Source organism: Molossus molossus, unplaced genomic scaffold, assembly GCF_014108415.1.
Source record: "Molossus molossus isolate mMolMol1 unplaced genomic scaffold, mMolMol1.p scaffold_m16_p_4, whole genome shotgun sequence".
In the NCBI taxonomy this organism is placed as follows: domain Eukaryota; kingdom Metazoa; phylum Chordata; class Mammalia; order Chiroptera; family Molossidae; genus Molossus; species Molossus molossus.
In genome coordinates, this window is record NW_023425377.1 from 74,569,220 (window position 1) to 74,712,403 (window position 143,184).

General features: G+C 46.4%; 4 protein-coding genes and 1 long non-coding RNA gene across 8 annotated transcripts; 3 read left to right on the forward strand and 2 right to left on the reverse strand.

Moving 5' to 3' along the window:
* The first annotated feature begins 8,455 nt into the window (after positions 1–8,455).
* Positions 8,456–81,127, forward strand: OLFM2 (olfactomedin 2). 2 transcript variants are annotated; one of them, XM_036240563.1, is made up of 6 exons: positions 8,456–8,662; positions 76,387–76,536; positions 78,206–78,352; positions 78,572–78,791; positions 79,117–79,223; positions 80,339–81,016. In XM_036240563.1, exons 1-6 carry the CDS (start codon positions 8,600–8,602, stop codon positions 81,014–81,016), a joined length of 1,365 nt encoding a protein of 454 aa, XP_036096456.1. In that variant the 5' UTR covers positions 8,456–8,599. The 2 variants fall into 2 exon arrangements, with proteins under 2 accessions (XP_036096456.1, XP_036096455.1); XM_036240562.1 differs by lacking the exon at positions 8,456–8,662 and adding an exon at positions 24,836–25,131 and having other exon boundaries at positions 80,339–81,127.
* Positions 81,128–86,303: 5,176 nt separating this feature from the next.
* On the reverse strand, positions 86,304–97,546 carry PIN1 (peptidylprolyl cis/trans isomerase, NIMA-interacting 1). Its single transcript, XM_036240457.1, has 4 exons — positions 97,449–97,546; positions 95,271–95,483; positions 87,301–87,411; positions 86,304–86,416 (listed from the first exon to the last, which is right to left on the reverse strand). Exons 1-4 carry the CDS (start codon positions 97,504–97,506, stop codon positions 86,307–86,309), a joined length of 492 nt encoding a protein of 163 aa, XP_036096350.1. The 5' UTR covers positions 97,507–97,546; the 3' UTR covers positions 86,304–86,306.
* Positions 97,547–104,851: 7,305 nt separating this feature from the next.
* On the reverse strand, positions 104,852–106,272 carry UBL5 (ubiquitin like 5). The gene is made up of 5 exons (XM_036240807.1): positions 106,188–106,272; positions 105,867–105,927; positions 105,611–105,694; positions 105,413–105,450; positions 104,852–104,992 (listed from the first exon to the last, which is right to left on the reverse strand). Exons 2-5 carry the CDS (start codon positions 105,920–105,922, stop codon positions 104,949–104,951), a joined length of 222 nt encoding a protein of 73 aa, XP_036096700.1. The 5' UTR covers positions 105,923–105,927; positions 106,188–106,272; the 3' UTR covers positions 104,852–104,948.
* Positions 106,273–106,309: 37 nt separating this feature from the next.
* On the forward strand, positions 106,310–108,826 carry LOC118615746. Of its 3 annotated transcripts, XR_004956474.1 has the most exons (4): positions 106,310–106,417; positions 106,666–106,828; positions 106,896–107,020; positions 108,093–108,826. It is a non-coding gene; the product is annotated as an uncharacterized LOC118615746 (long non-coding RNA). The 3 variants fall into 3 exon arrangements; XR_004956471.1 differs by lacking the exon at positions 106,896–107,020; XR_004956472.1 differs by lacking the exon at positions 106,896–107,020 and having other exon boundaries at positions 108,546–108,826.
* Positions 108,827–111,928: 3,102 nt separating this feature from the next.
* Positions 111,929–115,874, forward strand: FBXL12 (F-box and leucine rich repeat protein 12). Its single transcript, XM_036240901.1, has 3 exons — positions 111,929–112,204; positions 112,295–112,367; positions 114,528–115,874. Exons 1-3 carry the CDS (start codon positions 112,101–112,103, stop codon positions 115,347–115,349), a joined length of 999 nt encoding a protein of 332 aa, XP_036096794.1. The 5' UTR covers positions 111,929–112,100; the 3' UTR covers positions 115,350–115,874.
* The last annotated feature ends 27,310 nt before the right edge of the window (positions 115,875–143,184 follow it).

The following is a 143,184-nucleotide window of genomic DNA, read 5'->3' on the forward strand; positions in this document are numbered from 1 at the left end:
CACCCCTACAGATGGGTCATTCAGTGTGTGTGTGTGTGTGTGTGTGTGTGAGAGAGAGAGAGAGAGAGAGAGAGAGAGAGAGAGAGAGAGAGATATGGAGAGAGAGAGAGATGGAGAGAGAGATGCCTGGAGGCGAGGAAGTCTCAGGAGTGGCAGCAGTTCCACAGTGAGAAATGCCCATGAGAAGGAAAAAGTGGGGCTTAATGGTGGGGACAGTGCATGGGTAACTCTAAGAGTCTAGCGTTAAACTCAGACTTCCCTCATGAGCCTTTTCCTGGACATTGAAAGGGGGCTGTGCTCCATTCTGTGTGAGCATTTGGAGGGCAACTGGGAGGCCTGGACCTGGAGGGCACTGGAATGAATGGTGCCAGGAGCTGCGGAGGGGTGAAGGTGATGCTCAGCTCACCTGGGCAGGGCCAGGCCTCCTTGATGCCTCGTGAACACAATGGCCCAGGCATTCCCCTGCAACCACAGCATAAAGAGCCTTGCATCTGGAGTCAGACAGTAAGCAAATTATGGTCTTAGGTCTTCTGCTTACCTCTCTGTGGCCTTGGTCAAGCATCTTCAGTTTTCTGAGCATCGATTTTATCATTTGAGAAATGGGCCCCAGCAGATGAAATTGGTGCCCTGCCTGTATCCCTTCAGCCCTCACATATTCCTGTGCACTGTTTTTCCAGCCTTAGGGCTGCCTCAGCTCACACACCAGCCAGGCCAGAAATGCCAAAAAGCTAACACACCCAGGAGCAGCCCTCCCCCAGTAACACACGGGACCTGGAGAATAAACACCCACCATCCTCACCTTCAGGTGGGACACTCTGAGGCATGGTTTCTACTCTCTCTCCCAGGGGTCCCCAGCAAGATTGACCCCCAGCTGCCTACATTGATTTGATGAGACAGGAAAAATGCACAACAAATAACCCAATATACTACCATGGGGGTTAATAGGTTGGCTTTGAGTCAGACAGAACTGGGTTTGAATCTCGGGTCTGCTGTTTATGGCTGGGTGGCCTTGGTCAAGTTACCTAACCTCTCTGAGGTTTGAAGTTTCTGTCCTTAAATTGGGGATAATAATTCCTACCTCACAGGGTCATTGTAAGAATTCAAGGAAATAGCGCATGGAGAGGGCTTAGCCTAGTGTTCAGTTCTTAGTGGGAGCCCAATGAGTGGGGATGGTTGTCATTAAAGAGATGCAGTGTTGAGTAGGTCATCACACACAATCTTGGATATTAGGGCTTCATGAATGACAATGTCCTCTCCAGACAGGTCAGGGGAATGAATATTCCAAGCTCATATCAATCAGGGTTTTGCTGTAGGAAACAAGAACCCAAACCAGGGAACTTGGTGCTTACAAAACTGTTGGAAGGGTGGCAAATGGCACTCTAGGCTAAGTCTATAGGATGACTTGCTAGAGAACATCACTTCTGAATCATCCCACCTAGGACCTTCTGCCTCCATTATTCACAGGCAGGTGGGAATCACCCTCTGGGAACCACTGACTTCAAGAATACATTACCAGACTTCCGGTCAAGATGGCGGCGTAGGTAAATGCGGTATTGCGTCCTCCCACAACCACATCAAAGTCACAACTAAACTACAGACCAACCATCATTCAAAACCACCTGAAATCAAGCTGAATGGAAGTCCTACAACTACAAAATTAAAGCAGCAGCCACATTGAGACTGGTAGAAGGGGTGGAGGTGGACAGGCTGGTCCCACACCCATGTGTGGCAGATAACAATCAGGAGGATACCTCGGCTGGGAAGGTCCTCCCTGAGGACTGAGGGGTCCTTGTCCCACACCAGGCACCCTGCTTAGGGTTCCAGTGCCAGGAAGAGAAGTCCCCATAACTTCTGGCTGGAAAAACCAGTGGGAACTGAGGCTCAGGGAGGCTGAGGCACCTGGAGCCCCAGGCAGCTCCTTTTAAAGGGCCCGCGCACAAACTTATCAGACTCACTCCCTCTAAGCTTGGAGGGGAGGCAGCTCGAGGGGCATTAAAGTGAGGGCTGGAGAGGGGGCTTTCTCCAGGACAAACGTGCTGTCAGAGGCTTTTGTTCCTTTGGTTAGCCCTTCCCTGGGACAGCAGATAGCTGCCATATCTGGGACTCCAGCAACCTGGCTCACACTGGTTGCCCCACCGTGGTGATTCCCTGAGGACCTGCCCCACCCAACTTTCAGGCCCACCCAAGCTGTTGCCAGTTGCTTAACCATAGTATTGGCCTGTCTTGGATCCTGCTTCAGGTTTTCCTAAATTCTTTCAAACGAGCAGCATCTGGTCTCCGCTAGCCCCATACCTCTCGTTAAGTAATACATAGAAACAAACACAGGGAGGAAGCCAAAATGAGAAGACAAAGAAACAGGTCCCAAATGAAAGAACAGAACAAAACCCCAGGAAAAGAAATAAGTGAAATGGAGATAAGTAACCTAACAGATGCTGAGTTCAAAATATTGCTTATAGGGATGTTCAACGAACTTAGTGAGAACCTAAGCAAACTTAGTGAGGGCCTCAAGAGCATAAAAAAGGACCAGTCAGAAATGAAGGAGGCACTAACTGAAATAAAGAATAATGTACAGAGATTCAATAGTAGAAGAGGTAAAGCCAAGAAGCAAACCATCGATTTGAAATATAAGGAAGCAAAAAACACCCAATCATAACAGCAAAAAGAAAAAAGAATCCAAAAAAATGAGAATAGTGTAAGGAGCCTTTGGGACAACTTCAAGCATGCCAACATTTGCATCTTGGGGGTGCCAGAAGGAGAAGAGGGAGAACAAGAAATCGAAAACCTATTTGAAACAATAATGGCAGAAAACTTCCCTAACTTGGTGAAGGAAACAGACATACAAGCCCAGGAAGCACAGAGAGCCCCAAACAAGATGAACCCCAAGAGGCCCACACCAAGACACATCATCATCAAAATGCAAAAGGTTCAAGACAAAGAGAGAATCTTAAAAGCAGCAAGAGAAAAGCAGTTAGTTACCTACAAGGGCGTTCCCATAAGACTGTCAACTGATTTCTCAAAAGAAACTTTGTAGGCCAGAAGGGAGTGGCAAGAAATATTCAGAGTGATGAAAAGGAAGAACCTACAACCAAGATTACTGTATTCTACAAAGCTGTCATTTAGAATCGGTGGCCATATAAAGAGTTTCCCAGACAAGAAAAAGTTAAAGGAGTTCATCAGCACCAAACCATTATTATACGAAATGTTGAAGGGTCTTCTTGAAGAAAAAGATAAAATATATGAACAAACAAAATGGCAATGAATACATATCTATCGACAATGGAATCTATAAACAAAATGAACAAGCAGAACAGAAACATTCTCAGATACAGAGAACATTTTGTTGGTTACCAGATTGAAGGGGGGTTGGGGGAATGGGTGAAAAAGGTGAAGGGATTAAGAAGTACAAATTGGTTGCTAGACTGACAAACCTCAAGGGGAAGGGGGTCGGAGGGTGGGAGGAGATAAGCTAAAGAATTTATATGCATAACCAATGGACACAGACAACAGTGTGGGAAAAGGCGGGAGGGAGGCCAGAGGGGGGGCGGGAGTGGGGAGGAGGGGGTCAATGGGGGAAAAATGAAAAACATCTGTAACACATTCAACAATAAAGATAAAAAATAATAATAAAAAAGAGTACATTACCATATGTATAAACAAAATGTGGTCCATCCACACAGTGGAACATTATTCAGCCATGAAAAGGAAAAAATTCTGATAACATGGATGAATCTCAAAAACATCATGCTAAGTGAAAAAAGCCAGACACAAAAGGACAAATATTGTATGACTCCACTTATATGAAATATCTAGAATAGGCAAATTCATAAAGACAGAAAGTCAGTTAGAGGTTCCAGAGGTTAGGGGTGCATGGGAAAATGAGTTATTGCTTAATAATTATGGAGTTTCTGTTTGGGGAGGTGAGAAAGTCTAGAAATAGTGTTGATGGTTACACAACACTGCAGAAAAATTAATACCACTGAATTGTACACTTAAAAATGATTGAATTGGCAAATTTTATGTTATATATATTTTACTGCAACTTAAAAATTAATCACATAATATACCAAAAACACATGGAACCACTTTAAAGTGTGAATTATATTTCAATAAAACTATGTTTAAAGAAACACAATACATCACGATAGTTGAACTTGCAACTGCCTCTCAACAAAAGCTGGTGACACTGGTGACTGGAGACAGTAACATTCCTGAAGGAAAACCCATTGTCTCCACAATGTGCTTGGCAGATGCTGTTGCCTTGCAGCAAAAAGATGACCTCCACCCACTTCTCCCACCCACATCTCATGCTTCCACTTGATGGAACCTAATTGGCATATAGAAGTGTAGCTGCAAAGGAGTCTGGAAAACAGTTTCTAGCTTTGTAGCCTCTGTAATATAGAATTGCACACTAGGAGGTTGGGGTGGTGCCTTAACACTTGCCATCTTTTGGTTTTGCATGTATAGCATTCTTTCCTTACTTCCAATAAAGTAAAATTCAATATCTGCCTCTACTCCCTTTCTTTTCTATTGAATATAGGGTGGATGAAACTATCCCTGGCCAGTTTGGCTCAGCGGTTAGAGCGTCGGCCTGCGGTCCGGAGAGACCCGGGTTCGGTTTCCGCTTAGGGCGCGTACCTCGGTTGCAGTTTGTCCCCGGCCCTGGTTGGTCATGCGGGTGGCAGCCACTCGATGTGTCCCTTCGCGTCGATGTTTCTCTCTCTCTCTCTCCCTTCCTCTCTCTCCCTCCCACTCTATCTGTACAAAAAATGGAAAAATTTCCTCGGGTGAGGATTGAAAAAAAAAAAAAAGAAACTAACTTTACTCTCTGGATCCAGGGGGTGATCTACAAGCAAGATCTGGCCAAGCCATATAATCCATTACTCCAAATCCACACTTGGCTCAGGGATGGGCAAATGACTTGGGATGGACCAATGAGAGTCACTATTTTGCAAGCCCTCTCTTTTTACTGAAGTTGTTGAGCTTGAAAGATGTAAGTTTCTGGGAGCCATCTTTGCCACTTCTTGGTTAAAATGGAATCCCTTGTAGAGAATAACAGAGACAAGAGATGGAGAGAGACACACTCCTAATGATATAACAGAACCCCTGGATTCAGCCATGCTTGAATTTCATTACCCCTAAATTTTTTTATTTAATTAATTTATTTATTAAAATATGTTTTTATTGATTTTTTATGGAGAGGGTGGGGGAGGGAGAGAGAAACATCAATGAGAGAGAAACAGTTGGCTGCCTCCTACATGCCCCCCACTGGGGATCGAGTCTGCAACCCAGGCATGTGCCCTGACCAGGAACTGAACCAGCGACATCTTGGTGCATGGGACGATGCTCAACCACTGAGCCACACTGGCTGGGCATCCCTGAATTTTTTTTAACGTGTGCTAACAGATATCTTTTTTGTTTAAGATTGTTCAAGTAGCTTAGTTGGTTAGAGCATCGTTCCCATACGCCAAGGTTGTGGGTTTGATCCCCAGTCAGAGCACATACAAAAATCAATTAATGCATAAATAAGTGGAACAACAAGTCAATCTCTCCCTCTTTCTCTCTCTCTTTCTCTCTCTCTCTCTCTCTCTCTCCTTCCCTTCCTCTCTTTCTCTAAGTCAATCAATTAAAAAATTAAACAAAAAAAGATTGTTCAAGTTACCTTTCTGCCACTTGCTACCAAAGGAGCCCTGACATAGAGGTATCAGCAAGAGCAAAGGCATGTGTAGATATGCATGCTGTAGATTCATTCACTCATTAAATTCTTCTTGGTCATCTTTTCTGTGTCAGGCCATCTGCAGGGTGTGAAAAAACAAAGGCTTTGGCTGTGTCCTCCTCTGGCTGGACATATGAAGGGGTCACAGAAGAGTAGAGACAATGGCTGACCGAGCATCAATTAGGAAAACCTATTAGCCAAGAGGTGAAAGTTGGTGGGGATCCAATGTCACTCTACCCTGTCTCCTGCACATTGTGGAGAGCAGACTTTGCCCAGTGCCAGACCCTGAGCCACCTTGTCCAACAGTTTTGCTACATGAGATCCTCAAGAAGCTGATCTCTCTGCAGTGATGGTTCACAATTCTGACCACTACACTAACCAGAGAGGAAAGTAGACACCATGCTTATTATAGCATTGACCATGATACTAACCTTGAAGTGGACAACAGTGCAACCAGGACAATGAGTATGACCCTGACTACTGTACAAACTGACCATAATTTTGACAATAACATGGCCAGGTAACCGTCCAGAGCAAGGTCAAAACATGACCAGGATAGTGATTGTGACTCTGAGCACAACACAGCCAAAAAACTGATCACTACACTGACCACAACACAAGTAAGAATGACCAGTGGAGACCACAATACTGACCACAATGCTGATCCCAGTAGGACCAGGATACTGATGGCAGCACAGACCACAATTCAATAGGACACTGACCACAGCATGTTCAGGATACTGAGATTGCCACTGACCACAGTTGTGGTCATGACTACAGTCCTGAATGTATTGGCCAGGGTCAAGTTGGAAGAATAAAGCTCACACCAGGTAGTTCAATAGCAAAAATTTAATGTGTGAATTTAAACAGAGATGTTAATTAAACTTTAAGAACAAATGAGAGAAGATGAATCCACTCTAGATTAGTAAGCTGCCATCTTCCTAAGGGCTGAAGCAGGAAAGAGAAGAGGTGGTCACCAGAGCCCAGGGGCTGTGGCCACCTGCCAGGAGCTGAACCATAGTGGATTCGTCCAGTGGGGTTGAGAGCACAGAGGAGATACAACAGCCACTTCTAGAGACACCCAAAGTGGGGAAAGAGGGAGATACACGCTGGCTTCTTTTTTCCCACCTGCCAATCTTCCTCCAGTCCTCCCATTGGCTGAGCATAGCCAGATGCAAAGGAGCCAGGGGGTCACAGGAACCTGGAAAATGTATCATCTTCCCTGATACAAAGAAAGCAGGTATACTTAAGGGCATATTGACCAATGCCAATCACACAACACAGGCCATAGCTTGACCATGACAAAGACCATCTCAGTGACTAGAGCCCAAGGAGAACATTATTCAGTCTTGAAACACAGCACTATAAAGAACACCACTCTGTAGGAAAGGGACAAGCAGGGCCCTCTCCCACCCCAGTGTTGACCACAGCCCACTCTTGGTTAAGAGCTTGAGGGTTGCACCAACCAACATCTATCCCTCTCCTACTCCATGCCTACTGCAGACTTCGCCTGAGGAATTAGCAAAGGACCAATTCCTGTTTGGAATGAGGAGGTAGAGGGGTGGATGAGATGCCTTTCCTGGCTCAGCTTCTGTTTTGTGTCCTACATTCCATGGCCAGTGTCCTCAGCCTCATGCTTCATTGTAGTAAAGCCCTGTGGGGAATGAGCACTGGCTAGGTGCTCTGCTTACTCACAAGTCACAGATTTCTCTCAACAATTTTGTGAGGAAGCAGGGATTCTGACAGAAGGAATGCTCTTTGCCTAAGGTCACATGGCCAAGAAGTGACAGAACCAGGGTTCTACTGGACATCAAGCTTTTCCTCCTTGCTTTGACAAAACCATCCATAATGTGTTATCTGCCTGGCACACAGTAGGGTCGAAAAAATGCCAGGCCTGCCTCATATTATGGCTGATTCTTCTATAACCTGATCTGCTGGCAACCCCTTAAAAAAGCCTTTGAGAGACTATGGGGAGGGAAGGTGCCTGGGAAAACTGGTAAGGGGAAGAGGCAGAGAAAGGCTGGAGGCAGGTCAAGGACGCCCTTCATATGCAAATGTTTTCGTAGTGGCAGCGTCAATATTTTGATTTTCTCATGATCTGGTCTCTCATCTTGGGCCTTTGAAAGGGGAGTAACAGACTGTTGCAGGTGTAGCGGGGGAGGGGAGACTGAGCGCGAGGGCTCGTGGGGAATGGGGGTGGGCTGGGGAGAGTGAAAACAGGGTGTCTCCTTTGGATGCCAGGCCCACCCTACTGGTCATTCCCATTGGCCTCTGGTCTGTCTCCCGCCCGGTTTTTGCTTCTCACTCCGTCTCCATCTCTGCCCCACGCCCTGTCCCAGCAGTGACCCCCTTCCCTCAACGTCCAATTTCACAGGCTCTGACTCAGTTTCTCTCTTGATTCTTGAGTTTTTTAAGGAAAAAGCCTCTCAATTTCTCTTCTTTGCCACCAGGCCTTCCTCCTACTCCCCCTCCCCCCCGCCTGCCCTTTGATCCTCCTCCTGTCCCCATTTTCCACGTGGGAAATGTCCAGGGAGGGTAAAATTTACGAACACATGATGGCACTACCATAATGGCCTGGGGGCTGCCGGGTTTTGTCCCCAGATACTGTCTCCAGTGCGGGCTGCCCCACTTCCCTGCCCCCAGACCCCACTCGGTCTGCGCCCAAAGACAAGCTGGGGGCGGGGCGGGGGGCGGAGCCCATAACAAAGACTCCGAGCGAGTGAGGGGGCCGGGGGCGGGGCAGAATCCCGGCCGCCTGTGAGGCCCGGGAGGCGGCGGCAGAGGGTCGCCCGGCCGGGCGGGCGGGGTCGCGCCTGGTGGCGGTCCCCGCGCCGAGGCTCCGCTAGGGTGGGCGGGGGGGACAGGACGCCGGGCCGGGGGCGCGTCATGTGGCCGCTCACGGTCCCGCCGCTGCTGCTGCTGCTGCTGTGTTCAGGCCTCGCCGGACAGGTAGGGGCCTGGCTGGCAGGTGCGGGAGCAGGGGACTGGGTGTGGGGGAGGGAAGGTGGCTCAGGGGTGTCGCTCAGAAACGGGGTTTGGGGCTTCATGAGGCCCTTCGGAGCTGCGAGAGGCGGAGGTCGCAGCGGGGGAGGGGCTGGAACATCCACTTTGGCTTTGGGGGAAAGAAATAGGGCTTCAGACCCAGCCTCAAGCTGGGATGATTTGGGGGACACTCTGACCCCAGCTTCGGGGTTCTCAACTCCTCGGTGACCTGGAGCCCACCTTGCCCGCCATCTCGCTGGAGCTGAATGGGATTGCAGGGGAACTTCAGGGGGCTTTGGGGAGTTGCTTACCCTTCACGCCCCCCATCATGTCTGGAGGTGCCCAGCTTCTGAAATCCCCCACTCCTCGCCTGCACCCCCAATGTGGAGAAGGGGGCGGGACTCACGTGTGAGTGACTGATGGGGACATGTGTGAGGTGCTGATGATAGGTGCTGGGAAAACGTGTGTCTTTGTGTCATGGCTGGGCGTGACTGTGAGTTTGTGTGTGTGGCTGTGCTGGTGTGTATCCAACTGTGCGTGAATTGGGTGTGATCAGGAAGGGTGTTTGTACGTGAGGAAGAGTCTGTGTGTGACAATGGGAGGCTGTGACTGGGGGGTTGTGTGTTTGTGTGTGACTGGTGATGTGACAGCAAGGGCTGTTAATCCTGGCTGTATTTGGGCAGCTGTAGCTGTGTGTAAAAGATTGTGTCCCCATGACTCTGTCCACCTGCCTAGGTGTTATACAAAATGTGTGTGACCAGGTGTGTAGCTGTGTGAGAGCTTTGGGGTGACAGTGTGCTGTTCAGTGCCTTTGAGTAAATCATTTAAAAGGAGGTGAAAAGAAGGGCTGTGTGTACAAATGTGTGCATCCATGCCTCTGTGTGTGTGTGCATCCCTGCCTGTGTGTGTGTGCATACGTGCTCGTGTGTGTGTGTGTTGGTGGTGCCTCAAACACTCCATTTGTGCTTTCACAGAAGCAGGTCTCTCTCTCCATGTTACCCTATCTTTTTGGCAGGCTTAGGGGACTTTGCAAAATGTAGGGGGTCCAAGCTTTCTTCAGCTATTGGGAAACCTCTCTCCTCCTCCATCTTGGGGGTGGGAGCACACTCAGGATCTCAGATATGTAGGAGCTCAGAGGGAAGCTGGAATTGAAAAAAAAAACACAAAAAACTGATAATCACAGCTAACATTTATTAAGTGCTTATTATGTGCTGGGCACTGTTTCAAGCACACAGCACAAACTAACTCATTTAATCCTCCCAGCACCTTACTAGTGGATGCTATTGTTACCCTCATTTAACAGATGGAGAAACTGAGGCACAGAAAAATTAAGTCACTTGCTCAAGCTTCGACCACTTGAGAGTTGTAGAGCTGGGAATCAACAATTCAACAGAAGCAGTCTGGTTTCCGAGACCACAGGTTTACCATCAGTCCACTCCATGGTTGTGGACTGGCATGTGTAGACACCAGGAGGGGCTATGGGAAGAAACTCTAAGGAAAAACACTCCTGGCACATTCTCTTTCCTGGTCAAGAGAAGAAAGGAAACACCCTTGTACCCAACCTGAAAGGGACATTGGGAGGGACAGTCAGAGAGAGTCTAGATTTTCAGGCCACAAGGAGAGGTTGTGTGGGGTTCCCTTCCTTGAAACACCTCCATTTCCCCATCTTAGGAACCACATACGGGGTGAGTTAGGAAGCATGCTCAGCACCTACTATCATACTGCACACAGTAGGTGCTCAGTTGATATGTGAAGCAGAGAGAAGTAAAGAGTGTCAGCTGAGAGGGAAAGAGGCAAGAGATCAAAAGAGGCATATACGTTAGAATCTGCTGGAAAAAAATGAACCAGGTGTGAAGTTGAATTTGATTTCTAAGAAGGATCATTGAAACCACAACCTGGGTTTTCTCCCCTGTCCCTGCTAGCCCCTAGGGAACACTGCTTTTCCTGTCTTCCAGACAAGATGGGCTAGGAAGTAGGGGAGAGTGTGAATTTTACAGACCCCAGGGCGGGCAGGGAATTGCTTGGGGGCGGGGCTAGCATGAGGCTTCATGGGGGGCAGGGCTAAGCTGGGCTATGGAGGCGGGGCTAAATGACTTATGGGGCGGAGCTACACTGGGGTAATCCTTTGGAGCGAGGCTGGTGAGTGCCTGCCATCCGCTGCAGTTCCTCCAAGCGGCCACCACGGGCACTACAGTGTTGTAAATTGGCCTCAGCCTCGAGCTTGACCAGCAGCAGCTTGATGCCCCAGCGATGGAAGAGGTTTGAAGAGTGGATGCTCTGTCCCCTATCTGCCCCCTCCATCGCTTCCCAGAGTCCCCTCCATCGCTTCCCAGAGATCCCTCCTAGGTTCCTGCTGGGCCCTGGGAACCACCAGGGTTCCTTTCTAGGAAGCGTTCATTCGTCCATTCAATCAACAGATATGATTAAGCACTGAGATGCAGCAATGAACCAAGTAATCAAATCCCTGCCCTCCTGGAGCCGATCTTCTGGCAGGAGAGACAAACAAGAACAGAATAAATACATAATACAATGTCAAAACTAAATGTGTAATACAATGCAAATGTCATAAAGAAGTAGGGAAAAGGGAATTAAAGAGTGATTGTGGTGGGCTATTTTAGCAGAAGTGGTCAGGGACAGTATCCCTAAGGAGGTGATATTTGAGGCCACACATGAGAAATGATAGAGGGAGCCTTCTGGTATCCAGGGGAAGAGCATTCAAGGCAGGGGAACAGCAAGTGCAAAGGTTCTGAGGTGGGAACAAACTTGGTGAGTTTGAGGAGCAGCAAGGAGGCTGGTATGGCTGGAGAGGAGTGAGCGAAAGGGAGGTTGTGTGTAGATGAGACCAGAGAAGTCAGGAGGGGGTAGAGCACATGGGAACTTGTGGGCTGTGGGCAGGAGTTTAGATTTGACCTTGAGAGCAGGGGAGTAGCTCCCATCAGAGGAGTCATCCATTCATCCAGGGTCTGTCCAGGATGTTCTGAGTGTGGCCTATGAGTGCCTTGGAGCTACCAGAGAGCTTTCCCTGTGAGAAAGATGCCCCCTTCCTGACCATTAGATCTTCCCTAAGACCTAGCTACATCTTGGGCACTATCTGGGTTTGGGGGTCACCTTCCTGGGATTTTTATTGGATAGGACAGGAGGAGCAGTTCAGTTTGCATTGCATGCCTCAGGGCCTCTGCACTTGCTATTCCCTCTGCCCGGGACACTGTTCCCCCAGGTAACTACTTGACTCCCCACTCTCCTTTTGCTTAAATTTCACCTCCTCCAAGAGACCTACCTTGACCGTCCATCCAAAATAACCTCCCCATTGCCATTCTCTGAGCTCTCGCTGTGTTATTTTTCTTCATAGCCTTTGTCACTACCCTTACACGATTTGTTTATTCATTCATAGGTGCTCAATAAATATTTATTGAATGAATGAATGGATGGATTCCCCTCCTCCCCCCACAGAGTCTTTCTTTCTCAAACAGTGGGACTATTGTGCCAAGGAGAAGTCAGGGGAAATACTCTGCCCTTGCACAATCCCATACCCATTTCTAGTCAACCACAACTCCTGGATATGAAGCAACAGGAAAACCCCTCTTCATCTGTGCCTAAAATTGCACATTATAGGGTACCGTTATATGAGGCTAAGACACGGTTTTCCCAGGCCCTTTGGAGAATGTAAATATCCCAGGTGGAGGAAGTAAAGGGAAATCTTAAAGACTCCTATACAGTAAGTGAACTGGACATTTTCTTCCTGCGGAAGATCAGGGTTGGGCGACACCTAGTGGTGGAATGAGATTTGTGTCGATACTCTGTGTGTGTGTGTGTGTGTGTGTGTGTGTGTGTGTGTGTGTCTATGGCAAAGGTGTGCTGGCTGATAACCCTGTGTATGTTTCAGGGCCCTGTCCAGGGTGAGGCAAGTGAAGCACTTTCCTCTGGTGCAAAGGGGTGCCACAAGCTCCGAAACCAAGAAAAATAATATCCTAATGCAATATCGTAAGAAAAGCAAAATTAATTCCAAAAATCTATGATGAACAAAACATCAACATTTTAAATAAAGACAGGATCCAACTCTATACTTGCACAACTCACATCACTTGCCTCACTGTAACCCTGGCTCTATAGGAGTGCGGCCGTAGTGTCTGTGGGCGGGTGTGTGTGTGTATGTTTAGAGATCATGTACTTGGCATTGGCCAGGTTGGGCACAGAGACATGTGTGTGTGCCATAATCATGTTTGTGGCTGTGTACACAGTGACTCATTGACCTTATAGGCTGACCTTGTGGGTGTGTGTGGATTTCTCCTGAGTCCTGCAGTTGGTGTGAGCAATGACTTTGTGTTCCCAGAATTTAGTGTCAGTGCTTGGGAGGCAGTGACTTGCTGTTTTCCCTTATCCATGCCTTTGTGTGTTCATTCACTGGGAGCCTTCTGTGTGTTGAGCCTTAAACCAGACACCAAAGGCTGGGTGAGAGTTGAGCTCTCAAGAGGTGGGACGGAAGGTTTAACTTCTGTGATACTGATTCTGGTTGTGGTGGGGAGAAGAGAGTTGTGACAGGAGAAGGAGACTTTGTTCCCACTTTCCTGGAACTCTTGTTTGAGAACATCAACCTGTCTTCACACCCAGAGTCGAAGCCTGGTCTGTGTTACAACCTCATCCATCCAAAGCTTAGTCACAAAGAAAGGAGAAACCAGATGGAGCAGACAGGAGTCAGAATAGATTCCGTGAAGTCTGTGTGAAGAAGCTTATTTGCATCGGGAACCCAGCAGGCTTTCAGTGCCTGTTTACTCTTACTTTACATGCAGTTCTAACAATCCTGGGCAAGGAAAATAGGGACTCACAGGGTGGAAGACAGAAACCAAAAGGCAAAGTCAGCTGAAGCCACTGAATGAAATGGCAAATAGCCACTTACCTTTTAGGCCCTGAGAGAGTTCCAGTTATTCTCAAGAAAAACATAGTGTGCACACAATGAGCCAGATTCTTCCTATTCCTAATTTCTCTAGTAATTCCTACATGAAAGACATCAAGTGAGGCACTGGGGATGTGAAGAGCTGTGATGCAGCTTGCTGTGGAGGGGTTTTCAGGGCCAAGTTGTGGAGCATGAGAAAGCACATGGTACAATGTGCAAAATGTCAGGAGTCAGGCAGGCAGCTTCCTGGAGGAGGTGGCATTTGAATTGGGCCTTGAAGTATGAGTGAGTAAAGATTGGAGGGTGGACATTCCATGCAGAAGAAGGTTGTTGGCTAAGCTAGCTAAACTTATACTACACGGTAGGTTCTGAAAACAGGAATCAGGTGGAATGGGGATAGTGTGCATTGGAGGTAAGAAAGGAGATGAGCTTGGACAAGTGAGTTGTGATCTGACTATAAGGGCCTTAAAGGCTGGTTGAGGATTTTACAATTCACTGAGCTGGCAGTATGAGGCCCTGGGATGGGATGTGTGTGCATGTGTGTTTTGCTGTGTGTGTTTAAATAGAAGGTCTTTAAAAAAAAAAATTCTGCAAAATACACATAAAATTTACCATCTTATCCATTTTAATTTTAATTCAGTAATATTAATACATTCACGTATTTGTGCAACCACTACCACCGTCCATCTCCAGAACTCCTTTCATCTTCCCAAATTAAAACTTTGTCCCCAATAAACAATAATTCCCCATTCTCCCTCCCCGAGCCCCTGGCAAACATTTTACTTTCTGTCTCTGTGCATCTTATTTGTTTAGGAACCTCATATAAGTGGAACCATGCAGTATTTTTCTTTTTGTAACTGCCTTACTTCACTTAGCATTATGTCCTCCAGTTTCATCCATGTTGTAAAAAGGAATTTCATTCCCTTTTCTGGCTGAATAACATTCTTTTATATGTATATACCACATTTTGTTTATCCATTCGTCCTTTGGTAGACACTTGGGTTGCTTCACCTTTTGGCTATTGTGAATAATGCTGTTATGAACACGGGTGGACAAATATCTTTTGAGACTTTTCTTCCAACTCCTTTGAATATACAGCAGAAGTGGGACTGCTGGGTTATATGTATTTAATTTTTTTTTTTTTTTTTCATTTTAAACAAGAAGTTTAAGCAATGAGATGCTTGACTTGAAGGGAAAACTATCTAGGACTCATTTCTTTTAGAAGTAATTTATCCCTACTTAAAGACAGATTGCCCTACATGTAACAGCTACATACAAAAAAGTTATAATATTGTCCTTGGTTTCACAATGACAAATGAAAAACATTACAATTCTGTAATCAAACAAGGTATGCAAGGATTTTTATGTTGTTCTTTTTTTTTTTTTTTGTAACTGTGAGAGTAAAATCATTTACTGGGTTATAAAGATAAAAGCTAAATGAGTTTCCATTAATGGAGAAAGAGGGTATTTTCACAGAACCAGTATTTTTTCCCATCCCATTTCCATTTTTTGTCCATCAAAACATACCACTGGCTGCCCTGGCCAGTTTGGCTCAGTGGTTAGAGCATTGGCCCACCAACCAAAGAGTCTTGAGTGCGATTCCGGTCATGGGCACGTACCTCAGTTGTGGTTCAGTCTCCAGCCCTGGTCAAGGTTGTGTGGGAGGCACAGTCAATATGTCTCATCGATGTTTTTTTCTCTCTTTCTCCCTCTCTCCCTCCCTACTTCCCACTCTATCTGAAGATAAATGGAAAAATATCCTTGGGTGAGGATTAAAAAAAAAATACCATTGGCCATTTAGTTAAAAAAATGCAAATGCTGCCCTGGCCAGTTTGGCTCAGTGGTTAAAGCGCCAGCCCACGGACCAGTGAGTTATGGGTTCGATTCTAGTCAAGGACATGTACCTTCGTTGCGATTCATCCTCGGCCCTGGTTGGGGTCATGTGGGAGGCAGCCACTCGATGTGTCCCTTTCATGTCGATGTTTCTCTTTCTCTCTCTTCCTCCCACTCTATGTGAACTAAAATGGAAAAAAAAAAAAAAATGTCCTCAGGTGAGGATTATAAAACAAAATGCAAATGCTGGGCACATACACATTACTTTATGTACAGTAAAGGAATGGGGAAGGGGAAAATGAAAGAAGAGAAAACTATACTGTAGTAGTCGGGATGTGGTAGAACCAAATTGCAGTTTTCTAACAGAACATCTTCTTGGTCTGGAGGAACCGAGTTCTGGAGTAAAATAGCAGGTTCCCATTTTAGTAGGAAACCTGTCTGCTGCTGGAGCACATCAATTGTATCTTCATCGGCGCTTCCAACTGTGCAGGTGTGTGTTTCATTGATTGGCTGCCCCTCAAATCAAAATCTGATCTGCCTCACTGACAAACCTGTCCTTCACAATGGGCTTTCATTAGTTTACTAAGAGGTGGATGCCTCTTAATCTTAAACTGCACCCCAGAACCATCCTGTCCTGCTACCTTCAAATTAATGTGATTGTTGTTCTCAGTCTTCTTCCTTAGGCTTTTTGTTGACTGCCATGGGAGTCTCCTCAGCTGCTGCTTCACAAAAGAGATACCAGGTCTGCACCAAATGAGCACACAAGCAGCACGTGGAGCCAATATTATATTTAAGTTTTTGAGGAACTTCCATATTGTTTTCCATAGTAGCTGCACCATTTCCCAGTGGTGCACAAGGGTTCCAGTTTCTCCACATTCTCACTGTCACTTGTTATTATGACTTTTGACTCTAGCCCATCCTAATGAGTGTGAGGTGACCTCTCATTGTGGCTTCGATTTGCATTTCATTACGGGTTAGTGATAGAGAGCATCCTTTCATATGTTTATTGCTCATTTGTACATCTTAAAGAGGTTTTAAAGCCAGGAATGAGAAATGATTGGATTTGTGTGAGGGACAGATCCTCTGGCTACAGCATGGAAGACAGACTGGAATGGGAAGAGTAAAGGCTGAAAGAAGACAATGATTTTAGGAGCTAACAAGGCCTGAGGCGGTTTGGTGGCAGCCAGAGGCTTAGCATGACTAACACTTGGGGGAGGGGAGCAGAGGGAGGGCACTTCTCATTGTCTGATGTCTGACTTCCTTAACAAGGCCAACTGGCTCCTTCCCACCACCTGGAATTCTGAACCAGGCAGGAAAGCAGATATGACAGAAGACAGACTGCACTGAAAGGACAGAAAACACCTCTTCCAAGGGGGAAAAAAGAGACACATTTCAACACCATTTCCCAAAACTTGCCGTAACTAAGAAAAAAGCTGAAATAGCCACAGGCTAGAAGGCTCACACCATTTGTATTTTGAGGGACAAGAGCTGCCTATGTGTGGCCATGAATTCATGCCTTTTTTATGTATACTGAAATACTTTGGGGGCTGATAGCCCAACAGGCAGAGGTCACTTGGCTTATTGCAAAGGACACTTAGTTTTGCTTGGTTTGTGTTTTCTAGCTTTTCTACTGGAAAACTATTGTTACCTGTTGCCTATCAAACAGAGATGGAAAGTATGCTTTATGCTTGATACTTAATTCATATTTTTGAGTAAAGTTTCTCTTGACACAAAACATGCACAAATCTTAAAGCTGTAGTTTGATAAATTGTCTTGAAGTGGCATAGTATTACCAGCACCAGGTGAAGAAACAGAACTTTGCAAAAATCCAGAGGTCCCCCTTCCAGGTGCCCCCCACAGCCCAAGAGTGACCAACCACTAAGCTGACATCTTTCAGCACACAATAGTTTGACCCACTTTTAACAAAACGAAATCGTTAAGAATGTAGTTTTTGGTGTCTGGCTTCTTTTGCTCAGCATACTGTTTGTAAGATTCCTCTGTATCATTGTTTTGTGGTGGTTTGCATATTTTCATCTCTTTATGGTGTTCCATTGTGTGAATACACCATGCTATATCTGGTCTAGGTGGCTGGGTTGGTGAAGTTTGTGGCTGACACAGTGTTGATGTAGACAGTCTGACATGTGTCGGTAGTGAATGTTTGGGTATATATGTTCAGTAGATTCTCTTGATTCATAGTAGTTATGTTCTATAAAGACCTGGTGGATACCTGGCCAGTTTGGTTCAGTGGTTGGAGCATCAGCCCTCAGACCAATGAATTGTGGGTTCGATTCCAGTCAAGAGCATATACCTTGGTTGAGGTTCCATCCCCAGCCCTGGGGTCATGCGGGAGGCAACAGGTCGATATGTCTCCCTCATGTCTACGTCGCTCCTCCCCCCCCATCTGAAGATAAATGGAAAAAAAGTATTCTCATGTGAGGATTAGAAAAAAAGACCCGGTGGACACTGAATTAGGGAATACTGAATCACCGCAGGGTAGATTCCTGTAAGCCTCTGGTCACAACATATTTGTGGACCAAACAATAGCAGTCTTGTTTTATATGTGTTTCTGTTTAAAAACACCTTATCTAATATGTATGGTTGGTTTGTTAGCTTTGAACTCACAGCCAAAGTATACCTGAATAAAATTTATCAACCAGATATATTTTCTCCTGAAGACACATCACAGCCTTCTTGTGCTTGGAGACACTAGACAGCCCTTCAGCATTATGCATGGGAGCCACTTAACATAGAAAAATCACCAATAAAAACCATGAACATGTGAGCAATTGGGTACTAACAGAATGAAAAGGATGTTTACAGTTAGGAGAGCTGAAACAAGAAGGCAGAGCTTGGCTGTGTTGGGCCTCAGCTGGGAACCTGTGTGTGTGTGATCAAAATTTTTGCCACTCTGTTCATGTCCACAAATGACCACAAGAGCTCTGTGACTATTGATTTTGGGGTTACAAATAAACGGTAATGCGTAGGCCAGCTTGCTAATGAGGAATCTGCAAATAATGAGAGTTGTATATACCTAAGAGTAGAATTGCTGGGTCATGGTGGTGGTGGGGATATATTGAGCTTTAGGAGATCCTGCCAAACAGCTTTCTAAAGTTCCGAAGACTCTTCAAAGAGTTGACTAATTTACTTTTCCACCAGTACTGTCTGAGAGTTCCAGTTGTTCCATATCATCACCAACATCTGGTGTTGTCTTTTTCATTTTAGACTTTCTGATGGGTGTGTAGTGATATCACATTATGGGTTTAGTTTATAGTTTCTGATGACTAATAGTGCTAACTACCTTTACACATGTTTATTGACCGCTCAGGTATTTCCATTTGTGAAATGTCTTTTGTCCATTTCTCTATTAGGCTGTTTGCCTTTTTCTTATTGATTTGTAGGAATCTGTCTATTTATCTATCTACCTGCCTTTTATATAAATGTCAAATCAGGATATGAGTTTTTTTTATTGGACATAAAGATTGCAAATAGCTTCTCTTACTCTGTGGTTTGTCTTTTAATTCTCTTCATGGTATCTTTGACCAATAGAAATTTTAAATTTTAATATAGTTCAAATAATTTTTTCCTTTGAGGTTAGTGCTTGTTACTGTCTTGTTTTAGTGATCTTTGCCTAACCCAGAGTAATGAAGATATTCTATATTTTCTTCTAAAAGCTTTGTTGTTTACCTTTCACCTTTAGAATGTACAGTCTACCTGGAATTGATTTTTGTATATGTTGTGAGGTAGGGCTCAACATTATTTCTTTTCCCCATGAGAGAATTAATTCTTTCACCCAGCACCATGTAGCCTATCTGAGATAGAATCTTGGGGGCTTTTGGGAAAGTTTCTTAGCATCTCTGTGCCTCTATTTCCTCATTTTAACCATAATCCTATTTATTTCATAGTGGTATTCAAAGGGTTAAATGAGTTATTACATGTATATCACTGCAAACGGTGCCTAGTACATGATACATATTTAATAAACCTTAGCAATTATTGTTATTGTTTCTGACAGTTATGTTTTTCTTCCTGGTAATTTTCAGGGAAAAAACATCACTTTCCATGGTTCCCAGTCTTAGTGCATTCAGGCTGCTATAAAAAAACACTGCAGACTGGATAGTTTATAAACAACACAGATTTATATCTCAATAAAAAATGATTGCCCTGGCCAGCGTGGCTTAGTTGGTTGGGCATCGTCCCCTGCACCAAAAGATTGTCGGTTCGATTCCTGGTCAGGGTAAATGCCCAGTGTTTCAGGCTCGATCACCAGTAGAGGGCGTGCAGGAGGCAGCCAATCAGGTAATGGTCTGCTCTCACATTGATGTTTCTAAGAGAAAAAAAAAAAAAGATTTATATGTCACAGTCTGGAGGCTGAGAAGTCCAAGATCAAGGTACTAGAAGATATGGTATCTGGTGAGAGCCAGGTTCATAGATAGTGTCTGCTTGCTGTGGTCCTCACGTGGTGGAAGGGGTGAGGGAGCTCCCTGGGTCTCTTTTAAAAGGGCACTGATTCCATTCATGGAGGCTCCACCTCATGACCTAATCACTTCCCAAACACCCCACTTCCTGGTACCATGGGGGTTAGGGTTTCAACATATGAATTTTGGGAGAACAGAAACATTCAACCTACGGCACTCCCAAACACCATGCTTACAGTGATGATGGTAATGGAGAGGAGGAGACACTTTCTGGAGATAGTTCTGCATCAAAATCAGCTGGCACTGGAAGAGAGAACAAGGGGGTAAAAGGGAGCAAAATCTGTAGTTTCTAACTGTGGGTACACCTGGGTTATGTTTCTGGGAAGAAAGGAACACAGGGCACAACATTTGAGGAAGAAGTCATTGTCATGTCAATGCAAGCACAGGCACCTCAGGGAAGGGGCTTGCAGGGAAAGTTTAAGAATGTTCCCCTGTTGACCTGGCTGGTTTGGCTCAGCAGTTAGAGAGCTGGCTGTGGACTGAAGGGTTGTGGGTTTGATTCCTGGTCCAGGGCATGTACCTGGGTTGCAGGTTCAATCCCAGGCCCCAGTAGGGGTTGTACGTGAGGGAGGCAACCAATCAATATGAGACATGGATGTTTCTCTCTCTCTCTCTCTCTCTCTCTCTCTCTCTCTCTCTCTCTCTCTCTCTCCGCTCCCTCCCTCCCTTCAACTCTCTGCAAAATTAACTGAAAAAATATCCTGGGTTGAGGATTAAAAAAAAAGAATGTTCCCTTCTTTTAACAGTTTTATTTAGGTATAATTTACATACCATAAAATCCACCTGTTTAAATGTGCAATTCAATGGCTTTTAGTAAATTTACAGAGTTATGCAGACATCGTCCCAATCCAGTTTTAGGACATTTCTATCATCCTCCAAAAGATTCCTAGTGCCCCTTTGCAGTCCATCCTCACTCCCACCTGAAATTATGAAATTGACTGAAATTAATGATTGTCTGGCTTCTTTCACTTAGCCAAATATTTTTTAGGTTTATCCATGCTGTAGAATGTGTCAGCACCTTTCTTTTTATTGATGAATGACATTCCATCATATGGATAGACCACAGTTTTTTTTTTTCACCTGAGGATATTCTTCCATTGATTTTTTTTCAGAGAGAGGGGGAGGGAGGAAGGGAGGGAGGGAGAGAGAGAAACATCGATGTGAGAGGGACACATTGACTGGTTGCCTCTTGCACAACCCCAACCAGGGCTGGGGATCCAATCCCAACTGTGGTACGTGTCCTTGACCGGAAATGAACCTGCGACTCTTTGGTCCACGGGCCAATGCTCTAACTGCTGAGCCAAACCAGCCAGGGCTAGACCTAAGTTTTAGCCATTCACCAGTTGATGGGCATATGGATGGTTTCCTTCATTATGAAAAATGTGGCTATGAATATTTATATGCAAGCCTTTCCATGGACATGTTTTTATTTCACGTGGGTAGATGGAATTTTTGGGTCTTGTGGCCAGTTTCTGTTTAACTTTATAAGCAACTGCTAAATTGTTTCTCAAAGTTGTTGCAACATTTTATATTCCCATTTGCAATGAGTTCCAGTTTCACCACATCATCACCAATACTTGGTACTAATACTTGGTACTACCTTTTTGATTGAGGTTGTTTTGGCAGATGCCACGTGCTATTAGTCCTGTAAAATACACAAGTGGAGATGTCCAAGAAGCAGATGGGCTTAGGGGTCTGAGTTCTGGGTGGAGATCTGGGCAGTAGATATACCTCTGGGAGGCCTCAGCTGTAGATTCATTTAGTCAGTCAGTCAATGATTTCTTGGACACTTTTATGTGCCAATTACTGTCCTAAGTCTTGGGGATGCAGCTATGAAAAATACAGACATGTAGGTGCCCTTGTGAAGTTGCAAGTCTAGTGGAGGAGATAGGCCATAAACAAATAAAAGTATAATGTCACATGCTATTAAAAAAAAAAAAAAAAGAGCAGTAAGGGATAGAAAGTGGTGGGGACTGTTGTTGTAGATGAGGTAGCCAGGGAAGGTCTATAATGGCCATATTACTCTGAGTCCAGTCAGGTAAGCAAACTACCCTAGGGTTTCAAAGAGAGGGAATTTAATATAGAAAATTGGTTGAGTGTGAGATGGAAGATTAAGAAGTGAAACTGATGGAATGGTCAGGGAATCCAGCAATAAGCCGTAGTACAAAGCTAGAGGGACATCACAAAAGGTGGTGTGATGAGAAAGGGCCTTTTGTGTGGGAGTTGGCACCATGAAGGGGGTTAAACACTATCAGATCACACCCCAACCCCAAACAGAAAGAGAGAAGAGAAATAACCTGGCTTCTTCCTTGCTACTCTCCAATCTCCCTCCAGTGCTTCCAATTGGATGAGCCTAACAGGATGCCAGTGTGCAAGGGGCCATGGGAAATGTAGTTTTCTGGAGAAGGACAGGGTATGTATCTTATACAATGACAGAACAGAGGTACAAATAAAGTAAATGAGCAAACTGTATGTGTATCTGTGGTAACAGTTTTTGCAAAGGTCCTGAGACCAGATGGAATCAAAACTTTGGAAGTGGGCATGATGGTCTAGGCTAAGTGTATAGAGTAAGAGGGGCTGGGGACCTCCAATAAAGCCCTGGAAAGTATAAATATTTAGGGAGAGGGCAGGAGAAAGTGATGGTGCAGCTAGAGAAGTGGGGGTAGAACTAGAAAATGATAAAGTGTATGAAATCAAGACACAAATGACTGGCAAGAAGGAGAGAATGGTCCATGAAGGCTAACCTGTGAGAGTGACTAAATGAGGGCTTGTGTGAAACTGCGAGACTGGCAAATTGGAAGGTCATTGGCCCCTTTGGTGAGAGGAGTTTTGGAAAGATGGAGGAGGGGGGAGGTGAGGAAGTAGAGACAGCTGTGAGTGATTAGTCCTTAGAGAAGCTTGGCTGAAAGGAGCTAGGGAAGTTTCCTACAGCACCAATGATGAGTGAATGAGCGTATCATTGACTTCCAAATTCTCTAAGCCAGGAGTCCAGTGGTTTTGGCATCTGAAATCAGACAGAACTGGGTTCAGATCCTGAGCCCCCATTTACCTGTTAGGTCATCTTGAGCTGGTCCCCTCTCCTCTTTGAGCCCAGTTTCCTCACCTGTAGATAGGGAAGTCATACTTTTCATGGGAGGTTGCAACAACCGCTCAGCAAGCACATTTGCAGTGTTCAGCACTCATAAATGCAAGCTGTAGTACAAATAGGAAAGGGCACATCTCTTTTTAAAAAGCTCATTATCAATTGCAAATAATAACAGGAATGGCAGCTACTGTTTATGAAACACCATGTCCCAGACACCCTGCAAATGCTTTACAAGCACCATCTCCCCCCCAGCTCACTCTGCTGCAACCACAATGGCCTCCTCCCTGATCCTTGAACAGTTATGCTCCTGTCCAGGGCCTTTGCACTTGCTGTTCCCATTGACTGGAACTTTCCCTCAGATATCCTATCGACTCCCTCCCTCACCTTCTTCAGGTCTCTGCTCAAATGTCCCTTTCCGCAACCACCCTGTTTAAAGTTTATTCTTGTATTTGTTCCTCTGCCTGATCCTAATCCCGCTGTCTTATTTTACTTCGATTTTCCTATTCCTTGTCTGATTCGCCCCACAGAATGTTCAGCTCCACAAAGGCAGGCATTTCGTTTGCTGTTCACAGTGCCTGGGACATAGATGCTCAATATATATTTCACGTGATTCTCAGGACACTGGAGCCCTTTACACACACTAGGTCCATGGTCCTCACAACCACCCACTTTGCAGATGAAGATACTGAGGCAGACAGAAGTCATTGCTGGAACTCACACAGGGGCAGAACCTGCCTCTCCGTGTGGCTAAGCTCACAAAAAAGGACAGTTCAAGACACACACACCCATGTTCAAGGCTGCTCCCCAGGCGAGCCCTCGCAAAAGCCTGAGTCATCGCCGCCTCCAGACAGCGGCGGCGGTGGACTGAGGGCGGCGGTGGCGGCGCAGCGGCGCGAGGTGATGCGGGGACGCCAGGAGGGGGCGTGAGTGCAGGGAAAACAGAGGAAATTAAACCCGCCAGGCGCTCCTCCCGGCAGCCTCGCCGCCCCCGCCGCCGGCTGGTGCGTGGGTGGGAAGTTCGGGGGCTCGCTCTGCCGGTTCCCTGAAAGGGCGGGCCCCGGAGCCCTGGGGCTTGAGGAAGGTCCCAAGTGTCAGTTCCCTGCCCCCACCTCAAGTTCAAGTTGTGAGTGGAGAGCCTCCTGGGACTTGTCTACAAAAGGCTAGCGCGTGTCTCCGCTGTGCCAGGTCAAAATGCTGTCCCTGAGTGTACTGGGGAATCCTCCCGCTGCTCCAGTGACCCCCATTACCGCACCGTTTTCCAAGTCACCGCGTCTGCTGGCTTCGGACCCGCCACAATGGGCTTCCCTCGTTCCGAAACGACCCAGGGGTTCCCAGAGTGGTCCTGGTCCCAATAAAGCCCATTTCCCAAGGAAGACGAGACTCTGGGATGCTTGATTCATGCGAGCGCACCAGAGTCTCGCCTCCCACGGACCCCCATACCTGTGTCCCGGGTTTTAGAGAGCCGGGGTCGGTGTCCTAACAGGAGATGGGTGGGGACTTGCGACTTCTGTCCCCGCCAGCTTTGGGTGGTCGAGACTGGCCGAGTGCCTGGGGTTCGGGAACACCGCTGGTGGGGTGGGGGCAGAGACACCGCTGGGGGCGGGGCTGGGAACGCCGCGGCGGTGGGGGTGGGGCCGGTGAGGATGCTGAGGTGGTATCTCTCCCAGAGGCGCGGTCCCAGGCTGGGGTCGGGAAGTCTGGGGAGGGGTGTGGAGCAGTCCGGGCGCCCCCCGCCCCCTGTCAGGCTCGGGGCCTGAGCCGTGACGTCACGGCGGCTGGAAGTGCCCGGCGCGGAGGCGCGGGAGGGGGCAGGGGCCGAGCCGGAGCTTTATAAGCGGAGCCCGCTCGGAGCTCGGAGCCGCAGCCCGCGTCCCCGAGCCCCCCCGGCCAGCCCGGACCCGGACCCCAGTTCGCGCTCGCGCCCCGGGGTCGCTGGGCGGCGAGGGACGGAGCTCCAGGTGGCGGGCGGGAGAAGGGACGCGCGGCGGGCGGCCGCGGGGCATGAGGCGGGGGCGCGATGTCGGTGCCTCTGCTCAAGATCGGGGCGGTGCTGAGCACCATGGCCATGGTCACCAACTGGATGTCGCAGACGCTGCCTTCGCTCGTGGGGCTCAACGGCACCGTGTCCCGCGCCGGCGCTTCCGAGAAAATTGTGAGTGGCCGCCGCGCGGGGGGCGCTCCCGGGAGGCGTGGTGCTCGTGCAGACACCGCCGCAGCCCCCGGGGACCCGGCCCCCCAGTTTCCCGGCTCCGGGGCGTCCTACTGACTGGGGGCCGGGCGCGGGGCGCAGAGGCGGAGGATCCCCGGGACTCTTAGTTTCCTCCGCGCTGTTCATTTATTGTTATTGTTATTGTTAGATCTTGTTATTAGTGAGCAATATCCGAGTGGCAACATTGTACTAGGCTCGCCCCAGCCCGGGTGGAGGCGGCGAGGGTCTAGGCTGAGAGGGGCAGAGCGGGATGTTAGATTCCGTCCCGCTGTGAGGGACCCTGCCTCTGAAAGGAGCAACCTCCGGGTCTCCTAGTGCCTCCACCGTCAGCATCTCTTCCGTTTGTGTCGGTGTCTCCGAATAGTTCTGTGTCTGTCTGCGTGTGTGTCTGTCTATTATTTTTCTTCTGCTTTGCCTGTCTGTTTCTGTCTCTGTCTCTATCTCTGTTGCGCTGATTTTGTATCTTTTGGTCTGTCTCCCTTTTTCTCTCCCCCATTCCCCCCCCCCCCCAGCATCTCCCTCTTCATTACCTGCCTCACCACGTGCTAGATATTTATTCCCCGAACTTGCCCTCACAGAAGGGTCTCAGACTGGGGCGGGGCTGATGCTGCCCCCAGAATCTCTAGTATTGCCCCCTCCCCCATGCCATCCTATCCTCTATCACCTTCATCCTCTAGCTTTCCTACCACAGAGCTTGAGGGGGAAGAAGGGGAACCCAATGGGGTTAATAATGGTGGTAATGTCCCTTGAGGAGAGGCGAGGAGGCATCCTCCATTGCAAACTTCCCTCAGCCTCCTCTAGACATGCCCCTCTCACCCCTTCCCCTCTTCCATCTGTTCCTGGACTCCTCCCCTTACGTGGAGCTGGGGTGCATGGGTTCCTCCTGCTTGATTTCCTTCCCCCCAACTTCGCCAGCAATCCCGTTTAGCTCCCAGTGGCTACCACACTGCTTCTTTCTCTCCCTTCCATGAAAGAAAAGGGATCTTTAGTCCCAAGAGTTGCAAGCAAGTGGAGAGGGGGGTGCCATGCACTGTGCCCAGGCTTTGCCCAGCTCCTGGGGGAAAATGGCACTGGGCTTGGCACAGGTGAGGGCTTTCAGTCCAGATTCTCAGACTTGAAGCCAATGTGTGAATCAGTGTCTTTCTGTGTGTCTCAGAGTATGTCCTGGTGTGTCTGTCAATGCGTGAGTTTTGGTGTGTCTATGGGGTGTGTGAGAAAGTTTATGTGCTTTGCCTGCATGAGGGTCTAAGTGTATCTTCGTGTGTGTAAGGGTACATCCCAGAACGAGTGTGAGTGTGTCCCTAGTGAGTGTATCTGGGTGTGAATGCATCTAAGTGTGTATTTGCAGTTATATGTCCCTGACTGTGGGTTTGCATGTGTTACATGATTGCATGTGCATATGTGAGTTTGTATACATGAATCTGAGACAGCCTTCTTACTGTTACCTTGTGAGGGGCAAGAAAGATGTTGTCTCATTGAAATTAGAAGCTAGATTCTCCTCCCCCACATCTAAGGGGTGCGAGTGTGTAGATGTGTGTATGTATTATGTGCAGCATATGGTGTGTAAATGAGAACATGTGCTGTGTCTGGGGGAATGTATACACAAGTGTAAGAGTGTATCTCTGAGTTATGATTTTATATGTACATATGTATCTCTAAAAATATGTACATATGCGTGTGTTTTGTGTGCATATAAGTGTGGACATGTATGTCTTTGGAAGAGTGCGCGTATATGTGCAAGTGTGAATCTATGAGAAATGTGTCTGCCTACCTTGTATTATATGCATATGAGGGATTCTTGTGTGTACCATGTGTTTTCTGTAAGTATGAGTGTGTGTGTGTGTGTGTGTATGTTTGTGTACACAAACATACCTGGTCTCCACTCTGGCCCATCTCTAGTTAATAGTGCCTGGATCAATGCTTCCATGATATTGCCTGCTAAAAGCTAATAGTTTGCTCATCCCTGATCCCTACCCCATCCCTGAGTCTCACTAAGCCTTGCCAGAAGGGCTCTGTGAAGTGAGATGCCAAGGGACTCCATTTGGGACCTGGGGGGGGGAGGGTGGGCTGTGACATGAGGGTGCTCTAGAAAGGTCTTGGGAGCGTCTGATAGATCTAGGTGGAATCCAGACATTCCCCCAACTTGCTCTATGACTTGCTCTTGACTCTGGGCCAGTGACTTCACCACTGTGAGCTGCAGTTTCTTCATCTATAAAATGGGCATGATGACTCCTACCTCACAGAACTGTCATGGGTAATAGATCTACTGTCCAGCTTCTCATCCATCTTCCTCCCACCCATTCATCTATCTCTTTATCCTTCCTTCCATCTATCCATCCACCCACCCACCCACCTACTCATCTATTTATCTCTTTATTCTTCCATTCATCTCTTCATCCACCTCTCCATCCATCTTTCCATCCATTATCCATCATTTGTTTCTCCATGTATTCTTCCATGTATCCATTCTTCCATCTATCTCTCTATGTATCCACCTATCCCTCCATTCAATCATTATCCATCATCCAACCATTTCTTCATCTATCCTCTATTTCACCCTTCCATCCATCTATCTCTCTACCCACCCATGCTTTCATCCATCTTGTTTAGTCAACAGAACTATTGAGAGCCTCCTCTGTCAAGCATGTGTATGCTTGAAAGCCCCAGCTCAGTGCCTGACATAGTAGGTTCTCAGTTAATGATAGGACTCTGAGTCAAACACCTGGGTTTCTTCTGGCCCTGAAATTTACTAGCAGAATGACCTTGAGGGAGATTATTTAATCTCTTTAAGATCCAGTATCTTCATTAGTCAAGGAAATTTCAGAGTCTCCATTAAAGCATAGAACCCATGAGGACATCTATGTTTTGCTCACTTCTGAACCCTAAGACTTGATGCATAACAGGCCTGCAGTAAATATTTGTAAAGTGTCTGAATCACCAATCAAATCTTCATAAGGATTCAAGGATATTCCACCTTCAAATGGAAACAAATGGTTGGGTGCGTATAGGTCAGCAATTTTCAACCCTTTTCATCTCTCATGGCACATAGAAACTAATTTCTAAAATTCTGCTGCACACCAAAACATATTTTTTGCTGATATGAAAAAAATAGGTATCATTTTGATTCATTCACACTGGACAGTTATTGTTGTGTGGGCTGTTGTCATTTTTAATTGGATAATCTAAGAGAAAAGAGGTCAGAGCCCCTGAATAAATAGTCAGGTATTGGATGTTTTCTAAATAGTCAGGTATTGGATGTTTTAAAAATTCTTGTGATACATGGGTTGAAAATCACTGATATGGGTGCTCAGAAAGGAGGAGTTACTCTGTTTGCCATTGCAGCCAACCATATAGCAGGCCTGGAATAAATATTGTTCAAGTGTCTAACTCAATAATCCACTTTCCCAAAGATTGGGAAGAACAAGAGGAAGTGACTGGGCACATAGTAGGTGCTCAGTAAGGAGCAGTTGCAAGAAGGTATAGAGCACCAACATGGGTAAGTTGATGGGTTCAGGAGCCCAGGTAGTGAGAATTCCCAGTTATAAGGTAAAAGGTTAGACACTGGTATTTGGCTTAATAAAGAACCTCAGTTGTGAGGTGTGGGGGCTGGTGAGTCCAGACCCTCTGGCCATTTTTGTCTCTGGCTTCCCCTCCCCGTTCTGATCCAGAGGAGCAGCTTAGCATTCTAAAAGATTCTAAAAGATGGTATTACAGACCACCCCTGAAAAGGAATGGGAAGGAAGATGCCATTGCTACGATCTTTGGCCAACTCCCAGCTATAAACCATCCTAGTGGGATGGGAGCCTTTGATGGAATGGCTCCTCACCGGGGGGTCGTAACTCCAGGACCAGTCTAAAAGCTGTCAGCCTCATTGCCAGTGGCTGCTGTCATTATGGGACCTGTATCTTATATGTTATGTCCTTGCCCATTCTTTCATCCTTAAGGGCTGGAGGGAAGAAAGTGGAGATGGAGGAGGGTATTCTGTTTGGGGAGGACCCTCTCCCTCATGAGAGGAATGGGAGGGGCTGAGCAGTTGTCAGCAAAATTTTCTTTGAGAACTTTCCTGTGAAGAACCAAAGTGCAGAATCCATGCCTTTTCTTGACCGTTTTCTGGAGGAAAAGGCCCCAGGTACTGTATATCAGTCAGGAGAGGCCGAGTTACACTGTGGTAACAAACAGCCTCTGGTCTCAGTGATTTATTTCTCTCTTGCACTATGTAACCATTGTTGGCTGGAGAGCTCTGTTTTGGTGGTCACTCAGGGACCCAGGGAGATGGAGGCTCTATGGTGACATAATTATTGAGACAGGAAAAGGAGGTCACAGCAACCGCCCCCCCACCTGCTCCTAAAGCCTTGCCCTGAAGGTGACACCTGTAACCTTTGCTCACATTTCATTGGTCAATGCAAGTCACATGGCATCCCTAACCTCAAAGAGGGTAAGAAATGTGGTCCTACCATGACCTGGATGGAGAGGAATGGCCAAATATTTGTGAACAACCCTAAATATTGCCCTTCTCTACTGATTCCATCCTGATTTTATCCTAAATGAGAAGAATTCTCTTAGAGGGTGTTTTCATTCATTCATTCATTCATTCATTCATTCATTCATTCAAAAATAGGTATTGAGTATTTACAATGTGCCAGGCCCTATTCTAGGTATTAAGGATATAACAGTGAACAAAATGGACAAATATCCTTGTCCTTGTGGAACTGACATTCTAGGGCAGGGATGGGGGGAAATAAATGAATATATAGAAAAAGCTACACTATTTCAGGTGATGATATGTGCTGTGAAGAAGCATAGACCAGTGTAAGGGGAGTGGAGAGTGATGAGGGGACTTTTAGATTGAGCGGCCTCTCTGAGGAGGCGACGTTTGAGCAGAGGTCTGAAGGAAGTGAGAGAGGGTTCATACATGGAGGAAAAGAATTGCAGGTGGAGGGAACAGCAAGTGCACAGGCCCTGAGGTGGGAGTGTGCCTAGAAGGTTGGGGAAACAGTGAGGAAACCAGAGTGAGGGAGGGGGGAGGGCGGGAGGAGATGAGGGAAGTCTCGGAAACCACATCATGTTTGGGGTGGGGCGGGGGGGTATTGTAGGAATTTCAGATTTAGCCTGAAACTCCTCATGCATTTCCTATCCTCTCATGCTTTCCTTTTCTTCACTGCACTTTTAACCTTCTAATATCTCTCTGTATTTGACTTATTTATTTTCTCTGATTCTCCCCACTATAATGTCAGCAACTTGAGGTCAGGGATTTTTTATTTTATTTTTTATCCTCACCTGAGGACATTTTTTTCCTATTTTCTGTTCAGATAGAATGGGAGGGAGAGAGAGAGAGAAACATTGACGTGAAAGGGACACATCCAGTGGCTGCCACCCACATGACCAACCAGGGCTGGGGACAAACCGCAATCCAGGTACGTGCCCTCAGCGGGAACTGAACCCGGGTCTTTCTGGACCGCAGGCCGATGCTCTAACCCCTGAGCCAAACTGGCCAGGGTGAGGTCAGGGATTTTTTATTTTTTTTAATCTTATTTTATTTTTTTTTTATCCTCACCCTAGGACATTTTTCCATTTTTTGTTCAGGTAGAGTGGGAGGGAGAGAGAGGAACAGAGAGAGAGAGAGAGAAACATCGATGTGAAAGGAACACATCGAGTGGCTGCCACCCGCACGACTGACCAGAGCCGGGGACAAACCGCAACCGAGGTACATGCCCTTAGCGGGAACCGAACCCGGGTCTCTCAGGACCGCAGGCTGGCGCTCTAACCGCTGAGCCAAACCGGCCAGGGCGGGTCAGGGATTTTTTAAAAATCACTTTTTGTTGACTGTTATAACCTCGGTGCCTAGACCAGGGCTGAATATATAATTTGTGTTTAAGAAATACCTGTTAAGTGAATAAATGGGATGTTAAGGAGGGTTCTGAGAAGAGGAAGGGTGGACTTAACTTAGGTGTTCATAGTTTCTCTCTGGCCTTGGTGGAAGGGCATTCTAGGAAGTAGGGGCAAGAACTGGGAGACCAGGGAGGAGGTGACTGCACTGGTCCAGGTGAGTGATGATGGGGACTGGACCAGGGTAGGAGCCAAGGATGTGGAGAAAAGTAGGTGTATTGTGGATTTCACCATACCTGTGATGTTCACCTGCTCCCAATTGTGGACTCACAGCTTCTGCTCAAACACCTCAAAGTGTGAGGAAATATTCATCGAACACCTGCTTTATACTGGGAAGGGTTCCAGACTATGAAATATAAAGATGAATAGTGTCCCCAACTTCAATCAGATTGTAGTCTCATAAGCAGATGAGAAGGATGCTTCTGGAGTGTTATGAGGTCATAGAGGAATGGCACTGAAACCATCTGGGGTTGATGGAGGTTCTCTGGAGGTGGTGATGCCCAAACTGTGTCTTAAAGGAATTGGCCAGATGAAGACAGAGCAAGGCATCCCAGACAGAAGGAATGACATAGACAAAGGCTTAGAGGCAAGGAGCATTCTGGTGGGTATAGAGAGACTGCAAGCAGTTCAGAGTAGGTAGAGACTTACATGCCAGGTTGGGAGGAGTGTGGAAGTGGCTTGAGTGGTCAGAAGGGTCCATGTCACAAAGGGATTTTTCTTGAGGTACTTGTACTTCATCCCGAGTGTCAAAGGATGGGAGACTTGGAGGAGTTTGGAGTAGGATATTAATGTGAGGCTGCCTGTTGCATTTTTCAAGAGATTTAATTGTTAGAAAATCCTTCTAGATTGTGAGTGTAAAATCTGCCTCCTTTTAACTTTTGCCCACCTTACTTGCATGAAATCTAAGCTTATTCTGGCCCAACTTGTTAAGCCTCAGTTTCTTCTTCCATAAAATGGGGATAATAATAGAATGTACCTTATAACATTGTGCTTAGCAGTGTGCCTGACACATGGAAGGTGTCTATAAAGGTTAGCTATTGTTATTATTGTCATCACCATTGTTATTACAACACCCTACTGCCTGAGTCTCAGATCTTGGACCACTCATCTATCCCCCCATATTCTTCTTGTTCCTGCCTCTGGAACTTTGCACGTGCTGTGTCATCCTCTGAGAACACCCTTCCTCCAGCCACTCAGGTCCCATCTCAAATGTCACCTCCTCAGAGAGACCTCCCCTGACTGCCTCAGCTAAAATGTCCCCATTCTATTATTTGAATTTGTTCTATTTTCTGCCCAGTACTCGTAATTATCGGAAATCATCATGGTAATTGTTTGTTTACCACCAACAGAACTGGAAGTGCCATGTGAGCAAAAACTTTGCTCCTCTTGTTTACCACTGGGAATTTCTCATTTCAAGTGGTAGGTGTTTTCCAAATGCTCTGAGTCCTGCCCTGTAAGACCACTACCCCTTATTCCTCCCAACGATACCTGTGAGCCTTAGTGAATATTTCTGTGACTCCTGTCTTCGCCCATGGCTGTAAAGCATCTATTTCTCAAAGCATTTTTTCTTGTGTCCTTGTTTCTCAATGCTTCTCTGTTTGAATGGTTGTCCAGAAAGTGTGCACATTGCCAACCTCCCATGTGAAAGAATGGAGTGGTGTTGTGACCAGAGAGCAGAATGGTGTCATCCCCAGCTAGCCATGGTCAAACCCTTCTGTGTGCCAAGTCCTGGGCTGGGGGCTGGGGTGCAGCAGTGAACAGGAGAGACCCAGTCCCCCCCCCCCAAAGCTTCCTTGGGAGACAGAGTGAACATGGGATTGTGCAAATGTCTGTGTAATTGCAGTTTGATAAAGGCAGTGAAGGAGAAGATGCAGAGCCATGAGGGCATGCAATTGGGAAGGGGTGGTCAGGGAGGGCTTCCCAGAGGAAATGACATTTGTCCTGAGACATGAAGAATGAGTAAGGCAAAGAGAGCTGGTAAGGTGGAGGGAGAGAGGCCAAGTGAATGGTGTTTGTGCAGGTGGTGGAGTGGGATGGCAGGTGGTGTGTTGGAAGATCTGGTGAAGTAGGAATGAGCCTTAACCCATTAGGTGACCACCACCCTGGACCCAGTCCACCCCAAGTGTGATGCCAACATATAGAAGTGGCTTGAGCCCTGGCCTGTGGCTCAGTTGGTTGAGCATCGAGAGGTTGCCAGTTCAATTCCCGGGTTAGGGCACATACCTGGGTTGCAGGCTCAATCTCCAGGAGCAGGCGTGCAGGAGGCAGCCGATTCATGTGGCCCTCTCATGTTGATGTCTCTCTCTCTCCCCCTCTGTAAAATCAATAATAAAACAGTGAAGAAAGGAAGAAAAAAAGAAAGAAAGGAAGGAAAAAAGAAAGAAAGAAAAGAGAAGAAAAGAAAAGAAAAGAAAAGAAAAGAAAAGAAAAGAAAAGAAAAGAGGTTGAGGTGCGGCCTTGCCCACCCAGTCAGCACCTCAGACAGCTCCCAAGGCACGGGGTCTGGACCACTTGAGTGTGGTTAAAACTGGCTTCCTCCTCTTCCAGAGGAAAGTGCTGGTTTCTGCCTCTTGGTATCTTTCATGCCCCAAGCATACTTCTCACCTCAGGACCTAGGTGATTGACCCCTCTTTGTGAAGCTCCAGCAGGGAGCAGCCACGAAGCTGGGCAAGGAAGAAAAGGAAGAAAAGCAGCCGTTTGGGGGAGGCCCAGGCGCTTTGAGAGTGATGTAGGGTTGGATGTGTTCATGTGTGGGAGTGAAGAGGCTTCCACTGGGAGACCAGGGGGTGCAAGCTCAATCACAGTCCTAGTCTCTCTCAGCCTTAACACATCTCTATTTTTAAACTCTCGCCTTTCGAGTCTCTCTCTCAGCTATCTTTATTCCTTCTCTCTTTCTAACTGCGTATCCACAACACATTAGACATTTAATAAATGTTTGCTGAGTGAAAATAATGATTTTCTGTTTGTCTGCCTCTCTGACTCTGTTGTACTGTCTCCTTATCTCTGTCTTGACTCTATCTGTATCTTTGAGTCTATCTTGTCCTCTCTATGCATCTCTGTCTTTTTTCTGTCTCTTGACTTTGATTCTTTCTGTCATTTCTGTCTCTTGGTGCCTCTGACTCTATATCTCTTTCATCTCTGTCTCCCAGTCAGTCTGTCTGTCTCTGTCTTTTTCTCTCTCTGGGATTCTGTTTCCATATTACCATAGTTGTGCATCACAGTCTAGGACCCTGATAGGGGTGGATGTGGGTTGGGGAAAGACTAGAATTCTCAGACCTGAGAGGGCTCTTTTTTTTCTTTATTTTTTTTATTGATTTTTTTTTTTTTTTTAGATAGAGAGGAAGAGAGAGGGAGAGAGAGATAGAAACATCGATGAGAGAGAACATCGATTGGCCGCCTACTGCATGCCCCCCGCTGGGGATTTGGCCCACAATCTGGGCACGTGCCCTGACTGGGAATCAAACTGGCAACCTCTTGGTGTGTGGGTTGACCCTCAACTACTGAGCCACACTGGCCAGGGCTGAGAGGGCTCTTGAGACAGGACAGAGCCAGGACCTGTGCTGGCTGCTGGGCAGAATTCAGTGAGCAGGACAGGATGAGCCAGATTATCATGAGACCTTGAAGGCTGCAAAGGGAACCTGGGATGTCTGGACCCCTGGGGCTGTTGGGGATGAGATTTGATGGGAGCCAAGGATGAGGGGTGGGTGGGTGCCCAAGCTCCAGGTGATACCTTCCCCTCCATCTCCCATTCCCACTCTCTCTGCTGCCCAGGAGGACATATGTCCCTCTAGGATCCAGCCACCCTGCCCCAGTGCTGGCTCCAAGATGGAACAGCTGTCTGGGCTGCAGCTGCAGAAGCTCATTTTGAACAAGAGAGGTGATTGCAGGAATGATTGGGGGAGGGAGAGCAAAGGGGAGGATGGCAAGGGCCAAAAGGAATCAGGCTTGATTGTTGCCGCAGTGGGTGGTTTGCCCAGGAAATGGGGAGACCGGGCGAGGCAAGAAAAGGCAGAGAGAGGTCTGTTTGATCATTGTGGGTCTATCTGTTCGCACTTCTGGTCCTCCTTGTTGCCCGTCTCCCCCTCTTCCTGCGTTTCAGAGGCTGCATCTCTGTCTCTCTGCCTGTGTCACTGTCCCCTGTTGCCTGTGGTTCTGCCTACTGCCTGGTTTCCAGTTTCCCCATCTCTCTGCCTGGATCTCTGTCTCTCTATCCACCACTCTACCTGGATCTCCTGGATCTGAGCCTCCCCGCCTGTCCCTGGGTGCTGCCATCATCATCATCAGAAGCAGCTAAGGTTCAAGCAGCCTTTTGGACTGCTCTGTCTTTTTTTTTTTTTTTTGTCGTTTTTGCAGTATTCAGTGGCTGGAGACAAGTAGAGATGGCAAATTCCCAGGAAACAATGAGCTCCTGTCTTTCAATAAAGGGATGTTTACAAAGATATCTCAATTAGGACTAATTAATTAAGCGAGGCACTCTTCCCCTGCCCTCTCCTCCACCCTGTAGTCCTTCAGCCTCCTGGGAGAGAACCAGCCAGTGAGTGGATGGCAGCCTGGCATTCAGACCGTGTCTCAGTGTTTAATTTATAACAGCCTTCTCTCCGCACCAAGAAGGGCAAGATGGCCACATGCATATAGACTCAGGGACAGAGGGTGGAGATTTGCTGGCCCCCCAGAGCGTGCTGGGGTGAGTGCATGTACAATGGAGCCCACCCTGAATGCCAGGGTAGGTCATAGCATGTTTGAACATGTCCTGCCATGTTTTCGGGGCAGGCATGCACCTTTATATAAAGAGAGTCGATAGCCACTGAGCATTTCGGCACATGGGACATGGAGGAGCAGGTCAGAACCTGTCTCTCATAGGGGAACGTCTGAGCATAGCATGCCCGAGTGTGTTGGGGAGCATCTCTCCTCAGAGGCACTGAAAGGTGAGTCTTGCAGGTTCCCTGGCCAGGATAGTGGAGCCGTAACAATATCTACAGCTTCCAGGAAGAACTGGTCATATACCCCAGCCCCCAGCCCTTGCTACATTCAATCTCTCCAGCCCCTTCCGCACTGGTGGATCAGAAGGGTTGGGTTCCAGGTCTTGATTCGTTTCTCTGTCGCCTTCCTCCCCCAGTGCATAGCTTCAGAGTCCCCAGTTTTCCATTGCTATAGACTTACCAGTCCCCTTAGGATTACTTCTCAGCCTCACTCCTGCCTGCCCCTTCACACCCCACACAGAGGGCTTACCAGTGCAGAGGGAAAAGGTTGCTTCTCACATGTTGCTTTCTAGTTATGAAGACCTCAGCATAATACTCAACCTGGATCCTCCATGGTATGACCAAAAGGGTGATTCAGTCCTCACATAAAGACAGGCTTGATGATGCAACCCTCAATGTAATGTCTGGCAAGGTGATGCAGCTCTCAGTGTAATGACAAGTCTGTTGATGGAACCCTCAGTGTAGTGCCCTGGTGAGTGATGCAGCCTTCAGCACAGTGACAAATCTGGCAATGCAGCCCCTAGCGTGATGCTAGGGTAGTGTGGGGCCATAAACTTGAAATATCTTGAAATGTGACTTTGGTTCTGCAGACAGGCACTGGCTGGGACATTTGGTGCAGTCAGAAGGAAGGCAGATTTGCTCATTCTGGTGAGTGCATTCTCCGGCTATTTCAGGAGGTCAGGATTCCCCACCCCTGCTGGCTAAGGCTGGCTTCATTAGCCCTTGTAAGTGCCCTGTGACCTCAGCGGGGCATGAGGCTTATTTGTAAAGCATAAATTCTACAGGAGTATTTCAGGACTGATTGCAATGCTAATGACTTAGGGAGATCTAAGAGGGCAGCTGATAGAATGTACACAGATGTCACTTTTTTTTTTTATCCTCACCTGAGGACATTTTTCGATATTTTGTTCAGATAGAGTGGCGGGGGTGGGGGGGGTGGGGAGAAACATCAACGTGAAAGGGACACATCGAGTGGTTGCCACCCACACAACCTAACCAGGGCTGGGGACAAACTGCAACCGTGGTACGTGCCCTTAGCGGGAACTGAACCCGGGTCTCTCCAGACCACAGGCCGATGCTCCAACCGCTGAGCCAAACCAGCCAGGGCCAGATGTCACTTCTTACTGAGAGGAGTGGAGGAATGTTCACAGATACAGGCAGGTGGATGCATGTGGACATGGGGAATTATACATGGAAGGGCATGCATGTTCTTAAGTGGACATGTGAAATATGTCTGTGGCTTCTGGGTGGATATACACATGTGTCTATGGCTGTCCAGAAGAGCACACTGAGGGCCAAGAATATTTATAAGGAGGCATTCACCTGTGTGATGGCACACTGTGGCAGAGCTGTCTGTGGGTATAGGCAATGCGCATTTACATACATGGCCATAGGGCAGCACATGGACATGAATGCTCAAGGACAGAGGCTAATAGACACAAATGTATCCGGTATACACATATAAAGATTGTTTTGTGGGCTCGTTAATTGTACAGAGTATATGGGAATAGAATGCTGTGAACATGTCTGAATGGAGGAAATGTTCATGCCCATGGGCAACAATGCAAGGTGTACATATACTTAGCACTTGTCAACTGATGCCCACTGGCATTCATCTGGGTTTCCACGAATGTGCACCTATATAAGTGGCTAGTCACAGATGTGTCCAGATGTGTCCAGAATGATGCTCACAGGTGCCTGTGGGTAAACATGAATGTCCAGAGTTGGTCATAGAACCCCTGTGTGCCCCAATACTTACATGCCACTATTTTGGGATGCAAATGACCGAATCTCCTCATATTCCCTGGGACTACTGGCAAAATGAGATTTTGAAGGCAACAAGAGTGGCCTCAGAACTTCCAAGGCCCTTTTTGGAGGGGAAAAACAGTCTTATGGGTGCCTAGGTGACCTGGCATTCCATCCCAGAATACAGAGCCCTGAGCCGAGCCTCACTCACCTGGCTGTCTAAGCTGAGATTCTCGCCTGCTGACCCCCTCCCATCAGAGCTCATTGTGGCAGCCAGTGCTCAGAAATGGCTAGACGTGGTCCCAGGCACAAGGAGAAGCCCAGTGCTTATTAGGGACCATGGCTGTCATTCAGTAGAGTCATTATTACCATATGAATATTCTCTTTGAAATGCAGAGAGATCCTGGTCCTTTGTGTCTAGTTTTCTAACCTTTCCTCTCATTCCTCTGCCTGTCCAGGCATCCACACTGGTGTCCTTCTAACCTTCCAGCTTTATCTGTTTCTCTCCCACTCTTGCTTGAGAGAGTTCTTGAAGACCTTGGCTTCCTCTCTCTGGTGGGCTCTTTTCTGATACCTCTCTTCATTCTCATTTGCATCCAAGCATCACAGTTCTGGTCTGTCTGCCTGGGGATGGATGGGGATCAGAGAATCAGTTTGGAGTAGAAAGCCCCTTAAAATGGCCCAGAGAAACAGGATCTTCATGTAATAAATGCAGGGAATCTCACAAAACCCAAAAGCTGAGGCTCCAGAGACTTGGAAAGTGATAATTCACTCACCCATTTCTCAATTTAGTTAGCAAATATTTATTATGTACTTACTATGCACCAGGTAGACAAGATAGATAAGATGCTTGCTGTCATGCCACTGACATTTTAGTGTGAAGAGTACCCTTTTTTTCTGCCTCCCTCACTCTAGCCTGCCCATGACTCTGGGTTTCTGCAGACCCTGGTTCCCTATGAACCCTCAGCTCCACAGTCTCACACCTTTTAATCACCTTGACCTCTGTGTTCCAATTCTAATTCCCTGGACTGGAGAACTTGCCTCTTTCAACTTGTATCAGAGATTCACTTGTCCAATTCAGAGACTGGACATTTGGGCACCTGGAAACGTGGTTACCGAGGTCTCCTTCTCAGGAGGGCTTTATGTGTAAGGGCGTTCTCTTGGAAGAGCCATTGGGAGGGGAGGCAATGATAGACACCATCATTCATTCATTCATTCATTCACTCACTCACTGGACAAACTGATTGTAATAGTTTTTTTTTTTTTTTTATCCTCACCCGAGGATATTTTTCCATTTTTTGTACAGATAGAGTGGGAGGAGAGTGGGAGGGAGAGAGAGGAAGGGAGAGAGAGAGAGAAACATCGACGTGAAGGGACACATTGAGTGGCTGCCACCCGCACGACCAACCAGGGCCGGGGACAAACTGCAACCGAAGTACGTGCCCTTAGCGGGAACCGAACCCGGGTCTCTCCGGACTGCAGGCCGATGCTCTAACCGCTGAGCCAAACTGGCCAGGGCTGGACAAACTGATTGTATGCCTAGTCTCAGGCACTGTTGTAGGTGCTGAGACCCAGCGGTGAATATGCTGGGTCTGCCTCTATCTTGTGATGTCTATTTATATTGGCGACACAATAAACATGTAAACAAATAAACAAATTCATTTTGGATAAATAAGTGATGTACAGAAAGTAACGAGATGTGAAATAAAGTGACTAGAGAACCTCATTTTGTTGGGACATAGGGGTAGGCTCTCTGGGGAGGTGACTTTTTTCCTAGCATTTTTGAGATATAATTGGCATATAACATCGTGTAAGTTTAAGGTGTACAATGAAATGATTTTATATATGTATTATATATTGCAAAATGATTACCACATTGGGGTTAGTTAACACCTCCATCAACTCACGTAATTATGTGTGTGTGTGTGTGTGCTGAGAACATTCAACATCTTTCTTAGCATCTTTCAAGTATATAATACAATATTGTTGACTGTAGTCACTATGCTGTACATGAGACCCCAGAACTTCTTCATCTTATACTTGGAAGTTTGGAGAGGTGACATGTGAGCAGAAACCTGACAGATGAAGAGTTGGCCATGGAAACAACAGGAGGAACATTCTGAAAGAGGAAACTGCAAGTGCACATGTCACTGATATGGAAATCAGCTTGGTGACTGCCTTTGGGAAAGAGAGGGCTGGGCAGCTTGAGGGGAGGAGGGATGAGTTTGTATAGATTGGCAAGAGAGCCCTGGCCTGTTTGGCTCAGCAGTTGGAGTGTCGGCCTGTGGTCCAGAGAGACCTGGGTTTGGTTCCTGCTAGGGGCACGTACCTCGGTTGCAGTTTGTCCCTGGCCCTGGTTGGGTGCCAATTAATGTGTCCCTTTCATGTTGATGTTTTTCTCTGTCACTATCTTCCTTTCTCTCTCTCCCACGCTATATGAACAAAAAATGGAAAAATGTCCTCAGGTGAGGATAAAAAAAAAAAAAAAAAAGATTGGCAAGAGACACTGCATGTAGGGGCCTCACAGGCCAAAGGTAGTTGTTGGTTTTTATTCTAAATACAACAAGAAGCTGCTGGACAAGTTGCCTTGGGGAGGAGCGCCATGATCGGACTCCCAGTGCTTAAAGATCCCTCTAACTTCTGCTATGGGGAATGAATTCCAGGAACAGAGGGTGGAAGCAGGGAGATCAGGGAAGAGGTGACTACAACAGTCCAAGCAAAAGCCAATGGTGGCTGAGCCAGGACAGAAACATCTGGAATAGTGAGTTGTGGGCAGATTTGGCTCTTGCCTAAGTAGCCAAATCTAACAGCCATCAGGACTTGCTGATGGATTACATGTGGGGGATGAGAAAAAGGAACAGAAGCACAGGGTGATAGCTGGAGAGAAGCTTGAGGCTTAGGGAAAACTTCTAAAAAATGGGAGAGATAAGAGCAGACCAGATGTCAGCTGGGCCACCCTGACTTAATAGCCAGGAAGAGATAATGGCCTGAACTCCCTTCCATGCTCCATGGAAAGCCAGTGTCCCCCCATGATTTTCACCTCTCCTGGGGGCACCTGTATTCTCTGGTCATCCCTTCCTCTGACTCCCTGCTTCTGCTGATTATTGCTCCCCATTTGGCATCCGTTGCCCTTCGGTCTCTGCTCTAATCTCTCTGGGACTGAGAGCTCAGACCTTGTGGTGACGGAGAGCCTCAGATGCCAGGGCATGTCATCCAGACGTGATCCAGAAAGCCGTGGGGCCATGTATTTATTCAACAAGTACTTACATTTTTTAAAAATATGTTTTTATTGATTTTCTAGAGAGAGAGGAAGGGAGAGAGACAGAAACATCGATGTGAGGAAGAAACATCAATCAGTTGCCTCCTGCATGCCCCTCACTGGGGGTCCAGCCTGCAACCTGGGCATGTGCCCTGATTGGGAATTGAACCAGGACCTGGGACAACACTCAAGCCAATGAGCCACACCAGCCAGGGCTCAACAAGTACTTTTGAGGACCTACTATATGCCCACCAGGGGAGTTAAGATGGTGAGCCAAGCACATGGATGCATGGAGCTTCCTTCAAAATGGGACGCAGGTATGCTCAAATGTGCACAGATATAAATGGCCGCTGTGAAAATAGCTTGAGGAAAAGATCATTGGTGTTACAGGAGCTTCTAATAAGAGGATTTCATCTAATTTGGAAGCTCAGAGAAAGTAAGAGCTGAGATCTGAAGCAGAAAGCAAAGTGTATTTCAGGCAGAGGGAACTGTTTATGCAAAGGCCCTGGGGGTGAGAGAAAGTATGGACAGTGTGACAGACTAAAGGAGGCATTGGAGGGGAAGGACAGTGTAGGATGAAAGCAGAGAGGTAAGTAAAGGGCAGACCTGCAGGGCCTTGGGGCCATGTTAAAGAGGTTTAGCTATATCCTAAGAATAAAAGGAACTTACCAATGAGGTTTTGGTTGGGAGGATGATATGATCAATTGTGCACTGTTAAAGTTCCCTGAGACCCCTATGTATAGAGTGGACTGGTAAGAGAAAGGGTAGATCAAGGTAGATCTGAGAGACTTCTGAGTTGTCGGGGTGGCTTGGACCATTGAGTGGTGATAAATGCAGTGATCTCCCTGCTTTCCCCCCTCTGTTCCTGGAATCCACTCCCCATAACAGAAGTTAGAGGGATCTTTAAACATTGGGAATCAGATCATGACGCTCCTCCCCACAGCAGCTTGTCCAGCGGCTTCTCATTGCATTCAGAACCATGCATGAATTATAAAAATACCTAGGAGTTAAAGTCAACCAGAGTTGGTGAGGGAATGGAAATGGAGGCGAGGATAATGCCTGGGCACCTGAACCACTGACCTGGGGAAATGGGAACGTGATAGGGAACTCCGCATGAGAACTAGGTTCAAGAGAGACCATCTTGCATTTCATTTTGAGCATGTGGGGATTCAGATGCTTTTGAGACATACAAGAGTGGGGGGGTCAAGAAGTCAGATGTATATATGGATCTGGAGTTCTGAGGACCTTTATGTATGCAGGTGGTGATGGGAAATTTGACTAGGTTAAGAACCCTTACAGAAAGATCGAGGCAAAGAGAGAGCCTAAGATTGTGTCTAGAGCAGTGATTCTCAGCCAGGATTTTGCACCCAGGGAACATTTGGAAATGTCTAGAGATATTTTATTGTTGCAACTGGGAGGGGGTGCAACTGGCCTCTAGCGGGTAGAAGCTAAAAATGCTGTTGAACATCTTACAGTGCACAGAATTATTATCAGCCAAAATATCAATAGTGCTCAGGTAGAGAAATCTGGGTCTGGAGTAACACATAACAGCCAGGTGGAGTAAGATGAGTCTTAAAAGGAGATGCATAGAGGTAAGAAGGAACCATGCAAGTATGTGTGATGGTGTCCAAGGGAAGGAAACATATCCAGAAAAAGCGGGCAGTCAAAAGAGAGAGTCGAGTGTTGCTGAGAGGTCAAGAAAATGGGTAGGCTGAAAGGCATCCATTGGATTTAGAAACATGGAGGCTTGGTGGACTTTGCCAGAGCTGTGCTGGTGGTACTCTCAGGTCAGAAACTGGATAGGACTGGTGGAGGAGTGAGTTCAGGAAGTGAGAAATGGGGGCGATTGGTGTCAGCAACTAAGAAAGGAGGGGAGAAGTAGGAGACAGATAGAAGGAAGGATCAAGTCAGGTGTTTTGCCTTTTTTTTTTTTTAATTTAAAAAACCTTTTTTTTCTTTTATTGATTTTTTTTTTTTTTTTTTTTAAGAGAGAGGAAGTGAGAGGGAGAGATAGAAACATCCATGAGAGAGAACATCAATTGGCTGCCTCCTGCAATGCCCTCCACTGGGGATTGGGCCCACAACCTGGGCATGTGCCCTGACCAGGAATTACATTGGCGACCTCTTGGTTCACTGGGTCAATGCTCAACCACTGAGCCACACTGGCTGGACTGTTTTTTAATAGGAGAGACTTGAGTTTACATAAAAACCAATGAGAAAGTTCTTGAGAGGAAGAGGTTGACTATGCAAGATAAAGACAGTGTATTGATTATATGAGATTCCCAAGAAGGTAGAAGAGGACCAAAGCAAGAAGAGCCAGGACCAAGCAACTAATAGCAGCCTTGAGATGAAGGGCAGCTCCTCCATTATAACAGAGGGAAGGGCCAGGATGAGGCCCAAGTTTGTCAGTTAAAACAGGGGAGAAGAGAGACTCCATTGTTTGGCTTGTGTTTTATCTGGGAGTACAGGGGAGGATGGAGGAGAATGGAGAATGTTTCAAGTCTTCTTGTTCAGCTCAAACCACCCCTGACAGTGTGTGCTGGCCTTCCCCATGGTACATATCCACGAAGAAAGCCTTTTTCAAAGTCCCCTCCTGAACCCCTGGCCTGAGGTTTGGCATCTGAGCCTAGAGAGGACTTGGATGGGGGGTGGCGACATCCAACTCCAGTATTTATGTGGTGAGACTAATGATAGGCTCTTTTAAAGTCCCCAACTTTGGAAAATTAATGCCGTTTGTAATAGCCCTTCAAGAGAGCCTTGTAATAATCTTTGAAAATGACCCATAAAATCTACTTTAATGAATCTTCAATAATGGCATTGGAAAAATAAAATCCCCTCACCCTCACTAATCCTTAGTCACACCAATCATTTGCAGTGGACTTTCATTCATGAGTCCTACGTACTGGGGGGAAAGTGCTCCATGAGGGGAGATGTTCAGGAAAAGGAAGCTTTAGCTATGGATTTCTCACTTGATTGTGAAAGTTGAGCTAGGGCAAGATGATGCAGATACTGAGACAGACCTGGGAGAAACTGGGTTCTGATACAGACCAGGCTCAGCTCAGGTCCCAAGATTAGAGATTAATTCAAATGCTGGTACAGAGCAGGGATATTGCCCTGATGTCTTAAGATACTCCATGGTTGACCCTAAGACAGACTAGGATCAAGTCCAAGGCCTGGATAGATAAAGGCTGAACTTGGATCTGTGGCTAGACAGAAGATAAGTCTGGAGACCTAGGAGACCAGGACTGGATCCAGGTCCTGGGTGAAGCAGGGTTACAATATGAGCATGAGGTAGAAAGGACTAACTCAGGTGCTAGGAGAGATTAGAGTTGAATCTGAGTCCTGAGGGGGACTAGTGCTGAACCCACATCCTGAGATGGATCAGAACAGAGCTCACAAGGATAGAAACAGAAATGGGCTTATCATGGGGAAGTTAGGGCAGAACAGGTTTGCCCTCTGGGGGTCTCCCTACTTGTTGAGTCACTTTGCTCAAATCGTCGAGTACCTCTAGGATTAACGTCCATTGCGAATGATGTGGCATGTCCAGTACTAATGAGGAGAAGTGAATTTTATTTTCCAATATCAGGTCATCCTAGGACCCAAGTTTAAGCTAGCTCAGGCCCATGAACCTGGAAAGATGCTCAGCAGAGCTGACAGCTTGGGAATGCCCGGGGTGGCCACCTCTCCATCCATGTTGGCTGTGACCACTCTAATACAGACTAGTGATGCCATGCCCATACTCTGCACAGGCTCATCACACATAGGGGCTCACATAGTCACATCACAGCAGATATACACACACAGCACCCAAACCTACACCACGTACCTCAAACACACGGCAACACACTTTGCACAGACATGCACATTAACCCAGCGCCACACACAAATCTTTGCACACACATGCACAGATCACATCACAGTCTCACACTAGCCAGTCCAGCCAGCACATTAAGATATAGTCTCTCACACCATGACACTTTCACATCTATAACAATGGCATGACTCTAGGGGATATGTCCTCTGAGAACAGTGCCCCTTGGAGTTGTGCAGTACAGTGCCATCTTTCACATTCGTATTTTTTCACCCACATACACAGCCTTGCACACTTTTACTCAGTTCTGGTTTTACACACTCATGTAGTTTTATACACTTGCTGATGCTCACACACTTAGGCCTATTACATACTGATGTGTGTTCCTGGCCACACAGACACAGAAGTTCCATACATCTGTCTCACACACTCATAGGCTCTGTGTTAGTCAACATAGGCAAATATATGCTGCGTAACACACATTCCCCAAGTATCAGTTCATTAGTACAAGCAAATGAGGTATTGCTCATGCTACACACATGTTGGCAGGGGTCTAACTAGTGTAATCGCTCAGAGACTTCAGCTGACAGAGACTTCTCATCAACACAAGAACATGGCTTTTAAAGCTGTCACCTGAAAGTCACTTCCACTCACATAGCATTAGCTAAAGGTAGTTGGAAGACCAAACTGAGGAAGTGCAGTCCTAGAAAAGAACTAGAAAATTTGTGAACACGTCTATTGACTGGCACAGTCTCTTACACATTCAGAGAGTTAACATGCTTACATATGCAGTCCACACATGCACACTTTATTCCCTCTTGTATGGACCAGTTTTACTTGGTCCTTTCCAGAGGATGAGGCAGAAGGCCACACATGCCCTCCACCTGGTTTGTCTTTAGGGTTTGCCTCCAAAGTTCCTTTGCGTTGTGGCACATCTGAGCGGTCTCCCCTTCCCTCCTGAGCTGGGAGTCCCAGGATAACAAGTTTCCAAGCCAAGCTAGAGTCAGAGCTGAGAAAATAGCTCAGGCACCTTCTCTGCCCCTGGGGCGGGTGGTATTTTTCCACAGACACTGGGGAAGAATAATAATAGACACTGGGAGATCTTTGTATTGGCCAGGAACCTTCCCCATCTTACCAGCTGCAGCTTGGAAGGGGTGCCTGGAGGGGAGAAAGCAAATCCAGAGAGATCCCTGTCCTCCTACTGCAGGTCCCCCCCACCACCTGGGACCCTCTCCTTCCCTCTCAAGGCCTGCCCCACTCCTCCTTCCAACTGCTTAAATATTCCAAGGCAGGAAATTCATGAATATTTATAAGGCCCTGGCAGTGAGGAAGATAAAAAAATGAAATTTATGAACCAGGATATGTCTATAAATAACAGGCCTGTGGCTGATGGGGTTCTTCCCTCACCCACCACATTCCTTCAACTTTAGCTCCAGTCCCATCTAAGCCTTGCAGAAATACCCTTGTGTGTGTGTGCACACACACACACTTGGTTGTGGATGTGCAAATTCCTGTCCAGTGCACTGTCACACATGCACACATTCACACACAGCTGAACACACAGCCATGGGTTTGCACTTGCCTGGGGCCTGGCCCCACCACCTCCCTTCCACACGCAGACACTGACATGCAAAATCTTCCTGAACTTGTCCAGCAGCCTCCTGTGTCCACTTGCAGGCAGATACAACCACTTGGGCTCAGACTGACACACACATCACAGTTGCACACAATCACACACACCATAGAGAGGCCCCATGGCCCCAGCTCATGGGTGCACTCTCTGACCCACAACATAAACATGGCACTTCACTTGTCTGGGATCTATGTAAGGGGGATGCTGAGAGTCCTAACCTCATAGGGTGGTTGTGCAGGTTTTAAAAAATAGATACCAAGTGCCTGTTGTGTGCAAGGTACTGCTCTAGGTCGCAACACAGTAGTAAATAAAAACAGGTAAAAAAAAAAATCCCTGCCTGACATCTGGAGGGGAAGAAAGACTACTTAAAATTAATGCGCAAATGATGTGTTGGAAGCAGAAAAAGTAGGGAGGGATGACTAGTGCTGAGACACATGTAGTTCTGACAGGGCAGGGTTGGGGGGGGTAGGTTGGGAAAGTCCTCTTGAAACACGACATTTAAGTGAAGATTTGAAGGGAGTGGAAGGACATTCCAGTCAGAGAGAATAGTCTGTGCAAAGACATGATATAAAGAATCATGCTTCGGCTGCTGCAGGGACAGTGAGGAGGCTGATGTGGCTGGAGTACAGTGAGTGAAGGGGAGCATGAGGAGGTGAGGGCAGGGAGGTGGCAGGCAGATCTTGCTGGGCCTTGAGGTCCATGGGGACTTTGGTTTTTGCCCCCAGTGATGTGGGAGCCATGCAGGGTTTTGAGACCAGAAAGAATGTGACCTGGTTCTCTCCCTCTCTTCCCACTCCCTCCGTGCTGTGCCTTTCCTCCTCTTCTTCCCTCAAGGTGCTTACCTTTGCTCTCTCTCTCCCCTAAGTTCCAAGGGCCCTTCTTTGCCTCTGTAACTTGTTTCTTGAGCCCACGCAGCCCAGCTGGCTCACTTTTTCTACTTCTGTGACTTTCTAAATAAATTTTAGCTTGTATTTGAAAAAAAAAAAGTGACCTGACTCAGGTGCTCACAGTCACCCTCTGGCTGCTGTGGTGGGAACAGACTGTGGGGACCAGGGCAGAGGCAACAGCACTGCGTTGAGAAGTGAGTAGATTCTGATGGTAAAGCTGTACAAGAAAGAGACAATTAAAGCCGTCTCTAAATGAATGCACTTCAAGAATTCATTCTTTAATTCCAGAAATATTTACTGAGTACCTTCTATGTGCCAGGCACTGTTTTTTTTTCATCCTCACTTGAGGACATTTTTCCATTTTTTGTTCAGATAGAGCGGGAGGGAGAGAGAGGAAGAGAGAGAGAGAGAAACATCGATGTGAAGGGACACATCGAGTGGCTGCCACCCGCACGACCAACCAGGGCCGGGGACAAACTGCAACCGAGGTGCGTGCCCTTAGCGGGAACCGAACCCGGGTCTCTCTGTACCGCAGGCCGACGCTCCAACCACTGAGCCAAACCGGCCAGGGCGCCAGGCACTGTTTTAACTTGAGAACACAGCAACGAACAAAGTGATAATTATCCTATCCTTGGGGATCTGTTAGTATCATGGAGGAGACAGGCAAGAGACAAGATACATTTTAATCTAGGGCCACGGGGTAGGAAGTTTTACACAGAAAATGCAGCAGAGCAAGCCTTGTGGAGTAACAGGCGCCACGCATGTAGATTGGGTGGACTGCGCAGATTTGGGGGATGCATTTTGAGGTAAGAGCTTCTCTCAGGATTGGCTGACAGACTGCATATGTAGGTGAAATGACAGAACTTGGTGCCTGGGTGTGAGTGTGAGCTTTGAAGAGACAACCACATAACTACCCCGTTACATGGAATGTTCATTGTTTCCCCATCTTAGGTTGGGTTCCCAAGACGACAAGCAGAACCTGAGGCGGGGAGTTGAAGTGCTTGATTAATTGGGAGTGGGTGCTAAGGGAAGTAGAACTGAGCAGGGAATGGGTTGACCAAGGATGAAGTTTCCAGTAAGGTCCAGGCTTGGCCTGATCCATAGGGGTGGGGATCCCTCCAGAAGGTAAATTGCACTGCACATGGGTGGGCTTTTGGGCCCCTGCGTCAATCAATTATTGGCTGCTCCTGGGGGTGGGGGGCACCTCCTAGGTATATCCAGGGTATGCTGACTGCCAAAAGCCAAGGGCAAGTCTCTGGAGATTGTCACAGGTGCTAGCTGTGGGCCTCTGCTCTCAGCAGCTGCGGAGTGGGTATGCCCAGTCAGCAAGAGGATCTGGGCAGAGCCCCAGGCTCCACCAAAGAGGGTCAGAGGAGCACCAGGCATTTATGCCAATCACAGCATGTATGTCTGACACCAGAGCCTGTTCTCAGCTCTCTCCACATGAAAATCAGGCCAACTTGGCATCGAGGCTCCCCTGACACAGCTGAGATCCTTTCCGGATTCATTAACTGCCAGAGCCTCAGCCCTTTGCCTCCCTGATTGCCTGGGAATTGCAGAAGAGAGCTGAGAGGAAGAGATGCCGTCCTGAAACAGGTCAGAATACCTCATGTAATTCTCCCATGGCCCTGTAGGAAGGCACTGCTATCACCCCCATTTTGCAGATGTGGAATGGATGCACAGAGGAGTTAAATCACTTACCCAAGTTCACACAGCTAGACTATGGAGGAGCTAGGATTTGACTTCAAGTCATTAGGCTCTGGGGTCTATGCGCTTCAGAGTTATATTCAACTGCCTTAAAACCCCTGACTCTCCCTGACCGGTTTGGCTCAGTGGTTGGAGCATCTGCCTGCGGACCAGAAAGTCCCGGGTTCGGTTCCTGCTAGGGGCACATACCAAAAAAAAAAAAAAAAAAAAAAAATCAAAACCAAAACCCAAAAAACCCCATGACTCTTTCAAAATCCAGAGCTCCTGCATCCAGTCTGAGAGGGAAGGGAAAGATGGGAAGTGGGCCTGGGAGAATGGGACAGAAGATGTGTGGAGAGTCGGGGAGAAGGAGGTGACATTGAGGACTTGGAGTATGCAAGAAACATTCATTCATTCACTCATTCATTCATGACCTGGTGATGCCTGCCTACTCTGTCCAGCATGTGCTGGTGTTGGGGCTACAGTGAGAAAGAAGAAAGACCTCAGCCCTGCCCTTTTGGAGCTAACAGTTTAACAGGACACACAGACTGTCACCCTGGCAAGGGAGAGAATAAAATGTAAGAACCTTGAGAGGGAAGGGGTAGGGAACTGTGGAGACACATACAGCAGAGGACAGTGACCTGTCCGCAGGAATGGGGAAGACTTCCTGGAGGTGGTGATGTTTACTCCGAGCCCTGAAGGATGCAGAGAGTTTGGAGAGTCCTGGGGTAGCTGACAGGAGGGCATCAGAGAAAAAACACCAGCATCTGTACAGCCCACAGAACTGGGTTTCTAATTCCAGGTCTGCCACTTAATATATAGAGCAAGTATCATCTCAAGGTTTTTAAAACTTGTACAGATATTTATTGAGCACTTACTATGTGCCAAATACTTTTAGGCATTGGGAACATAGGTCTTTGTACATGTCCTTCCTAGTGGGTCACACACCACACCAGCCAACAAATATATAGTATGGTTTCTGTCATGACAAATACCAGGCTGGGAGATGGGGACTGAGAAGGTTTTCTTTAAGAAGAAAGTCAGGGGAGACTTCCCTGAGGGGTGACTTTTAAATTTAATTCTTAGCTCTGGACAAGAAGGATCCAGCATTATCACTGTTCCTTCAAAGGCTTATTGTAGGGGATGAATTGGCATGAGCAAATACACCCTGAGTGTGTAGTTCAGTGATTAAAACATTTATTTATTTATTTATTTAATCCTCACTGGAGGACATTTTTCCATTTTTTGTTCAGATAGCGTGGGAGGGAGAGAGAGGAAGAGAGAGAGAGAGAGAGAGAGAGAGAGAGAGAGAGAGAGAGAGAGAGAGTCATCGACGTGAAAGGGACACATCGACTGGTTGCCACCCACACAACCCTAACCAGGGCTGGGGACAAACTGCAACCGAGGTACGCACCCTTAGTGGGAACTGAACCCGGGTCTCTGGGCCGCAGGCCGAGGCTCTAACCGCTGAGCCAAACCAGCCAGGGTGAGTAAGACAATTTTAGAGAGAAGCAGTCTGGGCCTTGAGCCCTATTAGCTGGTCATTTACCTGGTGTTCCCCAGATCCATTCCTTCCTTGCCCTTCCATTGTTCTCTATCTTAGGGGAGTTGACCCTAAAAACTACATTTCCCAGGTATCCTTGTTCACAGGCTTCCTGTTAGATTCAGCCAATGGGAGGCCGGGGTGGGAGTTTGGAGGCGGGAGGAAGATAGAAGCTGGAGGCTTTCTCCTGGTTTTTACTGCAGGCAGTGGCTTGGCTCCTCCCTGGGTCTAGCTCCCACCTGGCACCCACTCAGGCAGCCCTGATTCCTGCTTGGTGGCCCTGGCTCCTGGGCTCTGGTTACACCGTTCCTCCCTTTGTCCTGCCAGCCCTGCAGCTTCTTGCGGTTGCTATTTTTTGAAATCATTACACCTTCTCCACTGGCCTTTTTCAGCCCTTCTGGCTCCGCAGCACCACACTCCCCATGTTAAATTTCCTCCATGAACCATCAAGCATGGCCTCTGTTCCCTTAACAAATGGTGGCACCGCAGGCACAGCCACTTGATATTTCCACCCCGACCTTCGGTTTTAACACCACCATCACGTGGCTGTTGTGAGGTGAATGGAGACAATACTGTCTGTAGCTGACCTTACACGATTTTTATTTCTATGGTTTGAAGCTCTGACAGGCAGGCACTCATTTAACTTCCACAACCCTAAGAGGTAGGTGCTACTGTTAGCTCTGTTTTATGGGGAAACTGAGGTGCAGTGATGTTCAAGACACTTGCCGAAGGTCACTTGGCTAGGAGGTGGCCTTTGGAGGCCCTCACACACACACTGTGAATGTAAAGTGCCTGGAATATGGGCAGTGCTTGGCAAGTTGGGAACAATGATAACCATTACACGTGACTGGTCTCTGGTGAGTGCCCAGGATGGAGGTGATGCTGAAACCCCACCTCAGATGGGCACAGGCATTGGCGACCACAATGCATGTTAATTGAAGGCCCTCCTGGGATCCGCCACATGGAAGAACATTCCTTAGACTCCTGCTGGCTCCTGCCCAGCCCTGGAGGAGAGGGTCAAAGGGCCTCTCTCTAGCAGCTTTGGCTTAGAGCAGCTGCTCAATGCTTAGCCAGCATTGATTTTCCTTCAACTAGCCCATTCTCACTAACAAAGAGCTCCCTGATCCAGGTGGCCGTCACTGCCCCCTCCCCTCTGAGCAGAGGACATGACTTGCAGCTGGCTGGAGCTGTTTTCTGTCTTTGAGATTCATTTCTTTGAAAACTCTGGAAAACTCCTAGGATGGAGTTTTCAGCACCCCCCTCCCCCAATGTGCTTACCTGGAACTCACTGGCAGATATCTCTGCCTCTGTCTTGCCCTGGCCAGTCCACCCACCATGATCTTCCTGACTAGATCCTTCTACTCACACATGGTTATAGGCTGGATTGTGCCCCCGCCCCCAATCCATATGTTGAAGTCCTCCTCCCCAGGACCTCAGAATGAGACTGTATTTGGGCGTTGAAAGAGGTAAGTTAAAATGAAGTCATTAAGGTGGGCCCTAGTCCAGTATGCCTGGTATCCTTAGAAGGGAGATTGAGACACAGATACGCCCAGAGGGAAGACCATGTGAAGACACAGGGAGAAGATGGGAAGATGGCCATCCACAAGCCAAGGAAAGGCCGTGGGAGAAATCAACTCTGGCAGCACTTCCAGCCTCCAGAATGGTGAGACATTAACTTTCTTCTAAGCTCCCCAGTCTGGGATATTCTGTCATGGCAGCCCCAGCAAACCAATACACACAACCTTCATGGCTTCTCTCCCTCCAGGGTGAACTCTGAGTCCATATTCAAGACCCTGTGTGACCAAGCTCAACAAGACGACGTCTGGCAGGGTCCCAGTATGAAGCATGGCTCCCTCAAAAGGGATGAGTAAAGAGAATTCAACAAAGTGACTACTTTCAGAGTGGTGGGCAGGGTTAAGAGAACAAGTGAGAGGGTGTTAAAGACTCCTGGGGTCAGCAACTGAGGGGAGCTGTTGCCTCAGAGAGAGATGTGGCTGTAGGAGAGTGTATTATTAGTTTGCGCGGGCTGCTGTAACAAAATACCAGACTGGGTGGCTTAAACAATAGGAATTTAATTTCTCACCATTCTGGAGGCTAGAAAACCGAGAACAAGGTGTCAGCTGGGTTGGGATAGTTTTTGATCTGAGACCTCTCTCCTTGGCTTGTTGATGGCCATCTTCTCCTGTGTCTTCACCTGGTCATCTCTCTGGCCATGTCTGTGTCCTGATATCTTTATAAGGACAGCAATCATATTGGATTGGGGCCCACCCTTGACCCCCATTTAGTTTCTTTAAAGGCCCATCTCCAAATAAAGTCACATTCTGAGGTCCTGGGCAGGAGGACTTCAACATATGGATTTTAGGGGGAACACAACTCAGTCCATAATACAGGGGTTACCCAGAGAAGCCACCAGCTTCAGGAGAGAGACACAGCCATTGTGGAACCACTTCTTGGCAGGAAGGGAACGGGGAACTAAATACCCCAGACTCTCCTCTGCCCGCCACTCTCCTGTGGCTGCCTTCATTCACCAGACCTCAGTGGAGGCTGGAGGGCAGGAGATTCTGGGAGGTGGGGCTGTAGGGGTCAGCCTCAGAGCAGATAGAGTAGTGGGGAGAGAGAACCTGGAAGAGCAAACAGGGGCCTCCCAATTTGAGCTTCAACTCCTCACTGGGCAATTTTCAGGTGCACCGTGGCTCTTCCTACTAGAGTGGAACTTTCACGAGGGCAGGGATCTTTGCCTGTCTCGCTGGCTGCTGTGTCTCCAGTGCCTGGCACATAATAGGTGCTCAGTAAATAGTTGTGGGCTGCACAGATGCTCCTTCCTCTCCAGGCCTTTGCCCATGCTGTTCCCTCTGTCTGGAACCCTCTCCTCCTCACCCTGCTGACTCCTGCCCATTCATCCAGTCTGTTCAGCTCTCGCTTCTTCCAGGAGGCTGTCCCTGCACCCTCACAACCAGGTTCCATAGCTAGCCTGGTCTTAGAGAACCCTGTGCTGCCCCCATGTCACACCAGTTTATAATCACCTCTTTCTTGTCTTTCAAATATATTAGCTCACTTAACCCACAAAACACCAACATTGTCATCACCTCCGTTCCCTTTGAGAGATGAGGAAACAGGCACAGAGAGGGTAGGTAAGCTGGCCAAGATAACACAGCCAAGATTTAAATGTAGGCTGCCTTGTCCCCGGATACTGGTTTGCCTTTCTGTACTACTTGTCAGCGCCCATTTGCTTATTTTTATTCCATAATCAATTTTATGGCACTTGTATATTACATTGCCTATGTTGAGCCATTTGAATATATGAATGACCACCTCAGTGACATCAGTACTCTTCTTAGACCCATATTACAACTGGGGAAATGGAGGCCCAGGATGGTTAAGTCACTAGCCCAAGGCCATAGAGCAGAGCTGGGATTTGAACTCAAGTGATTTGGCTCGAGTCAACCTCACCTTGGCTTGGGGAGTTGAATGCCTTTGAGAATCATTTGTTTGAAACCCTGGAATGCATGTCCATTGTGCAGCCACATGATAAATGGTTTGGACCCAAATTAACTTGCCATGACGAGGGGCACACATGGAGCCCTCAGAAATGAGTTTTCAGGCAGTGCTGGCACCTGGCTGTCCCTGGGAGGTTCCTCCGTCACCTCCTGGCAAGCCCCCATCCAGCCACCCCAGGGAAGCTCACAGCAAGCACCTCCATTTTGTGCAGGGGTGGCCGTAGCTATCTGTGTGAAATACCTTTTCCCGCCACGGAAGATAAATTTACCCCACGACGACCTTTTCCACATGCTGACGGATTGATTTCAGAAATCTATCCCCAGCCAGTGTGCCCAGCCCCAGCCCTCACCACAGGCTCTGATGGCTGTGAATTTATGCCCACGCCAGAAATTGAATTCCTGTAAGTCGAGGGAAGTGTCTGAAGAGCTCATCCAGGCTCATTTTTACTTCTGACAAAGTTCAGTTGAGAGATTAAACCTGGGCCAGTGTCTTCCAGCAGCAGGCACCGTGGTGGTGGGGAAATTACTCACTGTGGGCATTTTTCTTACATTCTCTGCCTTCAGGTTCGCCTCCCAGGCTGAGAAAGAAAAAGCAGCCAGGCCCGCAGGCCTACATGGTTAAAGGGAATTCCCATTTCTGATCAGCTAATGTTAGAAAAAGGGCACACTCTCTGTACCCAAAGGCAGGCCTTTTAGTCCCCATGGTAAATACCGAGCCATCCAGGGGGATGGGAAGTAGAGCTTCTAATTCATCGCCAGGCTCCTGCACCAGCTCCTGAGGCTGACTTGGTCTTGACAATTTTGCAAGGTTCTAACCAAGCTTCCTTGGGTTGCAGCAGAGAGGACATCGAAGGGTGGCTATTCCAGCACCCCTCACCTCCATTCCACCCCCTGCCAGAGGCCCAGAGGTGGTGGAGGGAGAAGCAGAGGAACCAAGAGACAGTTCTGTGAAGGAAGAGACCCTGTCTTGCTAGAAAGATCTCTCTGGCTTCCCTCGAAAAACATGACGTCTGATGCAAATGTAGCTGTTTCTCTTTGATACAATATTAAAGAAATAAATCCTTGATGTCTACACAAAAGGATAAAAATCAGAACCTTTCTGAAAGGAGAAAGGCTTTTATTTCGCTCTGAACTTTCCTAGATCTAGCCTCTGGCAGGGATGTCTATAGAACAGGAGTGTGGGAGGATAAAGAAGTAACTGACTGCCATTCATGTATTCGTTCATTCAGGAAGTGTCTGTGAAGCAGCTACTGCATACCAGGCATGGGGCTATGAGCTGGGGAAACTGCGAGGACTGATTAGACCCAGTTCCTGCCCTCATAAGCCAGTGGGGCATTCTACAGAATCCCTGACTCATAGTCCTCAATACTGTCATGGTCATGGAAAACAAGTAAAGACTGAGGATTGATTGCAGACCAGAGAAGATTAAGGAGATGGGACAACTCAATGCAATGTGGGATCCTGGGTGATTCTGGACCAGAAAAAAGACATGAGTGGAAAAATTAGGAAAATCCAAATAGTGCCTAGAGTTTAGTAATAATGACACAGCACTGTTGGTGTTTTAGTTGTGACAAGTGTAGTTGTGCTATATGTAAAGATGTTACCAATAGGGGAAACTGGGTGAGGGGCATATGGGAGCTCTCTGTCTTCATACCTTCTCTGTAAATCTAAAATTATTCCAAAATAAAAGGTTTTTTAAAAAAGTCAGCAGGAGACATGGAACAATTCTAGAACAGTGCTGGTTCTGTGAGTTGATATAAAAGCTCCTCATCACTGGACACTCACAAAGTGCCAGGCACTGGGATTGACTTTTTTTTAAAAATCCTAACTTGAGGATATATTTTACTGATTTTAGAGGGGAAGGGGGAGAGGGGGAGAGAGAGAGAGAGAGAGAGAGAGATGAGAGAAATATTTATCGGTTGCCTCCTGTATGTGCCCTCACTGGGATCAAACCCACAACCTGGATATATGCCCTGACCAGGAATCTACCTGGCAACCTTTCAGTGCATGGGATGACGCTCCAACCAACTGAGCCACAGCGGCCAGGGCCTGTGATTGACTCTTTTTTGATTTTGTTAATCCTCACTAGAGGATATATTTTTTTCCATTGATTTTTAGAAAGAATGGAAGGGAGGGAGGGAGAGAGAGAGAGAAACATTGATGTGAAAGAGACACATCCATTGGTTGTCTCTTGTGCACGCTCCAACTGGGGCCAAGGATTGAACTTGCAACCCTGAACTTATATGCCCTTGACTGGGCGTTGATTCTGTGACCCTTCAGTATGCAGGCCAATGGTCTCACCACTGACCAATACCCTCAAGTGCTGTGATTGACTCTTGAATTACTAATTCATTATCCTGACAACAACCTTGTGAAGCCCAGCCATTATGATTTCATCTTTTAGTTGAGAAAGCAGAGAGGTTAAGAAAGGCACAGAGTAACCAATGGACATAGACAACAATGCTGTGAGGGGTTGGGCAGGATGGGGAGGAGGTTGTCAATGGGGGAGAAAGGAGAAACATCTGTGACAAAAATAAATTAATAAAAAAGAAAGAAAGGCACAGAGGGACCTGGCAGCTTTTGCTAAGTGGTTAGAGTGTCGACCTGTAGACCAAAGGGTCATGGGTTTGATTCCCTGTCAAGGGCATGTACCTGGGTTGCAGGTTTGATCCCTGGCCCCAGTCGAGGTCATGTGGGAGGCAACCAGTCAATGTGTCTCTCTCATATTGATGTTTTTTTTCTCTCTCTCCCCCTCCCTCCCTCCCTTCCACTTTATCAACAAATCAATAGAAAAATATCCCTGGGTGAAGAAAGGCACAGAAGGGTTTAAGCCGCTTGCCCAAGGTCACACAGGAAAGAAAGATCAGAATTTGGACCTAAGCAGCCTGAGCTGTTAAACTCTACGACTGCGTGTTCATGCACAGGTCTTTATTGCACAGCTACTATGTTCCCTCAGGGGCTGACTGGAGGAAAAGAATTCTAGGTCTTTCAGGGATTTTATTTTTTATTTTAAAATATTGCTTTTGTTCAATTTCTTTTTTTTAGAGAGAGAAGAAGGGAGAGGAAGGGAGAGGGAGGATGAAACATCAATTGACTGCCTCCTACTAGGGATCAAGCTCACAACCCGGACCTGTGCCCTGACCTGGAATCGAACCGACAAGCTCTCTGGTCGGGACAACACTCAGCCAACTGAGCCACACCTGCCAAGGCTTTCAGGGATTTTAATTTAGGGACTTGGTTACAAAGTTAATGGAAGAGATGAGAAACTGAATAGAGGATGGAGGTGAAACCCAGATAGAAGAGGTGTGTAAGTGAGGTTCAAGAGTTTGACTACCAGTCAGAGCTGAAGCCACAGAGGAGATTCAGCCATTGCAGAGCACAGGAGGCAGAGAATTGGGGGAAATACCCCTGCTTCTCCCTTTGTCCTGCCCTCAGATCTTTCATGAATGCCTCCTGTTATCTGAACCTTCTTGGAAGTCTGAGGTCAAAGGAGTGTGAGAAATTTAGTTCCCAAGCACACAGAGCAGGGCAGGGGAGGGAAAGGGTATAAACTTTCAGGGGTCAGGCAGTATACACTTCAGCTGTGTGCATGGGGCGGTGCGGGGGGGAGGGGTGGGGAGAACTGGGGAAGAAGGGCAGGGGACAGTTTTGATCCCCGCTTTACAAATGACAGAGGCAAAGAGATCTGCTTTGGAACTCACAAAGAGGAGGTGGCAGATTCAGGACTTGAACACTGACTATGGTTCAACCTTGTAGGTTTTTCTGAGGATTGGTGAGAAGAAGCTGCAAAACACTTAGGATAATGCCTGGCTCACAGGATATGCTCTGTACATGTGAGCTGTTACTGATGATGATGATGATGATGATGATGATGATTGCTGCCATGTTTATGATGCTTAAGGACCTTCCTTTGCATAGAACTGTCACAGGACTCTGTGTGTGTATGTGGGGGTTACTAAAATATCAGGGGACCATTTAAGGGGGACTTAACTTGGAACTAGGGCACTCAATTCTGCTAAAGCCTGAGCAGGTTTTTTTCACATGAAGGGGGAGGGGAGGAGTGTTCTAAGCAATACATGCAGCACAGACAAAGGTCCAGAGGCAGGAAAAGGAACTGAAATAACTCTGGGTGGAGATAAGCAAGCAGTGAGACTAACTCAACCAAGCCCAATCCGGCAGGACTGGTGAGTGAGTCCAGGTGACATTTGGGTTTTATACCAAGGGTACCAGGCTATATGAAGGGTCCCATGTAGGGGACCAGCTCTAGCTTCTCTGGGGAGAATGGATGAGAGGGCAAAAGGCTTGAGGCCAAGTTCTACGAAGAGATAGACTCTTCTCCCCACAGAACATAGCAGCTAAGATTGAGGACTGAGAATCGAACAGGCCAGGGTCCAAATCCCAGCTCTGACTTTCCTTTCTGTGCTTCAGTTTCTCCATCTGTAAAATGGAACTAATGTTAGTACCTACCTCATCAGGGGGAGGGGAGGCTATAAAAATTTCATTTTTGTAAAGCAGCTTAGAAGAGTCTTAGTCAATTCAGCCTGCTATAACAAAAATCCAAAGGATGGTGTGATTTAAACAACAAACATTTATTTCTCACACTTGTGGAGGCTGGAAAGTCCAAGATCAAGGCACTGGTAGACTCAGTGTCTAAAGAAAACCAGAGTCCTGGTTCATAGACTGTGTCTTCTTGCTTTGTTCTCGGTGTGAATTCCACTCCAAAGGTCCCACCTCCAAATACCTTCACATTGGGGGTTAGGTTTCAACATAAGAATTTGGGGGGGGGGGCAGAAACATTCAGTCTATAGCAAAGAGTGAGCTCTATAAGTGTTAAATAAAATATAAAATCTTAACAGGATGACGAGTCTTAGACGAAACTGGGTGGAGCAGTAAGAGATTAACTAAAGAATTGTCTGGCTGGTGTGGCTCAGTGGTTGAGCGTTGACCCATGCACAAGAGGTTGCTGGTTCGATTCCCGGTCAGGACACATGCCCAGGCTGTGAGCCTGATCCCTAGTGTGGGGCATGCAGGAGACGGCCAATTGATATTCTCTCTCATTGATGTTTTTATCTCTCTCTCCCTCTCACTTCCTCTCTCTCTAAAATCAATAAAGAAAAAAAAAAAAGATTAACCAAAGAATTTATATGCATAACCCATGGACACAGACAGTAGTGTAGTGATGGCCGGGGGTGGGGGTGGAGGGGGCAGAGTGGAGGGAGTCAATAGGGGAAAAAGGGTGGACATCTGCATACTTTCTACAACATAGATAAATTAAAAAAATAAAATATAAACCCTTGGTGCCTGCCACTCCATCCACTGCTATGACTTTTAACCCCATCTGCTGACACACCCAAATGTGTATCTCTTTGGTCCTCTTCTCAGCTGTGGACTTGACATTTTCACTTAGATGTGGTCACAGCATTATGAACTGAACATCAGGCTGGACTTTTGATTTTCATCCCCCACCAAAGCTGCTCTCCCCCGCTTCCCATGGGCTCCTCCTCCAGCCTTCTCCAGCTCAGTAAATGGCACCTCATTCATTCACTACATTACTTGGGTTCCAAAAGTTGAAGTCATCTTCAACTTCCCTCTTTTCCTTCTACTCCACATCTGCTCCCAAATCCTGTGGGCTCAGCCTTTAAAACATAGGAATCTGAAACCTCCGGTCAAGATGGTGGAGTAGGTAAGCCTGCGCTTGCCTCCTCCCATGACCACATCAAAATTGCAACTAAATGATAGAACAGCCAACTTTGAGAACCACCTGAAGACTAGGTGAACAAAACTATAACTACGGATAGAAAGAAGAAGCCATGTGGAGGCTGGTAGGAGGTGTGCAGTTAATTGGGAGAGAACCCTGGCTTTTGGTTGGGCATCATCCTGTGCACCAAAATGTTGCTGGTTTGATTCCCTGTCAGGGCACATGCCCAGATTGTGGGCCTGATCCCCAGTGGGGGTGTGCAGGAGGCAGCCAATCGATGTTCTCTATCATCGATGTTTCTATCTCTTGCTCCCTCTCCCTTCCTCTCTCTCTAAAATCAATAAAAGAAAAAGTATTTAAAAAAATAATCAGGGAATCTCTGATGTGGAGAACTGCCCTCCACCAGCCTCGCTTGAGGAGCAAGAAGTCCCAGTCCCACACACTTTGCTTCTCAGGATACCAGTGTCCAAAAAGGAGTCCGTATAACAGCTGGCTGCGAAAATCAGCAGGGACTCAGTCCAGGTGAGACAGAGGGCTGCTGTGGACTCAGGCATCCTCTCAAAGGGCCGGCACACAGACTCACTCACTCACTCACACTCACCATAAGCTCTGGAGAAGGGACACCAGCTCAAAAACCATCCGGGACATAGGAGGGGCAATTGAATTCTCTGGCCCCAGGGTGAGGTCTGGAGGAACAGCTCTCTGCGGGACTAAAATGCTGACAGGCAACAATGATCCTTTGTTGAGCCCTCCCCACAAACAGCCTCTCCACAGACAAGTGGACGCCACACTTGAGTCCATCAGTCTAGCTAAAACCAATCTCCCCTGCCCTAGAGATTCTCTGAGACCCCGACTTACCCAATTCACATGCCTGGCCCAAATCTCTTTCAGAGGTTCATCTACACAAGAGGCGCTGAGAACTTGCCTAAAATCTCTCACAGGTTCACAAACCCCAAACAAGCAGTGGCTGGCCTGTACCTCTTGCTAAGTGGCCTCCAGCTTGGAACTAGCAGCAGCCAGTCTCAGTTCACAGCATAACCCCTCCCAGCACATGCAGCTACCAACTGCAGAGCACTTTCTAGCTCCTATGAGGTGGCCCTGAGCTGTACACAGGCAATGACTGACCTTGGCCTGCATCTAAGCCCCTCCCAAGAGGCCCCAGAACCAACACTCCTGGTGGCTGGGATCAGATCACACCAGAGCACCACTCAATTAGTGCTACAAATAACACATGCAAAGGGTGGACTTGACAGACACCAGAGCCCTGCTAAAGTGAGTCCTGCTGCGTGGGGTCAGCCCCCACACAACAGCTTGTTTGCTGAAGTCACAGCCAGTCCTCATAGCCAGTCAGCCTGAGGGTCAGTCTCACCCACTCATGTGCCAACAGCAATCAAGGCTCAGCTATAATAGGAAGGCACACACTACCCACACAAGGGACACCTCTGGAACACCTGGCTCAGATGACAGGGAGACTGGGCCCCACAAGACACCTACTACATAAGGCCACTCCGAGAAAACTGGGAGATGTAGCAAATCTACCTAATACATGGAAACAAATACAGGAAGGCAGTCACAATGAGGAGACGAAGAAATGTGTCCAAAATACAAATAATACTTCAGATAAGGGACTAATATCCAAAATATATAAAAAACTCATACAATTCAAAAACAAAAAATCCTATTAAAAATGCACAGATGGCCCTGGCCAGTTTTGCTCAGCGGTTAGAGCGTTGGCCCGCAGACCAATGAGTCGGCATGTACCTCCGTTGAGGTTCGTCCCCGGCCCTGGTAGGGTCATGTGGGAGGTAGCCAGCCAATGTGGCTCTATCACATCAGTGTTTCTCTCTGTCTTTCTCTCTCCCTCCTTCCCACTGTATCTGATAATAAGTAGAAAAATATCCTCGGGTGAGGAATTAAAAAAAAGTACAGATGACCTGAGCAGACACTTTTTCCAAGAAGATATACAAATGGCCAACAGATATATGAAAAGATGCTCAACTTTCCTAGCAACAATAAATTAAGGGTCACACACACACACAAGAAGTAAAAAATAATGACAAAAACAACTGTGGAAGGGGTGAGTAAAAATGGTAGTGATTTTAGAATGTGTTTGACATTAAGCAACTATCAACTTAAAATAGACTGCTAGAAACATAGGTTGGTACATGTGAAGCACATGGTAACCACAAACCAAAAATCTACAAGATAGATACAAGAAATAAAGAGAAAGGAATCCAAACACAACACTACAGAAAACCATCAACATACAACAGAAGAGAGTAAGGGAATAAGAAAGGAACAGAACTGGCCTGTGTGACTCGGTTGGTTGAGCGTCATCCTGTACACTGAAAGGTCGCCAGTTCAATTCCCTGTCAGGGCATATGCTCGGGTTTTGGGCTTGATCCCCAGTGGGGTTGTGCAGGAGGCAGCCAATCAATGTTTTACTCTTACATTGATGTTTCTTATCTCCCTCCCCTCCCTTCCTTTTCTCTCTAAAATTTAATTAAAAAAAATATTTTTAAAAAGGCTACTAAATGCCCTGGCCAGTTTTGCTCAGTGGTTAAAGCATTGGCCTGAGGACCAATGAGTCCCAGGTTTGATTCTGGTCAAGGGCACATACCTGGGTTGTGGTTTGTGCCCAGCCCTGGTCGGGTCGTTCGGGAGGCAACCAGTCGATGTGTTCCTCTCACATCAATGTTTTTCTCCCCCTCTCTCTCCCTCCCTCCCACTCTATCGGATGATAAATAGAAAAAATATCCTTGGGTGAGGATTAAAAAAAAAAGGATACTAAATGATTTATATACATTAGTTCATTTATTTATAAAGGAGAAAGGAATTGAGAACTACAATGACAATCAGAAAATAGTAATGTGGCAATAACTACATACCCATCAATAATTACTTTAAATGTAAATGGATTAAATGTTCTAATCAAAAGACAAATGGATAGTCCCGGCTGGTGTAGCTCAGTAGTTGAGTGTCAACCCATGCCTCAAGAGGTTGCCGGTTCAATTCCCAGTCAGGACACATGCCCAGGTTGTGGGCCCAATCCCAATGGGGTGCATGCAGGAGGCAGCCAATCAATGCTCTTTCTCATTGATGTTTCTATTTCTTTCTCCCTCTCCCTTCTTCTCTCTCTCAAATCAATAAAGGAAGGGGGAAAAAAGGCAAATGGATAGATAAGTGGTGCATATATATAATGAAATATTACTTGGCCATAAAAAAAATGAAATCTTACCATTTGCAACAACATGAATGGACCTAGAGGGTATTATGCTAAGTGAAATAAGTCAGTCAGAGAAAAACAAATATCATGATTTCACTTATATGTAGAATCTAAAAAACAAAACAAACAATACAGAAACAAACTCACAGATACAAAGAACAAACTGATGGTTGCTAGAGGAGAAGGGGATTGGAAGCCTGGGTCAAAAGCGGGAAGGGATTAAGAAGGACAAATTGGTAAGTACAACATAGGGAATATAGTCAATAATATTGTAATAACTACGGGGGGTGGGCAAAAGTAGGTTTACAGTTATAAGTATGCGAAACAGAGTTTATTCTTGTATTATTATTTATTAATTATTGTGTTATTTATTTGTATTACAACTGCAAACTTACTTTTCCCAGACCTGTATATATGATGTCAGGTAGGTGCAGGACTTATCAGAGGGGTCGCTTCATAAGTTATATAAATGTATACCTGAAACTAATATAATACTGAGTGTCCACTGTAATTGAAAGATTAAAAAATAAAATGAAACGAAACATAGGAATCTACCCATTTGTCTGTCACATCTACTCTAGTGCAAGCCATGGCTCACCTGGAGGACTGTGGGTGTGGGCAGGATGTTCAAAGGCCCAGGGGTAATAAAGAGCTCAGGAGTTACTGAGGGTCTGAAAGGAGGTCTGTGAGACTCAGTAGTCAACTGAGAGTTTGTTTCCTCCCAGAAGGGTTTTCTCAAATGGAGTGTTCTGGAGTGCTGGGGTGGGAAATTTACCCTTTTTCAAAGTGGCTCTTGTGTGAGAAACTATAGCCTTAAAGTAGACCTCAGTCCATAAACCCTACTCTCTGCAAGCATCCATGGTGGTTCCAACGTAGTCTGGGTCAGACTCAGAGGAAGTGGACTGCATTTGTAAAAATTTTAAATTAAATTTATTGGGGTGACATTGGTTAATAACATTATATAAGTTTCAAGTGTACAGTTCTATAATATATCATCTGTATAGTGCATTGTGTGCTCACCATCCAAAATCTAGTCTCCATCACCATGTATTTGACCTCCTTTACCCTCTTTATTCTCCCCCAACCTCTTCCTCTCTGGTAACCTCCATACTGTTGCCTGTGTCCAAGAGTTTGTTTGTTTATTGCTTTCTCTTTCATATGCCACATGTGAGTGAAATCATACAGTTCTTGCCCTTTTCCATCTGATTTATTTTACTTAGCAAGAAACTCTCAAGATCTATCTATGTTGTTGCAAATGGCAGTATTTCATTGTATATATGTACCACATCTTCTCTATCCAGTCATCTACCAAAGGACATTTAGGTTGTTTCCATGTCTTGGCTACTTTAAATAATACTGCAATAAACATAGAGGTACATATGTGTTTACAAGTAAATGTTTTCCATTTTTGGGGGGTAGATACCCAGAAGAGGGATTGCTGGGTCACATGCTACTCTATTCTTAATTTTTGAGGAACCTCCATACTGTTTTCCATAGTGGCAGTAACAATTTACATTGCCAACAGCATCCTTTTTCTCCCCATCCTTTCCAGCACTTGTTATTTCTTGTTACTAACAGCCATTCTAACAGGTGCGACATGATATCTTACGGTTTTGACTTGCATTTCCTTTATAGCTATTGAAGTTGAGAATCTTTTCATATATCTGTTGGTCATTTGTATGTCTTTTTGGGAAAAGTGTCTGTTCAGGTCATTTGTGCATTTTTTAACAGGATTGTTTTTTTGTTGTTGAGTTGTATAAGTTCATTATATATTTTGGATATTAGTCCCTTATTGGAGATATTATTTGCGAATATCTTCTCCCACTCAGTTGGGTGCCTTTTTGTTTTGTTGATAGTTTATTTTGCTGTGCAGAAAAATTTTAATTTAATGTAGTTCAATTCATTTATTTTTGCTTTTACATCCCTTGTCTTTAGGATCAAATTCATAAAAGTTCTCTGAGAGCAAGGCCCATAGTTTAGTATTTATGTTTTCTTCTCTTTTATTGTTTCAGGTAATATACTTAAATCTTTAATCCATTTTGAGTTACTTTTTTTATATAGTGTCAAATAGACTAGTTTTATTCTTTTATATGTGACTTTCCAATTTTCCCAACAATATTTATTGAAGAACCTTTCCTTTCTTCATTGTATGTTTTTGCTACTTTTGTCAAAAATTAGTCACCCATATAGGTGTGGCTTTATTTCTGGGCTCTCAATTCTATTTCATTGGTTAGTGAGTCTGTATTTCTGCCCAAGCCATACTGTTTTGATTATTGTAGCTTTGTAATATAATTTGAAGTCTGGTTTTGTTCTTTTTTCTCAGAATTGCTTTGGCTATTTGGGGTCTTTTGTGGTTCCATACAAATTTGTTGACTTTTTGGTTTTATTTCTTTAAAAAATGACATTGGGATTTTGATTAGAATTGTATTAAATCTACATATTGTTTTAAGTAATATGGCCATTTTAACTGCGTTAATTCTGCCCTGGCTGGTTTGGCTCAGCAGTTAAGAGCATTGGCCCATGGACCAAAGAGTTGCAGGTTCAATTCCGATCAGGGGCATGTACCTCGGTTGTGGTTTGGTCTTGGCCCTGGTCAGAGGTTGTGCAGGAAGCAACCAATCAATGTGTCTTTCTCACATCGATTTTTTTTTTCTTTCTCTCTCCCTCCCACTCTATCTAAAGATAAATGGAGCCCTGGCCTGTTTGGCTTAGCGGTTAGAGTGTTGGCCTGTGGTCCAGAGAGACCAGGGTTTGGTTCCTGCTAAGGGCACGTACCTCGGTGGCATTTTGTCCCCGGCCCTGGTTGGGTCATGCGGGTGGCAGTCACTCGATGTGTCCCTTTCACATCCATGTTTCTCTCTCTCTATTTCTCTCCCTCCCACTCTATCTGAACAAAATATATATATATATATATATATATATATATATATATATATATATAAAGTCCTTGTGTAAGGATTAAAGATAAATGGAAAAGTATCCTTGGGTAAGGATTTATTTAATTTTTTAAAAATCCTCACCTGAGGATATTTTTTTCAAATATCTTCAGATAGATTGGGAGGGGGAGGGAGAGAGAGAGAGAAAGAGAGAGGGAAAGAGAGAGAGACAGAGAGAGATATATCAATGTGAGAGAGACACATTGATTGGCTGCCTCCCTCCCACATGACCCCAACCAAGGCTGGGAACAAACCACAACTGAGGTAGTGCCCTTGGCCGGAATCGAACATGCGACTCCTTTGTCTAACTGCTGAGCCAAACTGGCCAGGGCTCCCCAGGTGAGGATTTTAAAAATAAATAAATAAATAAACAAATAAATAAATAAATAAATAAGTTGATTCTTCTCCATGAACATGGAATATCTTTCCATTTCGTTGTGTCTTCTTCAATTACTTTTAATAATGTCCTTCACATCCTTTGTTAAGTTTATTCCTAGGTATTTTATTCTTTTTGCTACAATTTCAAATGGAATGTTTTCTTCATTTCTTTTTCTGACATTTTATTGTTAGTATATAGGAACACAATGAATTTTTTTTTCTTTTTTCCTTTATTGATTTTAGAGAGAGAGGAAGGGAGAGGGAGAAAGAGATAGAAACATCAATGAGAGAGAACATTGACTGGCCACCTCCTGCATGCCCCCCACTGAGGATCAGGCCCACAACTTGGGCATGTGTCCTGACTGGGAATTGAATCTGCAACCTCTTGGCGCATGGGTCAATGCTCAACAACTGAGCCACACCGGCCGAACTCGCAATGGATTTTTGTACATTGACTTTGTATCCTGCAACTTTTCCTTTTTCATTTCTAAAAAAATTTTTAATTTTATTTTTAGAGAGAGAGAGGAAGGGAGGGAGAGAGAGAAACATCGATGTGAGGGAGACACATCGATTGGTTGCCTCCCACATAACCCTGACCAAGACTGGGAATCGAACCTGCAACCCAGGTACATGCTCTTGACCAGGAATCAAACCCTTGACCCTTTGGTCTGCGGGCCAACACTTTAACCACTGAACCAAACAAGTCAGGAACATTTTTTTAGTTTTATTAAAAAAATGTATTGAATTTATTCAACATCCAAGTGACATTGGTTAATACATTATATAGGTTTCGGGTGTAAAATTCTACAATACATCATCTGTATTGTGTGTTTACCACTTAAGCCGAGTCTTCTTCCATCTCTATTTATCACCCCTTTTCCCTCTGTTGTCTGTGTCTGTGATTTTTTTCTTTGCTTAATCCCTTCACCTCTTTTATTCTGCCCCCAACTCCCCTCCCCTAAGATCTGTCAGTCTGTTCTCTGTATTTGAGTCTGTTTCTATTTTGTTTGTTAATTTATTTTGTTAATTAGATTCCACATATAAATGAAATCATTTGATACTTGTCTTTCTCTGACTGGCTTATTTCACTTAGCATAAAACTCTCCAGGTCCATCTATGCTGTCTCAAAAGGTCAGATTTCCTTTTTTTTATATGGCCAAATAGTATTCCATTGTGTAAATGTACCACAGCTTTTTTATCCACTCATCTACTGATGGGCACTTGGGCTGCTTCCAAATCTTAGATCATTTCTGAATTTAAATTGAGTCTTTGCATTTGTAAATTCTTGCACAAGGCAGGCCTCCTCCACACCTTCCCTGGACTCCAGGGAAGGAAATCAGTCGAACTCAGAGGCCTATGTCTCTTTCCGCCTTTCCCAAGAAAGTCTATTTCACTGATTATTGGTCCACATTGGCACTGTGATGGCAGAAACCAAGGCATGCTAGAACATAAGTATCGGCCTGAACTGGGGCTCAGGGGGCGCTGGGGTCTTCTGTCAAGACTTGGGTGGGTGAGAGGTTGTGCTGTGCTGCCAGCCTGGACAGCCTCTCAGTGCAAGATGGGTTAATTACACTGGGAGTGAATGAATGAGTGAATGAATGGACAGACTAGAGGTTTCTCCCCATCCTGGCCCCTCCCCCAGCCACAGTCTCTCCCAGGCAAAGCCTTAGCTGCTCAGTCTGAGGGAGGCCCCAGTTCTCCCTCTTGGCACGGATGAGCTGATATCTTCTTTAAGGCCTGTCAAACTTATCACTCAGGGAGGATTTGCCCAATACCTCAAGGTTTAACAGGGGCAGCCTGCTATTATCTCAGGCCCTCCAGAGGGACGGGTCCCCTGTCATGGCTCAGACATGGCAGACAAGCATGTCCCTGATCATTTGTCACAGCCATCCTGCCACCCTTCAAAGAGAAGCCACAGCTGCCTCTGTTACTGGGTGTCCGTCTGCAGTCTGATCTCAGACCATCCCTCCTTGAGAGAGATGGAAGCCAGTTCAAGGGAAATGCATGATGGATCTGTGGAGATGTTTGCTCTCTGTCCCACTGGCCGACTCACATACAGCCATTCAACAAACAATGCATTGTGCCAGGTCTGGGGGATTCAGTGATGAGCACAGCAGATGGAATTCCTCAAACCTGTGAGGTCCTAATGGCCATTGCGATCAATGCTTGAAGGAGGACAGGGGGGTACAGCATGGTGCTACAGACTGGAGTCAGATGGCATGGGTTCGAATCCCATGTCCACCACTCACAGGCTGTGAGGCTCTAGAGACATAGCCCTCTTGCACCCAGTTTTTTCGCCCGACAAAGGAGGATAATGACAGTGCCTGTCTCCTAGCATTGTGGTGAGAATCAAATCTGTTAAAACATGCAAAGGACTTAGAACAATGCTTAACATATAGTAAATAGAAATATTATGGGGAAAAAGCACAGGATGCCTTGAGAGGTGGGTTACCTGGAAAAGGTACAGTAGAGGCTGCTTAAAATTTGTTTGTTTGTTTGTTTATTGATTTTAGAGAGAGGAAGGGAGAGGGAGAGAGAGATAGAAACGTTGATGAGAGAGAACATCGATTGCCCGCCTCCTGCATGCCCCCCACTGGGGATTGGGCCCACAACCTGGGCATGTGCCCTGACCTGGAATCAAACCAGTGACCTCTTGGTGCGTGGGTTGATGCTCAACAACTGAGACACACCAGCCAGACACAGAGGCTGCTTTTGGAAAAGACGTTTATGCTTGAACCCCTGGAATGGGGAAGAGTGAGCATGGCCAGGAGATGGGATGAGTGCTGACGGCAGAGGGTCCAGCCAGTGCAAAGGCCTGGAGGTGAGAAAAAAGTATGGTGTGTCCCAGGAAGGGTAGGGAAACCAGAAGATGGGCCAGAGAGCACACGGCATCGTGAGCCTCATTGATGGCAGGTAAAGATGAAGCAAGACTTCCTCTGCCAAATTATATCAAGGAGATGCCCTAGGACAGGAAGCCACCGATCCACATGGGGACCAGGACGCAGCAAGCATCTCTGCCCGTCTTCCACGGGGCTCGACTCTCACTCACTCCTCTGCGCCTTTGGACTTTCTGTGATTCCTCATCCCTGGGCAGTCTTAGCCCGAACTCCATAGGACTTTGATCATTCCTTCCAGATTATCTCAATTTAGTGACTGCATCAAGCTCAAACCATTTCGACTTCAGGAAGTTACTGAGTTGGCTTTAGAATGTCCTGAAGATAATCAATAATAATAATAATAATAATAATAATATAGCAAACACGTCTGAAGATTGTTCTAATTGCTCATACTTATCATATTAACACATTCAAGCTTCCCAGCAACCCTGTGAGGTAGGTACAGTTATCATGTCCACTTTACAAATGAGGAAATGGCCGCACAGAGAGGTTAACTGAGTTGTCCAGGTCACACAGCAAGTGAGTGACTGAGCCAGGACATAAACCCAGGCAGCCTGACCCCAGGACACTGTTCTTAACCATGTGTCTCTACTATGTGAGTAGGAATAAGAGACAGCCAGAGAAAGGAGTCATTTCTAACATAAAGATGTTGTCTGGAAAGATGCTGGTGATAACACACAGACTTCTTTTTGGGAGACTGTGAGAGAGATCCTTGCCTGTTCTTGGTACCAAAAATACTTGAGCTATCTCCTGAGCATCTGGTGTGCTTTGTTTCAGGACACTTCCAACCGCACAAATGACCAGCTTTCCCCCTTTGAGTTGGCTGCTAAGGAGCCAGGAGCCAAATTTATTGCCCAACCATATGCTGGTTGTTCGGGTTTTTAAAGGATGAGTTTTTCCTAGCCTCAGTTTTAGTTCTATGTCCCCTCTTTTCCCTTTCTTCCTTAGGAAAAAAAAAAAAAAATTAAGGAATTGAAAAAAATCTTTACAAGATCAATATGCATTCATTTTAGAAAATAAGATACCTTTGAAGATGGTAATAAAAATCCCCACTAATCCCCAGTTTTAATGTCTGCATTGTATTCCCTCCTATGTATGCACCTCAAGGTTTGAAATCAATCCTCCTATCATCAGACAACATGAGGAAGAAATCCAGTTGTCCAATTTTGTCCAGCACTTCAACAAGCATCCTTATAGCCATTATCCACATGATTTCCCTGGGCTAAATTCTTAGGCTTGGGTTGACTGGGTCAAATGCAAATGCAGAAACCTTAAAGCTTTGGCTCTGGGTTGGCAGACTGGCCTCCAGAAGCATCTAATTCCCACTCTTCTATTTAATTGGAGCCATCGTGTGGTGTTTTACATATCCTTGTAAACCACTGGAGTCCTCTCTGGAACAAGGCAGGGTACAAATAAATTTATAAGCCCCAAGCCACTTCTGCTTCCTGATTAAATTGTCCAGCCTCAAATGCAATACTATCGTTGCCTTATTAAGAGGCAGCTGCTTGCTCTATTCTGGTTGGCTAATCCCTGGCAGCCAAGTGCTGGCTGGCTGGCTGCCCCCAGGGTCTTGGAGCAATCCCTCTACCCCTGGACCATCCAGGAGTTGTTTTTAAACCAAGGCGTGGGTGGCAAAGCCCTAAGCTGAGAACTGGTGTGACAGCGAGAATTTTTTTCCTGTTTCTCATAGTCAGTTCTGGATGTCACAGAGACATGGGCTTAATTGGGGCAGCAGTCTCAGCGAAAGTATTTGAACAATCCCAGCCAGAAAGACAATTTGATGAGCAGCCACTGAGCACAGAGCTCGCCCTCTAAGAGCCCATTAGCAGGAATATTAAACTCGGAACCAGAGGCTGAGCCAAGAGAGCGGCTGGCTTCTCGGGAGCATTTGCCAAATCCGAGGTGAGACAGGCCATTGCACTGGAGCTGTCTGTACCTGGAGAGCGCCTGGGCTCTCACACCTGCTGTTACATCATTTCCCTAAGTATAGGCCCTTCTCTGTCCCTGGGGCTGTGACCTCCAAGAGTTCATGACTTTGGTTCCCAGCTAAATCCAATCTGGAGAACAAGCATGTGGACTCTCAAACATTGAGCCTTCCAGGACATTCCAGTGGTCTCTGGGGACACGTACTTGCCTGTGGTGTTTGAGCTTGAACCTGACGACGACGGGCACAATTCAGGATCTCTGCCATGCTGCCAGTTGGCAGCCAAACCCCAGGCATTTAATTACACCGAGGCAGAGAGCACTCTGCAGGGGGTGTCCACGCAGACAATTATTTTGGGAAAGCCGTGGAGGCCGCCTCTCCTTGCCACTTAAATCTTGCTTCTCCTTTGCAATGCAATTATTTCAGTTGTTGAGAGAATGTGTATTGTTTGCTTCAAAGCACAGGCTAAGAAATGTAGGAAAATGTTGAACTGGGCAGCTTTGTCTCTGCACAAAAGATTTTTCAGGGGGTTCTGTCCAAATTGCTTGGGGATCAGAGCCAGGGGAACATGGATGGGGAAGCTTGGATTCACGTTTTTTTGTCTTTTGTTTGTTTTTAAAGAACTGGATTTGTTGCGAAAAGAGGCAAAACTACTACTATGTTCTCCCAGAACCAAGGGGGAAGCTTTCTTGAGTCACTCTTCTTGCCCTGGGCCACCCTTCTTGTCTTGGGTTGGACTCCCTCAGAGCAGAGGTGGAGGGTAAGCACTGAGCACAAGGATTCACTGGGAGGTGATCCTGAGAGGAACCAGTGGGGGAAGTTGAGAAGAAGTGAAGGAAACCCCTGCAGGGTGAGCTAGTGAGCAACATGCTGCTATGGGTGCCTGGAGTACAGGCCCTAGTGGGCTCCCCTGGAAATGGCGTGCCCTGCACACCTCAGAGTTCTACTAGCCAGGTGAGAGGAGGTATTTGTCACTAACTCCTGTGAGGCATGGATGGGGCCTGTGCGTGGGAGGGACTTTTGCCTGCCTAGTGCAAAGGCAGAGCGGGCTGGGACCACCAGAGAAAGCCCTTGGCATTGGGTGATTCTGCTGCAAGACTGCAGAGGCATGAGTGTTGGCTCCACCTGAATCATACCTGCATGCAAGGAAGTCTGGGAAGGTGAGTGACTTCATTCCTCCAAAGGGAAGACATGGACTTGTAAAAGAGGGGTTCCCCCAATTTCAGAAGGATTTACATAGGCACAAAGAATGACTAATTACAGTAGTTTCAGATGGCGTTTATGATTTTTTTTCTTATAAATTAGTGAGGAGTCAAGCTCATCTATAAAATTACATCACTTACATTCCAATAATCTTAAAAAAAAGATTTTATTGAGTGGGAGAGAAGAAGGTGGGTATATAATAGCTGTAGACTCCAGGATTGTGCATAACTCACAGCCTGATTTATCTCTGCCACAACTCATGGGAACAACCTCTGCTGGGTGCTGTTAACAGCTTGCAAATGATCAATTATCATAGGGCTTTGTTTCTCTGTAAAACACTGGGTTTCTATCAGAATTTCTCCCGTGCCTGTAGGAATACATCCTGGACAGGACTAGAATCTTTCACTTCCCACCTCTATGTTCACCACCCACCATCTGTTGCCTGGACCTGTAGCCACCTCTGCCCTGGTCTCCTGCCCTTGCCCTGCGCCCCCGCCCCAGTCTGTTCTCCACACAGCAGCCAGAGGGCGCCTGTGAACACTTGAGTCAAGTCATGTCCATCCTCTGTTCAGAATCCTCCATGGCTCCCACCTCATTCAGAGGAAACATCAGATCCTCCCACTGCTTATAGGCCCTGAACATGCTGCCCTGTCCCCTCCCTGCCCTAATCTCCCTCCTCCTCACTCCCACACCACCACTTACCCCTTTGCTTGCTTTGCTCCAGGCACACCGGCTTCTTCCATGTTCCCTAAATACACCACACAGGATCTTGCCTCAGGGCCTTTGCACCTTCTGTTCTCTCTGCATGGAACATCCTCCCCCAGATAGCTACATGGCTTCTCCCTCACCTCCTTCAGATCTTGACTCAAGTGCATCTTCTCATGGAGGCTTTCCCAGGCCACCCTAAAATTGCAACCCCTAACCATCTCTAACCCGTGCCCCCACCCCCCATCATTTCTTCCCTGCATTACTTCTCTCTGTGGCACCGATCACCTTTTAAATACTTGATGTTTACTTACTGGTTTATTTCTGTCTCTTCTCTCTCTCTCTCTCTCTCTCTCTCTCTCTCTCTCTCTCTCTCATGTGCACTCCTAGAAGAGATTTTGTGTTTGTGTGTTTTGGTCACTGCTGTGCTTTCAATATCTGGAGTAGAGCTTGACACACAGTAGGTGCTTACCAAATACTTGTTGAACAAATGAGACCATCATGCCCTGATAAAATCAAAAGGATTTGGACTTGTGACTAACTCCAATGTGTTCTGGGGAAGCTCAAGGGGTCTGTTCTGGAGACCCAGCATGTTCCATCCAGTGGCAGTCAATGCTTTATTTTATTTTATTTTTTAATTATAGTTGACATTCAATATTATTACTTTTGTTGTTGTTAATCCTCACTCGAGGTTATTTTTGCCATTGATATTTAGAGAGAGTGGAAGGGAGAGAGGGGACGAGGGAGAGAGGGAGAGAGAGAGAAACATTGATATAAGAGAGATGCATCAATTTGTTGCCTCCCACATGAGCCCTGACCAGGGCTGGGGATTGAACCTACAACCCAGGAACATGCTCTTGACCAGGAATTGAACCTGTGACCCTTCTGTGAGTGGGCTGATGCTCTAACCACTTAACACACCAGCCAGAGTGACATTCAATATTATTTTATATTAGTTTCAGGAGTACAGCATAGTGTTTAGACAATTTATGAAGTGATCCCCCCAATAATTCAAGTATCCACCTTGCACCATACACAGTTCTTACAATATTATTGACTATATTCCCTATGCTTTACATTCCCATGACTATTTTGTAACTACCAATTTGTACATATCAGTCCCTTCACCTTTTCTACCCAGTCCTACAACCCCCTTCCCATCTGGGAACCCTCAGTTTGTGCTCTGCAACAATGAGTCTATTTCTGTTTTGTTTGTTCACTTATCCTGTTTTTTTAGATTCCACATATAAGTGAATCCATATGGTGTTTTCTCTTTCTCTGTCTGACTTGTCATGTAGCATAATACCCTTTAGGTCCATCCATGTTGTTACAAATGGTAAGATTTCATTCTTTCTTATGGCCGAGTAATATTCCACTGTATGTATGTACCTCATCTTCTTTATCCAGTTGTTTACTGATGGACACTTAGGTTGCTTCAGTTTCTTGGCTATTGTAAATAATGCTGCGATGAACAGAACAGTGTATATATCTTTTCGAATTAGTGTTTTGGATTTCTTTGGATATATACCCAGAAGTGGAATTGCTGGATCATAAGGTAGTTCCATTTTTGTTGTTAATCTTCACCTGAGGATTTTTTTCATTATTATTATTATTATTTTTTTTAGAAAGAGTGGGAGGGAGGGAGGAAGGAAGAGAGAGAGAGAGAGAAAGAGAGAGAGAGAGAGAGAGAGAAAGGGAGAGAAATATCGATGTCAGAAACACACATTGATTGGTTGCCTCCCACCCTGATTGGGATGGGGATCGAAACTGCAACCCAGGTACATGCCCTTGACCAGGAATGGAACCTGCAATCCTTCAGTGTGTAGGCCAGCATGCTCACCACTGAACCACACCAGCCACGATAGGTAGTTCCATTTTTAATTTTTTGGGGAACCTCCATACTATTTTCCACAGTGGTTGCATCAATTTGCATTTCTACCAGTAATGCACGAGGGTTCCCTTTTCTCCACATCCTTACCAACACTTGTTTGTTGATTTATTGATGATAGCCATTCTGACAGGTAAGAGGTTCTATCTCATTGTGGTTTTAATTTGCATTTCTCTGATGATTAGTGATGTTGAGCATCTTTTCTTTTTGTAATTTTTATTTGACTTGAGAGAGAGAGAGAAAGGGGGAGAGAGAGCATTGATTTGTTGTTCTACTTATTATGCATTCATAGGTTGCTTCTTGTATGTGCCCTGACCAGGGGTTGAACCTACAACCTTGGCATATCAGGATGATGCTTTAACCAAAGGAGCTACTTGGCCTGGCCTGGGATCATCTTTTCATATGTCTATTGGCCATCTGTTTGTCCTCTTTGGAGAAGTGTCTATTCAGGTCCTCTGCCCATTTTTAGATTTTTATTTAGTGTTGAGTTGTATGAGTTCTTTATATAATTTTGGATATTAACCCCTTATCAGATGTATCATTGTCAAATATCTTCTTCTATTCAGTAGGTTGTCTCTTTGTTTTGTTGCTGGTTTCCTTTGCTGTGAAAAAAAATTTTTAGTTTGATGTAGCCCCCATTTGTTTATTTTTCTTTTGTTTCCCTTGCCCGAGATAAATCAGAAAAAATGTTGATAAGAGAAATGACAGTGTTGGCAGTTGCTGTCTTTTGAACAAAGCACAAACTTATTTGACCACAGAGGACCCTTTTTCCAGCACACCTGGTAAGATCACCAGTGTTCCAACACAGCCGTGTTGGGAAACACAGCCATTATTGATCCCTGAATTGTCTCAGTTATATAAACTAACTTGAAGTTCTATTTAGGAAGAATCTGAATGTGATGGCTTCTGTTCAAGGGCCCAGAAATCTCTGCAGGGATTGTCACCATTTGGCCATTACCTTCCCTGGGCTTCTCAGGAGCAGGGGCAGAGGTGTGGAGGGGACAGCAGGGCTATGCTTAGTGGCCTCTGAGGTCTATGCAGAGTGTATGTGTCACCCTGGGCTGGAGAGCAGAAAGGGAGGCCCAGGTGTGAGTGTCGGTGTGAGCAGGCCTATTTCTAATGGTGGTTAGGGAACCAATGTTATGTGTGCACCAATGTGTTTGAGAGAGTAAATTTCCTGTCTTGTGGCAGGGCTTGTATCCCACAATTCTTTGGTGTGTTCTTTAATCCCTCATACTTCAATCTTGTCATCTGTAAAATGGGGTTTCATGCATCAGGCACTCAGCACATGGTCTGGGGCATTCCAGAGATCCAGCAAAGGGCATCTGTTGTTTCTCTGGGTCCCCTTTCTTCTCTAGTGGGGGTGAATGAATCCCCCATTGGGTCTCTGCTCTCTAATCCTTGACCTCCCCACAGACCCTCTTCCAAAGCCCAGAGGAAGGCTGGCAGCTGTACACTTCAGCCCAGGCCCCTGATGGAAAATGCATCTGCACGGCCGTGATCCCCGCACAGAGCACATGCTCCCGAGATGGCAGGAGTCGGGAGCTGAGGCAGTTGATGGAAAAGGTAAGAACCTTCCAAGTTCCTTAGGGGAAGCTGGAGAAGTCTCCTAATTCCATCCTGCCCTCTGCCCCCATCCAGGTCAGCCGGGGCCACATCTAGCCATGCAGTGATTCAGAGCTGGCAGATAACCTGCCTCCCCTCCAGGTGGATATTTTAGTTAATATCTGTTCAGTGATTTGGAGGAGAAGCTGAGCGCAGTGTGGGGACCAGGAGGAAAGAGGACCCCAGTGGCAGCATCTGTGTCTCCTGCCTCTGTGAGCTCCGGCTCCACTGTGCACGCCCCACTCAGCCCTTTAGTTTATCAGACTCACCGGCTAAAGTGTTTTGTCTTCCTTGGGGAGGGGTCTCACCCTCTATCCCAAGAGGCTCCTATAAAGATTCCTTCCCCTTCTGATCGTGGCCAACAGAAAATTGTCCCCATTCAATGCATCCCTTTATAGACTTGGTGCCCTTTATAGACTGATTGTTGTCCCTTGCTACTGCCCAGCTGACTGCCCATTAGACAACTCTAATGGTGGTGCTGAAAGGGACCAGCTACCTCTCACCATCATCCTATAAAGGAGGAAGCTGAGACTTGGCAGAAAACAGGAGACCCTTCTCATCACAAGAGTCTCCCACCCATTAACTGTGAGGGATCCTGTCCTACCCACAATAGCAGAACTGCTTTTCTCAGCAGTTTGAGACATCCATGTGATGCCCCCTGATTGTTTACAATGGGTACATAATGTTCTGTGGTGGCCAGGGTGGGTTTCTGAGAACTTCCAGTATCATATGGAAAGTCTGTATTTCAACAAGCAACCAGTGTTGCCTTTGAGTTCACCTTAGCCAGGAGGGGCTCACGTTGGTCATGTGTAGCTCACTTTACTTAGGTGGAGGTGGGAGCTAGGGGCCCTTCAGTATGGATTAGGAGAGGTCAGGAATGGGGAATTTCATTTTAATTATTTAGCCAAAGAGTATTTAAGTATTTGCTTAGGACCAACGCTGGACGCTAAGATTTGGCTATGGACATCCCAGGTATCAGGTCTGCCTCTGAGGATCCCATCTGAAGGTGGCAATGAATAACACTGTTTCAGATAATAGTTATAGCTGGGAAGATGATAACTGGATAAGGGAAAAGTGGATGAGGGACTACTTGAGACAGGGTGATCAGAGAAGGTCACTCTGAGGAGGTGGTGCTGGAGTTGAGACCTGAAGGATGAGAAGGAGCCAGCTGTGGGAATATGATGGGAACAGTACTCTAGAAAGGGATCAGTGAGTGCAAAGACCCTGAGGAGGGAAGGAACTTAGAACCTGTGACAGTGAAGAGGGATGGTTGGAGTGGATGAATGTGGAGAGAAGGCAGGCAAGGGGGTAGAACCAGCCTGCAGGATCTACAAGGAAAGGAAGGGATCCAATTTTCCTTTTGAAAAGCTCCCTGTGGCTTCTCTGTGGACAACTGACTGTTGGGGGCTAGGGTGGGAGCAGGAGGCCAGGAAGGAGAGGGGAGAGGTGAAAAGTGATGGTGGCCATTCCAGGCAGAGCTGATGGATGGATTGGACACGCCACTGGGAGGCCGATGGTGAGATCAGGGGAGGAGAAGGTTGGTTAGGTGTTCACCAGGTCTTGTCTGAGGCATCTCTGGGGAGGGTGAAGAGGCAGGAGTTTGGCTGTCTCTAACCCTAGTACTTCCTAGGTCCAGAATGTTTCCCAGTCCATGGAGGTCCTTGAGTTGAGGACGTACCGTGACCTCCAGTATGTGCGCAGCATGGAGACCCTCATGCGGAGCCTGGATGCACGGCTTCGGGCTGCCGATGGGTCCCTCTCAGCCAAGAGCTTCCAGGTGGGTCCTTCTGGGTTCAAGCCAAAGGTCAAAAGAGGAATTGGGAATGCTGCCCACTTTTCTGTGAGTGGAATCACACCTGGGGAGACCGAGGGTTGGCTGGGATCTAGGGTCCAGTATGGGCCAAATGTCAAAGGGATGAGGTTAAGTTAAAGGTTGGGGTCGTCTAGGTCAAAAGTCAGGAGTAGGCATCAGTGACAGTTTCATTTTGGCGGGCAGGAACTGAAGGACAGGATGACGGAGCTGCTGCCCCTGAGCTCAGTCCTGGAGCAATATAAGGCAGACACACGGACTATTGTGCGCCTGCGGGAAGAGGTGAGGAATCTGTCCAGCAGTCTCGCAGCCATCCAGGAGGAGATGGGTGCCTACGGGTATGAGGACCTGCAGCAGCGAGTGATGGCTCTGGAGGCCAGGCTCCATGCCTGCGCCCAGAAGCTGGGTATGCTTTGACCCTTGATCCCTCACCTCCATGTCCAACCCCAATACCACCGGTGTATGTGGAAGCTAGACAGTTTTGACCTCTAACTTCTAAACTTTGACCCTTGACCTCCAAGGCCAAAAATAGACCCCGAGGCTAGAAATGGCCCTGACTCTTGACTTCTAGCCCCTCACTCCCAACTTAACTCCATCCTGGAACCAGATCTCTAGATCTGCTCTCACCCCTGGTCCCAACCCTTCCTGGTCCCACCACATCCTTGCCCTGCCTCCCTTGGGCTCTTTCCACCCCCCTCCACTCCCTTATTCCCCCTGTTCCTGTCTCCCAGGTTGTGGGAAGCTGACTGGGGTCAGTAACCCCATCACCATTCGAGCCATGGGGTCCCGCTTCGGCTCCTGGATGACTGACACGATGGCCCCCAGTGCGGACAGCCGGGTGAGTGACTGTGCTCATCCCAGGGGTCAGAGCCTGGGAGGGACATAGCCTGTGGTGCCCTTAGGTGCCTGATGATTTCATACCAATGATTCTCTTGTAGCCCAAAGTTTCTTGGGATGTCCAGGACCCTTGGACCTCCCCTTGACTGTCTAGTGACTACCTTCCAGCCCTGTGAATCCCCAAGTCTGTTGACCTTCAATGACTGTATAGAGACTAATGGTTACTAGTACTACTGGCCAGCTCCCAATGACCACTGACCTTTAAGTAGCTACCTAGTAACCAATGACTTCACAAGAACTAGAGACACACCTCCCCCTCCCCCGATTGAGCACCACTCAGTGACCTTTGGACTTCTATGTCCCCAACTGCCCATCACCTCTGATTCACAGGAAGTATGCATTAACTGCCCAGTAACTATACTACTGACTGATATCCTAGTGTCTGCTATCCATCGTGGTGGTTCAACCAGGTGGTTAAGAGCTTGAGTTTGGGAATCAGACTTGGATTTTCATCTCAGTTCCACCAATTCTTAGCTGTCCAAGGTTCCTTAATTTCGTGGATACTCATTTTCCTTATCTTCATAAGGGTCATGATAATGTTGGCATTCAAGTTTTTAAGATGCATGGCCCAATAACCAGATCTGGTAAGGGCACATGCTAATGGACATCCTAATGAATGAACATGCTGAAGAGTGATGATGATGGAGATGCTGATTATAGTCTTGGTCATCTCGTGGTTGCAGGGGTTACCATAGGCAATAAATTCAAGTGACCTCTCATCACCCAATGGCTGTCCAATGTCAACTAACCATTCGATAGCCAATTACTAGTTCACTCCTGGGTCCAGTGAGTTCCCTGAGACTGTAATTTCCCCTGATCCTTGTGGGATCAAGCATTGTCCACCCGGTGTGTGTTTTAAGACCAATGGTACACCCTGATCAAATGATCCCAGTCACTAGGACTGTGATAGGTTATGAGTGGTCACTGGTCAGTTCATGACTGACTAATGACCATTTAGCGATATTGATCCCTAATGACCATGGTTGATTCCTGAGTGATGTTGGAGACTTTGGGTCATTGGCAGTGATCTCCCAGTGACCAGTGGCTCTCATGTAGGTCTGGTACATGGATGGCTATTACAAGGGCCGACGCGTTCTGGAGTTCCGCACTCTAGGAGACTTCATCAAAGGCCAGAACTTTATCCAGCACCTGCTGCCCCAGCCATGGGCGGGCACAGGCCATGTGGTGTACAATGGCTCCCTGTTCTACAACAAGTACCAGAGCAACGTGGTAGTCAAGTACCACTTCCGCTCACGCTCTGTGCTGGTGCAGAGGAGCCTTCCAGGGGCTGGTTACAACAACACCTTCCCCTACTCTTGGGGTGGCTTCTCCGACATGGACTTCATGGTGGATGAGAGTGGGCTCTGGGCTGTGTATACCACCAACCAGAATGCAGGCAACATTGTGGTCAGCCGGCTAGACCCGCACACCCTCGAGGTCATGCGATCCTGGGACACCGGCTACCCAAAGCGCAGCGCTGGTGAGGCCTTCATGATCTGTGGTGTGCTCTATGTGACCAACTCCCACCTGGCTGGGGCCAAGGTCTATTTTGCTTACTTCACCAACACGTCCAGCTACGAGTACACGGATGTACCCTTCCACAATCAGTACTCCCACATCTCCATGCTGGATTACAACCCCCGGGAGCGGGCCCTCTACACCTGGAACAATGGTCACCAGGTGCTCTACAACGTCACCCTCTTCCACGTCATCAGCACTGCTGGGGACCCCTAGAGGGCCACCAGGGGCCCTTTCTACTCCGCCTGTGTCCCTTCAAGTTGATCTGTCTGTCCTGCCCTGCTTCACCTCCTGTTCTTTTTTCTCTCTCCCTGCCTTTTGTCCAGCTTTCTCTCTGCCTCTGTATTTCTATTGGTGCATTTTCTCAATGTTGTCTTTTCTCCTTTATTCATCTGATTTTGATACTCCAGTTCTTTGTCATTCTGTCTTTTTATTGATGTCCCTGTCCCTGTCTTTTTATTGACCTCTCTAGACCATTCCGTTTCTGCCTCTCATCCCTCCCCTCTCTCTGCTTCCCTCCCACACATTTCCTTCTCCCTCTCTCTGAACACTTCCCTCTTCCCCTCCAAGGAGTTGAGTGCATGGATCTGTTTCTTTTTATTTTTATTTACACTTTCTTTCTGGGTTGCTGGAATAAACGGGACCTTTGACATTTGATGCTTTGGTGGTTCTGTGTCCAGAAGGGGCAAGGAAGCAGTGGTGAAGAGCTAGTCCAAACCTGGAAACCTCTCTCTGCTGGACCCGTGTGCCATGCAGCAAGCTTTGTGAACCAGGGCAGGCAAGCCCAGCCTGGGGGGCAGTAGGGAGAGCCCGTTGGGGAAATAGCCAAAGTTGTTTCAATTGAAAACAATTTGTTTAAAAACTATTTGATCCAAATACCTGAGAATTTTATCACAACAATGAAAACTGGCCTCAAATGAATATTCTCTGTCATTTTTCTCACTGATGGATCACTCTGGTGTATTGCTGAGCTCTCCAGAAACTTTTTAAATGGAGTTTTAACAATGTGGCTGCTTTTAAGAATTTGGGTATGAATGGGTAGGACCCAGGAGAAGTTTTCCTTTTTCTTCCCTTTTTGCTTTATAATTTCAGAATCATTTAATATGAGTCACACCTGCTTTGAGTAAACTAGTAACAAAAGGACAGCCTGAAGGTGCACTGGGAGCCTTCAGGTGAACACACCCACATCTGGATCCCATTTACCTGGAAGGGGCTCGGTCAAGCATTGGCCCAACATGGGGATGACATGGGGACCAGACATGGGCACCGAAGCTCCTGAGGGGAAGGAAAGCAAAGCTAGGAAGTATGGAAAATGGGCAGAGGTGTGAGAGGGAGTCAGGCAGAGATAGAAGATAGTAAGGCCCAATCCTCAGAAACCTTGGTGAAAAGACTCACAGGGAGGCTGTGGGGTCACAGAAGGGGAAGAGCAGATGAAGGCTTTATTTTAGCCAGATCCCTGGTGGCCTGGGAGAGACAGACTGTAAGGGTGTGGGGAGAGTGATTTCTGGGGCAGGTGGTCAGGAACAAAGGTAGTACTGTCCACCACAACACATGGTCCCCACTGAATCTGAGCTGAAACATTGTGCAATGAGCCCCTCTGGCCCAGACCTTACCCCCACCCTGCTAAAACCTGCTCCTCTGGGAGGAACCCCCAGCTCCTCAGCTCTAATTAATGGCCTCCCTGATTAAATCATCTCAGCTCCATGCTGGCATCTCTGGGATCTCTGGACACAAGCGGGGGGGGGGGGGGGGGGGGGGGGGGAGGGTACACATATTGTGAAGGAAACCAATGAATAATAAATGTGACTGCCTAATACACTCATTTAAAACCAATTTTTTAAAAAAGTCTTCAAGAAAAGCAATGAACTTCCATTTAAATGAACAAGTTTGACACAGAAAAATAATCAATTCCTGGACAGACATGTTGAGAGGCACTTTGCTCGGTACCTGCTTAGAAACACAGGTGGCTGGTCCAGTGTGGCTCAGTAGATTGAGTTTGTCCCATGGACTGAGAGGTCCTGGTTTGATTCCTGGTCAGGGCACATGCCTGGGTTGTGGCCGCAATCCCTAGTGGGGGGTATGCAGGAGGCAGCCAATTGATGTATCTCACATTGATGTTTCTCTCTTTCTCCCTTCTTCTCCTTCTAAAAAATCAATAAAAAACTTAAGAAAAAAAAATTAAAAAACACAGGCGCAGGGCTGGACACTTAGAACATCTGCACCCGAAGTGACAGGCAAATCTCCAAGGGGAGCATGGGAGGAGGGGTGGGGTGGGAGATAGGGCAGTTTTTCCACAGTGAATTTTCCCGAAAGTGGAGGACTGAGGACTGCTGAGTTCGACAATCTTTGTCCAAAATACAGTCTTGGAGACTCAGTAGAAAAGGGGTAGATGTGAGTGTGTCTCTCACCGTCTGCACACCAGTCTTCAAATGGATGCCACAGGCACACGGGTCATAACCACCCCTCTCAGAGGCAGGCCTAGCACTCCTTATGTTGGATATACTTACTTGGATATGCAGTTGACCCTTGAACAACACAGGTTTGAACTGTGAGGGTCTATTTATGTGGATATCTTTTAAATACAGTAAATTTATTTTCTCTTCCTCCCCCCCCCCCCCCCCCAGATTATAAGAGATAATTTATTTAGAAAGTTAGAGAGGAAGTAGGAGTGAGCCAGCTGGGTTGCATGGGCTCAGGAGGAAACAAATTACAGAGGCAAAAGAAGGGCCCTTGCAGGTTAGGAGAGAGAAAGGCAAGGTCAAGCGCTAGGGGAAGAGGGAGAAGGGCAAGGTCTGGTGTGCTCCCAAGAGGGAGAGTACACATTTTCTTAATAACATTTTCTTTTCTCTAGCTTACTGTAAGAATACAGAGTATAATACATATAACATAGAAAATATGTGTTAATTGACTGTTTATGTTATCCATAAAGCTTCCAGCTAACAGTAGGCTATTAGTAATTAAATTTTGGGGGGAGTCAAAAGTTATATGTGGATTTTTGACTTCGAGAGGGTTGGCACCCCTAACACCTATATATCCAAGCAAAGACAGGCAGGAGTAATTCCCCCACACCCCTCACCAGGCCAGGATCATCTGTCCTCTGTGCGCTTTAGGCTAACCCTGACTCCCTCTCATGGATGCGCACCTGGCTCCACTGGGAAACACCGTGGCCCATCCTGTGGCAGCACTCGCATTACTCTGAGTTGAGGGGGACCCAAACTGGCCCTGCCCTGTAGCCACAGAAGCCTGGGCTAGTGCGCAGGGCAGAGGGGTGGGCACCAGCCCCTGGGACAAAGTTTGGCTGGGAGGGAAGACTACACTGTTGCCACCATCCTGAAGGCCTGGGATTTACGGCCCCACTTCTGGGCAGGGGCGGGAGGAATGTGAGCAGGTGAGGAAAGCCACAGCTACTGGATCATGAATCAGCCTGATACTGAGTGAGCTCTGGGGACATGTTTATCTAACAGTGATGTCCTTTTGTGTTTGGGTTTTGGCTGCTGCACAGCTAGACAAAGGGGAAGAGGGTCCACAGAGGCAGGGGGTCACACCCAGATGGGGGGGTGGGGTATTCCCAGGGTTGCACTGGACACATACCTAGAGACAACTTAGTTACTCAGCCACATGCATGCTTGAGAGAGGGAGAGAGAGAGAGACAGAGAGAGAGACAGAGAGAGACAGAGACAGAGACATGGATGCCCAAAGTGACAGGGATGCACAAAGACCGTTTGTCTGCCAGCCAGAACAAGAAAATACACACCCCTCTCCCTGGCAGCATCTTAGCCACCAGGGAGCCCAGAGACACCACTGGGCCTTTGATGTTGAAAGCACCCCCTCTCCGGTGACCGTTCCCTTTGAAGCAGACCTCCACAAACCCTCCTGCCCCCCAAGCACTCACTTCTGATCCTTCCCAGAGGAACCACTGGGCCAGGAGGGGTGCAGCTGCTCCCTCAACCCCACACAGCTGTTGATGCAAACAGTGGGGCTGCTTGCTGCCTGCCTTGTGCTCCTCCATAGGCGATGGAAGATTCTGCCAGGAGGTGCAGCCAACTAGCCAGCTCTCCCCAGCCCACTGGAGCTGAAATTCATTAAACCTTCCTAATGACAAATGCTCCAGCAGGAGGCAGGCAGAGAGCAATTGCCCCAGAAACCTGCCAGATGGGAACTGGCCCAGGTGACTGTTTGAAACTCAGGCCTTTATTAGACTTGGCCCTGGTGCCTCCCTTGGGGTCAAGCCAGGCAAGGCTTTATTTTGCTCAGTCCTTCAAGCCCTGGTAACCTGCCCCCCTACCTCCGCCACTTCCTCCCCATGTGGGTGGTCCCCATTAGGGGTGGGCAGAGTGGGCATAACCATCTAGCAGGCCCATAAACCCCCAGAATGAACTCTGAGCCCCTAGCCCAGGCCCTGGCACAGGGGCAGCTGTGAGGAGAGGATGGAGACCAAGTAAGCCACACCCACAGCCCCCACCCTAAGAGGGTGAGCCCACTACTCTGCTCCAAGACAGCACCCTCCTCCTATGTTCCAGCACAGGGTCTCCCCAGCATCTGCAGAGGCAGCAGGACCCAGGTACAACCTGCCAGAAGAGCTTGCGGTGTGACAGGGAAGAAGGCATCAGGGTGCAAGGCATAATTCATTCTAACCGGGGTGCCCTGTGTGTGGAGGAGTGGGGGTTATGTGTACAGGGAGCATCCAGGGCAGAAGGGCTTAAATCTGGTTCCCCAAGGATCTCTCCCAGATATCCAGCTCCACCTGACCTGCTAAATCCAGAGCTGGGAGACTCAAGATAGGGTCCCTGAATTCTAGAACACCGAGTTTGAGGACTGCTGGTGCTGAGTGGTGCCCCATCTCCCTGGAGTCTGGATGCTGGGATGAATTCCTAGAGGATGTCCTCAGGCCCAGAATGTAGAGAGGCTTCTCAGGAGGAAATGGACACTAGGGGTGGCAAGAGAGGACTGCTCCCATGACAGTGACCCCTCACCTCAGCAGGAGGAAATGAGACACAGGAAGCAAAGCAGTGGTTCCAGGTTTAATGGAGGGTATGGAGGGTGCTGCACTGTTGCTCAGGGGGCCCCAAGGCAGTAGCAGCTTAGGCCCTACACAGAGCATTTGCCTTTTGCAGTTTAATAGAGGAACATGGCATAACAAGAAACAACGTAAGGTCCTCCTACCCCCGTCCTGGACATGGGACAGCTCAGCTGACTAGGCCTTTCCTTTGGGACAGGTCACCCCCACCCCCAGGTCTGGGAACTCTGGGAGTCTCCCCACACCGCTGCCCTTCCAAAGTCAATTCCCAAAGAGAAAGGAATCTGGGAACAGCCCCAGCCTGGGGCAGACAGAAGCCCCAATGGTGCAGAGCCCCCCTCCTAGCCATTTTGGGAACAATAAATACTGTGTGACATCAGCAGGGAGGGGCACCCATGCTTGGCTGGCGGCAGTAAGCAGGGTCTGCAGGCCCAGCCACCCAGCCCGCCCCGCCCCACCCCACAGGCCAGGCCTGGACCACCCGCCCCCTCACTCTGTGCGCAGGATGATGTGGATGCCGGAATCTGTGAACACGGGCCCGCTCATCTCCCCTGTCCGAAGCGCAAAGGAGGCATCTTCAAATGGCTTTTGCATCTGACCTGGGGAAATATACGGGATGATGTGTGGGGGTCAAGACTGGGCAGAAGCTCCGACCAGGCAGGGCAGCCAGATGGGGCTCCTGCCTGTGCCCAGCCTCACACTCATCTGTCACTTGGTTTATGGCCCTGTCACAGTGCTGAGCAGCTCAGCTGGAGGTGGCAGGGCCATTAAAGAGGCCCCAGGAAGCCTGAAGACAGCATGAGGGATGTCAGGCAGAGCTGCTGTCACTGCTGCATGCTTAGAGATGCATTTTAGTGATGAATTCGTCTCCCTGGGCCCATTTCCCAGCCCCTGCCACATCGTCTACCCCATCTGCCTCCTGGAGTGGGCAGCAGCTCCCTGTTGGTTACCCAACATTCCTTACCCCATTCTGAGCATCTTGGGGATGGAAGAAAAGGAGGACAAAGAGGAGGAGGAGGTGGTGACCTGGTCCCCTCTGCTCTTCACTTCCCACTGCCCCAGCCTGACAGCCCTAAACTCGGGGCTGCTGATCCAACTCATCCTCCCCTCATCCCTGGCTCCCCACCAGTGAGGGTGGGGTGGAGGATTCTGGAAGACTATCCTGGGGCTCTCAGGGGTCCCTGCCTCATACTCCCAACAGAAGGAGAGGCAAATGGCAGCTTGGTGGAACTGTAATAGAAAAAAATGTGTAGAGACACAGAGACTGACTCCCCAACTCAGGAGAAAATGATTTGGGGAGAAGGCTCTACAGTCACCCCTGTGCCCGCCAGCCCTTAAGGCAGCCTCTGAAGCTTGAGGGAAGGACTGTGCTGCCACCTGGTGGAGCCTGAAGGCCTGTGTGGCAGGGGCCATTTCATCCATTTTCTACAGGCTGGTGGGCCAGAGGGTACTCAGGGCTTGGTGGTGTCCATTATTTGCTCACCTCTGCTGAAGGCACCCAGGTCTCCCCTGGCCTTGGCTGAGCTGCAGTCACTGAACTGTGAAGCCAGAGATTCAAAGTCCTCCTCTCCTGACTTGATCTTCTGGATGTAGCCTGTGGACACACATAACATGAGGCACACAGGAGACCTCCATGTTGGGGTGGGATGGGACAGGGCAGAGGGCTCCAGGTGGAGGGTGGCACATCACTGAGAATGGGGCTGTGCCACCTCTGCTCTATGGTGTATGCGCACCATGCACATTTGAATACTTGCCACCCCCACCCACAAATGCCTTTTCCCTGCACACATGTGCATGCACACTCATGCCTGGAGTCACAGGAGTCCACACACTGTGACCCTGCAGTAATCTGAACAGCCATGCTGGTCTCACACCCCATTCCTAAACCCCCACTCCCTTTATCGTTCTCCCCCACTCTACACAAATATAACAGGAACTTAGGTGATCTCTTCCCACCTCCCACACATAATGTAAGAAAAATCTACCTCCAGGCCCACAGGGGTGGACAGCAAGAAACAGAACAGACAAGAGGGATACTGGAAACTAGGGCCGCCTAAGAGTCCCCAGGGTAGAGGTGGAAAAGTTTTCTAGAAACTTCTAAGAGAAAGGCAGGAGGCCAGGATGTGAGCCCAGCTCTGCCACAGGGGCTGGCTGAGTGTTCAGCTATGGGTCTCAGTTGTCCTATCTGTCAAAAACTGGAGAAAGGCCTGGTGGGCTCACTGGGGTGTCATTGAGAGACTGAGGGAAAGGACACGTGTCGTTCCCATGGATTAGGCCCCAGGGGCAGCGACACGGCTTTCCTCCCAGCTGCCCCAACAGGATGTGTTGGCAGAGCCCAGAGTTTCTGTGCAGCCCAAACTGTCCCCACTAGGTACCAGTTTCCTCTGGATGGAGAGGGAGGCTGGGACTGACAAAAGGAAAAGGATGTCTGAGGACGAGGGCTCCCAGCAGAGGGCGCCAGGGTGCATGACCGAGCATCTGTGTGACTCATTTGGGGATCAGAGCACAGAGGACTCTGTGGGTACAGGTATGGAAGAGCCACCAGGAGCCTTTAGAGCCAGAACCATTCTGCCCTCCCTGCAATGCCCCCATCCTGCTCCGACCAGCTGTCCTGGAACATGAATGGGCATCCCTGCTAGACTCCTCCCTGTGCCCACAGGCTCAGCCACCAGGCGAGCTCCAAAAACATCTGGCCCCAGACCTCCACTCAACCAGGGCCTGCATGGCCATCCTGACAGCCACTCTCCTGGGGGCATTCTCTCTGAGGCCGCAGGACCACGTACCCACCCGGCTTAGCAATGAGGCACCAACCCATGTCAAATGGGTGGGTTACCCCGTCACAGCTGCCAGGGAGTTTCTGCACACCAATGTGATACTTCAACCCGCTGCTCCTGTCTGACCTAAACAAGACAGCGACACACCTGCTTGGTACCTGAGCACCACAGGTACACTGCTGATTAATCTACTTGGTACTGAGGCCTAGACACCCAGCCAGGGCCATCTGCCTGATGCTGGGCTGCCGCAAACTTCACCAGGTCGATCAGCCTCAGAATCCTGTTTAACCTCAAGGTCACTATCACCCATCTGCCAGGGACCCCAGTTAAAACAGCTCAACCAGCCCTGGCCGGGTTTGGCTCAGCGGTTAGAGTGTGGGCCTGCGGTCCAGAGAGACCCGGGTTCGGTTCCCGCTAAGGGCATGTACTTCGGTTGCGGTTTGTCCCCGGCCCTGGTTGGGTCGTGTGGGTGGCGACCACTCGATGTGTCCCTTTCACGTTGATGTTTCTCTCTCTCTCTCTCCCTCCCACTCTATCTGAACAAAATATCAAAAAAATGTCCTCGGGTGAGGATAAAAAAAAAACAAAAAAACAGCTCAACCATGGTTGTATGCCTATCACCCATCTCACTGTACATCACGGCAGCAACTGCAGTGTCCAGGTATCTGATCTGCTTGATTCTCCCACAACCATTCCAGTCACCTCTGCCTTCTCTGTGTTCCTGCCACTCTTGTCTTGTCCTTACCATCCCTTTGCTTCTAGTATTGTTAGTCATCTTCCAGCAGACTAGTGACAACCTACACAGTGCGGGCATGGAGTGAGAACTTGAGAAATGTCACTTGCTGTCACCATTCTCCCTGCCATGCGGGCTGCATGTCCCATGATGAGGCTGTCCCTACTTCTCTCTGATCTGTCCATCCCTGGTCTTCTTCGATGGCACATCTCAGTCTGCTCTGATGTGACAGAAGCCCCACTTGCTATAGCCTGCATGCTATGGTGGCTTCTACCGACAATGCCCTGGTGTGGTCGGAACACCCCCCTGGGGCTAATGGTGGTGCCTCTGTGCCAGATGCATCCATAAGTGATTCCGACCAGCACCCAATGTTACCAGGATACTCCTCCTCCTCCTCTTCTCCTCCCTGGATTTCTGGTTATCTCCCTGTCCTCACCCTTGAAGCACCAAGGTTCCTCCTCCTCTCACTTTTGTCTGGACCTCAGTTCGCCAGCTGGGGAATCCTGAGCACACAGTGAACCACCCCCTTCCTGTGCACTTGCCCACCTTAAAGAGACATGACTGTTCACATGTGCCCAGCACCTGCAGAGCCAGGCCCAGACCTGAGCCCATTGAAAGCATCACCTGGCCTCATCCTCTAGCAGCTGAGGGCGTGGGAAAAACTGTGGGGACCCTCAAGAATAGATGGCCTGGCCAAGAAGTACACACAGTGTGAATGCAGGCACTACCAGCCTAAAAATCAGATAAAAGGCAAGCTTTTAATCACCTGCCCCATAGCTCACAGCACCCCAATCTTCATCTGACCAGCCAGCTCTCTTAGAAAACATTCTGCTTGGATGGAGCCTGAAATGGTATTTTTCCTCCTCAGTCTACCTTTCTAGAGGCTGACCTTTAGGGGTCTGGTTGTGGCCACAAGTCAAGATGCAAATGAACCTTCAGACCCGTGTGCCCTCAGCTCAGTCTTATACCATCCATGATGTCCCTCCCAGTCCTGCCCTGCTTCTTTGCTTCCCTCAGCCCCATCTACCCGTCACCTCAATGGTGTCCATAATACTACACTTGCTTGGGTATCTCTTTCCACCTGGAGCTCATCTGCTGTCTTCTGGTCTCACTTGGGAGCCTTCCTTAAGACCCTGCTCTGTGAGGTGCCTCCTGTGCCCTGCATTTAGCCCTGTCCTGTTTGTGTGTCTGTGGCCTACCTCATACTGGGAAGACAGGGGCTGGGTCGGCCGTGCTCACTGCTGTGTACCCAGCACCTGGTGCTGTGCACAGAACAGGTGTTCACTAATGTTGAAGGAATTCATGAATAAATGAGAAACAGGGCATGGGGAAAGAGGGAGAGGGACATGGTACCACAGCCTGCATCTTGCTCTGCTTCTTAACAACCCACCACTGGGCTCTGTAGGCAGAAATGCTGGAATCTCATACTTTTCCTGTGAATTTCAGGTCCAAGTGCTAAGGAGGAAGCAAGAAAGGAAGTACAAACAGACCCCCTGGCCTTTTCCCGGCAATGCTCTGGCCTCACCTGACTGTGTCAACACCAGGCACCAAGATGGTGCACATCCAACCCTCACCCAGTGGAGCTCCAGCTGGGACACTGACTGGAACGAAGCAGACCAGGGCGGTCTCTCAAGGAGCTCCCAGTCTGGAGCAGGCACCTTTCACCTGCTTTGGGGAGTTCAGGAACTTCTGAAACAGGATACACAACAGAAGAGCAACTGCCTCCGCTGGCAGATCACAACACAGCCCCGAGGCTGAGGAGGGTGGACTCTGAACCTTCACTGCTATGTTCAGATCCCAGCTTTACTGCTCTTGAGCTCCATGACCCTGGTGGGTGACTTTCCCTCTTGGAGCCTCACTTTCTTGACCTGTAAAATGGGCTAATTTGCAGTTCTAACTTTAGAGGACTATTGTGAGGAGGAAAGAAGTTACTGCTAGAGCAGGGCCTGGTCCAGAGCAAGGCTTTGCGTTACTAGCTCTCAGTCCCCATAATATGGACTGAATTGTGTGCCCCCAATTCATATGTTGAAGCCCTGACCCTCACAATGTGACAGTATTTGCAGCTGGGCCTTTACAGAATTAAGGTTAAATGAGGTCATGAGGGCGGGGCCTTGATCCAATTAATGTCTTTATAAGAAAAGACATCAGAGAGCTCCATCTTTCCACATGGGCACCACCAAGGAAAGGCTGTGTGACAACAATAAAATTACCCAAGGGAAAGTGAGTGAACAAAGGGGGTGATCTTTGACCCTAATGTTTGGAGATAAACAAGGGAAGACGCCTGTGCAGGAAAAAGGTGACAGGCTTAGTTCTGTCATCACAGAAGTCCCAAGATCCAGCAGAAAGCTAGTAGTCTGGGAGTCACTGACCTAGACTGGGGAGATATGACCAAAAACACTCACTGACCCTTGATTCTGGGCATGAGTGTGTTTGGGGGGACAGCTGTTCATACCAGGGCCTCCCTGGGACCCTTAGGTCTTGGGGATGTGGGTGCAGAGGGATGAAAAGCAGGTAGGGAGGGCTTCTCCATGGCCTGGTCTCCTCAGACAAGGACCCAAGCAATTATAAGCAGCCAGTTCTCGGATCTCTGATAGCCCCTGGCCACAGCCCAGCAGCTGCAAAGGAGCCGACGCTGAGAAAAGGAGCATCAGCAGAAAACTTGGATGTGCTGGTTCTCACTGCAGGCAGCCTGTCCCCTTGGGGCAATGGGGAGCACTGGCTCTAAATGGATACTGATGAGACTCCAGAGCAGGCTGCCAGCTACAGAGTGTGCTGCCCAAATCCTCATCTCCTGATCACCTGGAACAAGCCCATGACAGGGGAACATTCACTTCCATGGGAGAAAAGAGAAGGCCCAAACTCCCCAAGCTCACTGACATGGTACCACAGCCTGCATCTCGCACTGCTTCCTAACAACCTTGAAGGAGACCTGCCCTAACCCCATCTCAGTGTCTCAGGACACTGAGGCCAAAAGAGGGAGACCCCTGCCCAAGGTCATCAGAGGGTCTGCATGCTGAGCCTACCGGCCTCCTGCGTCCCTGCTCAGAGCTCTTTCCCCAGGCCTCAGGGAAGCAGCAGGGGCTGCCTGTGAGCAAAGGCCTTGTCTTGACCTTGGCCTCCACCATACATGCCTAAATGACTGAGGTCAAGGCTCTACCACGTAGACAGTGAGCACCAGACACTTGAGCCCATTGCTCTGCTGAGTACTCCCTGGATCTTCATGGCACCATGTCCCCATTTTACAGAAAAGGGAATGGAGGTTCTGAGAATGAACAGTTACTTAAGTCCACACCAGAATCCATGTCTGTGTGACTCCAGGGGGGGCCCACACAGGTTCTGACTTTACCCCACCCCCGCCCATTTAATCCATCACCCATTCCTCTATATTCTGCCTACTAAATCTCTCTAAGCAATCTGCTCCAACCCTCCCATCCACCTCCAGTTCAAGTCACATCATCTCTAGCTGCAATTCCTCCCATAGCTTCCACCAGGCCCTTCAGCACAGGCAGCCATGCCCTACCCCTGCTAACCCTAGTCTGTGTCTACTTATGGTTAATCCCCAGGGCACAGCTGCTTACTGGGAGCACCCCCACCCCAGGTTACCCTCTCTAAGACCCAAGCCAACTTCAGCACTCTCCATCCTAGAGATGGGGGAGGCATCCTCACCTGCCACTCCCAGGCAGTCCCCACAGCCTGACAGTTTTCCTTCCAAACCACAATGAGATCTCACTGTGCCCACCTGCCATGTCTTGTCAGATTGTTCCAAGAGTTTCTGTCTCTGGCCTGGCTGCTCTGCTGAACCCAAGCCCACACTCAGTTGCCTCCCAATGTCTCTTCCCCAGGCCCAGATTTAGTGAGTCCCTCCCCAGACTGCATCTCTTCCCAAGTTCCCTATACCAGTGCTAGTACCTCTTGCTACTCAATCTCAGGTGCCTGTTACCTCTTGTTCACTTCAGAACCCTCAGAACAGGGACCACTTGAGCTGGGAGGACATCATCTTCAGATTCTCTCTGGGTTTTGTTCCCACCCACTTCCTACTTTTCCCCTGGGGCAGCCAGGCCCCCCAACCCTTCCCCATCACTCACAGTTGGTCCCAGCCAGCCTGGGCTCTGGACTTTCCTGCTTTCCTGGCCCTTCACCCTCCAGCCACACAGTTCAGAAAGCACACCACTGTGGGGTCCCTCTCGGGGTCACACTTAGCCATGTGTTTCCTGCTATGACCAGGAAAGACCCAACTCTTTGCCTCACTCTGGGCCCTCCTCAACCTGGCCAGGATCTGTCCTTCTTTAGTTCCCTGCCAGGAATCCTTCTTGCTTCCTATTGGTTCATGAAACAGTGCTGTGAGTGCTAACATGGGCCACGCTGTGTACTGAGTGGTGGGAACACAGTGGGGAAAGAGACAGATCTAGTCCCTGCTCTCATGAAGCTCAGGAGGTGAACTTTTTAATCTGCCTTCAAGATTCTGTGCAAGAACTCATATCCTCTCTACAATGTTATGAGGTATGAGGCTAACAGGTGCCATTTATTGGGTCAGATGCCATATGGGGTGGGGGTGTGCATGTATGCCAGTAATATCCTACAGGCCAAGTACTGGACCAAATTACATGATAGTTAAACAACAGCTAATACTGACTGACTGTGTACTCCTTGCCAGGCTTGTGCTAACAACAGCAACAATCATACTCACCACTAGCAATTATAGAACATTTACTAGATGCCAGATATTGTCATTTGTGCTCTGAGGTGGGTCCTATTATCATAATACTAATTTTATAGGTGAAAGAGAGTGAGGAGTGAAGCTGAGATGTTAAATAACTTGCTCAAGGTCACACAGCCAGGACCTGGCAGAGTCAAATGAGAACTCAGGCTGTCTGGAGGTGGATGAGGGACCAGCTATGTGGGGTAGGAACACCCAAGGAGAGGTCTGGGGTTTCAGGTGGAAGAGGCTCAGTGGATTATGAACCACATGAGATCCAGACCAGCACTGTTCAACAGAACTTCTTGCAAGGACAAAAATGTTTTATATCTGTGCTGTCCAAGACAGCAGCCACTAGCGACATGTGGCTACTGACCACCTGAAGTGTGGCCAGTGTACCTAAAGAACCAATCCTTAATATTCAATTTTAATTAATTTAAGTAGACATAATCACATGTAGGTAATGGCAGCCATACTGGACAGCTCTAGATCAAGGTTCTGCCAAAAAGGGCCCACAGGCCAAAGCCTGCTATTTTTGTAGTTTTTCTGGCATACAGCCATTCCCAGGTGTTTACATTTTGCCTACAGCTGCTATCATAGCAGAGTTTACAGACTGTATGGCCCCCCAAACCTACAATATTTACGTTCTGGCCTTTTAAGAAAAAGTTTGCTAACCACTGTTCTAGATTGTGAAGAAAACAGAGCAGAAGGAACAGCCTCTTCTCTTCAGACAAAATTAACTTACAAACTGCTGGCCAGTTCTGTGCTGCTACCTTTCTAATCCCCCTACCTCCAGACCCACTTCTCTATGTGCTGCAGAACTCTGCTTGATGATATTATCAACAATAGCTCCCACTGACTGTGGGCCCACTGTGCACCATGCACTGTCTTATCTTACTGAATTTTCGCAACAACCCCAAGAAGCAGGTATATGATGATGCCCATTTTACAGAGGTGAAAACTGAGTCTCAGGGAGGTGACTTGGGTCCCCCAAGGTCATAGAGCTTACAGGGGTCTGTCAGCTCCCAAGGCTGGGTCCTCCCATTCCTACAGATGGAAAGAAAAAGGACAGGTGGCCATGTGGGCCAGGCTCATGTCATGTACAGGCACTTCTGTGTCAGCCAATGCCACACCTGACAGCTGAACAAGCTGGGGTGGAGGGTCTGGTGTGATTTCTACAAGACTTGCTCTGGCCCCCTTGGGGAAAGGTACCCTCCCTCCCCTCAGACCCGGTCTCCAGCCCTGCTCACTGTTGATCAGCTCCAGGGCCTCCTCCTTGGTGCGGGTAATCTTCTCTTGCCTCCAAGACGAAGGCCGCCGTGACTGGCTATGCTTGACCAGCAGGTGTGAGCAGCGGACCCTGGTGGGTTCCCCCTGTCCATTTTTGCCACTGCCACTGCTGTTGCCACTTGGCCGCTCCCACTGGCTGGCGTTAGTGATGTGATTGAAGTAGTACACCCGGCCTGGAGGAAGAGGAGGTGGGAATTCAGCTGGGACTACTCATAGGACAGACACCACCCTGAGGCCAGAATTACTGACTGGCCTATGAGATATCATGATGCAGCAAATCCACTGTGTGTCCACCACATACCACAGGCCCTTAGGGAGCTAACATTCTAGGTGGGGACAGATCGCCACCAGTCAGGCAAACAAGACAATGATAACTTCGGCCATTGATAACTTCAAATAACCCAGAGCAACAACAGAGAAGCTAGGGTGGGGGAGATGAAGTGGTTCAAAGCATGTACTTAGCATCTGGACCACCTATTCAAATCTGGCTCTGCTACTTACTCTCTGTATGACCTACCTTCCCCAGGCCTCGATTTTCTCACCTGTAAAATGGCGATGACAACAGTACAGGCCTGTTGGGTTATTATAAGGACTGAATGAGTTCACATTTATAAAGTGCTTAGGACAGTTCTTGGCATACATTAAGAGTATGAGAGCTATTACTATCTCCATTTTCTAGATAACAAAACTAGGTAACATTTCCTAAGTGTTTACTGTGATCCAGGCATATTATGGAGGGAGGCAGGAACTGTACACGAGTGTGTCAGATACCAAAGCTCTGATCTTTTCCCCTACAGTGTGCTACACAAGGGACCAGCATTAATGGGGGCCAGACGTTACCGTGGGACTGAAGAGCATGGAGTGAACATGGCCTATAAGAAACTTGAAGTGGGAGGGACTCAGTAGAAAGGGTGTGTCATTCCAGGGGCCCAGAGTTTGCCTGGGTTACAAGGAGGACTTGTGCCCTTACTGTGAAGTGTGAAGGGCTGATGGTATCCCCTGAGGAGGGCTGTCAGGGTTGAGCAAAGCAGAAATGGCAGAACAGGGAGCCTAGAATTGAGCAGAGCATCAGGTTTATGCCACAGGCCACAGCCACAGGCCAGGACTGGAGCAAGGTGAGTGACAGCTGGGCCACTGGTGATCTCTAAAACTCTGACAATGGACTCTATCTCCCTGAATAGTGGTGGTGAAGTGAGCAATAAGGCCATCAAACTTCATGGGGTTAATGTGGAAAATCGATAATGTATGCAAGATGCTCACCAGAATTATTACTGACTATAACTACTATGGGCAATGAAGGCAGTGGAATAAGATGCTAGGCCTGCTTCTCTGCAGTTTGCAATGTCAAGGGCATGGAGCTCTAGAGCTAAACTGGCTGGGTTCTAATTCCGTCCCCCCTCCCCCAAATGAATGACCTTGGGCTAGTTCTTTAAATTTTCTGGCCTCGGTTTCCTCACCTGCAAAATGGGGGTCATGACTGCGGACTTCCCAGAGTTGTGACCATTCAGAGAGAAGACACATAAAACGCTTGGCACAATGCTTGGAGCTAATAAAAGTGCCCTGTTGTTGACATTATTATTGTGGATAAGCCTAATATCGGACCCAAGAACAGGGGCCCTCCTCAAGCAGAATATCACCATGGACTCAGGATTAGGTGTGGGTGGCAGGCGTGGTAGCAGAAGTAGGTTGTGCATCCAAGGCCGGGATACAACCTGGGACCACGCCCTAAGCATGGGCTTGGGGTGTCCTCCCCCAGGGGCGAACCCCCAGGGCCCGGCGGGATGCGGAGATGTTCCCCCGCGATGTCAGGTGCATTAGGCCAGAAGGTGTCAGCCCGATCCGCAGGACCAGGGCCATCGCCCAGAGGAATGCCTTGGGATCACCAGTCGCTCATCAGTCGCTCACCACCCCCCCGCAGCGCACTGGGCCTCCCTGGCCCCGTCCCAGCCTCAGTTTTCTCCGGCTTCCCGGCTCCAGAGGCTCCAAGCCTCAACAGGGCGGGCCGGGGCCGTTAACCGGGACGACGCGGAGCCAAGACCCCACGGGAATCGGGCGGCGGCGCCGCGCCCGAGGGGCGAGCTCGAGCCTTGCTCCCGCAAGCCCGCGCGGCCCCGCCCCAGCCCCGACCCCCGCGGCACCTGAGCTGCGGCTCATGCGCTTCTCCCAGCCGAGAGGCAGCTTCTCCTCGTCCGCCATCTTCCCTCCTGCTGCAGCGCCTGCTCCGCCTCTGCCGCACTGCTTTTGCCGCCCGCACCCGCCCACCACTGCCGCCAATTGGCTGGGCGCGCCTTGCACAGGGGTCTGGCGACGACGCCCACTGGGCACTTTACTTGGACTTATGGCTTTCTATTGGTCAGAAGAGAGAGTGGGTGTGCTCCACCCGCCCCTTTACCTGGGTCCCGCCCCTTTCTCTCCTGGCCCCTAAGTGGTGAAGAAAGGATACACTCCCGCCTCTCAACGCCCTTTGGCAAGCTTCAAAGAACTCCCGACCCCTCCTTTGCGTCCTCAGCCACAGAGCCTATCTGATTGGCTACTGCAGCAGTAATTCCGTGTTCCATAGCCGTTTCTGGAGGGCCGCAGCCCTCTATACGGAAGTGTCTGGCTGGTGTGAAGGTAACGGCAGCCCGGCCCGGTGCTTGGAAGATGCGGTGCTGGCTTTGCTGTTGCCATAACAACGCAGTTGCCTTGGTGATGAACAGCTAATAACCAGAAGCCTAAATTTGGCTTCTCCATCCTCCTTTTTCCCACCTCTTTCCTTAAGACATCCAAGACTAACTTACCCTCATTTACTTTTTGTGCAAAGCTTTGTGCAAAGCTAACGCCTTCCCTATGCCACTGACACAAACACCTTCCATTTACTTCGGAACCTACTTATTCCCTCAAGCTGGCTCTTGCCTCCATCCTGATAACTGGTGGGGACATAGGAGGAGGCTCAGGTGGGAGGATGATGAGTTCAATTTGAGTCCATTTAAAATGGAATCTGCACCCTGGCCGGTTTGGCTCAGTGATTACAGTAGTGGGCACAAGGACCAAAGGGTCTCAGGTTCGATTTCTGATCAAGGGCACGTACCTGGGTTGCAGATTCAATCCCCAGCCCTGGTCAGGGTCATGTGGGACGCAACCAATCAATGTGTCTCTCTAGCATCGATGTTTCTCTCTCCTTCCCCTCCTTCCTCTCTATCTAAAAACCAATGGAAAACAATCTTCAGGCGAGGATTGATTAACTAACTAACCAACTAACTAAATAAATAAAATGGAGTCTGCCCATGGGACACCGAGGAGGTGGTTGGGGACCCAGGGCTGGAGATAGATATGGAAGTCAAAAACATTAACAGGGAGTAGTTCAATTACAGTTCATCTACAGCCTGGGCCCTCATATGACTGTTAAAAATAATGAGGTGCAGTGAAAAACAGGGAAAAATGATCACAATCAAGTAGAGACAGGATGTGGTAGAAGGTGAAGAGTCCTCAAGAGCCAGATTGCTTGAGTTCAAAACCTGGGACTACCATGTGCAATGACCTTGAACAGATTACTTAATTAACCTCTGCATTTCAGCTTTCCCATCTGCAAAATGAGGGTAAGAAATAAAACATATTTTATGCATACTTTTGATGTAAAGTTTAAATGCGTTCTCAATTTATATAAAGCACTCAAAACAGTGCCTGGCCTATACATAGCAGGGATGTATTTATTGGGTGGAAAAAAGCAAATCATAATACAGCATAGCAATTAAAGTATGTAGAAAAGCATAATGAAAAATCAACAAATAAAATTACTTATATGACATAATTTACAGAAATATATCATAGCATTAAAAGTGTATAAAAAAGCAAGCTGCTGAACAGTATCAACATTAGAGTATGTATAATTAACCGTATAAAAACTATAGGTTTATATCACAGAAAATTTCTGGACTCAATCAAATATGTTAATGACTACCATTGGTGATGCAGGTGAAGAAATGAGAATTTCATATACCCTTTACCCAGCCTTCCCTTGTATTAGCATCACACAGATGCTAATAACAGAACAGAGGTTCTTAACCAGAGGTGATTTTGTTCCTCAGGGGACACTGGACAATGTATTAAGACATTTTTGGTTGTCAGAATTGTGGGGAGTGAAATGTTATTGGCATTTAGTGGGTAGAGGCCAAGGATGCTGCTAAATATGCTACAGTGCACAGCACCCACAACAAAGAATTATCCAGCCCAAAATGCCAACTGTGCCAAAGCTGAGAAACTCAGAGAATAATTATAAAAATTGAGAAATCAACATTGGTACCATACTATTAGGCTAGACTTGAATCCACACTGTCACATCTCCTTAGTCTCCTCCAACATGTGACGATTTCTAGCTCTTCCTTGTCTTGCACAATCCTGATACTTTTGAATAGTAGAATGTTTTGTCATGATGGGGTTTGTTGGGTATTTTATCATGATTAGATTGAGGTTATACATTACTGGGAAGAATACCAGAGATGATATGACCGCAGTGCATCATACCTGGTATGCAATGTATTCCTGGTTGTATTAAGGTTATCTATACAAATTACCCCACAATTTAATGGATTGACACTTACTTTCTCACATCTTCGATGGGTCAGGAATCCAAGCAGTTTAGCTGGTGTCAGCAGGGGTGGCTGTGGTCTAATCTGGAGGCTTGACTGGGGCAGGATCTATTTCCAAGCTCTCTCATGGGGCTGCTGGCAGGATTCAGTTGCTAACAGGATGTTTGTCTAAGCACCATGGTTCTTTGCTGACTACTGGCTGGGGGCCTCTCCATAAGGCAGCTCACAACATAGCAGCTGGCTTTCATCAATGAACAAGTGAGCAAGCCTGAGAAGCCAGTCTCTTTGTAACCTCATCTCAGAAGTGATATTCCACCACTTTTGCCACATTCTATTTGTTAGAACCTAGGTCTAGCCTATACTCAAGAGGAAGGGATTACACAGGGGTGTGAATACACAAGGATGAGGGGATCATTAGGGGCCATCTTAGAGGCTGCTTACCACACTTGCAATATTAACTTTGATCACTTGGTTAAGGCAGTTCTGAACTTACTATTATAATGAATAAATACTTTTGAGGAGATACTTTGGGACTGTGCCCTTTCAACGTGCTTCCATCCTTTTTATTTGGGCATGTCCTACTTTCTGACACCACAAGATGCTCCATGCTCAGCTTGTATTTTCCCTGCCCTAACTGGAGAATGTTATTTAGAAACTAAGATATGGGTGCTGGGCATGCTCACTGCTACTGGGGTGTCACTACTATCGGTCCCTCTACGAGGAAAAAGCAAGGTAATATATGTATACACACATATTGGCATGTCTATATACATAGTAAATAAAAACCATGAGATTTTTCCAAAATTGTGGTGGAGTGAATGGAAGCTACATAGACCATCTCCCAGGACCAAACTGGAATTACAACTAAAATAAAGACATATTGTTGGGAAAAACCAAAAGAAAAGCAGCTGGAGAGGACCCATATAACCATGGTCAGAAAGAGGACACAAAATTGAGCCTGATAGGGACTGTGTAGGTGTGAGAGGGAGGGCTGGGAGCCCACGGACAGCAGCTGTTTTGGCTGTGAGCAGCTTGCTTGCAGTTAAAATCCCAAACTGGCTCCACAGTGCAGGGGGATGGGATAGAACACTAAACTAGCTACAGCCACTCACCTTGGGCTCTGGCAGAGGGAGGGCAGACTGGTCTGGAACTGTGTGGAGAGACTCAGAAGCTTGGAGAGCTGGGGCAGCAGTGGGAGTTTTTTTTTCCTGAATGACTCCCTCAAGGGACAGTAGCCATCTTGCTCCAAGAGCCCCTTCCCAGAGCCCCAGGGAGAAGCAACAGTCTTTCTCTCAGGATTTAAACACCACCCAGCCAGGCCAAAGAAATGCAAACTGAGGCTCAGTAATAGCCAGCAAGCACCTGCCCCACCCTCTGGAAATCCTCTTAACCTGAACACCTGAGGGATTTTTTCAGCCAGCTGAGGGCTACAATCGAAGGTTCATCAAATAACGGAGACTAATAGCCTCCAGGCAAAAAGCTAGAGAATAACTGAACCTTTCCTGGGCTTGCAAATCTACCCAGGAAAGTAAAACTTGACAGTGGTGTTTAACATGGGTCCTGCCACACTCATCCAAACCCAGTAGAGGGAGCCACAACCAGTGGAACACCAACACCTACTGGGAAAATTCAGCAGGCTTCAAAACCCAGAGACAGCGATAATGGTGAAACAAACAAATCCCAAATGTAAGAACAAGATAACTAAACAGAAGATGAAATAAATGAAGGGGAATTGAACAAGATATCAGAGGGCGAGTTCAGAGTAATAATCATGAGGAAGCTCAACAGCATGAGTAAAGATATAGAAGCACTGAAAACCAACCAATTAGAAATGAAGAATGACATAGCCAAAATAAAGAACACATTAAAAGAAATAACCAGCAAAGTAGAGGAGGCAGAGGATTGGATCAATGAATTAGAAGACAGGGTAGAAAAAAATTACCCAATCAGAGTTAAAAACAAAACAAAACAAAAAACAATTAAAAAAACAAGAAGACAGCCTAAGACAACTCTGGGACAATATGAAAAATAACAACATCTGCATCATAGGAGTTCCAGAAGAAGAAGAGAATGAGCAAGAGAAAATATTTGAAGAAATAATGACAGAAAACTTCCCTAACTTGGTGAAGGAAAAAGGCATACAAGTATAAGTAGCACACAGAACACCAACTAAGAAGAGCCCAAAAAGGCACACATCAAGACACATAATAATTAAAATGCCAAAAATTAAAGACAAAGAGAGAATCCTAAAGGCAGCAAGAGATAAGCAACAGGTTACCTACAAAGGAACCCCCATATGGCTATCAGCTGACTTCTCAACAGAAACACTACAGGCCAGAAGAAATTGGCATGAAGTAATCAAGGTAATGAAAAACAAGGATCTGAATCCAAGAATACTCTATCCAGCATAGCTATCATTCAAAATAGAAGGTGAAATAAAAAGCTTCCCAGACAAAAAAAAGGCTGAGGGAATATATTAGCACCAATCCAGCATGGCAAGAAATATTAAAAGGGCTGCTGTAATTAGTAGAAGTAGAAAGGAAAATATAACCACAATAAACAAAAATGACAATAAATAAGTAATCAATAATAACCTTAAATGTAAATGGATTAAATGCGCCAATCAAAAGACAGAGTAAGCTGATTGGATAAGAAAGCATGACTCATATATATGTTGTTTACAAGAGACCCATTTCACAACAAAAGACTCACATAGGTTGAAAGTGAAGGAATGGAAAAAAATCTTCCAAGCAAACGAAAAGCAAAAAAAAAAAAAAGCTGGGGTAGCAATACTCATATCTAATAAAATAGACTTCAAAATGAAGGCCATAACTGCAGACAAAGAAGGCTACAGCATAACATTGAAAGGATCTACCCAACAGGAAGATATAACCTTGGTAAATATATATGCACTCAACATAGGAGCACCAAAATATATTAAAAAACTTCTAGAGGACTTCAAAGGAGAAACTGACAGCAATACAATCATAACAGGGGACTTCTCAACACCCCACTGGCATCACTGGATAGATCTTCTAGAAAAAAGATTAACAAGAATACAAAGACTAGCTCTATATAGATCAAATGGATTTAATGGATATCTACAGAGAATTATACCCCAAATCTGTAGAATTCACATTCTTCTCAAGTCCACATGGGAGAGTCTCAAAGATAGACCACATGTTAGGACACAAACTAAGACTTTACAAGTTCAAGAAGATTGAAGTCATATCAAGCATCTTCTCAGATCACAACAGCTTGAAACTAGAAATCAATTACAACAAAAACACTTAAAAACATTTAAACATATGGAGGCTAAATAGCATGTTATTAAACAATGAAGGGGTTACCAAGGAGATCAAGGAAGAAATTAAGACCTTCCTGGAAACTAATGAAAACGAACTCACAACAACACAAAATCTATGGGATGCAGCAAAAGCAGTCCTGAGAGGGAAATTCATGGCACTACAGGCCTACCTCAGGAAATAAGAAAAATTCCTAATTGGCTAACCTCACAATTTAAAGAACTAGAAAGCAAACAAAAAGAAAAACCCAGAGTAAGCAGAAAGAAAGAAAGAAAGAAAAAAAGAAAGAAAGAAAGAAAGAAAGAAAGAAAGATCAGAGCAGAAATAAACAGCATAGAGACTAAAAAAACAATTCAAAAGATCAATGAAACAAAGAGCTGGTTCTTTGAAAAGATAAACAAGATTGATGGACCCTTAGTTACACTCACCAAGAAACAAAGAGAGAAGACCAAAATAAACAAAATCAGAAAGGAAAGAGAAGTAACAACTGACACCACAGAAATACAAAGGATCCTTAACAAATACTATGTACAATTATACACCAACAAATTGGACAATGTAGGTGAAATGAACAAACTTCTAGAAACACATAGTCTCCCATGTCTGAACCAGGAAGAGATAGAAAACTTGAACAGACCAGTAACAACTTGAAGATGTAATCAAGAATCTCCCAACAAACAAAAGCCTAGACCCAGATGGCTTCACGGGGGAGTTTTCCCAAACATTCAAAGAAGAACTAACATCCATTCTCCTCAAACTATTCCAAAAAATTCAAAAAGAAGGAAGACTTCCAAACTCATTTTATGAGGCCAGCATAATTCTAATTCCAAAACCAGATAAAGACACTACAAAGAAAGAAAACTATAGGCCAGTATCCCTGATGAACATAGATACTCTGGGAAAGGACAGGGCCAAGGTCCACCCAGGATCTGTGGCATGGGGAACAGAGATGGGGTGTTTGGTGTCCTGTCCACTCACATCTGGGAAAGGAAGACTCACATCTGGGAAAGGAAGGCTGGAGACAGCTGGTAACACTATGCAGCAGACATCCTGCTGTTTTAACTGCATTATCTCATTGAGATGTGGATTTCACCATGGTATCCCATTTTAGAGAAAACTGAGGATCAAGGAAGCTGACTTCCCCAAATCCCACTACTAATGATCAATCAAAATTCAGCCTATGCCACACTGTCTCTGTCCACTAGGGTTTCATAAGTGCCAGGAACTGTAGATGCTTAACCATGGTTTATCTCATCTACACTTCACACGACAATGAACTATTGGTTCAAGTTTGGAAAAGAAAATTAAGGCTTAGGCAGGTTGAGTAACTTGCCCAGAGTCACTGCTGGTATCAGAGCTGGATTTGACCCATACTCTGTCTAAATCCAGAAACTGTATTCCTAACTTCTATGTCTACTCTCTCTACCCAGAGGCTCGTTGGTCTATTAGGATGACAATAATCTCAGGATCCCTTGCCCTTCAGAAACCCATGGCAAGCCCCAGAGTTCTGGGCTTTGACACAGGCTCCCAGTCTACTGGTTTACTCTTCCATCACTGATCCAGTCAATCTCGAGCTCTTATTAGGGAGCTGGGCAATGAAAGTATAGTGACAACTAGACACCAACCTCCCCACATTAGACAGCTCTCATTCAAAGATGACAACAAGGAAACTGCTTCTAAGTTTTTATTAACATGACTTTTTAAAAACAAACATCCATACCAGGGGGTGGGGGGTGCAGAAGAGGGGAGAGGAGGGAATTTTGCTTTATTGGTAATAAAGCTCCAGGTTCATTCCATCGTGGATTTCGTCTGAAGTAAAGGTGTTAAAGAATCCTTACTGTGGGTTAGGTCCCCACCCTTTCATTTCTCACAGTTGGACAGGGTGGCCTGATCATTCAGCCCAGAGCCAAGGAAGGCATTTTGGACTGGGTCATTTTGATCTGGAAAGAATCCAAACTATGAAAAATGTTCATGATCCTTTTGCACAGCAGACATGACCCAGTCTCACTCCACCCTGACCTCCTTAAAGTGTCTTCTAAGCCTGAATATATTTTACCAACCACCCTCCTCCCCCAACAAAATAATGACTCCCATTTTCTAAATTCTTACTATGTGCTACATACTAAGTTAAACACCTTATGTGTATAATCCCAGACAGACTCGGTTTTCAACAAAGAGAATCAGGACACAGTGTGTAGACCCTTCCTCAAGAAATCACACAAAGGATACAGTCTCCCAGAGAAACGTGGTCCTTAAAAATCGTGTACCTACGGGATAGAAATCTTTCAGACAGAAACCTAAGGTGGCTCTTCACCCTGGAGGCAAGCTGAGGAAGGCCTGCCTAAGCAAAGGCGGTCTGTAGCACTCCCCCAACCCAAACCTTCTGCTTTAGTCCTGGGCAGCACCCAGCTCTGTCACCGCACTCACCACTTCTTCAATACGATCTTGTTCCAACGGGTACCCGTTTGGGCTGCGATCAGCTTCTTAAGGTCCCCGATGGTGTCATCGGTGCTGGGCGCAGAGGAGTTAAGGAAAATGGCACGGGGTGGTAGAACGCAGAAGAAGACATTGCAGGGCCGCACGCACTCTGCCAGGACCCCATCCGCCCCCTCTACAACACTGACTGGGTTGTCTCATGCCAAGCACCCCCACGGACCACTACGTCTCCGCCACGGGTGGATACTTGCACTTCACGCGGACCTTCTTCCCCAGACGGTCGTTGCAAACAACCTCGATCATCCTGTCTGGAGCAACACAGGGCAGGGGTTGGGAGGTAGCAGAGTCAGGACGTCAAGGGTCTCCCAGACCCCAAGACCTCCGGTTGAGACCTACGTTCACTTCCCAACCCCCCGGACCCGAGTCCTCCGGGGCCCCAAGTTCCGTGTCTCGGGACCGCAGACCCCAGGCAGCCACACCTCCCCCCTTCGGGTCCCCTCTCGCAGGCCCTTGGACCGTCGAAGGCCCAGTCCCTTCAGCTTTCTTCGACTCCACTTGACCCCCTCACCTGGAGTCGCCTGGAACCTGCCGACGCCACAAACTCGTCGCTCGAGAGCAGAGGCAGGGCCGGAGTCGACGCTGAGAAGCGGAAGCGGAAGTGCACAGCCTAAAGCGCCCGCCCCTTCCTCGGTGCCAGTTAACGCTCGGAGCGTCCTTTGCTGTCCAATCCCCGGCGTGGGCTTGCAGTCCTCAGGAGGCTTGGGGCCTCCAGACTCGGCGGTGGGACCCTTGCGGTTGGTGCGTGGGGCCGGGGAAGGGGCGTGGAGGGGAGTGAGAGTCAGGGGCGGGGCCCAGCTCGCAGGCTGTGGCGCCGTTCTCTGTGGGGAGCCACCGGCAGTTGGTGACATCGGGGACGGGTAGGTGACCTGCCGTCCCTGAGCCCGACGAAACCTCTTACTGCAACTACGGGGATTTGGGGAGCCGAGTCGAGTCCTGAAGTCGTCCCGTCCGGCCCTGCCTTCATTCAGGGCTGGGCCTCCCCTCAGGCTGCCGCTCCTGCTGCCTCGCGACACCTGGGGTGCAGACTACAGTCAGTAAGCGAAGGGGCCTCCTGGTCCTGGCCTGGGTACCAGCACTTAGGACAACATCAGCAAGGAAGCTGGACACGGCGCACTTGCAGAATCTTCCAGATCGTTATCTTAAAGAAAGGTCGGTCCCGCCCTGAGGGGGGCACCTTGTAGGAGATCTCAAACTTACCTTGTAGCCTCTACTGCAGGTCTGGGTCCCCAGGGCTCGTGAGACAGGCGGCACCCCTCCCCAAGTTCTGTGGATGAAAAGGGGATTCTAAGGAAAGGAACCCATCGGGTGATCTGATCATAAATTCCCAGCTGGGAGGACATGGTGGGTAGTCTCGTCTCAAGCATATACTCTTTTAGTGTTATCTTTGTTTTAAGCAAGCCCTGCTCATTGCTTCTGTACTTCTAGGTTATCACATCTTAGTAATAAGCTTCACCACCATTAAGAGAGCACATGATCTTGTTTATTATGTAATCCAGTCCCCACCTGGCTTTCTCTCATCTCCATGTAGGTCCCCCCCCCCTTTTAAAAATATGTTTTTATTGATTTTTTAGAGAGAGAGAAGGGAGAGAGAGGATAGAAACATTATGTGAGAAATAACGATCAGCTGCCTCCTGCACGCCCCCTTCTGGGGATCGAGCCTACAGCCCGGGCATGTGCCCTGACCCGGAATAGAACAGGACCTTTCAGTCCATAGGACCAGGCTCAATCCACTGAGCCACACCGGCCAGGCTCTGTCCTTAATTTCAATGGCATAAAAGCTGCAAAACTATTATTCTCTGGAGCACTTGAGATCTTGCTTCCCAGCGCATGTCATCAGATTATCTATAATGAACATGTTAGTTTTATAATGGGGGGGGGGGGATTTTTAAATTTTTTTAATTCTAATTTCTCAGTGTTTGGTCAGAGATAGCTCAAACACAGGATCATGATGCTGAATTATGGGCTAGGGGAGATTGGAAAGGGGTGGGGAGTGCCTTTGAAAGGGGAGGAAAATAAAGTCTGGGATTGATGGGAGCTTGGGTTCCTTGGGGAGTAGTGAGGATCTTGGGGTTGAGGGGCGTGGCTGCCAGCTCCTGCTGGGCTAATGGGAAGTCCCAGAACTAGACTGCCAATGCTACAGACACTCCCCAGAACCCGATGTGAGAAGGGGAGGGTCCTTAGGATTCAGAATACCACACCTTTGTGACCAATCCCCACACCCTGGGGCTCAGTGACTGCCATTGAAGAGCCAGGCAGTCCCATTCCCCTTTCTGGGGGGCAGTAGGATCTCCAGTCAGATTTGCTCCTAGGGGCGGTAGATACTTCCCAAGAAGGAGAGTTCCGGGTCATGACCCAAGGAGCAAGCTGGGCAGACCCCCTCTGCTCACTAGTTTCCCCAATTTCTGATCCACAGGAAGGAACTTGAATGTGGGGATCCCTTCCCTTCAACCTGGAGCTGGGGCAGAAGATGGTTCATAGGAACATCCTGTAACTCTGCCAAGGGCAGGGACACATGGGTTCTTCTGAACTTAAAGGCAACCCTCCCACCCAGGGTTCACCATGGGAAATAATCTTAGGGGTGGAGGGAGTTGCTCAGGAGGTGCCTTTCCCCAACATCTCTGTGTCAGCAGGCCTTAGATATACAGCAGTGACCACCTTAGAGTTCAGTCTGATAAGAGGAGGAAGACAAGTAAAGAAGACAAATGAATAGGTCCTTGCAACACATTGTGACAGTGCAGTGAGGGGGAAGCCCTGGGTTTTCCAGAGGAAATCACAACCATAGAACATTCTGGCATCAGAAAGATCTGGGCCGTGGTCCTGGCAATTTACTTTACCTCTGTGTAATTCTTTCAATCTTTTCTTCCAGTCACAAGATGCCTGCCAGAGCAGGAAGCATTTTTTCCTGTGCTCTTGTTTGAGGGAAAATATCAAAGGTTTGATTTATTAATAAACATTTGGAACTTGTTTTGTTGTTGTTGTTAATCCTTACCCAAGGAGATCAAACTGTCTACACTTCTCTACACCTTTTTTAAAACGCTGATTTTAGATAGAGAAATATCCATGTGAGGGAAACATCAATGGTTGCCTCCCGAACCCGCCACTTTTTTGTGTAGGGGATAACACTCCAACTAACTGAGCCACATGGGCCAGGGCTACACTTTAAAAATTATTTATTTATTTATTTGTTTGTTTTTGGTTAATCCTCACCTGAGGATATTTTTCCATTGATTTTCAGATAGAATGGAAGGGAGGGAGGAGAAACATGGATGTGAGACACCTCCATTTGTTGCCCCCCAGCCCCCCGGCTCAACCCCTCTGCTAGGGCTGGGTATAGAACCTGCAACCCAGGTATGTGCCCTTGCCTGGGGAATCAAACGCTAGACCCTTTGGTCCCAGGGCCAATTCTCTAGCCACTGAGTAAACTGGTCAGGGTTGCGCTGTGTTTCTTTTTTCTGTATTGATTTTAGAGAGAGAGGAAGGAAGAAGGAGAGAGATCAAAACATCGATGAGAGTGAACATTGATTGGCAGCCTCCTGCATGACCCCTGGGATTTGATCCACAACCTGGGCATGTACCATGATGGGGAATTGAACCAGCGACCTCTTGGTGCATGGGTCGATGCTCAACCACTGAGCCACACCGGCCAGGCTACATTTTATTTTTTTAAAGCAAACAATATTGTTCCAAGCAGCACAAAAAGGCCCACCTCATTTTTTTTTGACAATTTGAGATCTTAGAAGTGGTATTATTGGGTCCAACAGAGGCTGCAATCTGATGTTGACAAACTGCCTTCAAAGAGCTTGCATCAATTATGTTCCACCTGCAGTGGTTGACAGGGTCTGTTTCCTCACACCAAGGCCAGTATGGGCATTTTCTAGCTTCATCTCTTAATCTAATATGTGAAAATCATAGAGTTTTACTTTGTATTTATGGATAAGTGTGAGCACACATGTACTTTTTAGCTTTATTGAGATATAATTGATCACAAAAACAGCACACATTTAATGTATACATCTTAATGAGTTTTGCATTTCTTTTATTTTTTATTTTTATTTATTTTTATCCTCACCTGAGGACATTTTTCCATTTTCTACTCAGATAGAGTGGGAAGGAGAGAGAGGAAGAGAGAGAAAGATCGATGTGAAAGGGACACATCGAGCGGCCGCCACCCGCACAACCCAACCAGGGCTGGGGACAAACTGCAGCCAAGGTACATGCCCTTAGCGGGAACCGAACCCGGATCTCTGTGGACCGCAGGCTGACGCTCTAACCGCTGAGCCAAACCGGCCAGGGCTGCATTTCTTTTAAAAATAAGTTTTCCACCTCTCCAATTCCTGCTTTTGTGCGTACATATGAAAAACAAAAACATGTTTATTGTCATTGTAGGCTTTTGGGGTGTGATTTAGCAAAGCCTATTCAAAATCAAACTTTGTGTCCCTGGAGCCATCAAAGTGACTCCTGGCTATTTATCCTATACAAATAAAAACATAGGAGGTGCATATATGCATATCTAGATCTAGATCTACATATACTGTGGCTCAAGCTTCTTTCAGCTGGTTTAATAATGGACATGAGACATTAACATCACAAAATAATCAAATTTTTAAAAAATATAGTTTTATTGATTTTTTTTTAAGAGAGGAAGTGAGAGGAAGAGATAGAAACATCTATATTTGGCTGCATCCTGCATGCCCGCTAGTGGAGGTCAAGCCCAAAACCCAGGAATGTTTCCTGTTGGGAAACCAAACTGTGACTGACCTTTTGGTGCATGGGAGGATGCTCAATCCATTGAGCCATACCAGCAGGTCAAAAAATAACCAAATTTAACACACACACACACACACACACGTATGGGAACCCTGCATACACAAGAGACCCCCCCCCCCCATGCATGAGAGATTCAGAAACAGGAAAAAATGAGTACATAAGGTATTCTGAGCTAGGGATTAGGTAAGGTGCCTTAGAAGCTTCAAGATTCATTACAGGATAACAGGAAGAGCAGACGTTTAATAAATAGAAGTTTGCCCTGTGCAACAAGCAGGTGAAATTTCCTCCAATAATTTCTTATAACGTGTAAGGCCCCTAATTCAAGTTCTAGGTAGTCAAGGGAGGAACAGAAGTTTCTCTTGCACTAAAGGCTAAAGTTACCTTTAGCTCAAAACAATGTGTATACCACAGAGGCACATTTTGGGGTGACTTGTTCTGAACCCCACAATACATATACGTACATACATACAAATGTATGTATGAACATATGTACATATATAAAAAATGATTAACTTAAATGTTTGTGGAAGCAACCTGAACAGTCATCAATGTGAGAATGTTTCAATAAATTTCACTTTCCTTATGAATTGCTATTTTAAAAAATGAGTAATATTTGATGGGATTGTCAATTCAGCCTGTGGGAACAACTGGTCACCATCAATCAAAACAAAAAATTCAACATACCCTTAACAAGTTACTTCACTTCTACAAATTTATCCTGGTACATCTGTATCAAAAAGCATTATTGCCCTGGCTGGTTTGGCTCAGCGTTGGAGCGTCAGCCTGCGGACTAGAGAGTCCCAGGTTCGGTTCCGCTAGGGGGCGCACCTCGGTTGCAGTTTGTTCCCAACTTTGGGGTCGTGTGGGTGGCAACTACTCCAAGTGTCTTGCAGCGATGTTTCTCTCTCCCTTTCCCCCTTTCTTCCTCCTGCTCTATCTGAAGATGAATGCAAGAATGTCCTGGGTGAGGATAAAAAGAAAGCATTGTTAACCATTAAAAGTAGAAGGTTGGCTCCCCGCAGCATCCTCCGCACGACCCACGCCCAACCCCGCTCCAGGGTTCGCCCCGACTCAGGCCTCTTCCCAGCGCGGTCGTGGTCCCTAGCACCTACTTCCCAAGACCCGTCCCAGATCTGCTCCCTGGCCTCGTCACTGCCCAGCCACGCTTTTCGAGTCTGGTCCCCGTCCGGCCCCTAATCCAGACTTCGGTTCGTATTACCGCCCCCAGCCCAGCTCCCAGGCTTCTCATCACCGGCCTAGCTACGCCTTCGGTCTCAATCTCTGTCCCGGTCCCCAGCCCCGCCCCCGAGTGTCCTCACCTTCCTGGAGCCCGCCCCGAGCCGCTGCCCCGCCCGAGCCACGCCCCCCGCGTCGTCCCCGCCCCAGCCACGCCCCCTGTGTCGTCCCCGCCCCGGCCACGCCCCCTGCGTCGTCCCCGCCCCAGCCACGCCTTCCCCGCTTAACTTCTGGTTTGAAGCCTTGTTCTGCGGATCCCGTCCAGACCTCCGGCTGGAGCCAAGCACCTTCCCCCAGAAGGAAAGCTGAGCCTCTGCACCGGCTGCCGGAGGCCGGGGCCACTCCCTGCTGGCATCCCCACGACCCCCGCCTCCGGAGGCGCTCCCAGGGCCCGGAGTTCCTTCAGCCAGAAGTGGAAATGTGTGTCGGCGGGATCATGGCGACTCTTGCGGACCTGCCGGACTCGGTCATATTGGAGATCTTCTCTTACCTCTCGGTCCGGGACCGGATTCGCCTCTCCAGGTGCGTCCTCGCCCCTCGGTTGGGGAGGGGGTTGCGAGGAGCGAAGGGCCGGCCGGGGTCGGGTTGTTTTAACGGCCACCTCTTCCTCAGGGTCTGTCGCCGTTGGAGGAGGCTGGTGGACGACCGGTGGCTGTGGCGACATGTCGACCTGGCCGTCTACAAGGTGAGTGGGGTAGGACGGGCGGGCCTGGGCCGCGGTGCGGTGGCCGGACCTCTAGGACCAGCCTTCCCACCCTGTCCCGGGCACATCCCGACCGTGTCCGCATACCTTCTCCCCTGCGGCTCAATATGTTTTTATTGATTTCTTTTTAGAAAGAGAGGAAGGGAGAGAGAGAGATAGAAACATCCATGTGAGAGAAGCATCCATCCGCTGCTTCCTGCACGCCCCCTACTGGGGATGGAGCATGTGCCCTGATGGGGAATCCAACCGGGACCTCTCGGTCCGTGGGACTCGCTCAATCCGCTGAGCCACACGGCCAGGCCATCCCTCTCTCTTTCCATCCACTAATCCATTTTACTTTTAAGTACATTGCAAAAACAAATTGCAGATAAAACAGACAAAAACAAAAACAAAATGTTGAAGTATTACTACAGATGACGCTAAGAGCCTTTGACAGTTGTTTCCTGCTGTCTTTAATCCGTCCCCAGAGTAACCACCATTCTATCCCATCTGTTATGCATTTACACACTTGTGACTATGTAGGGAAGGAAAATACAGTGGTTACAAGAGCAAGACTGGCTTTTGGAGTCAGGTTGTGTTCAATCTTAGCTCCCCCCCCCCCCAATGGTTGTGTCACCCAAGTCACCCTGGTTTTTCCCAAAAAGGCAGCAAATGCTCCCATTTTCTTTGGAATCTTTTTGAGGAAACAGGTGGTAGTGGTTTTCCACATTTTAAATTTTAATAGAAACGACCAGATTGTGTTTCAAAGTAGCCAGATCAATTCCTACCAGCAGGGCTTGAAAGCTGCTGCTTCATATCGTGGCCAATATTTGATATTCTGAAACGTAAAAGCTTTGTCCTTCAAACTTGCAGGTTTAAATTTGACCAGGAAGATGTGATTCCTCTGTCAAAAATAGTCAACAAAATTTATGCTATGCAATTTCTTTCTTTTCCTTTTAATTTTTATTGCGGCTTACCAAGTGCCACACATTCTAGGCACCTGGAGTAAACAAAGACAGAAATCCCTGTCTTTGTGGAGCTTACACCCTACGGCAGCTTGTGAAATGACATGTGGGAAGAATTAATTCCCACTCACTAGAGATAAATAAGAGATAAAAATAAGCCTGGCATAAGAAAGAGTTTGCCTATAAAGTAGACATGCCAATGGGAGGGGAGCCAAGGAGTAGACAATTCTAGCTAAAACAGGGTAAAGTGGATTAGAGTGGGGAATGGATTGGTTGGGAATGTAGAGTGGGAGGGATGGGGTGAAAAGACAGAGCAAAAGAAAAAAAAAAGAGAGAAAACAAATATGTAAAGTATGTTAAAAGATAAGTGCTTAGACAAAAGAAAATAGAGCAGGTGAGGGGCTTGGGTGTGTCATTTTAAAGACCAAATATTCAAGAAAACAGATTAAACCATTTTAAACTCTTACCCACTAACCGACCTTTGCTGCATACACACCCATAAGCACATACACAAAACCTACTCTAAACCAACCGAGACAAAAAACAAAGAGAAAAATCAGTACATGTAAAAATGTATATGGAAAAGAATTCCAAACCACAGTCAACTAAAGGTGGAATATAAGGCTTTTTTGCTTTTGGAATCTATACCTTTTCTTTCTGTTTATTTTTTAGGTAAAATGTACATATAGTGAAATGCACAGTGCTATCAGTTGTTTGTTTTCTACTAAGCCTAACTTTCTAGGGTTAATTTTTGACAGCTTTCACTATTTACCAGGCTGTGATTTTTTTTTAAACCTAGATCTAATATACCCTGGGCAGTTCTAGCCTTTTTCAGCTTTATTTTACATTGCTTATTTTTTTTGGTGGTCATTCAAAAAGGGATAAAAATCCTGGTGGGTTGCTTTGCTTTCTTCTTAGTCCAGAACATACTAAGAATCCACTCTGTTGCTAAAGACAGATCTGTTATGGTCTTTTCTTTCCTTCATTGCTTTGTTAAAATCTAGAAGTCAAAGTGGTGGGGTTAAATTGTTTTGTTACCCCTGGAGAGGTGTCTGGTCGGGTGAGGCTGGTGGAGGAAGGACAATTCCAGGACAGCAGCTGAACCTCAGCCAGGGCTTGTCTGACTCCAGGCAGGTGGGGACCTTGAAAGATCCCCCGTGTCTCTCACCTAGTTATCCCTATCTTTGGCTCTTAACAGATGCGGCCTAAAATCATGTGGCACCTCCTTCGCCGGTACATGGCATCCAGACTCCAGTCCCTGCGGCTGGGTGGCTACCTGTCTTCAGGCTCCCAGGCTCCCCAATTGTCCCCAGCACTGATGAGGGCCCTGGGTCAGAAGTGCCCCAACCTCAAGTGTCTCTGCCTACATGGTGCTGACCTGAGCATGGTACCAATCGCCAGCCTGCCTTGTACCCTGAGGACCCTGGAGCTGCACAGCTGTGAGATACCCATGACCTGGCTCCTTAAGGGACAGGACCCCACCGTGCTGCCCCTGCTTGAGTGCATCGTGCTAGACCGCGTCCCTGCCTTTCGGGACGAACACCTGCAGGGCCTGACGTGCTTCCGTGCCCTGCGCTCACTGGTGCTGGGTGGCACCTACCGGGTGACTGAGACCGGGCTGGATGCAAGCCTGCAGGAGCTGAGCTACCTGCAGAGGCTGGAGGTGCTAGGTTGCGCCCTGTCCACCGACAGCACCCTCCTGTCCATCAGCCGCCACCTCAGAGATGTGCAGAAGATCCGGCTGACTGTCACTGGCCTCTCTGTCTCTGGCCTGTCTGTCCTGGAGGGAATGCCAGCCCTGGAGAGTCTGTGCCTACAGGTCCCACACATGACCCCGGAAATGCCTTCTCCAGCTGAAATAATCTCCTCCTGCCTCACCATGCCCAAGCTTAGGGTCCTTGAGCTGCAGGGGCTGGAGTGGGATGGTCAGGAGGTGGAGAGGATCCTGTGTCAGGGCCTGCCCCACTGTCTGGTCATCATCAGGGCCTGCCCCAATGAGTCTATAGACTGGTGGCTATGACCACCTGTCCTTAAGACCCATCTCAGTGTTCATTAATGAGCCCCATCTCAGTGTTCATTAATCAGCAGTATCTTGCAGATGACAGGTAATTAGGCTAGAGGGGCCCAAAGGCCAAAGGTAGAGGGAAATGAGGCCTTGGCACCACCAGACAATTGGAATTGTTCACCAGTTGTGTGGTCTCTGTGACATTGCCACTCTGACCCCCACATCCGGAAATGCAGAAGACCATAGCTACCTCATGGTTATGTTGCAAAGCCTTACACTTTACAGGGCCCGAGAAGGTCCTCAGTGAAAGGTCCTTCTCAGGGTGGTCCTTAGGAACAGGATGGATGCAGAAGGGTGTGGTTAGGAGTTAAAGGGACCTGAGGAACCAGGGCCCCTTAGGAAGCCTGGAAGGACTGTCTACATGTGCACCCACACACCTACACACCACTGATTATACCTGAATTTGGGGGGAGACACAGAGAAAGTGCAGGTGTGATTAAAATGTTAATGAAGGTTCTAACTGTATTTTTTTATTTCGTATTTTCCAAGTTTTCCACAATATATATTTTTCTATCAAAGAAAAATACTCAGTTTTTCCCTAAAACATTCATTTTATTCATTAAATAAACATTTCTAAGTCCCTGCAGTTTTGCAGGGGCACTGTCCTAGATGCTGGGTCACAGCAGTGAACCAAACGGACAAGATCTGAGAAGAAGACAGGGTAATAAAGAAGTGAGCACTTTTACGCAACAGTTTCAGAAACTGAGACAATAAACCAGGTGGCGTGATGGAGGCACGTGTTTTGTAGAGTAGGCCTCTGAGTGAAGACCTGAGAGGTGATGAACCAACCCCGGGAAGCACTGGGGAAGATGTTAAAGGCAAAAATGCGGAGCCGGGACTGAACTTGGCATTTTCCAGGAACCAGACAAAGGTCCCTGTGGTTGAGGGAACAAGGGGTGAGCAATAGAAAGAGGTCAGAGATGATGGGCTGAGGTTGGATGGGTCCTAACAGGTGGCTCAGGTTTTAGGGGCTCCTCTTCCTGCCTTTTGAGTCTGAACCACTTGAAAGATGCAGGTGGTAGACTGATAATGATCATAGGCACCAACCTGTAAGATGAGCGTTACTTCTGATCTGAGCTGGGTAGGGCTCTGTGGCTCATCAACTGCTCCATCAGCCAGTGAGCCTGCCCTGTGGTGGGCAGAGCCAGGAAAGAAAAAAGGGGGCTGATTTCTTATTCCAAGTGCACCCATCAGAGAAGACCTGGATGTTTCTCCCACTGGAGGGTGGAGTGGAAATTTCTTCCCTGTCTGGCCGCATGAGGACTGGGGTGTGACTTCTCCCTAGTGTGGCCATGGTTAGGGTCTACTGGTCCCATGCTGTGACCAACCTGGCAGTTCTAGCTTGGCACCTGGGGACTGGGTTGATCTAGGCTGGGGCATGGGGAGCTGGAGAAGTGTCAGGGCAATGAGGTCTGTCTAGAGATCTGGGATCCACTGTGGGGAGTATGATGGAAGGTCAATGCCAGTCCTGAGCTGGGCCCTGCTGGTCCTGGAGGTGGGCTGCAGATGCCCCACTTGGAGCAGCTTCCTTCCTTTCACTCTGCCTTTCCACTAGGCATGGAGAAGCAGATGTGAAGCTAGAGGCAGTAGTACACATATAAACATTTAACAAACAGTGTTAGCAGGTGGTTGGGGGGCGGGGAGTCCTGATTTATAGCATTTGTAGAGTGTGAAGACTTCAGTGGTGTAAATACTGTCAGCACAGCTGGTTTCAGGCTACTGGTAGTTTGACAACTGATTCACAAGATTTCTGAAAGTCTAGTAATTGGTTCTTCTGAGCTGCTGTGAGCACAGAATTGGTTAGAAGTGTTTTTCTTCTGGAGAACTCCCTCTGCCTTAGTGTCCCCTTTCCTGGCTTAGCTTTGATGGGTGGTGGGGTTATGGGACTTCGGACAGAGCTCCTTCTCTCTTGGGATTCCCCCACCCCATCCACTGCCTATTCCCAGATAAGGGGCTGCCGGCTTAAAAATCAATCAATCAATCAATCAATCAATCAATCTGGAATTTGGAATTTGTTTCAGTCACAGTAAGGTGACAGGCAGACAACTGTCTTTGAAAAAGAATTTATTACATACAATTTCCTAGAGAAGGAGGCACACCAAGGCACTTAGGGCAACATGGGGGGAGCCCCAGAATTGGTCAGAAAGAGGGAGGGGAAAGCATGGGAAAGCCTTTATTATGATTTTTACAGGAAGGAATGGGTGAGGCAGGGTAGGCAAGCTGAGCAAGTTTAGAATTGGTTAGTTTGAATAATTTCAGTGAGCCCTAGGGGTGGTCCCTAGTTGTCTATTACCTGGTCCTGGGTGATTTAGGGCATAGGGTAGGTTGGTTTAGCGGGAGAGTTAGATAAAGGAGGTGGTTAAAGTGGTTGGTTTGCATTTAAAAGCTGTGCTCCAAGGCCAGTTGTTTGCTTTCTCTAGGAATTACCTAACACTTGGAAGAGTGGTCCTTCCCTAGGTTTGCAAGGCCCTGAGATGTCAAAGCATCATAAAATATAGGAAGAAGAAGAAAAAAAGAGTAATACTCCTTCCCGTAAAGGTTAAGGACAATCACAATAGCTGACATCTATTGCGTGTTTACTTTGTATCAGGTCAGTCTGTCATGCATGGACTCCTACCAGAAACCCCATGAGGAAGGTACAGAGGAAGAAACTGAAACAGAAAAGTTACCCAAAAAGACATAGCTGTTAAAATAGCAGAGCTTGAATAATCTTATTCTACAATCTTAACCATATGTGAAGTTGCCTTGTTGACATGCAACTATCTGAAAGGATGCTTTCGTAACTGTGCCCCATTGGGAACTAAAAACTAGACATATAAGAAATTTTTACAGTTTTATTGAGGTATAATTAACATATAATAAACTACATAAATAATTTGATTATTTTTGACATATGTATACACTCGTGAAACCATCACCACAATCAAGATGACAAATATATCCATCACTCCCCAAAATTTCCTTGTGGCACCTCGTAACCCTCCCTCCCTCTACCCCTGTCCCCAGACAACCATTAATCTGCTTTAAAATTTTTTGTTTTTAAGTTGATTTTAGAGAAAGGAAGGGAGAGAGAGAAAGAAATATTGATTTGTTGTTGTTCCACTTATTTATGCATTCATTGGTTGACTCTTGTATCTGCCTTGACCAGGGATTGAACCCACAACCTTGGTGTATTGGGACAATGTTCTAACCAACTGAGCTATCCAGCCAGATCTCACTAATCTGCTTTCTGTCACTATAGATTATGTTGCTTTCCCTAACATTGTATATGAGTGGATCACAGAGTGTACTTTTTGTGCATCGGGGAATCAGTCTGGTTTCTTTCACTTGACATAATGATTTTGAGACTTATCCAGGTTGCAGTAGAAATAAATAGTTTGTTCTGAGTAGTACACTATCCTCCACCCCCACCCCCACCAACCCCATATGCAGTTTCAGTTACCTGTGGTCAACCATGGTCTGAAAATATTCCATTTCTCCAACCATTGACATAACCTGCTCCTGACATCCAGCCATCAACATCATCATGGCTCAGTGATCCACGATCACCTGAACCAGATGATCCTTCTGACGTATGCTCAGGCCAGTAGTAGCCTAACATTATGTCACAAAGCAAATGTCATTTACCTTGCTTCATCTCATTATGTAGGCCTTTTATCATCTCACATCATCACAGAAAAGGGTGAATTTGGTAAGATAGTTTGAGAGAGAGAAATACCACATTCACATAAGTTATTGCTGTATATTGTTATAATTATTCTATTTTATTATGTTAATTGTTGTTAATCTCTTACTGTGCCTAAGTTATAAATTAAATTTTATTATGGCATGTATACATAGGAAAAATCATAGTGTATCTAAGGTTCAGTATTATTTGCAGTTTCAGGCACCTACTGGGGGTCTTGAAACGTATCCCCTGTGGATTGAGGGAATCACTATATTTCACTGTATGGCTATAGCACGTGTTATCCATCCATTCAGTGATGATGAATATTTGTGTTTAAATATACACTTTTTTGTTAAGAACAATTTTCCTAATGTGGAAAATAATACACGCTTGTAAAGAATTTTAACATTACAGAAAGTGAACCCCTTTTTTTATCCTCACCCAAGGACATTTTTCCAGTTTTTGTTCAGATAGAGTGGGAGGGGGGGAGGGGGAGAGAGAGAGAGAGAGAGAGAGAGAGAGAGAGAGAGAGAGAGAGAGAGAGGAAACATTGACGTGAAAGGGACACATTGAGTGGCTGCAACCCGAACCCGAGTCTCTGTGGACCGCAGGACAACACTCTAACTGCTGAGCCGAATGGGCCAGGGCAAGTGAACCTCTTTTTAATCCCAGGCTCCAGAGGGAATCATTGTGGAAAGCTTGGCATATAATCTTCTAGCACTTTGTCTACTATTGGGACTTTGGAGAACATCAATGACATATCTTAATTTCCCTCCTGAGTTTAAGACCAGTTGCAGCAATCAGAGATGATTTAATCAGCTTCATGACTGATAAAAGCAGGATTGGAGCATGTGTCTTCACTATGAGGTCCCAGTGGGCTTACTGATGATTTCACCCCTAAGTTTGCCAAGCCTACTGGGGCATGGCACAGCTGGTCAACCACAAGGCTCCTCCCTATGATTACGGCCTGGCCTCAGCCTGATCAAAATGCCCTCTCTCTGGGCTCCAACAGACTCCCAAAGGGAGACAAAAATGGTGTGAACCAAAGAAGTCAGTTCCTTTTTCCAAACCCACTAGTCAGAGAAAGTATGTGGCTGTATATGTGCAGAGCGATCAGGACTGTCACTTCAGCTGAACTTCCCCCTACTTGGACTCAGGAAGCCAGAGAAATGGACTTTCTTCCCTAACTCAGACTAAAGTAGATTGCATACCTGTTTTGTGTGGGTTTCAGCCTACTGACAGAGATGCTACTGGCTAGGACTGCCTAGGGCACTTACCCGGGCCCCCTCCAACTTTTGGTGAGACAACCTCCCCGCCCCAGACATTTTCCCCACCAAAGCCAATGTTGTGCCTCCACCTGCTCTTGTGGTTCCTATTATGACTGCAAGACACACCTCAGCAACAACCATCAGTGAACTTTGAAAAGGCAAGGTTTATTACTCACAGGTCCTGGAGGGTACACAGCATGCCAAAGGCCATACAGTGAGGTCACAGGTAGAGAGAGAGGGAAAGAGAGTGCAGACCTGGGGCTCTTCCTTTATTGAGGTCAAGGGTGGGGCCTAGGGTTTCCAGGGTTCACTCTTCATTGGTGAATTTAAAACACAGGAATAGGAATTAAGTCGCGAGGAGGGAAAAGCAGGGTCACTCAAGTGGTCAGTTATCTAGGTTACCCAGGGCTTTCTAAAAGGGAAACCATGGGTGGGGCAGGTTGTTTAGCTAGTAACTGATTCATGCAGTGGCAATGTGTTCATTCGAGATGGATGCCTTTGAAATGGATGCCTAAGCAATAAAAAATGTTAGGCACCACACTGCACCTCCTTAAACACAGATATCCCCTGAACTTTGCTTACTGCTTCCTACAAAAGTTTTTTTCTGCCAAATCTTTCAGATGCTTGCAGAATCGTATGGTCTCCTCATTGCAATAGGTCTTTTCTCCCTCTTGCAATACTCTTTTTGAATGAAGTCTCATTTACTGAGGTCTAGAATTATTTTTATTTGACAGTGGAAAACAAACAATTGGTGTCATTCTTGACTCCTTGCCCAAACTACACATCAAATCCATTAGCAGATATCCATGTACTCTGCTTTAGTATCCAAGTCCCACTCCTTCCATCCTCCCCTTCCATCCTCATTCAGCCATCTTCATCTTTCCTACCTCATTGCCTCCCTAGAGTTGCACAAAAGACAAAGAGATCATTTAAAAATATTATATGTATCTCAGATAATGTTTCTGTAACTCAAACCCTTCATGGGCTCCCATTGCATTCAGAATCAAACCAAAAGTTCTTACAGTCATCCAGGTGGCTCAGTATAATTTGACTCTGTTACTTTTATAACTTCACTTCCTTCTATTTTCCATCCTTCCCAACTCACTTCAACCCTTTTAGACATTGGTCTTCTGCTGCTGGTTATAGAGGCCAAACACTCAGGGCCTTTGCATTTTGCTATTCACTCTCTCTCCAGAAATTCACAAACAATTTCTAAATTTCTTCAGCCTAGTTGCTGGGGATGAAGTGTGAAAAATCCTGTGTCCAGATGACTCTGGGCCTCAGTTCTCTCATCTGTCAAACTGTCACTGCTTTCCTACCACTGCTCCTCTCCCCACAACCCAAACACTAGGCAGATGTGGGATGGGAATTTTTTTTTAAAATTATTTTTGAAAATACTTCTTTAAAAAAAATATTTTTTATGGATCTTAGAGAAAAAGGAAGAGAGGGAAATAAAGACATCGATGAAAGAGATATCAACATTGATCAGCTACCTCCAGTACTCATTTTTTTTTTTTTTTATCCTCATCAGAGGACACTTTTTTTTTTGCATTTATCTTCAGATAGAGTGGGAGGGAGAGAAGGAGTGAGAGAGAGAAACGTCTATGTGAGACACATTGAGTGGTTGTCACCCACATGACCCCAGCCAAGGCCGGGGACAAACTGCAACCGAGGTATGTGCCCTTAGCGGGACCAAACTCAAGACTCTTCGGTCTGTGGGCTGAAGCTCTAACCACTGAGAAAACCGGCCAGGGCTCCAGTACTCATTTTTGATAAAAACCCTCAGCAAAGTGGGAATAGAAGGATCATACCTCAACATAATACAGGCCATATATGACAAACCTACAGCCAATATCATACTCAATGGGCAAAAACTAAAAACATTTCCCTTAAGAACAGAAACAAGACAAAGATGTCCACTTTTGCCACTCTTATTCAACATAGTACTGGAAGTCTTAGCCACAGCAATCAGACAGGTAGAAAAAATAAAAAGCATCCAAATTGGAAAGGAGGAAGTGAAATGTCATTATTTGCAGATGACATGATATTGTACATAGAAAACCCCAAAGACTCCACTAAAAAACTACTAGATTTAATAAATGAATTCAGCGAAGCAGCAGGATACAAAATCAACAACCAAAAATTGTTTTATACACTAATAATGAACACACAGAAAGAGAAACTAAAAAAAAAAAAAAAAATCCCATTTACCATTGCAATAAAAAATTAAGATACCTAGGAATAAACTCAACCAAGGATGTAAAAGACCTGTTCTCAGAAAACTGCAGAACATTGAAAAAAGAAGTAGAGAAAGATATTAGAAAGTGGAAGCACACAGGGCGGGGAGGGAGGAGGAGGGGGTGTCAGTGGGGGAAAAAGGAGAAACATCTGTAACAAAAATAAATTAATAAAAAAAAAAGTGGAAGCATATACCATGTTCATGGGTTGAAAGAATTAACATCATTAAAATGTCCATTCTACCCAAAGCAATCCACAGATTCAATGCAATTCTTATTAAAATACCAATGATATATTTCACAGATCTAGAGCAAAGGTCCTATTTACAAAAATAAATTAATAAGAAAAGAAAGGTTCTATTTACAAAATAAATTAATAAAAAAGGAAAGGTCCTATTTACAAAAATAAATTAATAAAAAAGAAAGGTCTTATTTTTTTTTTAATTAATTTATTTTTGTTACAGATGTTTCTCCTTTTTCCCCATTGACACCCTCCTCTCCATTCCCCCACCCCATCCCCAGCTTTATTGTCCATGTCCATCGGTTATGTGTACATGCATATAAGTTCTGTGGTTTATCTCCCCCCACCCACCCTTCTGAGGGTTGTCAGTCTGTACTTACATCTATGCCTCTGGGTCTACCCTGTTCCTGAGACTGTTATGTTCATTATATTCCACACATAAGTGAGATCACGTGATATTTGTCTTTCTCTGCTTGGCTTGTTTTACTTAGTATAATATTCCCCAGGTCCCTCTATGTCATCTCAAAGGATAAGAGATATTTCTTTCTTAACAGCTGCATAGTACTCCATTGTGTATATGTACCCCTGCTTTTTTATCCATTCGTCTACTGATGGACACTTGGGCTGTTTCCAGATCTTAGCTATTGTAAATAGTGCTGCTATGAACATGGGGGTACATATGTTCTTTCTGATTGGTGTTTCAGGCTTCTTAGGGTATATTCCTAGAAGTGGGATCACTGGGTCAAATGGCAATTCTGCTTTTAATTTTCTGAGGTAACACCATATTGTTTTCCATAGTGGCCGCACCAGTCTGCATTCCCACCAGCAGTGTACTAGAGTCTCCTTTTCTCCACACCCTTGCCAACATTTGTTTGGTGATTTGTTGATGGTGGCTATTCTGACAGGTGTGAGGTGATACCTCATTGTTGTTTTAATTTGCATCTCTCTGATGATTAGTGATGTCGAGCATTTCTTCATATGTCTCTTAGCCATTTGTATGAATAGGACCTTTCTAATAGGAAAGAAAAGTATGGCTGGTTTCAAGATCAGCTACTAGAGATAGAATGTAATAACTGTGACTCCCAGAAGATGGTAGCATGTCACTGGATTTGCGTGTACATTATTCTTAATCTGCGCAACACAGGAATTGAGAAAGTCCCATTTGTAGACTTCTTTACCCTTAAGAAGGGGAAAGAGAAAGAAGTGCATATTTGTTGGGCATATGCTATATCAGCTGGTTGCTCTGATTTACATTTGTGATTTAAATCAGAGCATGTCCCTAATCTCTCAGAACTCCCCAATAATAATAAAATGGGAAACGAAAGGAAAAATTAAATGTATGTATATATAGTATCTAGGAGTTAACCTAACTGAAAGATATAATCCGTTGAAGAAAATTAAAACTTTCTTCAAGAGCCTAAAGAAAAAATGGGATGATTGGAGGTGTCATCCACTTTGTGGACTGGCAGATACCGTTGTATGCCTAGTGTTCTCTTGAATAGAGTTGTGGGATGTAGAATAAAAGAGCAGGTGCACGCGCCCTGCCGGGAATCAAACAGGTGACTTCTTGGTGCTTGGGACCACGCTGAACCAATTGAACCACACTGGCGGGCAGAGGAAGAAAAGCTTTTATTGGGCATCCTGAGGACTAGAAGTAAGGTCCACTAGAAGTAAGGTCCTGCCCAAGCCCCTCCTTCGCACCTGGTTTCCCCTTCTCCCCCACCCCCTATTCTGTTCTCTGTTCACAAAACGAAGTGGAGGAGCCCTCAGCCAGATTGTAGTCAAGTTCACCGTCGGCTCAGTGGCGTCCAGGCCACGCCCAGCTCAAGGCAGCAGTCTCACAAAGTTGAGGGACAGAAATGAAATTAAAAAAACCCTGTATGGTTCCATAAAACTTTTCAGAAAGAGTCAAAATTAAACTGTGGTATTAGGAATGAATACTTAGGTGGCTAAAGTATAAAGACAAGGAAGTAATGACCATAAGGGCAGGATATTTGCTCCCTTTTCGGTGGGGAGCCGGGTTTGTGACTGCAGAGGGACACATTTATAAGGTGGTGGGTTTAAAAGCATTCATTGCACTAGACATTTGTTTTCTGTCCTGTGTGTGTGTGTGTGTGTGTGTGTTCTATTTATTTTTGAAAAGGCTTTAAAACGAAATGATTGACTCTCCACAGAATGAAATTTGGAAACGTACTAGAAATATTCCGATGTGGGGTTGATATGATGTTTTCTTATATATTTGTTCTACCGTCTAGTCTCTTCCCCGATTGAAATCAAAGTTCTGTGAAGGCAAGTTCAAATATTTGTTTAATGAATGAGAAGAAAAGCATTTTTGAGCCTCCCTCTATCTGGTGGGTCTGGAGCAGTCGCGAGGCCTCGCCCAGTCGGCCCTAACCTTTTGGGTCAGGCTCCCAGCCCGGTCCTGCCGCCTGGTTCTGCCCTCAAGGTCCCTCGTGGAGCCTGAAGGCAGGGCCCCACCCCATGAGAGCGGGAGGACTTTGCGACCTCTGTCTCCCTGCGCCCCAGGCGCTCCCAGGCCGACCCCCAGTCCGGAGGGGAAGAGCTCCTGCCCAAAGGACCCACACCTACCCTGTAACGACCCCACCAACCCCCACCTTCCCTGTAACGGCCCCACCGGCCCCCACCATCCCTGTAACGGCCCCACCGGCCCCCACCATCCCTGTAACGGCTCCACCTGGCAGCTCTAGGTGCAGGCCCCACCACTCCGGAGGTAGGAGACCAGCTGACATTGACCAGGTCCCCGGGTCCTTCCGTCCTTGTGACCCGAGGTCTTCGTGGGTTTTGGGATAAGAGGTGCCTGCCGGTGACTTTTACATCCAGGAAGTCCCTTTCTGCCCTTCCTTTTGAAAGAGTATTTTACCTGTGACTTTTGCTTTTGAGAGCATCGGTGAAGCGAGATCCTGAAACGTTTTCTCAGTTACTTATGATTGACAAATTCATTTGGGAAAATACTTTCTCAGGAATCTAGGGTGAGTGTAAATAAATAAGGGTAATAAAGAAAATAAAATGAAATAGAATACATGAAAGTGAAAATAACAGGCCTTATAATTAAAGTAAGATTATTCAGCTGTGTACTTCTCATGTCAGCTTCACCTCTCCAGAGGCTATGATCCCTGCAGAGTTTCAATATTTTTAGTTGATTTTATTATTATTTAAAATATTATATTGACTTTAGAGAGAGGGAGAAACATCAATCATGATCACTCACACGTGCCCAGTCAGGGATCGAACTGCCACCTGGGTATGTGCCCTGATTGGAATTAAACCTGAACCTGACACCTTTCAGGGTACAGGACCAGGCTCCAACCAACTGAGACACACTGGCCAGGTCACACCTTGCTTTTTTCTTAAGTTTCAGAAATAACACTGGTTGTTTGTGTTGTGGGCAGGTATTTAACTTAATTCCTGTGTTAATGTTTATATTGCATTTCTATTGGATGTGAACACCTTCTCAATCTAGCTGTGAATGAACATTTTCCAGGACACTCAGCAGAAACGGTTTGAGTGCTGGCTATGAGTTAGGCCTAGGCCAATGCATGGGTACAGGGACAATAAAAAGGCACAGCACTGCCCCCACAGAATAGGTCTAGGCTGATTAGACCAGAAACAGATATGGAACTGATGTGGGTCTATGACCAACAGGAGAGCTTAATATGGACAGACAGGGGAGAACTATTAGGAGGAAGTGAATATATATATATATATATATATATATATATATATATATGTATATATATTAATCCTCATCTGAGAATATATATATTTTTTATCCTCACCCGAGGACATTTTTTCATTTTTTGTTCAGATAGAGTGGGGGAGAGAGAGAGAGAAACATCAGTGTGAAGGGACACATCGAGTGGCTGCCACCTGCACGACCAACCAGGGCCGGGGACAAACTGCAACCGAGGTACGTGCCCTTAGCGGGAACCCAACCTGGGTCTCTCTGTACCGCAGGCCGACGCTCCAACAGCTGAGCCAAACCGGCCAGGGCGAGAATATTTTTTTATTTATCTTCAGATACAGTGGGAGGGAGAGGGAGAGAAAGGGGGAGAGAAACACCGAGGTTAGAGGGACACATCATCTGGCTGCTTCCCCAACGACCAGACCAGGGCCCAGGGAGGAAGAGCAAACCACAACTGAGATAAGTGCCCTTGACCCAGAATCAACCTGGGACTCTTTGGTCGGCAGGGCACGCTCCACCGCTGAGCCAAACTGGCCAGGGCTGGAGGAAGTGATGTTTGAGAACTGAAAGATAAGTAGGGCTGAGCTAGGCAGAGACTTGTGGAGGGAGGGGGTTTGAAAGATAGCAGAAACGTCAAGTGCAGAATCTCTAGAAACAGGAAGAGTCTGGTGTGTTGCAGGAACTGAGGAAAGGAGGGGGGCTTGGCCAGGGATGTAGGGAGAATGGCGGAAGGAGAATGCAGGATCAGATAGGACTTTAAGAAAACTGGAATTCACAGAACAGTTTGAAATAGAGATGTGATGTGATTCAATCTGTGATTTAGTGAGAACGTTCTAGCTCCTGGGTGGGGATGAACTTCAGGAAGTACTAGAGAAGTGAGGATGGCAAGAATAAGTCACAGAACAGCATAATGGTAGCCTGGACTTAGATGGTGGTTGTGGAATAGGAAAGAAATGAGAGGATTTGAAAGAGATGTGGGAAGTGTTGTTGAGAGAATTGAATCGCTCACCCGAGGATATTTTTCCATTTTTGTTCAGATAGAGTGGGGGGGGGGAGAGAGGAAGAGAGGGAGAGAGAGAGAGAAACATCAATGTGAGAGACACACATCGACTGGTTGCCTCCTGCATGACCTCAACCAGTGCAAGGGATGAACTGCAACTGAGGTATGTGCACTTGACCAGAATTGAACCTGAGACTCATTGGTCCAGGGGCTGATGCTCTAACCACTGGGCAAAACCGTCCAGGGCTCTTACCTCACTCTTGACTAATCAGCAAGGTGCATGACCCCAAACTCCTCACTTATGATGAGTCATGATTTTGCTCTATAAAGCCCCTGTCTGTAAACCATTGAGGAAGGCAGGATTTCGGGGATTAGCTTCTTGTTCTCTTGGGTGGCATCATTCATAATAAAATAGCCAGTATTTCTCTACTGCAATGTTTAGTGTTTGGTTCTGCTACCACTGGGTAGACAAACTCTGTTCGGTAACAATAAAAGCCACAACTTAGGCACATTATATGCAACTTGCAATAATATTTGCTTCACACGATTTCTTTTGTTTTTATCCTCACCTGAGGACATTTTTTCCATTTTTTGTTCAGATAGAGTGGGAGGGAGAGAGAGGGAGAGAGAGAGAGAAACATCGACATGAAAGGGACACACTGAGTGGCTGCCACCCGCACGACCCAACCAGGGCCGGGGACAAACTGCAACCGGGCTACATGCCCTCAGCTGGAACAGAAATTGGGTCTCTCTGGACCGCAGGCCAGCGCTCTAACCGCTGAGCCAAACCGGCCAGGGTGCTTCACATGATTTCTAAAGATAATGTATATGGCCTGGCTGGTGTGGCTCAGTGGTTGAGCATCAACCCATGCACCAAGAGATTGCCAGTTTGACTCCTGGTCAGGGCACATGTCCAGGTTGTGGGCCTAATCCCCAATGGGGGCATGCAGGAGGTGGTCAATTAATGTTCTCTTTCATCAATGTTTCTATCTCTCTCTCCATCTCCCTTCCTCTCTCTCTCAAAATTAATAAAGAAAAAAAAATAAAGATAATGCATATGGATGCATTTCATAGGACTGTAGATGTTTGATACAAAAAGCTCTTCTTTTGGTTGGAAAGGCGAAAAATAGATGAAATATGAATCTGCCCTCAGTAATGAGTGGGTCTGAAGTATGTTGTTGTCAAAACTCCAAGTGAAAGGCACTTGGTGTGTGTATAAATGAGATGGCAAAAGTCATCTTGATCAGTGAAAATAGCCATGTGCAAAAGTGGGACTTCAGTTACATTATTTTTGTTTTGTTAAAAAACAAAATTCAACCAAGTAAATTTGAAGATCTAATTGGCTTTATTAAGTGATTCATGAATCAGGCTGCATCCAATATAGCAAGTAAGGGTGCTCTGAGGATTGTACAAAGTGGAAGGATTTTATAGGAATAAGGGTGGGGCAGGGGAGCTATTCTGACAAAAGAAAAGAAAGGATTATATTTGGGCTCAGACATCTTTTTTTTTTTTTTTTTAAGGGAAGAGAAGGGTGTCAATGTAAGAATTATCCAAAAGTAAAGAGAATTTTTGAAAGAGTTTACTTGAGCCACACTAAGGGTATATGCCAGGCAGCAATATCTCAAATGACCCAGAGAATGTTTGTAGTTGTTTTTTCTCTTGATCAACTTTTTTATATTTTAAATCATTTTTTATTTTTCAATTACAGTTAACATACAATATTATATTAGTTTCAGGTGCACAGTGATTAGATATTGTATAACTTATGAAGTGATCATCCTGATAAATCTTGTGGAAAATATTGTATAACTTATGAAGTGATCATCCTGATAAATCTTGTGCACACTTGATAACCAGACTAGTTATTAGAAAATTATTGACTATATTCACCTGGCTGTACTTTACATCCCTATAACTATTCTGTAATAACCAATTTGTACTTCTTAATCCCTTCACCTTTTTCACCCATCCCCCAACCACCCTCCTATCCGGCAAATCTCAAAATGTTCTCTGTATCTATGAGTCTGTTTTTGTTCTGCTTGTTTATTTTGTTTATTATTTTTTGGATATGCATGTATTGACATTTTATTATTCATATATATTTTTTTGTGTTTATCTTCAGAGAGAGCTGGAGGGAGAGGGGGGGACGAGAGAGAGAGAAGCATCGATGTGAGAGAGACACATTGAGTGGTTGCCACCCACACGACCTCAACCAGGGCCGGGGACAAACTGCAACTGAGGTACATGCCCTTAGTGGGAACTGAACCTGGGACTCTCTGGTCTGCGGGCCGACGCTCTAACTGCTGAGCTAAACTGGCTAGGACATATTGTTCATATTTTTTATTTCTGACTGGTGCTTTGCTGTTGAGGTCCTCACTAAGTTCACTGAACATTTTTTAAAAAAAATTAATTTATTTCTGCTACAGATGTTTCTCCTTCCCCCCCACATTGATACCCTCTTCCCGATCCTGCCCCCCCACCATAGCATTGTTTATTTTTTTAATCTTTACCTGAAGATATTTTTCCATTTATCTTCAGACAGAGTGGGAGGAATAGATAGATAGATAGATAGATAGAAAGAAAGAAACATTGATGGGAGAGAGATACATCGACTGGCTGCTTCCTGTATGACCCCCACCAGGGCTGGGGTCAAACTGCAACTGAGGTATGTGTCCTTGACTGGAATTAAACTGGCACTCTTTGGTCTGCGGGCTGATGCTCTAACCACTAAGCAAAACCAGCCAGGGCTCATTGAGCATTCTTATAACTAGTGTTTTGAATTCTGCATCTAGTAAATTGCTTATTTCCATTTTGTTTAGTTCATTTTCTGAAGTATTGTTCTCTTTCATTTGGGACACATTTCTTTCTCTCCTCCCTTTGGCAGCTTCAAAGTGTTTGTTTCTTTGTATTAGGTAGAGCTGCTACGTTTCCCAGGCTTGGTAGAGTAGCTCAATGTAGTAGCTGTTACATAGGGCCCAGTGGCACAGCCTCCTTGATCACCCAATCTGGACCCTTAAAGTGCACTCTCCCACTCCATGTGGGCTGTGTACATCCTCCTGTTAGTTTAGCCTTGATTGCTGTTGGCACGTCAATGGGAGGGGCTGACCCTCAGGCCAATCAGCTGCATGGACTGGCCTCCATGGAGGATCAGCTGTGTAAGGGCCTTACCCCACAGAGCAGGACTTACTTCAACAGGGCTCTAGTGCCCGCTGAGGCAACTACTTGAGTGTGTTGTTTGTGGAGGTGGTTGGGTGGTGGTGCTTCTACATGGTCTAAAACTGTCCACTGGGTGGGCTGGCTCTGGGGCTTCCTGAGAGGTGCAAGACAAGGTCACCTGCAGCCTGTGTTATGCCTGGGGCCACTCAGTACTAGCTACAAAGTAATCTACAGATGGCAGCTTCCTGTTCTGGGTTTAGGGGTGCCCAGGCAAGGCCAGGCTGAAAACCAACACTGGCTGCCACTGGTTCTGGGCCTGCGGCAACTTAATGAGAGGTATGGGCCTTGCTGAGGCCAGATGCTACTTGTTTGAGAGAATTTAGGAAAATCTGAAGTGTGAGCCAACACAGACCATTCCTATGACAAAGCCACTGGAAACAGCTTGGGTGGGTCTGAAAGTTGGGTGGGTCTGAAAGTTGGGTGGGGCAGGGCCTCAGGGACTCACCAGGGTAGGGCAAACAGTGTGAGCCAGGTTGATGGAGTCTCAGATATGGTGCCTGCCTGCCTGCTCTGTGGGGGGAGGGCTCATCAAAAGGTCAATGGTGGAGGAGGAAAAATGGCAGCAGACTGAATGGAAGTTACACAGACTGTCTCCCAGGACCAAATTAAAATTACAACTAAAAGACAAATCATCAGGAAAAACCAACTGAAAAGCAGCTGGAGAAGAACCCATATAACCAGGGACAGAAAGAGGATGCCAAATCGAGACTGGTAGGATCCGCAGAGGCACGAGAGGGCAGGCTGGGAGCCCACAGACAGCAGCAGAGGGCTGTTTTCGCAAAGCACCAAATCAGCTGCAGCCACTCACCTTGGGCTCCGGCAGAGGGAGGGCAGACTGGACTGGAACTGGATTCTCCCCAGAGAGAATCTGGGGCTCCTGGCTCAGGTGGAAGCTGGAGGGGAGGGCACCGGGAGTTTTGTGCTGAACCACTCCCTAACAGGACAGTAGCCATGTTACTCAAAAAGCCCCTTTCCAGAGCCCCATAGAGAAGCAATGGCCCCTCTCGCTGGAGCTCAACACCACCAGGCCAGGCCACAGAAATGCAAATTGAGGTTAATTAATATCTAGAGTCTGGTAGCAAGCAAGTGCCCCACATGCTGGAAATCCTCTTATACCTGAGGGATTTTTTCATTCAGCTGAGGGCTACAAATTGAGGCTCATGAAGTTACTGAGACTAATAGCCTGAAGGCAAAAGCTAAAGGATAACTGGACCTTTTGTTGGCTTGCAAATCTACCCAGAAAAGTAAGACCTGATAGTGGTGTTTAATGTGGGTTCTCCCACACTCATCCAAACCTAGTAGATTAAGCCACAGCCAGTGAAACACCAACACCCACAGGGGAAATTTGGCAGGCTCCCAAACCCACAGAGACAGCCAAAACGGTGAAACAAAGAAACAAATCCCAAATGAAACAAAGAGAATTCTACAGGATAAGAGACAAGTGAAATGGAATTAAGCAAGATATCAGAGGTAGAGTTCAGGGTAATAATTATAAGAAGGCTCAATAACATGAGTAAAGAGCTCAACAGCATGAGTAAAGATAAAGAAACTTTGAAAACCAACCAATTGGAAATGAAGGATGACATAGCAGAAATAAAGAACACATTGAAAGGAATAAACAGCAGAGTAGAGGAGGCCAAGAATTGGATCAGTGAATTAGAAGACAGGGTAGGAAAAAATCCCCAATCAGGGTACCAAAAAGAAAAAACAGAAAACAGGAAGACAGCCAAAGAGAGCTGTGGGACAATAAGAAACATAATAACACCCAAAACATAGGAGTGGCAGAAGAAGTACAAAATGAGCAAGGGTAAGAGAATATATTTGAAGAAATAGTGACAATAAACTTCTCTAACATGGTGAAGGAAAAAGACATACAAGTTCAAGAAGCACAGAGAGCCCCAAGTAAGAAGAACCCATACAGGCCCACACCAAGACACATAATAATTAAAATGCCAAAAATTAAAGACAGAGAGAATCCTAAAGGCAGCAAGAGATAAGCAACAGGTTACCTACAAAGAAACCCCCATAACGCTATCAGCTGACTTCTCAACAGAAACACTACAGGCCAGAAGGGAATGGCATAAAGTAATGAAGGTAATGAAAAACAAGGATCTCAATCCAAGACTACTCTATTCAGCAAGGCCATCATTCAAAATAGAAGGTGAAATAAAGAGCTTCTCAGACAAAAAAGGCTAAGGGAATATATTACCACCAAACCAGCACTCCAAGAAATGTTAAAAGGACTGCTGTAATAAGCAGAAGAAATAGGAAGAGAAACATAATCAGAATAAACAAATGTGGCAATAAATAAGTACATATCAATAATAGCTATAAATGTAAATAGATTAAACACTCCAATCAAAAGACACAGAGTAGCTGAATGGATAAGAAAACATGACTCATATATATATATATATATATATATATATATGTTGTTTACAAGAGACCCACCTCACAACAAAAGACTCACATAAGTTGAAAGTGAAGGGATGAATGAATAAAAATTTTCCAAGCAAATGGAAAGGAAAAAATAGCTGGGGTAGCAATACTCATATATGATAAAATAGACTTCAAAATGAAGGCCATAACTAGAGGCAAAGAAGGCTACTACATAATATTGAAAGGATCTATCCAACAGGAGGATATAACTTTGGTAAACATATATGCACCCAACACAGGAGCACCAAAATACATTAATAACATTTGGAGGACTTCAAAGGAGACATCAACAGCAATACAATCATAGCAAGGGACTTCACCACCCCGCTGACATCACTGGATACATTCTCTAAACCATCAGTTATCAACCTGTGGGTTGCGATCGCCTTTGGGGGTCAAACAACCCTTTCTCAAGGGTTGCCTAAGACACAACAGTAGCAAAATTACAGTTATGAAGTAGCAACAAAAATAATTTTATGATTGGGGGTCACCACACATGAGGAACTGTACTAAAGGGTCATGGCATTAGGAAGGTTGAGAACCACTGCTCTAGACAAAAATTTAACAAGGAGACAGAGAGTCTAAATGATGCACTAGATCAAAGGGATTTAATAGATATCTACAGAGAATTACACCCCAAAACTGCAGAATTCACATTCTTCTCAAGTCCACATGAAACATTCTCAAAGATAGACCACATATTAGGACACAAACTAAATCTCTCTGAGTTCAAGAAGATTGAAATCATATCAAGCATCTTCTCAGATCACAATTGCATGAAACAAGAAATCAATTCAAAACAAAAGCACACAAAAACATTCAAACACATGGAGGCTAAATAGCATTTAAAAAATGAATGGGTAACCAAAAAGATAAAGGAAGAAATTAAAAACTTCCTGGAAATCAATGAAAATGAACACACAACACCACAAAATCTATGGGATACAGTGAAAGCAGTCTTGAGAGGGAAGTTCATAGCACTACAGGCCTACCTCAAGAAACAAGAAAAATTTCTAATTTACTTTCTAACCCTACAACTTAAAGAAATAGAAAGCAAACAAAAAGAAAAACCCACAGCAATTTGAAGGAAATAAATAGTAAAGGTCAGAGCAGAAATAAATGACATAGAAACTAAAAAAACAATTCAAAAGATTACTGAAACAAAGTTCTTTGAAAAGATAAACAAGATTGATAGACCCTTAGCCAGACTCATCAAGAAACAAAAAGTGAGGATCCAAATAAACAAAATCAGAAACGAAAGAGGAGAAGTAACAACTGACACTACAGAAATACAAAGGATGGTTAACAAATACTATGAACAATTATATGCCAACAAACTGGACAATCTAGGGAAAATGGACAAATTTCTAGAAATACACAGTCTCCCAAAACTGAGCCAGGAAGAGGTAGAAAACTTGAACAGACCAATGACAACTAAGGAAATTGAAGGTATAATCAAGAAACTCCCAGCAAACAAAAGCCTAGGTCTGGACGGTTTCATGGGGGAATTTTACCAAACATTCAAAGAAGATCTAACACCCATTTTCCTCAAACTATTCCAAAAAATCCAAGAAGAATGAAGACTTCCAAACTCTTTTTATGAGGCCAGCATAGTTCTAATTCCAAAACCAGATAAAGACACTACACAGAAAGAAAACTACAGGACAATATCCCTGATGAACATAGATGCCAAAATCCTTAACAATTAGCAAATCAGATCCAGCAATACATCAAAAAAATTATTCACCATGACCAAGTGGGATTCATCCTAGAGATGCAAGGCTGGTACAATATTCACAAATAAAAAAATGTGATACAAAACATAAAAAAAAAGAAAGATAAAAACTATATGATCATATCAAGAGATGCTGAAAAAGTATTCTACAAAATCCAGCACCCATTTCTGATAAAAATGCTCAGGAATGTGAGAATAGAGGGACCGTATCTCGACATAATAAAGGCCATACCTGAAAGACCTACAGCCAACACCATACTCAATGGGCAAAAACTAAAAGCATTTTCCTTAAGAACAGAAACAAGACAGGGATGCCCACTTTCACCACTCTTATTTAATATTGTTCTGGAAGTGTTAGGCACAGCAATTTGACATGAAGAAAAAATAAAAGGGATCCAAATTGGAAAGGAAGAAATTAAGATGTCATTTGCAGATGACATGATATTGTATATAGAAAACCTTAAAGACTCCATCAAAAATCTACTAGAGCTAGTAACTAAATTTGGCAAAGTAGCAGGACACAAAATTAATATCAAGAAATTGATAGCATTCTTTTATTTTTAACTATTTTTTTAATCCTCACTTGACATTTTTCCATTTTTTGTTCAGATAGAATGGGATGGAGAGAGAGGAAGAGAGAGAGAGAGAGAGAGAGAGAGAGAAACATCTATGTGAGAGGGACACATCGAGTAGCTACCTCTCGCACGACCCAACCAGGGCCAGGGACAAACTGCAACCAAGGTACGTGCCCTTAGAGGGAACCGAACCCGGGTCTCTCTGGACTGCAAGCCGACTCTCTAATTGCTGAGCCAAACCGGCCAGGGCGACAGCATTCTTAGACACCAATAATAAATGCACAGAAAGAGAAACAAACAAAAACAATTCCATTTTCCATTGCAGCAAAAAAACCCCCAAGATACAGACTTCCGGTCAAGATGGTGGCGTAGGTAAACGCAGTATCGCGTCACCCACAACCGCATCAAAGTTACAACTAAACTACAGAACAACCATTATTTAAATTCACCTGAAATCAAGATGAATGGAAGTCCTACAACTACAGAATTAAAGAAGCAGCCACACCGAGACTGGTAGGAGGAGCGGAGGCGGACAGGCTGTTCCACACCCACGTGTGGCAGATAAAAATCAGGAGGATACTTCAGCTGGAGACTGAGGGATTCCTGTCTCACACCAGGCACTCTGCTCAGGGTTCCAGGGCCTGAAAGAGTAGTTCCCATAACTTCTGGCTGGAAAAACCAGTGGGAACTGAGGCTCAGGGAGGCTGAGGCCCTTGGAGCCCCAGGCAGCTCCTCTTAAAAGGTCCACGCACGAACTTATTGGACTCACTCCCTCTTAGCTTGGAGGGGAGGCAGCTCAAGGGGTGCCAGAGACATACAGGGAAGAACTGAGCTGTTTGGCATTGGAGCAAGGGCAGAGAGGGGGCTTTCTTGTGGACAAACATGTTGACAGAGGCCTTTGTTCCTTTGGCGAGCACTTCCCCGGGGCAGCAGACAGATGCCATATCTGGGACTCCAGCAACGTGGCTCACACTTGTCCTACCCTGGTGATTACCTGAGGCCCCGCCCCACCCAACTTTCAGGCCCACCCAAACAAACACACACAGGGAGGCAGCCAATGTGAGGAGACAAAGAAACGTCCCAAATAAAAGAACAGAACAAAACCCCAGGAAAAGAAATAAGCGAAATGGAGATAAGCAACCTAACAGATGCTGAGTTTATAATACTGTTTATAAGGATGTTCAATGAACTTAGTGAGAACATCAGCAAACTTAGTGAGAGCCTCAAGTATAAAAAAGGACCAGTCAGAAATGAAGGATGCACAGTCAGAAATGAAAGAGGCACTAACTGAATAAAGAATAATTTACACAGATTCAATAGTAGAGTAGGTAAAGCCAAGAAGCAAACCATCAATTTAGAATATAAGGAAGCAAAAAACACCCAATCAGAACAGCAAAAAGAACAAAGAATCCAAAAAATGAGGACAGTGTAAGGAGCCTCTGGGACAACTTCAAGCATACCAACATTTGCATCTTGGGGGTGCCAGAAGGAGAAGAGGGAGAACAAGAAATCGAAAACCTATTTGAAACAATAATGGCAGAACACTTCCCTAACTTGGTGAAGGAAACAGACATACAAGTCCAGGAAACACAGAGAGTCCCAAACAAGATGAACCCCAAGAGGCCCACACCAAGACACATCATCATCAAAATGTAAAAGGTTCAAGACAAAGAGAGAATCTTAAAAGCAGCAAGAGAAAAGCAGTTAGTTACCTACAAGGGCATTCCCATAAGGCTGTCTGCTGATTTCTCCAAAGAAACTTTGCAGGCCAGAGGGAGTGGCAAGAAATATTCAGAGTGATGAAAAGCAAGAACCTACAACCTAGATTACTCTATCCTGCAAAGCTGTCATTTAGAATCGATGGCCATATAAGGAGTTTCCCAGACAAGAAAAAGTTAAAGGAGTTCATCACCACCAAACTGTTATTCTATAAAATTTTAAAGGGTCTTTTTTAAGAAAAAGATAAAATATAAAATATATGAACAAACAAAATGGCCATGAATACATATCTATTGGCAATTGAATCTACAAACAAAATGAACAGGCAGAACAGAAACATTCTCATAGATACAGAGAACATTTTGTTGGTTGCCAGATGGAAGGGGGGTTGGGGGAATGGGTGAAAAAGGTGAAGGGATTAAGAAGTATAAGTTGGTTGCTAGACTGACAGACCTCAAAGGGAAGGGGGTTGGGGGCTGGGAAGAAATAAACCAAAGAATTTATATGCATAACTAATGGACAGAGACAACAATGTGGGAAAAGGCAGAAGGGGGGCAGGAGTGGGGCGGAGGGGGGTTATTGGGGGAAAAATGAGGAACATCTGTAATATTCAACAATAAAGATAAAAAAGAATCTCAAAAACCAATATACCTAGAAATAAACTTAACCAAAGAAATAAAAGACCTGTTCTCGGAAAACTATAGGTCATTGAAAAAAGAAATAGAGGAAGATATAAAAAAGTGGAAGCATATACCTTGTTCATGGATTGGAATAATTAACATCATTGAAATGTCCATATTACCCAAAGCAATCTATAGATTCAATGCAATCCCCATTAAAATACCAACGGCATATTTCATGGAACTAGAACAAATACTCCAAAAGTTTATATAGAACCAAAGAAGACCCCCAATAAGCACAACAATCTTGAAAAACAACAACAACGAAACAACAAAGTAGGAGTAATCACAATACCAATATCAGGTTATACTACAAAGCCATTATAACCAAAACAGCTTGATATTGGCACAAGAACAGGCATATAGACCAGTGGGAACAGAACAGAGAACCCAGAAATGGACTCAAGACATTATGCTCAATTACTATTTGACAAAGGTGGCAAGAGCATACAATGGAGTAGACAGCCTCTTTCATTAATGGTGTAGGGAAAATTGGACAGCAACATGCAAAACAAAAAAAATGAAGCTAGACCAACTTACATCATACACAAGAATAAACTCAAAATGGATAAAAGACTTAAATGTGACTCATGAATCCATAAAAATCCTAGAAGAAAATGTAGGCAACAAAATTTCAGACATCACATGAAGCAGAATTTCCAATGATACAATGCCTAAGGCAAGAGAAACAAAAAGAAAATAAATAAATGGGACTACATCAAATGGGAAAGCTTCTGCACAGCAAAAGAAATAACCGTCAAAATGGAAAGGGGCCCTGGCCAGTTTGGCTCAGCGGTTAGAGCGTCGGCCTGCGGTCCGGAGAGACCCGGGTTCTGTTCCCGCTAAGGGCACGTACTTCGGTTGCAGTTTGTCCCCGGCCCTGGTTGGTTGTGTGGGTGGCAGCCACTCGATGTGTCCCTTCACGTCGATGTTTCTCACTCTCTCTCCCTTCCCCTCTCTCCCTCCCATTCTATCTGTACAAAGAGTGGAAAATATCCTCAGGTGAGGATAAAAAAATAAATAAAAAAAATGGAAAGGGAACCCACTATATGGAAGAGCATAATTGCCAACAATACATCAGAAAAGGGGATAATTTTCAAAATATATAGAGCACTCATACAACTCAACAAAAGGAAGACAAAGAATCCAATTAAAAAATGGGCAGGGGAGCTAAAAAATCACTTCTCCAAAGAGGACATATGAATGGCCAAGAGACATATAAAAAAAATGCTCAACATCACTATGTTTTGTTGTTGTTGTTTAACTTTCAAATAATTAGGAAAACTATAGAGTAAAAATATCAGTTTCCCCTCCCGTCACCCTCCCAAATGAAAATAAAACACATGTCTTGTTTTTCTCCAGAGGCCTCCTGTGTTACCAATGTTTGTGTGGCCTTGTGGTCCTTTTTTATTTATTTTTTATTGCGGCAAAAGACATATAAAATTTATCTTTTAACCCTTTTTGAGGGTACTTTTCAGTGGTATTAAGTGACACTGCTATGTAACCATCCCCATTATCCATCTCCAGGACTTATTCATCCTCCCAACGGAAACTGTCCCCATTAAACACTAACTCCTCTAACACCGAACTCCCTGTCCTGGTAACCTCATTCTACTTTCTCTGAATTGAGCAGTTGTAGGCACCTCATTCAAGTAGAATCATACAATATTTATCCTTTTGTGTCTAGCTTATTTCACTTAGCATAATGTTTTCAAAGTTCTTTCATGATGGGGAATTAGAATTTATGGTTATAAAAACGTTAACTATTACTATGCCTTCAACCAGCAACTCATAGGATTGTAGCCAAGAGGAACCCTTATACCTGTGCAGATAGCTAGATGTGTGTGTATTTAATCTTATTCACTACAAACTGTATATGAGTAAAGATTTCATTCCTTTTTAAGGTCGAATAATATTCCATTGTAAGTTGTAGATGAAAAAGGGGTTCTACAGAAAGTAACCTCACAGGGTGATCTGATCCTACTTTCCTAACTGGGCAGGTCATGGTGGGCATTCACACCTCAGGCCTATAACTTTTTAGTAAAAGTTTTATCTTTGCCTTAAGTAAGCCCTGCCCATTATTTCTGTGCATGTAGATTAACATAATTTTGAAATAAGCCATAACCATCCTCAAGAAACCACATAATCTTGTTAACTCTCCTATATTCCAATCCTTGCCTTGCCTTTCTTCCCCCATGTAATATTCCTTACAGTTCCTTCTTAATTTCAAATGCATAAAGGAAGTTGTAAAATTGTTATTCTCCTTAGCATCTGAGATCTTTTCCCATAGCATGTGTTGTCAGTTTGGCTCAAATAAAGTCTTATAAAAATTCCCTATAGGGTTGGACATTTTGTGCATCAACAGAGTTATACACATTTTGTTTATCCATTCATCTATTGATAGGCACTGCTCAGAAAATGCTGTACAGAGACGTGATGCTGGAGAATGTGGGTAAGGCCTGCTTTATGTCTTCATTGGTAGATTTTTGTTGTTGTTAATCCTCACCTGAGGATATTTTTCCAGAGATTTTTAGATAGAGTGGAAGAGAGGGAGGGAGGGAGAAAGAGAAAAACATTGATGTGAGAGAGACACATCAATTGGCTGCCTCCACACGACCCCAAATGGGCTCTGGGATCGAACCTGCAACCCAGGTATGTGCCCTTGACTGGAATCAAACCCAAGACCCTTCAGTCTGCGGGCCGGCACTCTAACCTCTGAGTCAAACTGGCCAGGGCTGTTTGTCCATTTTTTCACTGTCCCTACATTTTTCTCACTTGATAATACCCTCTATCAGACTATTAGCTCCCATCTCATTTTTGACAAAATTATTTCTTAGCAAGTCACCTGCCATTTTCTACTCCTTGTTCCTGTCATTGTCAAATTTTTCACATGCAGAAATCCTTGAAGTCTGTCTTTAACTGCTGGTCTATTCTTCCCTGTCACATTGACTTCTCATGCTTAGCGTCAGTATCTGAAAAAATTTTTTATGGGCCTGGCTTATTTTTTAAAGTTACCTTATTTTCTTTCTTTCTTCAAGAACTTAGTTTCCCCCTTTCTATTAATTTCAGACTAGAAATCTTGACTTCAACTTAAAACCAAAGAGACTACTGCAAAGCAGAATAAAGTTTGGGAAAAACCATCTACTGGCAGGAAAAGGGTAAGGCTGTCCAGGGCTCCTTGCCGGTTTTCTGCAGAGGAAGTCTTGGATTGCCTTGAGGTAGAAGAACAGCCACAAGGAGAGGCAGTTGGGGCCAGTGATGTCCAACCAAGAGAAGTCATTTATAAGGAGAGAATCTCTGAGTATTAGGAGTTTAGGGAACATTCTAAACTAATTTCAAAATTTATTTATTCATGGAGAATCCCCACAAGTAAGCATATCCACAAATATGGCTCTAAGACTGACTATTAACACACAATTCAGTGTTTGTTTAAACAATTATCAGAAAAAGTCTACATAATAAGCCTCATGGATGTAACGACTGTGACAGGACCTTGTGGCAGAGTGTTCACCTTGTTCACTTTGAGAACTCCACGGGCAGAAGCAGCAGGCATGTTCTGGAAGTGGGGGCAACTCCTAATGTAGGACTTTGATTTCTTTTTTTTTTAATCCTCACCCAAAGATATTTTTCTATTTATCTTCAGATAGAGTGGGAGGGAGGGCGGGAGAGGGAGAGAGAGAGAGAAACATTGACATGAGAGGGACACATGGACTGGTTGCCTCCCGCACAACCCCAACCAGGGCCAGGGATGAACCACAAGTGAGGTTTGTGCCCTTGACCAGAATCAAACCTGCGACTCTTTGGTCCAAAGGCCGACAGTCTAACTGCTGAGCCCAATTGGCCAGGATGGATTTTCCTTTCTTGACACTTTAGACTTTCCCTGGGGTAAAAATCCCTGTGAGGGCAATGAAAATGAAGAAACCTTTAGTTACCATTTGTCCCTTAACAGGCACCAACTCACCCTGGAGAAAAATCCCATGAATATAGTCTATATGGAAAAGTCACCAGAAGAAATTCTGATATTTTTTTGCCCAAGAGAAATTACACAAGAGAGAAATTCAATGACTGTAAGGAATGTGGAAAAGTGTTGTTATCCTTCATCCCTTAAAATCCATGATCAATCTCATACTGGCGAGAAACCATCTGAAACCTTTCAGTCACCATTCATCCTTTAGGATACACTTGGGAACTCACATTGTAGACAAACTCTGAGTATAACAGTGTGGGAGATTCTTCAGATCTAGCTCAAGCTCTGCCATACACAATTGGGAGAATTTGCATGGATGCTGTAACTGGGGAAGGACTTTCATCAGGAGCAGTGACCTGACTGCAGATGAGAGTGCACACTGGGGAGAAACTTCTGTACAGTGACTGTGGCAAAAACTTGAGCAGGAAGTTTCATCCGACGGTGCATATGAGAACCCATACTGGGGAGAAGCTGTACCAATGCCACGACTGTGGAAACACCTTCAATCGGAGCTCTAACCCAACTGCTCGCAAGAGGGTACATACAGGGGTGAAGATGTACCAATGCTACAACTGTGGGAACCTTCAATAGTCATTCACTCCAAAGGGAAAATGTGAGAACTCACAGTGAAGAGGAGCCCTAGGAATGAAGCACGTGGGAAAGCCCCGCTGAGGAAAACTTCTGCTGGCACTTCACCTTTGCACCAAAAATTCAGAGTGGGAGAGAAACTTTATAAATGTTGCAAATGTGGGATTGCTTTTTTTTTTTTTAAATCAGTGTTGTACCCTTAATTTGGAAATATAGCTCATTACTTTTCAGTCTGTTTTTTAATATAAACATTTAAGGCCACAGATAGCCCTTTAAATACCCCTTTAGCAACATTACATGGGTTTTAAAAAATAATTTTATTTTTTTGGTGCCTCTTCCATATTTATAAATGCTCTAGACACTCAGGCACAGAGTGAAAATGGTTTATATTACATTTTCAGCTGATGATACTGAGAATTAATAAACTAAGCAGAGCAGCTTCCAGGAATAAACAAAAGGGATGTAGTGCATCCTCTGGATTTTCTCTATGCTCACCATCCTAATGGCGTATTTACCCCATATTCACAAACAGTGCAGAGCTGCTGTGTTGAGTTGGGTGGAGTTCCACAAATTGCCCAACAGTCTTGGCTCTGGGCCAAGGAGACACACTCCCAGACACCAGTGAGAGAGGCTTCACTGAATATGCCAGTCACATTCATGTCATAGCTCCCATGTACAGTTTACAAAGACCTGGTGCTCCCAGCACATGAGTGGTACTGCATGTTGAAGCTGTCTCCTTTTTTGCAGACAACTGC

Coding starts and splice junctions, on each gene's coding strand:
- OLFM2 (XM_036240562.1), top strand. CDS start 24,997: ATGTCGGTGCCTCTGCTCAAGATCGGGGCGGTGCTGAGCACCATGGCC. Junction 78,792..79,116: donor TGCCTGCGCCCAGAAGCTGG/GTATGCTTTGAC, acceptor CCTGTCTCCCAG/GTTGTGGGAAGCTGACTGGG. Junction 79,224..80,338: donor CCCCCAGTGCGGACAGCCGG/GTGAGTGACTGT, acceptor GCTCTCATGTAG/GTCTGGTACATGGATGGCTA.
- PIN1 (XM_036240457.1), bottom strand. CDS start 97,506: ATGGCGGACGAGGAGAAGCTGCCTCTCGGCTGGGAGAAGCGCATGAGC. Junction 95,484..97,448: donor GCGCATGAGCCGCAGCTCAG/GTGCCGCGGGGG, acceptor CTCTTCCTCCAG/GCCGGGTGTACTACTTCAAT. Junction 86,417..87,300: donor CCTGGGTGCCTTCAGCAGAG/GTGAGCAAATAA, acceptor ATATTTCCCCAG/GTCAGATGCAAAAGCCATTT.
- UBL5 (XM_036240807.1), bottom strand. CDS start 105,922: ATGATCGAGGTTGTTTGCAACGACCGTCTGGGGAAGAAGGTCCGCGTG. Junction 105,451..105,610: donor AAGATCGTATTGAAGAAGTG/GTGAGTGCGGTG, acceptor TCTATCCCGTAG/GTACACGATTTTTAAGGACC. Junction 104,993..105,412: donor CCACGTTTCTCTGGGAGACT/GTATCCTTTGTG, acceptor CCTTTACTTCAG/ACGAAATCCACGATGGAATG.
- FBXL12 (XM_036240901.1), top strand. CDS start 112,101: ATGTGTGTCGGCGGGATCATGGCGACTCTTGCGGACCTGCCGGACTCG. Junction 112,205..112,294: donor GACCGGATTCGCCTCTCCAG/GTGCGTCCTCGC, acceptor CCTCTTCCTCAG/GGTCTGTCGCCGTTGGAGGA. Junction 112,368..114,527: donor TCGACCTGGCCGTCTACAAG/GTGAGTGGGGTA, acceptor GGCTCTTAACAG/ATGCGGCCTAAAATCATGTG.